Source organism: Tenrec ecaudatus, chromosome 12 (genome assembly GCF_050624435.1).
Source record: "Tenrec ecaudatus isolate mTenEca1 chromosome 12, mTenEca1.hap1, whole genome shotgun sequence".
Classification (NCBI taxonomy): Eukaryota; Metazoa; Chordata; class Mammalia; order Afrosoricida; family Tenrecidae; genus Tenrec; species Tenrec ecaudatus.
The window spans coordinates 62757575-62879470 of NC_134541.1; the positions used below are offsets into that span (position 1 = coordinate 62757575).

The 121896-nt window shown below is 43.5% G+C and overlaps 1 protein-coding gene across 1 annotated transcript; it reads right to left on the reverse strand.

Moving 5' to 3' along the window:
- Nucleotides 1-22663: 22663 nt before the first annotated feature.
- Nucleotides 22664-108612, reverse strand: BARX2 (BARX homeobox 2). The gene is made up of 4 exons (XM_075528513.1): nt 108426-108612; nt 50589-50889; nt 36786-36870; nt 22664-22930 (listed from the first exon to the last, which is right to left on the reverse strand). The coding sequence occupies exons 1-4, from the start codon at nt 108610-108612 to the stop codon at nt 22664-22666; spliced, it is 840 nt and encodes a 279-aa protein (XP_075384628.1).
- Between the last annotated feature and the right edge of the window lie 13284 nt (nt 108613-121896).

Sequence of the window (121896 nt, forward strand, 5' to 3'; positions counted from 1 at the left end):
GCAAAGTGCTGCAGAAACTGTTGTGATGTTGAACACAGCTTACAAGGCCAGTGATATGGGGAAAAATCAAGTGTATGAGTGGTATTCTCATTTTGAAAAAGGTGAAATGTGGGATGATGACCAGTCTTGTTCTGGACATCTGTCAACTTCCTGAAGGGAGGAAAATGTTCTCAAAATTCATGCACTTGTGCTCGAAGACCTACAAAAGACCACTGATGACACGGGGAAATTATCTGAACTATCTTGGAGCTTTGTTCAGCAAATTTTAACTTTAGATTTGGGAATGACAAGGGTCACTGCAAAATGTGTGCTTAGAGTTCTAACTGACCAGGAAAAAGAGCCCTGAGTGGAACCGTGCAGTGCTTTGAAAGAACAGCTTCAAAGTAAGCCAGACTTTCCCCCAAAGTCACTACTGGTGACATGGTGCTATTCTTATGCCCCTCCCCCCCACCCAAGTATCAATCAAAACAGTGGAAGATGCCATCGTCACCCCACCCAATCTCGTCAAGGGAAATCAAAGATCTAGACGATGCCCCCGACATGATTGCTGAAGACAAAATGGGTGCATAAGCAAATGTGGAGAAAGCCGAAGGTGCCCAACTATTAAAAGATAGATTGCCTGGGATCTTAAAGGCTTGAAGTTCAACAAGCCACCATCTAGACAAAGCCCTCATGGAAGAAGCGCACCAGCCTGTGTGATCACAAGTTGTCAACAGGATCTAGTATAAGGCATCAGAAGGCCAAAAACAATCATATTGATGCGAAATGAGGGGGACTGGAATGGAGAACCAAAGTCCATCTGTAGACAACTGGACATTCCCTCACAGAGTGTCAGAAGGAAGGGATGAGTCAGCCAGGGTGCAATATAGCACAGACGAAACATACATTCCTCTAATTCTTTAATTTTTCCACCCCACCTCCAAAACTCTTTAATTTTTCCACCCCACCCCACCCCACAGTTATGACCCCAGCTCTACCTTACAAATCTGGCTAGACCAGAGCATGTACACTAGTACAGATAAGAGCTCTCACCACACAGAATCCAGGACAGATAAACTCCTCAAGAACAGTAATAGGAGTACCGATACCATGAGAGAAAGGGGAGCTGATCGCAATGATTGACGTATAACACACACACGCACACAGAGGTTGGGGACGAACAACAGAAATGTGGTGAAAGGAGACAGTAGATGGTGTAAGATATGAAAATAAATTTTTAAACGTTATTTATTTATTTTATAACTCATTTTATTGAGGGCTCTTACAGTTCTTATAACTGTCCATCCATCAATTGTGTCAAGCACATTTGTACATATGTTGCCATCATCATTCCCCAAACATTTTCTTTCTACTTGAGGCCTTGGTATCAGCTCCTCTTTTTCCCTCCCTCTCCATCTCTCTCACCCTAGTGACCCTTGAAAAAGTATAAATTATTATTAAATGCATAGCTTTGAGGGGGGGTGATTCTGGTTAGGGGGTACCCTGCAACTATATATTAAAATAACCAAAAGATAGATAGACAGATAACAAGAAAGAACAAGTGAGAGAGAAAGATTGAGATTGAGGAAACAGCTCCCAAAATTAAGGATATGGGCAATCTCCAAATCTGTGGGACAGAGTGGAGGCTTCTCCCGGCTCATATAATTACAGAGGTAAATCAGGTTGTCAAGTCAGATGACATGTTGCTGGCTCACATCCTGAGAATAGGAGGTCAGAGGATGCTGAGTTGGATGCAGGAATGAAAGAGCACAAGCTTTGCCAGAACATCCATCTATGTGGTATGCCAGTCACATCACCAGGACATTCCCCTTTAAAGTGATTGACTTCTCCGATCAGATCACAAAGTGGAGGATGATTATATAATACCTGCCAAACAACTAAGAAGCATGGCTTAGCCGAGCTGACACAAAATCTTAACCATTACATATGGTTTATACATAGTCACATAGTTTTGAGTTTGAGAAAGCAGTAAAATCCTCAGTTTAGTTATCCCTATGCCACTGAAATGAAAGTGCAAGCAATACGGAAAGAAGTCAGATTAGCCCAGAGTACAGTCAGTCTTGTCTGAGAAAGGTAGGTTTGATCAAGTGCCAAGAATGCCTCTCTTCCTCTCTCCTGGAAATTCCATTCCTCTGTCACCATGCAATATGTCTTTTTACTCTGGGTGTGGGCTTGTGTGCTGGTTCATCTAGTTATAACACAGACTTCGGGGTAGCAAGCCCTGATGTGATGTCGGGCCTGCTTCTGTGCTAAGATTGGAGTAAGATTCTCTATATTTTTAACATACCAATTACTCCCAGAAGAGACAGAAGCAGGCTGTGCCCAACCCCACCTGACCTCTGATATCCCACTTTTGTAATTAAGTCTCTACTCCTTTTGGGGATCAGGTGCCTAGACACTGCAGTCAAGTCTCTTCTGTCAGGTTACATGGACTCCCAGGCTTTAGCGGAAGTGCTATCACTTGGGATTAAAGGATTTCCACCTTTTAAAACCTGATCTTTCTTCGTGTTACTACAAACCCAAACTCACTGTCATCAAGATGGTCACTTACAGCGACCCCCTGTGGGTTTCTGAGCTGGCCTTTGACGCCCTATAAAATTCACATTTGTCATGAATGAGCCATCATCTACCTTTCTAACCTGAACCCCACTACTCTCTTTATATTCCATTTGTTCTAACCAAATGGGACCCCTTGCCATCCTGAAGCTTGCTTCTCCCAATTCCACAGCTTTGTTCAGACTATTGTTGCTTTGAAACTTCTTCCTGCCACCACCTCTTCTCTTTCATCATTTGCCCAGGCCCTGCCAATTACTTGGACGTGATCTAAATGCCACTCAACATCAAAATAACCTGTAGGAGAATTAGTTATCTAATTCTAGCATGAGGCTAAGAAAATAGGGATTTTAATTGCCTCAAATGAATCTTATGTGCACTAGAGCTAGGAATTACCCCTCTAGAGGGATGAGCCCTAGATTTCTAGATTTCACAGATTAATAATTTATACTCACACAATCAAGAAACAGCATAGGATGCCAACACTACATTTTGTTTAATAAAGGTATTATAAAACATTAAAAGAAAAGCCATTGTTCTTTATGTCTTCTAGATGAAGTCATCATCCCAAGGTTCCACCTTGGCCCACGGAATAGGGAGTGGGGTGCACTGTAAGACTGTCCCAGCAGGGAGAAGTTGGGGCTCAGGGTGAGTCATCTGCTGAAGGGCAATTGAAGTCAGCTTCAGTCAGCACTACAGAGCAGGAAAGGATTCTTTAGGAACAGGAGAATGGAGAGGAGAACTTTCAGCCATGGAAACCCAGTGGAGTCCTGTGAATGGGAGTCCAGAGAATGGAAGGAGGAGAAGGAGCCAGTGTTGTGGTAAGGGTCAACCTGTACAAGTACTATCAGCTTAAAAGAACCCCATCTCCTCAAGACAGAACGTACCTAACTTTCTTCCAAGAAAGAACTAACCTAATGAGGAAGGAACTAAAGACAGAGATGAGTCTGAACAATTAAACTCCAAAATTGAACACGGTCATTCTGCTGTGTATCAGTAGCTTAACAACCTGTATATAGTTTGTGTAAATGGGGAACAGAAAGAGCAGGGAACTGGGTTCACATAGAAACTTGAACAAGTCTTATGACTTCCCTCAGTCTCCATTTCTTCATCTGAATAATGGGAACAGTATAAGGGCTCGTCAAAAAGTTGACAGAAAACTTGCATTATCTTTCAATTCTACTTTTCCATAAACTCTTTGAAGCCTCACCAGAATGTTGCCAGACATAGCTAAGATGAGTGACATAGATCAACCATTACTCTATGGAGCTTTCCGGATCCCACTCCTCCACAAATCCCCATTTGTGAATCACAATGAATCACTTCATCCTTTATGCCCTATTGCACTTTGCAGAGGTTTGCAGCACATGCTTATGTCTCCCTACCAGACTAAGAAGCAGCCCTGGCAACACAATGGTTAAGTGTTCAACTGCTAACAACAACAACAAAAGAACCCTGGTATTCCAGACACACCAGCTGCTGGATTGGGTGGGTGGGTGGGGGGTCTGGTAAAGAAAACGCCCTGAAAAGTCTTTTGCTCAGTTCTACGCTATTACATAAGGTCTCTGTGACTCAGAACTGATTTGATGTAGTACAATTAAACACTCCTTAGAAAAAAGAACTGTGTATTTCTGATGTTACATTCCAGTGACCAGACACAACTAGGAGTTCAATAGATATATTCGAGTAACTCAAAGAATAAATGTGGTCAAATTCTTGCCTTCCATGTGCAATATCCCTGTTTGATTTCTGGACAAAGCACCTCCCGAATGGCACCACTCATCTGTCGGCGGTGACTTGTGAGTCGCTATGACGCTCAACGGGTGGCTTGTGAGTTGCTATGATGCTCAACAGGTGGCTTGTGAGTTGCTATGACACTCAACAGGTGGCTTGTGAGTTGCTATGATGCTCAACAGGTGGCTTGTGTGTTGCTATGATGCCCAACCAGAATGGTTTTATACTCCAGACTAAGATGGGCTACAGAGAAAGAGTTGTAGATCTACTTCCAAATATTAGTCAATGAAACCCCATTGATCAGCATGATCCAATCCTAAACAATTATAAGTATGGTCTAGACAGAGTTTGTTCCTTTGTGCATGTGGTTGTATGAGCTGGGGACTAACTTGTCAATAGCTAACAACTGTACGTATCTGTTTTAAAGTACAATGATAAAAATGATTGGTTATGCATCCATTACTTTTAATCTATCCAGAAACAGAAACTCACTGCTTCCCAAACAATATCTCCCTCTCACCCCCTCCTTCCTACTCTGCTTCTGGTATCCACTAATAAACTTTGGTCTCTCTCTATATTTTTTTAGGTTATTGATTTATTTTTTCGGTTTTGGTTTTTGCTCTTGCCATTTTATATAAGTAAGATCACATAATATTTGTCTTTCCCTCTTTTTAAAATTTCACTCAGTATGATGTCTTCAAGCCTCATCCATTTGCAGCATGTATCAGAACTTCACTTCTCTTTCTGGTTGAGTAGTATTCCAGACAGCCCAGACGTGATAAATGTCTGAAGTAAGGCCAACTCCTTCAATGAAAAATTCCCATCACTTTTAAAAGTCCAAACCAAGCCCAATACATAAAAAAATTCTTCATAATCCCCTTCATGACTGTCCATGTAGCTTTTAAATCATTGAAAAGGCTTCATGCCTTCTCTTACACTAAAGTGAGGCTGAGTACAATAAAGTAATGCGCAAATATCTTGGCACGGACAAGCGAATGCTTCTAGTATTGCAACTGTCTCTTGACGTATCTCAGTTAGTACTCAATTGATTCCTGGAGCCTTTATTTTGCCAGTGCCTTCAGTGCGGTTTGATTTCTTCCTTCATTACCAATGGTTTTCCTCAAAGACTCCTTCGTGAAATGGGTGAATATCAACCAATTCTTTTGGGAAATGACTATATGTATCCCTCAAACTCACGGTCATCAAGTCAATTCTGACTCATAGCGAGCCTATAGAACACAGTAGAACTATCCCTGTGGGTTTCCGAAACGGAATCTTTATGGGAATAGAAAACTTCATCTCTCTCCTGTGGAGCAACCTTGCAATTCAACCCAACTTGAAACCCATTACAGCACCAGGCAAAACCAACAAACTTTGTTCCCCCCAGATTGGTTTTATAATTATTATACACCAGTAATTACTATGTGTCCCCTATCCTTCCTCTTTGAAAACAGGATGCTCTTCCAGGGCTTTCCAGTCACTACTCTATCATAATCTACTACATATGTGTGGATGTGGGCTGGGCATGTTGGCTTTTTGGTTAATAAATTTCCAGACCATACACACCTCTACTGGATCTTTCACAGAGATCTGTGCAATGTTCAGAAACCTGTGGGTTTTGAGCTGTAAGCAGTGGGTGGATTGAACTTTAAACTTGTGTTAGTCTGGGTACATTAGAGAAACAAACCCACAGAAACTCATACATATAAGAGAGAGTTTTATATAAAGGGTAAGTGCACATCAAGAAAACATCCCAACCCAGTGCTGCCCAAGCCCACAAGTCTAACGTTAACCTATATGTCTGACACCAATCCACAAAGTCTTCCTCCATCTCACAAAACACACACAATGATGCCGACTGCAGGGGGGAAGCTGAATCAGTGAGTGTGTAAGCATCCCAGCTGGCAGGGGTCTGCACAGGCTGCTTCAGTGCCCGGGGCTGCATTTGGGTAGGTCCATTTGGCTTCTCCTGAGGGATGTGTTGCAGGAAGTGAGTCTTACCAACTGAAGCGGGGAACCAGCTAAGGCAGCTGCACCCTGGTCTGAACATCACAAAACAAAAGAACTAGAAAGATGAAGCTCACTGAGCCATTTAATGCTCCACCCTTCAATTAACCCCACGTGTGTTTATCAGACAGGTGGGCACAATAAACTTTAACTGTCTCGAGACTGTTTTCCTTGAGGAGGGAGATGCGTGCTTTTTGAGTGGGAAGAAGAACCAGTGTTTGGTGGCTCTGGAGGCATTCCATGAAAAGATTGGCTACCGAGTGAGTGAGTAGATTTCCTCTAATTCCTGGACACACAGCTAGGCCACATTTCACAGTCTTCCTTGTAATTAGCTTCGGCCTTCTGAATGAGTTCTAGCCAATAAAATGTGGTTAGAATTTATGTAGACCACTTCCACACCTGACTCATTTATACACGAGATCCGCCGGCATCTCCCCTCTACTTGTGTCTTCTGTCCAGCTTCTGAAGGAGAAGCTCTGTAGCCCCAGGAAACAGGAGAGCAGTGGACCAAAAGGAAGGGTTCCTGAACCTTCACGCAAGGAGAGCCGCAACAGAGGCCTAGCCAAGGACATTCCAATTGAACCGTTGTGAAAAGCTAGGAATCGTTTTATTTGATACCTATTGTTGAGTCAATTGCAGCTCACAGTGACCCCTCGTGTTATTGAGTATAACTGTTCCGTAAGGTCTTATCGGCTGTCCCATTTTTATGGAAGCAGATCACCAGGTCTTTCTTCTGCCGTGCTACAGCGGGGACAGGGGTTGTTTGAACTGCGAGCCTTTGGGTTAGTACCAAGTAGAAACCATTTGAACCACATTGGATAAGTTTATTTCTATTAAAACAACTGGAATTTAGGGAGGTGTTATACAAAATGAGGAGCCCACTGGCATAGTAGTCACTCGTTGGGCTGCTAACCCCAAGGTCAGCAGTTCAATGCCAGCAACTGTTCTAAGGGAGAAAGACAGGGCTTTCTACTCCTGTAAAAGGGACAGTCTCAGAAGCTTAGAGGGGCTATTCTGCCCTGTCCCACAGGGATGTTATGAGGCAGATTTGACTCAATGGCATAAGCTTGGTTCTGTTTCCATGTTTTAATACAAAACGACCAGCCCCAAATAACACATTTCTATTTTACCAGCAACCACTGCCCTTCACCTCCCCAAAGTCAAGTTCTGCTCCCTAGTCACACAGACACATCCAAATATTCATTCATTTGGCAACTCTTCAGCCATTTACATGCCTTGCTCCCTTCCCCGCCCACTTACTACCTTTCCTTTTACAAACTAACTAAATTTTATTTTTCCTTTTCATTTATTCATCATCCCTTTCCTTTATGAATATAGGGGAGATAGATTCCTCAGAGCTACATAGAATATTACAAAACTTTTCCATGAGAATGTTGGTTAAAATCCAATCTCTTCTTAAAAGATCCCATTCTGATTTTACCTTCTATTTCCATTTGAGAAAAGGTCAATGAGGTAATTGACGGTATCCCAGCAAAACCAATTCATACTAGAGGTCTTTCATAATTTCCCCTCTGTTCTCCAATTGTGCAGGAACATTAACCCACATAAGCCTGATCCCTACTTCCATATCTGGGACACCAGTTACCCATGTGGCAACTTTGCTCTCTCTCTTCCTTGCCACCTAGAGTTAGGTCTTCACAGAATCCTCATCTGTCTTGGTGGGATTTTTTAGTGCCAATAGTTAACAATCTTACAAATTCTTTTAAATTAGTTAATACAAACAGTTGGCAGCAAACTATTCCATTACAGAATTAAATTACCAGTACAACAGACAGAATGGAAATTTAGAATCCTAGAAAATAACAACTAAATAAATGTGTATATGTATCAAAAATTAAGTTGAAGGTGTTTACCTACTGTCCACAAAAGCATGGGTTCTTATGACAATGGGGAAATAGATCTGTGTACATATATTTATAGGTGTAGTATGAAGGTAGTAGATGGGTTTGGGCCTCAACTCAAGTACTCCCTCAACTAAGAACACTGTGTTCTATTAAGCTATCACTTCATGATGCTCATCTTCCTGACACAATCACTTAAGACAAAATGGGTGCAAAAGAAAAATGTGGTGAAGAAAGCTGATGGTGCCTGGCTATCAAAAGATATAGCATCTGGGGTCATAAAGGCTTGAAGGTAGACAAGTGTCCATCTAGCTCAGAAGCAACAAAGCCCACATGGAAGAAGCATGCCAGCCTGTATTTAATGAGGGGTCTAAGGGATCAAGTATCAGGCATCAAAGAACCAAAAAATCATATAATTGTGAATGAGGGGGAGTGCAGAGTGGAAACCCAAGGCCCATCTCTAGGCAACTGGACATCCCTTTACAGAAACGTCATGGGGAGGTGATGAATCAGTCAGGGTGCAGTGTAACAATGATGAAACATAAAACTTTCCTCTAGTTCTTTAATGCCTCCTCCCCTCCCCCCCCACCAACTATCATGATCCCAATTCTACCTTACAAATCCGGCTACAGCACAGGATGTACACTGGTACAGATAAAAGCTAGAAACACAGATAATCCAGGACAGATAAGCCCCTCAGGACCAATAATGAGAGTAGCAATACCAGGAGGGTAAGGGTAAGGTGCGGTAGAAAGCGGGAACAGATTACAAGGATCTATATATAACCTCCTTCCTTGGGGTCAGACAGCAGAAAAGTGGGTGAAGGGAGACATCGGTCACTGTCAGACATAAAAAAATAATAATAATTTATAAATTATCAAGGGTTCCTGAGGGAGGGAGGGGGGAAATGAGGATTTGATACCAAGGGCTCAAGTAGAAAGAAAATGTTTTGAAAATGATGAAGACAACAAATGTACAAATTGTGCTAGACACAATGGATGTATATATGGATTGTGATAAGAGTTGTATGAGCCCCCAATAAAATTATTTTAAAACAATAATAAATAAAAAGCTAAAAAAAGAAACATGAGTTCTCTTTTTATCTAAAAAACAAATAAAAACAGCTTTAACACTCCATTAGGGATATAAAAGAAAAACAATTCAAATGTTAATTTGCACATCAAAGAACCATTTATAGTTATAATCCAAACACCCCAGAAACCAATTGTGAGATTCTATGCAGAAACTAAGAATTAGAAACTACTTGCTTTTAATATTACATTGATTTCAGTTCTAAAACTAATCCAACATAAAATAAACATTAGCAATTACTGTCGTAAAGTTATATATTTCTATATAAAAATACAACATAATATTCAGGACAGGAATATGAATACTTAATTCAAGTGTTGCAGGAGGCCACCTGTTCTAAAACTCCCTGAGTCCTGGGAAGACAGGGTAATTTTACCTAAACTGATTTAAATTCTACGCAATCACAGCCAAAACTTCCAGAGAATTTTTCACAATGGACGCGCCATGTCACATTTCAACTAGCGGTGTAGCGGGAACGAGGGTTTCAGTTCTTTGTCTCTTCGCCGATATTTGTCACCACTTGCCATTTTGATTACAGCCATTCCAGTGGGTGTCGAGTTGTGTGTCATTATGCTTTTGATTTGCATTTCCCAGATTGTTTAAATGAACATTTATGAGATATATTCAGAGGCTGAAAAGGCAGGAAGTGAGGAGTAGTCTCTATGGTGAAGGACCGAAAAACAGGAGCAAGGTGGTGGCATCTAAAACAGCTCAAACAAGTTTTGCGTAAGAGTAAGGACAGTTCCTCAGGAACTGGAGAGGGGGAGGGATGAAGACAAATCTATAGGCTCGTAGACTGAGTAGCAGGTTGGTCAGGGAGCCTAATAGAATTCTGTTTCTTATGGAAAGTTGAAGCACACCATCTACTCAGGGTGAAGTGGAAAAGGTTTGAAATCGTCAGCAAAGACAGAATGCAGATGATCTACAGAAGGAAGGAGGATTCCCAAGAAGTGTAGAGGTGGCACAATCTGAACTGGTGGCGGGGCCTCTGCCCTCCTCCCAGCTGTCTGGCGTAGACATCAAGAACACTGATCTTCCCATTCACGCCGGAGGACTGTTTGGCTAGACAGGGTAGCAAAAAGACAAACAGGGAGCATGTCCAGGGTGTCAACGGTCTCCAACATGTAAGAGTGACTCCGCCTTCAATGAGGGAAAGACAAAGGCCAGCGTCTGTGAAAATTAAATCCGTCTAATGAAGGTCCTGGTAGCATCGGAGAACAATGGTAAGGGCAATTGTTGAATTCAGAAAGGGAAGAATGAAAAGTGATCTGAAGCGAAATGTCTGAATCAGTCCTTTTGAAGGTCAGTGAGTTTTGCATGTTAGCAAGGCTCAGGGTGTACCTGTAGAAGCAAATCCCTGAGGGTGGGTTAAATGAAGAATGTCCATTGTTGGGGATATTGTTTGGATCTTGCTGACTGTATGCCTAGAATATCATTTAACCTACCGTATGTACTCAGTACATATACGGGTCGGCTTATACTCGAGTATATACGGTAATCTCTGTCCCTTTGTTTCCTTGAAATTGTCATTTGGATCTAAAAGTTTGTCAGGTTAGGAGGGTGGGGTTTCGTTTCATTTTGCCTTTTACTATTCCTTTCTTCTGCAAGAATTCTTCAAAGTTGGTGGCGCACACTTTTAGTAGTGGGCATATCATGTCTTTGTGTGTGATGCTACCACGACCCAGGTTCACTAATTTAAAGATATTGCAAGCATTGGTATTTTAAATGGACTAGTCCTTCTTAACTGGGGCCCTGGTGGTGTAGTGGTTATGCTTTGGGCTGCAAACTGGTCTGAGCAGTTTGAAACCACCAGGCGAGAGAGACAAGGCTCTTTATTCTTGTAAAGAGTTATCCTCTCAGAAACTCATAGTCAGTTTTGTTGTGTCTTATTGAATCACTATAAGTTGGAATCAACGCGATGGCAGTGAGCTTGTGTGTTAGTCTGGGTATCTTAGAGAAGCAAGTCCACAGAAACTCATGTATCAGAGAGAGTTTTATATAAAGGTTAAGTGCCCATCAAGAAAACATCCCAACCCAGTGCTGCCCAAGTCCACAAGTCCAACATTAACCCATATATCCAATACTAATCCACAAAGTCCTCCTCCATCTTACAAGACACACGCAGTGATGCCGACTGCAGGAGGAAAGCCGAGTCCGTGAACATGTAAGCAACTCAGCACTGGAAGGGGTCTCCACATGGCTGCTCCAGCACCCAGGGCTGCATCGGGATAGGTCCATGTGGCTTCTCCTCAGGGATGTCTTGCAGGAAGTGAGCTTTGACAGCTAAAGCAGGGAGCTGGCTAAGGCAGCTGTACCCTAGTCCGACCATCAGAAAGAAAGAGGCCCGAGAACTAGAAAGGTGAGGCTGACTGAGCCATTTATTCCTCTACCATTCAATTAATCCCACATGTGTTTATCGGACATGTTGGCACAATACAGTAACTACCTTAGCTTGGTTTTGTTTTGTTTGTGGGGAGGGGATTTTTAAATTCCTTCTTTATTTAACAACTTCTATAAAGATATAAATTCTATAACCTTCAACTCAAAGCATAGTTTATATACAATAAATATGTGCTGATTTTTCTTTATTTGTTAGTTTTCAAAATGAGTTGGTTTCGGCCAATCTTGTAACAATGATACATTATTTTTTAAATTCTAAACATAGATTTACACATGTATCAACTGATTGCAACTATCATTCTTACCGACACATTCATCACTTCTGGTCAGTAGAAGCTTTTCAAGCTAACTTTCATACTCCCAATGACCTTGAAATGTTTAATAGTTTACCACTTTCTGGTGTTACAAGCTATTCTAAGAGAATCTTATACAATCCCTGCTCAGATCTAGAATGAGCCATGCCTCTCTGGAGCAGAATTTAGAGACCATACTCTAGATGTTAAGGAGCCCCGTGGGTGTAGAGGTTAGGCACAGGGCTGTGATCCACAGGTCAGCAAACCCAACAGGACTGCTAGGACTAGAACTGCTCCACTGCATTTTCAAAGTTGTGGCCTTTTAGAAGCAGCTTGTCAGGTTTGTCTTCCAAGGTGTGTCTGTTGGTAGGTGCCACCAAGTCTGTTCTGACTCAGAGAGCCTGTGTACAGCAGCAAGAAACACCACCCGTCCTGTGCCATGCTCACAATTGCTCTTATGTTTGAGTGCATTGGTGTAGCCCCTGTGTGAATCCATCTTGTCAAGCCTTCCTCTTTTCCACTGTCCCTCTACTGTACCAGACAGGATGACCTGTTCCAGAGACGGGTCTCTCCTCAGAGCAGGTCCCAAGTACCTGAGATGGAGTCTCATCATCCATGGTGCTAAGGAGCATTCCGGCTGTTCTTCTTCCAAGACAGATGCCACTAGATGGGTCCAATTGCCAACGTTTCCGCTAGTTGGACAAATAATCCTCTGTGCCACCCAGCGATTGTTCCATTCCTTTAGCTGCCAGCACACGCTCTTAAGTAACTTTACATTCATACTCTTCATTTTAGCCCATGTTAAATATTATGTTAAAAACTTAAATATTTGTATTGAGCATAGATTCACCAATGTTAAGATGAAGGAAGGAACAGATGAGCAAGCGAAAAATAAGTCAAAGCAAGCATTGGAAACACACCTAAATTGAGTTTACAAAATCTCTTCTTATGCTAACTTTGTTTTATAACTAGAACGAGCTGCCTTTGAACCCCTCTGTATCGGGTGATGCTTTAAATTGAATCCGATACAGAGTCTACAGGTGGCTGGATTTAGGTAAGCTGGTTCCTTACAGCATCCTCGAGTGCAGACACATTTTTCTTAGAAATGTACTCAGCGATGTCTTTGAGCCCCATCACCACACTCCCAGGTACCAGTGTCCATCTGGGCATCGTCACCTTAATTACAAAAGAAAATGTTTGCCATCCTTAGAAAGCAACTTAAGGTATTATTGTAGGTGTGAGTGAACGCTCCTTCTTGCATCATATTTGCATGCTAGACATCAGTTTGGGTTGTGCATTGTCTGTGTGTAGTTACGCTTGTCTTCATAGCAACTTTTCGTATTAAGGGATTTGTTTGCTTAGAACACAAACCGCACACCAGCTGTAAATAAGATAAACAAATGGCTGAGAAGAAACTGGAAAGAAGAGGAGAAAGAGGAGCTCAGGGAACCTCCGAAGGAAGGAGCATGGAGAGTTGGGGTCCAGGCCAGGGCTCAACGGCTGACTCGGGCTCACTCACTCAAAGAACTGTGGAGAAAGAGCAGGATCTGTGTCTGCGCCTGAACAGACCACTTAGCCCTGCAGGCTGAGCCCTGTGGCGCCCTCTCTCTCCCTGCCTGTTCTGACACACAGACAACGTGCTTTCCCAATGCTCCTCGTTCCATAGTGAGGGCCTGTCCGAAGACTGGGCTTCAGGCATGACCTCTCCCTCCTAGCTTTTCCAAGACACCAGCATCCTTTCTCAAGGTCACTGTAAACGACCCCTGTAAATACACCTGCAGTTTCACTGTACTCTCAAGCCTTTGCAAAGATACAGAAGTGGTGGCAGGAGGTCCTGGGCTTGATAATTCACACTACAAGGGCAGACGGATCTGTGAGGACCAGCTGTTGGGGTCTCCAGTCACTCCTCTGTGGGAGCAAGGGGAGGGGTGTTGCAGTATGTATAATTGCAAGATGGAGGGGGCGGGCGGTAAGGTTCCCTGACTTAATGCTTTGCCCTGAGATCAGACTCAGCCAGCTCAGCCTCCTCTAAGTTAGCACAGGTGGGGTGAGACAGGCCTCTCAGGTGCGGCTATGTGGTTGTGTGAATTAACTAACCATTTCAGTCTTAGTTTCTTCGTCTTTGAAATGGAGTCCCAGAGCCTACCTTACAGCGATGCTGAGACGATTAGAGATATGGTCAAGTCCTCATCATAATACCCAAACCCCAAACTCCCTGCCACTGAGTCCAGGCCAACTCATGGAGACCCTATGGGACAGGGTAGACCTGCCCCTGTGGGTTTCTGAGACTGCAAGTCTTTATGGGAGTAGAAAGCCCTGACTTACTCCCGAGATGCATCTGGTGGTTTTGAACAGCTTACCTTGTGAATCGCAGCCCCAAATGGAACCACTTCACCATCAGGGCTCCACAGTAATACCTGGCATATCAAAACCTTTGTATTGTCAAGCCATGTTTAACGCACGCCAACCCCATGCGTGCACAGTAGAACTGCATGCGCTCTATAGAAGTTTTCAAAGCTGTGATCTATTCGGAATATCGCCAGACCTTACTTCTGAGGAATCTCTGGGAGTCTGTGAACTGCTGACTTCTCAGCTAATAGTCAAGTGCTTCTCCTGGCTTATACTTCCTACCACAACAAAAACAAACTGGTTGCCATCAAGTTAATGCTGACTCATGGTGACCTTGTATCCTAAAGCAGAAACTGTGCTTTTTAGGGCTTTCAGTGACTGGTTCTACTGGGAAGTAGACTGCCAGGCCTTTCTTCTGCGGCATCTCAGATTGGACTGAAGCCTCCAGTCTTTCAGTTAGCAATCATCGGCTTAGACATACAAACCAAACCAAACTCACCGCCATCAAGTCGACGCCGACTCCTAGCAATGCTATAGGACAGAGTAGAACTGTCTCAGGGAGTTTCTGAGACTCTAAGTGTTTATGGAAATAGAGAGTCTGGTCTTTCTCCCGCTTAGACATACAGAGTGCTTAAAAATACACTGAAACAGGATTTGTAGGCTTTAGGCAGAACAATTGGTGTGTTTGGGAATCCAGGTATTTGAAAGAAACACACCCAAAAAGGAGAGGCTTAGATAGAACCGGGAGATTTCAGGTCAAGGAACTTGAATGAGGACCCCCAAAGGGGCGAGGATGAGCCTGACAGGCCTTGAGGTCACTGGCAGCCATGACGAGCAGGTGCACAGATGCCCCCCTCCCTCCCCACACCTGCCCTAGACACTGTGCTCCCAGGGAGCCAAGACAAAGAACTGAACTCTAGACCCCAGACTCTCACAGAAGGGGTGACATGTGTTTTGACGAGCAAGGTGAATCAAAGGCCCCTCCGGGGGGCCTTGTGACATTCTTCAGCTACAGGAGAGGCAGTGCTTGGGTTTCGGTTGTTCTTGGCCTCCTCACTGACCCGGGGCACTACTTCCTCCTCCTCTTCTACCTTCTCTTTAAAAGCATTTAAAAGATTTTGTCAATGAATGACCTTATTCATAAAGCAGGCCTGTGACAGTTTGCACAGCTAAATGGGCACTTGACTGTGTGCCTAATTGGCAACAAAAATAAACATAGGGGGGTAAGGATTTGGGGAAGAAAGGAGGGCAGCTTGCAGGTAGAAAGGGAGCCTGACACCAAGAATCATTCTACAGCACCCCTTCCTGCATGGAGGAGCCTGAGGGGTTGGTGGTGCGGGGCAGCCTGGCATGGTGGGATGGCAGCATCCATGGCTTCTGAAAAACACCAGGAAGAAAAGCAGGCAGATGCTGACCTGTCTTTCCTTCCGTATTCACACCCAGCTTACAAAAGTCATGGCACGGTCCCTTCTGCCTGACCCCAACCACCCTCCACCCAGGATTTGGGTGGCAGTCTGGGATTAGAGGCAAATTCAAGGGAATTTAGCAAGTAAATGTTGCTCTAGTGTTAATCACCTTTCCAGGGGGTAAAAGCAGCTTCCCTCAGACAGTAACCTTCTCTTAGTGGGGCCAGCCTGGTAAGGACATGGTGAGGGATGTATCCTCTATGAATCACCTTCTTTGCCCTGAAAGAATGCCACCTCGCAGGCAGCTGTAATCCCTGCCCTCACACCCAAACTCATACTTTGTTTCTCCAGCCAGATTTTAATTTATCTGGGGACTATTCATTCTACTACCCGACCCCGCACCCGCCCTTTCCTCCTCTTTCCCTCCCCTCTCCTCCCCCATAGCACTAACACAATTTAGCCTTCAGGAAGCACTTGTTGACTCAACTTCTGGTTAACCTGATTATGACGGTAGTGAAACCAATCAGAGGAATAAAAGCAAAGGGAGCTAGACCAGAAACAGAGATGAAAGTGGTTCCCTTGTCTAACTGAGATCAGAAAAACTCCTGGAGTCCAGCCTGCTCTGTCTTTATGAAACTTTTAAGCTAGCTTTCATAATTCTCAGAGACAGAGAACCCGTGCCATCTTGTGGACTACATTCCCCAGAATCCCTTGCATCTAACGTCATCTAGTGGGAACAGAGCATGTGAGACAGAAATTCCCAGAATCACTAACACCCCTGCAGAAGCTTTAAATTCCCCCTGCACTTGTACAATATGAACCATTTTTGTTCTTTAAACTCCCTGGCTTTTAGGTCAAGCCTGGACAAGGCTACCCTTGAAAGCGTTAGTAAAATTTTCCATTGTTGCCTCTGTGTCTGACCAGAGTAATTCTCTCTCTTGATAAAAGACAAGAACCTAATTCTGGTAATAGTAGAAAATGCCAGGCCCTCTGCGTTGTAAGGGCAGAGTTCTGCATGGGGTTCTGACCCTGATTGCTATTGGGACCTTTTACGAGCTCACTGCTATCTTTCCCGGGTTCTCTCCCTGCACAATGGAAAGACAATCTGTGGCTACTGCCCAGTGGTAGAGCACGTTGCCTTCCACATCAGAACAGGTGGGGACCGCTGGTAAAGGAGTGGTTATGCCTGAGCTGCGACCCACATGGTGGGCAGTTTGAAACCACCGGCAGCTCTGCAGGAGAAAGACAGGGCTTTCTACTCCCGTAAACAGGGACAGCCTCGGAAACCCACAGGGGGCCACCCTGCATCGGCAATGACTCAACAACAAAGAGTCTTCAGAATTGGTTCCCTAAAGCCAAGATCCAGATGCAGCTCCGACTTGCTTCTCTGCCATTCGATAACACACTAGGATGAACTCCCCTCCTCCAACCACATTAAACCGCCACAACCTACCAATGAGAATTTTGGTCTAAACAAATTAAAATTTTTGGTTTATCCAAAGGTCTAACTATGTGCTGGGTGGTGGAAATGGTTTGTGTTTGACTACACCCAAAAAGTTGACAATTAAAATCCTCTCAGTATAGCTGATGACTTATGCCTGGAATATTGCAGCCATTGAGAACTCGCTTGGGCAGTTTTACTGTGAAATACATGGGACCACCATGAATCAACTAGACAGGGATGTTTTTATTTTTAATCTTGCTGATTCAGAGTGCTGTCGATGATAAATCTATCTAAAAGGAATTGCCAAAACCTGGAACAAATTGACCCACACCCAAAAGAACCTTCACATATAGACTCCCCTCTTGCCTGTGTCCTCTTGTGGCTTCTCCAGGGCAAATGTAGGTTTTCAGGTTGATGGGTCTGTTTTCATAGGTGATTAGGTTGGTCTGCTTCCCTCTTGGTTCCGAAAAGTGCTAGCCATCCCAAGTCCTACAGGCCAGGAATGCTTCTCTCATGATGGTCACAGAGCAGGCGGTCTGCTTTATGATGTGCGGGCTGAGACGTGCTGACCATGATTTTGACCATTTTATGCTGAGAATTCAAACCAGTCACCTGGCGGGAAAGATGATGTGGGAGACCAGGAGAGTCCAGAGTCTCTAATCTCCCCATTTACTGGCCTTTTGATCATTCAATTCAGAGAGATGAACTCACAATTTGTCAAATGTCGTTGCTAAGCAACAGTAAGAGTCAGGTAGAACCTATAGAAAATTGGCAGCAATTGACTCAAGCAACAGAGAGAGATTGGGGAGAAACCCCCTTGGGAGATGCAAGCCAAAGAGGCCAGGTAAGTTCCAAGTCTCAGCTCATTTTATATTGCATGGACAGTCATAGGTAGACTGATGAGAACGAGGCCCATCAGGAAGGTGATCTGTGCCCTGGAGTCCACTTGCAAGCCACGTCCAACCCAGGGTCTAGAAGACAAGGCTGACTGGAATGAAGTTGAAAGGTTGTGAGAAGGTTAGGTGTGTTCTGGGGGAAAAGGCCATGAGGTTTCTAAGTCCCCTCGAGCCCTCGAGAAGACAGTTCTCACATGGGCTAGGCGCTGAGAAAAACTTAAAATTGGCTGATGGCACTGTGGTTAAAATGCTGGGCTGCTAACTTAAAGATGAGGCGGCGTGCTTTAGACTGTAATGATGTACAGCCTTGAGAATACTCTGGGGCGGTTCTACTCAGTCCAATAGGGCTGTCATGAGTTGGAATCGACTTGACAGCAATGGGTTTGGTGTTTGTAAGGCCACTGTTTGATGGCTACATTCAGACAAGTTTCAAGGCCAGTGGCTCAGAGTATCAGACCCCCGTGGTAAAGTTTTGAGTCAACCTACATCTGAGCCTGTGTCTTCGGAAACATTTGTAGATGGTGTATAATAAGCAAGAGGGCACAACTGGGACCCAGAAGATGAATTCCCTATTAAACAACCAGATGTAGACACTAGCTGAGAGTCTAAGAATTCTTGTGTCTAAAATACATGACACACCGTGGGAGTGGCAGCAAAACAAGCCTGCCTGGACCGTCCTCCAAGTGCCTTCATTGGGGGAAGCCGTGGTGCAGAAATCAGACTGTTGCTACAGGTTTTGCATGGCCCCCTGACCCCTGCCAATCTTCCAGCCTGACATACACCCTCCCACTATCCGTCCCCACAAAAGGCTCCCACTCTTCCTTTCCATGGGAGGAGGGAAGCACACTGATCATGAGCACGATCTGCAGGGACTCTATACCTAGGCTCGTTTACTCACTCTGTGGCTCGTGACCTGCTGTGACCCAGGGAAAGACACTTAACCGCTCTGAGTAATGGGACTGGCCATGGAGAAGTGTCCAGTAAAGGGTCTTGTCGGAGGGCTCTCAGGCCTTCGAGGAGGGAAAGCATTCCCAAAGAGAGGAGAGCTCTCCATGCCTGAGCAGCAAACTGTTCTGCCAGGAGACTCCAGTGGATTTGACTCTGCTTTCCCCCTTCCTCTCTGTAACTATGAAAAACAGATGAACGGACACTAAACCAAGAGCCCGGGTCCCTGTGGGAGCCCCTCCCTGGATTTATTTAGCAAGGCCCGCATGGCAAATGATAAAAGGGAGGGTGGATGTTGGAAAGCCCCTGAGTGAAGGGGTCCCGGGTGTCAATGCTTGATGAGTTAGCTTGCTCGGAATCCCCATCGGTTTCCCATACTTATAGAACAGGAAATGTGTGGAGTTCCTTTCCGAATGTCAGTCATAGGTCTCTGGGGTCCTGGCAGGAAATGGATAGATGGAGCTAGAGGAACAGCACCAGGCTGGTCCCCAAGGCACAATCCAGCGGGGTGCCTGCTCAGAGCCCAAGGCCTGGCACGTGAGTAACCGTTGTCTCCGAAGGCCAGACTGCACAGACCTCAGGCCCCAGGACGGGTCCAGGACTTGTCAGTGGAGGTAACCTTGGGCTTGGGCTTCCCAAACACAAGGAAAGCCCATCTGATATCTTAAACCCTCTCAGGATATAAACTTGATATACCTTCGACCACAGGGTTGCCAAAGATGAAGAAGGCCAAGGACTAAGAGCCAGAAGTCAAAACTGTGGCGTGGAGCCTGGCACGCAGGAACCCAATGCGTACATGGGCTCACATGTACCTGTGTTGTGAGTCTCCAAGACACACCTCCAGAAAGCATAATGGGAGAGCCTGGTCTAGACCCCTGAACCCACTGCAGGCAGATGATTCCCTCCGTGCTGGGGGGTGGGATGGGGGGGTGCTAAGCAGGACAGGGTGGGGGTGGCCTGGCACAGCTCTTTTTACTCTCTCTGACTCACTGTGGCACCACCTGGTTGGCAGACCTAGCACAGCGCTGGGAGGTGAGCTGCAAGTGGGGGACGGCTTTCTGCAGCCACAGGGAGGTATGGGTTCTGCCCAAACTGGTTCTCTGAGGCCAAATCTTTAACTCCTTTGTCTGTTCCCCAGTTTCGAGAAAGCTGGAGTTCCCTTTGTGGTCCCAACAGTGAAGGATATGGAGGCAGCACCCCAGCCCCGACAGAGGCACAGTCAAGGTCTCCTTGTTCTTGCGGATGCGGAGAAGCAGGCAGCCGGAGGAGCGCAAACACATAGCTCATTCCTCTTCAACCTGGAAATGAATTCTACGCCTTGTTTTGCAGAACTCTCGGAACCGGTTTTGCTTCCTGTACGAGGCCACTCTTAATGGCGGTTTGTGTTTTCCAAGTCTACAGCTGGGTAGAGCATGCCTGCCTAATTAAGAATGAGCACCTTGAAGGACTTCACAGGTGAGCATGCCAGGGAACCAGTTTGCAAAGTGGCACCCTGCAGCGCCCAGGCCCTGGGTCAGTCTGTGATAAGACAGCCCTGCAGTGGAGTCCTCCTTTTGGGGTGTCTGGAGCTTACTTTGTATTAAAAGCACGACAGAATTTCTTCATTTCAAAGGACAGAGAACCTCTAGCTTTCCCGTTGGGAATTGCTTCTGAGTTGCTTCTGATTCGTGGTGACCCCAGGTGTTACACGGTAGAACTGCGCTATAGGGGCTGCTTGGCTGGCATCTTCAAGGAAGCCCGGCTCCAGGCCTAAACTTCATGGTCCTGTTGAGTGGATTAGAACCACCAACCTTTGGGGTCGCAGCTGAGTGCAGATGTTTTGTGCCACCCAGGGACCTACAACTGGCCTCGAAGTTCTTATGCCTTGTATTAAAAGTTGCAGGGCCCAGCACCCAAATGATGACTTCATAAGTAATACTAGAGTCCTAAGAATGTTCATTCCTATTGACAGCAGAATATGCTCTTCTTGGAGTCCAACGTGAGTAGATAAAAATCAATTATTTGGTCCAATATTTGCACATAAGGATATCCAGCCTAGCCCTTTTCAAATAGTACCTAGCAGAATCAGCTGACTCTTAAATAATAACCCATTAACCTGTAGCCACTGAATGGTTGCCCACCCCTGGTGACCCCACGTGTTTTCAATGGGGTTTTCTTGGCTATTATGTTTATAGAAGCAGACCATCGGGACTACTGTGTGGATTTGAACTGCTGACTCGTCGAGCAGAACCAACATCAGGAAAATGTAAATGTATCATAATATATCCTCATATGATAAGACTTCAATAAATCCTTAATACCAATGCCGAAAATATTAATAACAGGGAAATGCTCCCATTACAATGTTAACGTGATAAGAACGCTGGGAATTCTGCTTTTGATCACTTTAGAATTTCAAAGAAAGCCATACTGGAAAGGAAAAACTATGAATACAAAGGTTATCCACAGGGAGTCGGGCAAAGTGACCTGGAGGAGGAATGACTTATGGCTGTTGAAGCATATAAATCGATTGTCTCTTCAAAAAGGTAAAACCGCTTTTTTTTATTAGAAGTCCAAACTGTACAGCAGCTGACAGGGAAGCCTGTCAGGATGGGCAGGTGAGAAGGGGGTGGGCAGTGGCCCAGGACCTCCATTCTCTTCCATCTCGAGAGTCTTGGAGCCGGTTCCACGCTTCGCACAGCCACTGTTAGCTAACCGCCTGGCCCTCGCTTTAAGGTTCTCTGGCTCTCTCCTTCCACAGGACACACTTTGGAAGGACTAAATATACTCCCCAGGGAGCCCTGGTGGCATAAAAGGCTACAGAGTTGGGTTGCTAACCACAAGGTAAGCAGTTCAAAACCACCAACCACTCTGCAGGAGAAAGATAAGGCTTTCTACTCCTGTAAAGCTGTATCGGCTCAGAAACCCACAGGGGCATTTCTATTCAATGGCAATGAATGAGAAATACACTCCCCAAAAGAAATAAAACACTTGATCCTGTTGTACGATTTATTTTTAATTAAAAAATAAAGGTTTTCTTAACATATTGCATTGCAGCTTCAGGGTTGGCAATTTCGTGAAGCAAGAAAAATAAGGCTTTTTCTGTTTTGGGGTCACCTGACCACCTTATAGTGGATACAAAGGCACACGTGTCTGTAAACAAGCACAAGCTTCATCCAGAAACCACTCTAACATCTCAGGACCCCATTCCCCCCAATTCCTTTTGCCCACCCTCTTCAGCTCCCACCCCAAAAAACAACCAAAACATTAAATTCTCTTGTAAAACTACAGAAATAAGTGCGGAGTCAGCAAGGATCCTGGGCCTGCTGTCGACATCTCTCTGGCGCCCAGGGCTAGCAAAGTAAGGAGCTTAGAGCAATCTCTACTGTGAACAGCTGTTGGGTGCCAAGCCCCTCCGCCAGCTCCCCACCTGGGAGGGCAGTTCCAGGAGCTGCCTCCTTGAATCAAGGGCTGAAGCGGCCTCAGGCTGAAAGGCCTGAGATGAGCAAGTCACCATCAGCAATGCTTGCGATGAAAACACCACTGAGAACTTTGGGAGGGAGGAAGGAAGGCAGGCATGGGTCTCTTCTCTCCGAATGGACCAAGCTGTAGAGTCTTTTGGAAGCTTTTCCCTCCCTAACTTCCCTGTTTTCTCTCTTTCCCTTCTTCCTAATCTCCCCCTCCCCACCCAAAGGCTTCTATTTTAGCTTGATGGTGGGGGTTCCAAAGAGGTTACTGGCAATTCCTGGGGCTGGCCTGGGGGCTCTGCCACCTCTAAGGTGACATGACGGGCTTCTGGTTCTTCTGGGACATGGGGCACCTCGTGCCTCTGAGGGAGCTCTGGGCATTGCTGGCTCTGGGCCTGGCTATTCATCTTCTCTTCTGCTTCAATCTCTTCTGACGTGGGGATAGAGTTCTTCTTAGGGCGACCTTTGGGTTTTGTGGGAGCTTCCTGTCCACCTTTAAGGACCTACAAGGGAAAAAAAGAATTCTTAAATTTACAAAATAGTCTTCCCTCCACTTTTCAGCACCCAAATAAAAACCCATCACTAATACGAATAATTCCCTCTCAGGAGGGAAGTCAGAGGGTTTGGAAAGAAAAGAAGGTATGCTCAAACTCATCACTTCCCGCATCTGGAGACCTCTCCGTTGAACCCTGGCTTGATCCAGTTGTTCCTTGGATTTGAACTGCTGACCCTGTAGTGAGTAGCCCAACACTTGACCAACTAAAATCAATTAGGGATATGAAACATTCTGGCTACTTACATGTCTCACTGAAATTGTGTCTTTTCCATTTAAACATAAACTTCCTTCAGGCAAACCATGCTTCCTCAGCCTCTTTGACGTGGGGCTTCTAATGCACTCACTAAATGCATGAAGACATCTCTTTTCTTACCAAGTGCTGAGTTTTAGGGATGAAAGTAGTCACCCAGCAAACCACAAAGTTCCTTTTGAAAATTCAGTTTACTGAGATCTGATTTACAGGCCACGCTTGTCTTGCAGTTAAGGGGCACAAGCCAACGCTTTTCAATAAATTCACAGACCTGAGCAACTCTCACCATAGTCCAGTTACAGAACACAGAAAGAAACCTTAGACCCATCGGCAAGTGTTCTCATTTCTCCAAGCCTCAGCCCTGGACCAGCACGAATCTAGTTTCTATCTCTATAGATCTGCCTATCTATCTTAGGCTCCTCATATAAATGTAATCATATACCATTTAACCCATGAGAGTCAGCCGTGGCCAAGACCAGCATGTTCTCCTGGTCTTGCAACATTTCTTCCTTGGCAGGGTACACGGTCTTCTAGCTTTTTAAAATCACTCTTAGAAAGTATCTTCATTCCCCTTCTCTGACAAATTTCTGCCTTATACAGATCCCAGCTTATTCAGGTTTTAATATATTATGTGATCTTTTGTGATCAGCTACTTTCACTTATAATATTTCCAAAACTCATGTTGTATAGCAAGTATCATTCTTTTTAAAATGTTTTTATTTTAATAAATTATTTTATTGAGGCTCTTACAGATCTTAGAACATCCCATACAACAATTGAATCAAGCCCATTTGTACATATGTTACCATCAACATTTCTTTTCTACTTGAGCCCTCCGTCTTCCATCCTCCCACCCTCATGAACCCTTGATAATTTGTTATTTTTATTTTCATATTTTACACCATCCACTGCCTCCCTTCACCTACATTTCTGTTGTTCATCCCCCACGGAGGAGGGCTTTACATTGATCATTTCAATTGGTTCCCCCCTTTTCCCCCACCTTTCCCCTACCTTCATGGTATCACTGCTCTCATTTCTGGTCCTGAGGGGTTTATCTGTCTTCGATTCTCTGTGTTGAGAGCTCTTATCTGTACCAGTGTGCATGCTCTGGTCTAGCCAGATTTGTAAGACAGAACTGGGGTCATGATAGTGTGGGGGGTGGGTGGAACAGGTGTATGAAACATTAAAGAACTAGAGAAATGTGTGCTTCATTAGTGCTCTACTACACCCTGGCTGGCTCATCCCTTCTTTGTGACCCTTCTGTGAAGGGGTATCCAATTATCTACAGATGGCTTTGGGTCTCCATTCCGACCCTCCTCATTCACATCAAAAGAGTTGTCTGTTTGGGGTCTTCTGATGCCTGATAACTGATTCTGTCACACGGGTTGGTGTGCTTCTTCCATGTGGGCTTTGTTGCTTCCCTGCTAGGTGAGTGCTTGTTTAACTTCAAGCCTTAAGACCCCAATGCTATGTCCTGTAATCGCTGGGCACCACCAGCTTTCTTCACCGCATTAGCTTATGCACCCCTTTTTATTCTTCAATGATTGTGTTGGGAAGGTGAGCATCACCGGTTATTAGAACAAAGTGCTCTTGCATTAGGGAGGACTTGAGTATCACTCTTTTTTAATGGCTAAGTACTATTTTTTTATAAGGATAGACCAGCTGATGCCAGGGGCCTAAGTGGAGAGCAAATGTTTTGAGAATAATGAGAGCAATGAATGTACAAATGTGTTTTACACAATTGATGTATATATGGATTATGGTAAGAGTTGTATGAGCCCCTAATAAAATGATTTTAAAAAATAAACAAACTTTCAAAAGACAAAGACACACACACAGACACAAAGGATAGACCACATTTGTTCATCCATTCATCCGCTGATAGACTTTGGGGCATTATGGGTAATGCTGCTATGAACATTCTTGTATGAGTTTTTGTATCAACATGAAATTTCATTTTCTTGGATATATAGCTAGGAGTGAAAGTGCTGGGGCATGCACTGACTCTGTTGGTAACTTTCTAAGGACTTCCAGTTTTCCGAATGGCCGCACCATTGTACCGTACATTATATAAGCAGTGTCAAAGGCAGGATTCCAATTCTATACTTCCTCACCAATACTTTATTGCTATTATTATTTTAGCCATCCCAAGTGGGTGTGAAGTGGTAATCTCATTGTGGTTGTTATTTGCATTTCCCTAATGCACAGCAGAAGCCCTGGTGGCACAATGGTTACATGTCTTTGGATTGCTAAACAAGGTCAGCAGTTTAAAACCACCAGTTGTTCCATGAGAGATAAGACCTTTTACTTCTGTAAATAGATCCAGTCTCAGAAACTCACAGGGGCAGTTCTACTGTCTTTGAAAGTCACTATGAGTCCGCATGAACTGGAAGACAGTGAGTTTGTTGTTTGTTGTTCAATGCACAGTAATGCTGTTTGGCATCTTTTCATGTGTTTACTGGCCATTTGTGTATCTTCTTTGGAGAAATATCTATGCAGATAGTTTGTCCACTTTTAATTGGGTTATTTTACTTTTTATTGTGTTGTATACGATGTGCAAATATTTGTCCATGTTCCATGGCTTGTCCTTGCACTTTGTTTTTTGTTGTGTTTTTAAAATACTTTTATTGGGGGCTCTTACATCTCTTATCATAATCCATACATTCATCCAATGTGCTAAGCACATTTGCACATATGCTGCCATCATCATTTTTTTTTTACATTTTATTAGGGGCTCATACACCTCTTATCACAATCCATACATATACATACATCAATTGTATAAAGCACATCCGTACATTCTTTGCCCTAATCACTCTCAAAGCATTTGCTCTCCACTTAAGCCCTTTGCATCAGGTCCTCTTTTATTTTCCCCTCCCTCCCCGCTCCCCCCTCCCTCATGAGCCCTTGATAATTTATAGATTGTTATTTTGTCATATCTTGCCCTATCCGGAGTCTCCCTTCCCACCCCTCTCTGCCGTCCATCTCCCAGGGAGGAGGTCACATGTGGATCCTTGTAATCGGTTCCCCCTTTCCAACCCACTCACCCTCTACTCTCCCAGTATCGCCCCTCACACCCCTGGTCCTGAAGGAAGCATCCAGGATCTGGGGGAAAGCTGTGTTCTTCATCGGTACTACATCACACCCTGACTGACTCATCCATCCCCTCTCCTAAACCCCTCTGTGAGGGGATCTCCAGTGGCTGACAAATGGGCTTTGGGTCTCCACTCTGCACTTCCCCCTTCATTCACTATTATATATATATATATATATATATATATATATATATATATATATATATATATATATATATATATATATTTTGCATGATGCCTTTGGCACCTCGTGATCACACAGGCTGGTGTGCTTCTTCCATGTGGGCTTTGTTGCTTCTGAGTTCGATGGCCACTTGTTCACCTTCAAGCCTTTAAGACCCCAGACACTATCGCCATCATTTTCAAAGCATTCTCTTCCGGCTTGAGACCCTGATATCAACTCCCCTTTTCCTCCCCTCCCTCCCCCACCTTCCCTCCCTCACGAACCTTTGATAAGTTATAGATTATTATTTTCATATCTTATATCGTCCTCTGGTGCGCCTCACCCACTTTTCCATTGTTCATCCCCCGGGAGGGAGTTATAGATCAATCCTTGTGATCGATTCCCTCTTTCTCCCCCCACCCTCCCCTAATCCTCCTGACAGCTCTACTCTAATTGATGGCACTGAGGAGTTTATCTATCTTGGATTTCCTGTGTTGCAGGCTCTTATCTGTAGCAGTGTGCATGTTCTGGTCTAATCCTATTTGTAAGGTAAAATTGAGGTCATGATAGTGGGGGGAAGGAAGCACCAAATAATTAGAATCAAGTTGTGTGTTTCATCGGTACTATACTACACCCTGACTGGCTCATTTCTTCCCTGTGACCCCTCTGTAGGGAATGTCCAACTGTCTACAGATGGCAGTGGTTAGGTATCCACTCCATGCCCCTCCACCACCCAATTCACCTTGGGTATGATTTTGTTCTAGGTCTTAGATGCCTGTTGCCTGATTCCGTTGACATCTCATGATCACACGGGCTGGTATGCTTCTTCCATGTGGGCTTTGTTGCTTCTCAGCTAGATGGCCACTTGTTTATCTTCAAGCCTCTAAAACCCAGACACTATATCTTTGGATAGCCGGGCACCATCAGCTTTCTTCACCACATTTATTTATGTACCCATTTGTCCTCAGCAATTGTGTTGGATAGGTGAGCATCACAGAGTGGCGGACTGTTAGAACGACGTGTTCTTGTGTGGAGGGAGAACTTGAGTCTAAGTTCCTTGCACTTTATTAATGATGTTATTTCCAGAAAAAAATCATTAATTTTGCCTAAGTCTAATTTATCTATCTTTGTTGAGTTGTTGGTGTTAGAGATGAAAATGCTTTACCTAAATTGCAGTCATGAAAATCCACTCCCAGTCTTAGGTCTATAATTCATTTTTAGTTCATTTTTGTGTATGATGGGAGTAAGACCCTAAGTTCTTGCCTCGATGTTTGTGTTTCAGCTGGGAATCTGTTTGGCCACTCCACTTTTCACCCAAACAGCAAACAAAAGATACGAAGAGGGCCTTTAACAAGATGTAGACACTGACAGAATCCACCTCTGGGTAGATGTCCCTATATTGCTATTGACATAAGTCAGTATCTGATTTTGGTTTTAGTCCTGCGCACAGACTTTCGAAAGTATCCCAATGTGCCAAAATGGAATTTGCATGTTGAAAGCAGCTCCACTCAGTATGAAAGAGATTATACAAATTAACTTGCCCCATGTAGTAATCAAATTACAAAAGGGCAGGTTTGAGGAAACAACCTAATTGGCAAAAGCAAGCCTAGCCCCAGCAATTAGAGAACACCACCCACACAGCCTGGACGGACCCCACCTGGCTGCCTGCCTCTGCCACAAAAAGCCAAAACAATCAAACCATTTTCTAAGTGGAATAAAACATTCCAGCACAAGCAATAATTAGGAGATAACTACCCTCTTGGCTGTTTTCTGCACTTGATCTCTGGCCCCCTGCCTTCCAGCACACCTGAGACATTGCAATTAACTCACCCCCACCCCACTCCAGGAGCACACACTCACATGCACCCCATGGCCCTTCTGCCAGGACCCTCCAACACCACCCCAATTTCACTTAGCCCCCTTGTCTAGAGAGACCACACAACCCAAAGCCACATGACTAGCTCTGCCTCTCAGGCACCTGACCATGTACTTCTGCTAGCCTTTCCTGCTGAAAGCCCACCTAGAACAGGGAACCCAGATACATAAAAAGGTAAATCACAATGGTGTTTTGCTTCCTCTCCAAGGTGCTTAGATGAATCGGCCTGAGGGAGCAGGTCTGCAGGAGACTGTGTGAACCAACTCTGTAGGAGGGGCAAGGTGAATGTCAGCACAGGGAAGAAACTCCTACCACCTCATTTTTCAGACAAGAAATGTTTGGTAAAAAGCTTAGAGTCTCAGGAAGATGTGGGATTCACCGTCAGCCCTATCCTGATTTCAAAAATTTTGGATCTGGAGACATGAATTTTGTAGATAAATAAATAATGATGAAGAGGCTAATAGCTAACATTCCTTGCCCGCATGCTACATGGCAGGCATTATTCTAAAGTGCCATACAGAAATTAGCTAAATTAACACCACAACACTGTAAGATATACATTACACATTTTACTGATGAGGAGACAAACAAAGCTAAGGACTCTGCTCAAGATCACACAGCTAATTAAAAGCATACAAAGAAAACCATCAACCAACATCATTTTCAATGACAAAGGACTGAAACACTCCCCTTGCAAAACAGGAATAGACTAGGATACCCCTTATCACCGTTCTTATTCAATACTGAGTATTAGCCCGAGCCATAAGGCAAGCACTGGACATAACAGGTATACAAATTGGTGATTCTGTTGTAAAACTACCCCTATTTGCAGATTATATGATCCCATATACACACACACAAAATCACACAGATTCTACAAGAGAGCTACTAGAACTTATAAAAAGATTCAGCAAAGAGGCAGGGTACAAGATCAGCATAGCAAAACCAGTTGAATTCTTCTACATAAAGAGAACACCAACATCTATAGTAGCCACCCCAAAGATGAAATAGTTAGCAATAAACCTAACCAGGGGTGTAAAGGACTTAAGGACAATTAAAACTACAGAACACTACTGTAAGAAACCAAAAGAACCCACATAAATGGAAGTGGAAGAAATTGCAATGCTCGTGGATAGAGAAGACTCAGCATTGTGAAAAAGTCAATAATGCTCTAATATTAATAGACATAAGAAAATCCTAATTGAGATTCCACTAAAATTCTTAAAAGAGATGAAAAACTTAATCAGCAACTTCATTCGGGAATGGAAGAGATCTTGCATGCGCAAAGCCTTGATGATGAAGAATAACCAACTAGGAGGCATTCCACTTCCTGGTTGCGGGGCTCCCTGTGCAGCCAGGGCAGTCAACGAGCCTGGTATGAGTACAAGAGACACACAGACCAATGAAACACAATTCAGAAATCAGAAGTAAATCCATCCTAGGGGCCCAAATCTATTCATTGGAGGGGGGGTAGTCCCCATAACAAAGGCACTGGCAAAACAGAATATCTACTTGCAGAAGAATTTGCATCTACAGAAGAATAAAAACACCATATACAAACACTAACTCAGGAATGATCAAAGACCTACATGTAAAACTGTAAAAGATCACCAAAGAAAAACTTGGGGCAAACATAGGGGATGTAAAATACATAAAGAGCAGACAATGAAATGGATGACTGGGCCTCCTAGAAAGGAAGCACTTAGATGCATCAAAGGATTTCACCAAAGAGTCAGAAGAGAATCTACAGACTGGGAAAATTTGGGGGCAATGACATATCTGACAAGAGAATAATCTCTAACCTTTATGGGAAAACTTCAAGCCTTCAACAACAAAAACACAAACAATGCAACTGAAAAAGGAGCAAGAAGAATGGCACTCCCACCAAAGAAGGCATTCAAACAGCCAACAAATATATGAAGGGATGCTCATGATCATTAGCTATTGGAGAAACACAAATCAATAAAAATGAGTTATCATCTCAGCCCGGCAATAATAGAAATGGTAAATTTAAACAGCAAAAAGAACACAACAAATACAGTGAGAATGTGGGGAGATTGAAACTGAAACACTTACACACTGCTAGTGGGATTGTAAAATAACATGCCCACTGTGGAAAATTAGAGTTTCTTTAAAAAGCTAGAATTAGAAATACCACATGATCCAGCAATCCATTACTAAGTGTATTTTTTAGAGAAATAAAAGCCATAGAACAAATAGATATATACATGACCATATGTATCACTGCATTATTTAGAATAGTAAAAAGATGGAAACAATCTTGACAAAGAACAAGAATCCACAAAATATCTCACAATATGAGTGAAATTGGAGGACATTATGCTACATGAAACAAATCACAAAAGAGCAAATATTTTATGAGGCCACTATTATATAAAGTCAAGAAAAGGTTTATGCACAAATGAAACATTCTTGACAGCTACCAGGGATGGAGGTAGCAAGGAGGGAAAGCCCTTAGCTAGGGGAGCTGTGTTAACTTGGGTGAAGGAAGACAATACACATAATGAGAAGGCCAGCACGGCATGACCATGTGACCAAGGCAAAGGAAGACACCGGGGAAGACGGAACAGTGAAAGGCACAGTGATAACAATATTATCTATACAATCCGGAAACAAGAATAAAAACAATAAGTTATGTGTTGATACGCAGGTAGATATATAACCTGAACAAGCGTGGGATGGTGTATTGGAGCACATACAGATGTTTGGCAGTGGGTATTTCTACATATGCACTTGTATGCACAGCAAATATGAGGGGTACCCCCCCAAAATGGATTATTTTCAAAGCTATGTATTGTTTTTGGTTTTTTTATTATAAAACAACCTTATTACCTTCAAAGTACTCTGCATTACAGTTAATAAATTTGTCAAATATGTGATTCCATTCTTGGAAACATTTTTCAAACTCATCTGGTTGGATGGCTGACAGCACCTCCCTCGGTTTTATCTTCACCTCTTCTACATCTTCAAATTGCTGTCCTTTCATGTCCCTCTTAATTCATGGAAACAAAAAGATGTCCCACGGAGCAAGGTCAGGTGAGTAAGAAGTGTAGAGCAAGAGAGGCATGCTGTTTGGGGCCAAAAACTGGTGCACTGAGATGGCCGCATGAGCAGGTACATTGTATGGTGACAAAAACAGTCCCACCACCGCCACCACCGCCACCACCACCACCAATCAGACCTTTTTTTGTCACACACTGTTACACAATCTTTTCAGAACCTCAAAACAGAAAGCTTGATTAACAATCTGACCTGGTGGAACAAATTCCAAATGCACTATGAGTTGACGTTTTCCTACATTCAGGAAGTTAATAGATGTCTAGAATGAGGTTTATCATTGACACTTCACCTTCTTCAAGTTTTTCCCATAGTGTTATCCTTGCAAAGTGTTCAACATCACAACAGTTTCTGCATTAAGAAACAAAATTTCAGAGCCACACGCTCTTAAAATGGCCATCACAAAAAACGAGGTTCAAGTGAAACTTCTTTTACCAAAAAAAAAAAATTCAATGTAACCAGAGAGAGCCTTCCCAGAAAACACCACTGGGCACACTAACTCAGAATGAATTGCTGGATACTTGCCTAGCAGGAAAAATGCATACTACGAAAGCTCCGGCCAGTGGAGCTTTTTTCCATTTTTTTTGTTTGTTTGCTTGCTTGGAGTATTGCCCCCTCATATATCAAGATATGTAACAATATATCATAGCATATGAAATTATCATAATGTATATAGTATATGAGGGTAGCACTTTGCAGGACTAGGCACTGGGCCTGAGAGCCTAGAATCACAGTCTTCGGGGACATTAAGTTAACTGGTACAACATGGTCCATAAAGACATTCCACATCCTACTAGGGTTGAGTTGTAACTGGGGAATTAAAAACTTGTGAGCACCATTGAAAATACGCTTCTAGTCTAGAGAAGCAAAGAATAAATAGAATGAGAGTTAAGGAAGCAATTATTCTAAAGGACTAATGGAAAACATGAACCACAACCTCTATTGGCTTGAGACCAAAAGACCTAGATGGTACCCAGCTGTCCCTACCACTGATCGGGATCACACTGGGATGGAGTTGGATAAAAGCATGGACTAAAATTCAAACTCATAAAGACACCAGACTTATTTTTCTCATAATAATTGGTAGAATCCACAGACTATGGCCGTTAGACACTCTTCAAACCTGGAGTGGACCCACTCCTGTAGATCATCTTATAGCCAAACTATAGACCTGCCTATAAAGGGAATAATAGCATCAAAGAGGAATAGGCTTCTCAGAACAATCAGCCATGAAAGATCCAAAGGGCTCATCCAAAGGGGCAGAAGGGGAAAAAAAGGGGTGACTAGAAACAAAGAATCCAGGGAGGAAGTGGGAAGAGTGCTGTTGGATTGGAGAGAGTTCAACTAGAATCACAAAACATGGATATATTGTTGAATAGGAAACTACTCTGTGAACTTTCCTTCAAACTACAATGAAATGTTAAAAAGAATGATAAGGCCTCTAACTTCCAGCTTCCTGGGTTAGCAGAACTCCTAGAACCGTCCTTCTTTTTGCTAGTGGCCACCAATTCAATGCTGACACACGGCAGCCCCGTGTGTACACAGTAGAGTGACTCCGGAGTGTTTTCCAGGCTGGGGCCTTTCGACTGTAGCTTGCCAGGGCTATCTTCCTCGGTCCTTCTGAGTGGATCTGAACTGCTCACCTTCAGGCTGGTAGTTAAGAACTAAACAATGTTCACCACCCAGGGACGCCCAACTCCAGGTACCCTGCCATAAAACAAGACAAGACAAAGCAAGCACAGCTGCCCTGGAGTCCGTCCGGGCTCGTGGAGACACATGTGTTGACCATAGAACTAACTTGTTCTATAGGGTTTTCATGTATTAAAAATATGAATGTTACAGTTTGAATCCACTTATCTACAGAACAGCCAGATTCCTTTCTGTTTTTGCCATCTCTTTAGTGGAATGCCTATGAGGCATCACATTCTAGTTGAATGTTTATTCAATAATACAACTTTCTTTCTCTCCTGAAAAACAAAAGATTATATATAGCTAGCAACTGACAGCCTCTTCATGGAGATTCTGATTATTCAGAGACTTTTGGTGTGGAAGACAATTATGGTGTGAGGCCCATGTAGTTGTGTGGAGAGAGAAAGGGAGTGTATTTTAATGCTCTCACAGTTCCTTCTCCAGCTGAAGACGACCACTGGATAATGACGCACTCTCAACCTGCTGCAACCCACTCTGGGTCCTACTGGAACCAGAGCCAACAGAAACGGAATAGAGGCTGAGTGCCCATCTAATGTGCAAGAGCACATTTACTCAACCGCTATGGGTTACAAATGCTGACTGGTAAGAACTAGTCGAGAGATACTATCTTGGCTTTGGCAGCAATGTCCTTGGCAGCCGTACGAATAACTCTGAGAATCAAATGCTAATCTTTTTCCAATTCCAATTAGGTTACTAGCCTTGAGACATTCTTATTACCTAATTATCTTTTTATTTTTCTCTGAAGAGATAGAGGCAATCCCTGGGTTATGACAAGCGTCGACCTACGAACAATGCCTATTTGTGCTTTAATGTTATGAACATTCACCCTCGCTGAAATGCTTCAACCCATCCCTACTCAGAACCAATTCAGCCCAGTCACCTTCCTTCGCTGCACAGGCAGCTTTTAAATCATGTGAAAAGACTCTGACCCTTTTCTCACACTAACTCCCTGCCAGTTCAGTTCGTTCCAGCCTAGCAGGCCTGGAGAGAGTGGAATGGTTTCCACCGTTCACATAGTTTCTTTTCAAGAGTGGCTGGTGGGTTTGAACTGCCACCCTTCTGCTGAGCTCATCAACTACAAAGCCATTAGGGGTCCTTTCTTGCATGAACATAAAGCTAAGGAAGAACCACATGCAGATGCTCTAAATTACCTATAAATCAATTTTAAGGCACACTTAGGTATGGATCTTGTCCATAACCTGGAGACTGCCTGTATAAAGCCTTGAAAGTGTTTCATCATGAAAACATATAAAGCAATCTGAATCCCACAATACCTTGATGTTCTGAGAGAATCAGAGTGTAGGCCCACATTCAAACATATCCCTTGCATGCTAGCTTCAGTCATGCGAAAGTACTTCCAGTCCCCCAGGTAATTGGGTCACATCCTTTTGCTTGGAATTCCCTCTAACCCCTTTTCTATATGAAGTCTGTGCCCTGGAAATGCTTCCGCTGTGCCAGACCACACTGGATAATATTAGTGTACAGTTCTGTGTCACCTACTTGGTTGAGTATGTTTTTATTTAGTGGACATGCTAGTCTCTACTTATCTCCATTGCTTGGTGAAACTAAGTACGCTAATAAATTATTGCTTAAGTGAAGTTGCTGTTCTTGTGTCCTACAAGAGTCTGAGTTCGGTGGATCTGCTGGATTTCCTCTTGGGTAAATGGACTGAGTAACCTCTGTTTTGTTGAACACGTCAGAGGTGACCAACACTACCTGTCCTGCAGCACTGTCAGCGGCACAGTGGCTGGTGAAAGACCAGTAGCTTCAGAGACAGAGGCAGAGGCTAATGCAACATCCACACACATGGGTGGCTCGAGAAGAGGTGGCATGACTCATTAAATGATTGCTGATAACCAATTTCAACAATGCCTTTGCCACGAAAGAGCTATTGATTTCAATGACGATGATGATTGAGAAAAAGGAGGTGGGTGGTGGAACTTGCACAGAAAGCAGTGAAGGGACTTGCCCGAAATCAAACAGGGAGGGGCACACATGTGAACATAGCCAGGGCTTTTGAGACACAAATCTGGCTCTTTCAGGGTTCACTCTCCACTGAAAGCTTCATTCTTGAGTTTGTAGAATTACTATAAACTTCATTGAATCCCATTCGTCCGTCCATTTCAGCCTTGAAACAGTTCTCATTCTTTCTCCTCCCAACTCTTAGGAGCTTCTAAGTCTACACTCCACAACCCAACACATACTGATCATGAGCTTCTTAGCTTTATTGTGTGTCTCATTTCTCCTCTGATCATAAATTTCCTGAAGGGAGAGATGATGCTTAATGTCTTTAATCTTATAGTGCCTACCACTACGTATGTGTTGATTCATGCAGATATGATTGCTTGTACGTGCCGCTGGCATCTCTGCCTCACTCCCTGAGCGCTTCGTAAGTCCATTCTGCCTCCATTTGAAAACCTGAGCGGAGGAAATGAGAGTTTCCCAGGACTTCTTTTCTGAATATGTATCATAAATGCTGCTTGTTGGCTTTTCCCCTCTAACATTCCCTACTAATATTCATTTAAATTTCATTATTTTGTTTTTCCTTATTATTAACAGGCAATAGCAAATAATTAGCAAACACAAAAAGTTAGTTTTTTTCTTTTTTAATTATTGGGCACAAACAGAATATTGAAAAAATGTCTATCCATTAGCTTTAATCTCTCCTAAAACCTGAGGCTAGGAGGGGCTTTTGTTATTTATCTAGGGTTAAAAGCACAACTCTAGGTTTGGAATACTGGGGCAGATGGTTTAGTAAATCAAAATGTTGTCCTGGAAAGTACAGAATGCCTGGTCTGAATGCGAGGAAAAGGACCCGTAAAAACTGAGTGGCGTCTGAGGCCCCCTATCACTACAGAACAGTTTCTTGGTCCCACCCCCCACCCCCACTCCTCAGCTCATCTCTAGGCACTGGCCCTGTCCTTTGTGGTTTGCAAAACTGGTCAATGAAACACTCAATTACTGTGGGAAATTAGGATTTAAAGATGCTTTTAAAAAAAGCTTTTATGAGGTTCTGAGTACCTAAAATGTGGAGGTATTTATTCCAAGAAGTAGATTTTTAAATCAAAGGGAAATATTCACTATCCAGGCATTAGAACAGTATTATGGAAACAGTAATTACTTGCATCAAAACAGTCCGGGTGCTTCTTAGCAAGCGTAGTCACATGTCTACCACATCCTTGAAATGAGTATCCTGCGGTGGGACCTACAGTTTTGCATTTCATATTACAATTCATGCTACTCTGATGCTACTAAAGTTTAAGAATCCACCAGAGGACACACAGCTAAAGGAACAGATACGCCCTCTACGGCAGGACAGAACACTAAATTCTCTTCTTAACTATTGGTGCTGTGGAAGAACACTTTTTGGAAAGGCTTGCAGGTGGGGTTAAAAGCTAGCAACTGAAAAGTGAATAGGCTTTTAATTTCAAGAAATTGTGAAAAAGTATCCTTCTAATTAGAAAATCCAGGTCAGGAGAAATGGCTAATTGAACAACCTCATTGCTAGCCAGTATCTTAAAGGCCTTCTGCACCCTGGAGATCAAACCATCCACTGGTTTCACCATCTTCTAGAACTAAGACTTTCCCCATTTACGGGGCAGGGGTGAGGCCCACACTCTTCTTTCTTACCATTTTCTTCCATTTCATCCTCCGATTCTGATACCATGTCTTCACCTGCAGTTGAGTGAGTCCAAGAGACTGAGCCAAGTCCAACCTGGAAAGCGAGAGGAACAAAGGAAGGATGAGGAAGGCAGAGAAAGTGCAGTCAGAATGTGGCTGAGTGGCTAGCTTCACCTACGTGCCACCAGAGTGTAACCTCCTCCAAAAATCCAGTGCTGCTCCTGACGGCGTCCTCACTCTGACTTGGTACAAAAGGAAGTCTCTAATGGAGTTCTATGGTGGTACAGTGGTTATTCACTGGGCTGCAATCCACATGCACGGCAGTTTGAAACCACCAGCAGCTCTGAGGGAGAAAGAGTGGGCTTTCTATTCCTGTAAACAAACAGTTACAGTCTCAGAAATCCACAGAGGGATCGCTGAGTCGGCATTGGCTCAATGGCAGTGAGTTCAGGTTTTTTTTTTTTAATGGAGCTCTGGTGTGCTGCCGGGTAATCCTTGTCCTGCTAATTACAAGGTCAGTGGTTCAAACCCACCAGTTGCTCCTTGGGAGAAAGATGAGGCTATCTACTCTCATAATAAGTTCAAATTCAAAATCCAAACTCACCGCCATTCAGTCAATACTCACTCATAGCAACCATATATAACAAGGTGGAACTGCCCCTATGAGTTTCCAAGATTTTTAAAGCTTTATGGGTGTAAACAGCCTCATCTCTCTCGGATTAGAAACAGTTATAACCTCAGAAGCTATAGAGTGGCTGTGAGTTGGAATTGACTCTATGGGAATGGGTGGGAAGCCCAAGTGCAGGCTGGAAATAAAAGGCAGGGCTATGTTCTTTTATTGAAACCAACCAATTCCTTCAAGCCCAGTTCAAATTCTACCTTCCACAGGTGAGCCTACCAGACCCTTCTAGCTCATTCTCATCTGGCATCTCTACATTCCACCCATGGAGCAGCTGCCACCCCAGATAAGCCCGAGTTCTGATTGTGCCCTAGTCACAGCACTGAAGTGTAGAGCATGCTTGACTGCCTTGAGATCCGCTGAAGGAACTAACATTGTTAGGCCTCAGAAATACTCTGTGATTATGTCATCAATTCATAGTAGTTGCCCTAAATTGCTACAATCCCCCATTCCAAAAGGAATCTGTACACCTCTTTGCTCTTCATTCTACTGGTAATCATGGGTCTGCAGTTCTGTACTGCTCTCTGAAAAATCCTGAAACACAGCCCAGGATGTCCTGGGAAGTGTGTAATTGGAGCTACTGCCAAAGGTAAAGCAACAATTCATGAGCATCACATGAGCCCCAAGCTCTTTGTTAAGCCACTGATAACGAACCCTCTCCCTTTTTCCCACAGCCCTGGTTAATGATTCCAATTTTTATAGACAAGAAATCTCAGCAAATTCAGGCCCGTGGGCTTATTAGTCCCACCATTGCCCATTTCAAAAATAAAGTCTTACTGGGACACAGACACACCCACTGTGCCTATATTGTCTATGGCTGATTGGACACTTCAAAGGCAAAACGGGTAGGGTACAGCAGCGATATATGGTCTATGAAACCTAAAATAGTTGGGTGACAGAGTGACTGCTAACCAAAAGGCAAGTGGTTTGAACGCACGTGCTACTCCGTGGAAGAAAGACGTGGCAGTCAGCTTCTGTAAAGATGTACAGCCTTGGGAATTCTATGGGCTTTACTTCTCTGTCCTTCAGTCACCGAAAGTTGGAATCAACTCAACAGCAGGCAGTCAGGTAGGGTCGGGTTGGGTTGGGTTGGGTTTAGGTTGGATAAGCCCTTTACAGAGTCTACTGACCTCTGGCTGCCAAGCCTAGAGTAGGAGGTGGGGGGAGGGGACTGTGATTCAAATCCACTGTGTCTGATTCTTACACCGCTTACTCTACAGGGACAGCCCCACAAACACTTTGCACAAATTGGATTGTTCAACGAAAAGTTCCTGCTCAGGCTGTGGTAGAAGAAACACCAGGAGGGGCCGCACCAGAAGGAGACGTGAGCGCCTCTCATTTAGAGAACCTGTGGGATGAGACGGGGAAATAGGACGCCAGGTTCCAACCTCAGTTCTGGAGACCACAGAACGTTTTAGAGGCTGTACATTGTTGCCCTGTGTTACTACTTTAAACCCCAAGTCTGCCTCCGCCTGGGTCGGCCACCTCTGTGAGCGGCTCCACCCCTGTTTATTGAAGCAGTGTGAACTTCTAGTGCAGAAATCTGGGACGACCACCATTGACAGAGCGTTGACAGTGGTCGCCAAGTTTTGAAGGTTCCCACTTTTCTGAGGAGCTGAGTTCCATTAGGTCCCCCAAGCCTGCAGTTCCAGCGCTGAGTACGGAGGAGCCTCAGCTGTGCGTCTGTCAACTGCAAGCATCACGAGTCCAAGCCCTAAACTCACTACCCAGTCACTCCCACTCCCTATACCCTGTTCACTTGCTGGCCAAAGCACACAAATGAAATTCCGGATCATAAAAGAGTCTCTCTTCAAGGATCGTTGAACCCGTCTTCAATCTACATTCACATAGAAGTGCTTCTACTAAAAGATGCCGACTTAAGTGAAGGTCATTAATAGACTGAAGCTAGTAAGGTCCCAGAGCCAATAATACGTCTACTAACAGCACTGTAATCACTCATTAAGGTTCAGGAGCGCAAGAGGATGTCGCGCAGGCCTCCAGTCTGCAGGCCTCCCTGGAGACTGCCCCCTGCTAGCATTGTGCCTTCCTAGCGTGGGTCACCTGGGGTCAGTAGGTGCATGAATCAATGGCGTTCAGGGAGCAGCTCTGCCACCGCCTTGGCAGATGGTGTGAGCTCACTTGGGAAACATGTCCTTGCCTCACTCTGACTACAGAGACACAAGCTTCACTGTCATCAGCTTTCTCTCATTACCTGCCACCGTTACACATGCGCACTTCCCTGCTTAAGCGTTCAAATGGGGCCACCTAGGAAACCAGATAAACAAACAATGAAGAGGAGGGAGCTGGCTGGGAGAGGAGGGCGTGCTCATGGCCCTGGTCACGTACAGAGGTGAGAAGTATCTGAGAGGTGGCTAAAGGCAGCAGCGCCCGTGCCAGACAGATGGCACCCTCCTCCCTAGGCAAGTCAATGTCACCTGAGCAATGACACCTGAGCGGTGTCTGGGCAGGTACCAAGGAAGACCCAGGATGTGTGCTGGTAACTAACGTTTCTGTCACAAAAAAACCCTAACTTTTTCAATTATTCCTCACATTTTATCCATGCGCGTGGCAGCCCTTTGAACACAGCACCTCACAGTCATAAATAATGATTTTCACACCACTGGCTATGCAAAAAAGTACATTACATTCGCAATTATATGGGGAGGACATTAAACACTGCTATACAAAACCTAGGGAATACCACCTATTTAATCCTTTGTTCACAGACTTGCCTCCTCTGTCTACCCAGAGGTATCTGAAATGCAGTTTCTCCAGAAGAGAGCTCACTCTTCTTCCACCAAATCCACTCTGTCCCTGCATCCGGACTTCAGTGACTAATAACATTATTTACTTGGCTTCCTGGTTCAGGGACCGCACACTTACCAATGCGCTCCTTCCCTCACCTCCATATTCTGTGTAGTCCATCGTCAACCTTCTTCTACCGCTTCTTCTTTCCCTCCACCCCCATGGCCATGGCCATGGTCAGGGTCAGCCCTCAATGGCTGGTGACTCTCTGGACAACAAACGCCACACTCCTTAGGCAGATATACAAGACCTTTAACTCACTGGGCCCTGTCTTATCTCCCACAAGCTTCCCATTCACATCTTAAACTGAAGCCATCCTGACCACTGGTGGTTTCCAGCCAACACCCAGTGAGACATGCCTCTCTGCCTCGGCAGGGGGCTTCCCTTCTGTGTAGAGTGCTCTTTTCCTCTAGAAATCAAAGTGTTCTGAAATGGCCCCTTCTCTGAGAAGTCTGCTCCAAGCATTTTGATATGGTGTAAATTGAAGAACACAGAATTCTCCAGGTAAGGGTTAAAAAAGTCACTCTCATTAAGCCAAGTCTGAGTATCAGCAATCAATGCTATAGTTCAGAGTAGAACTACCTCTTTGGGTTTCTGAGGCTATAAATGTTTATGGGAGCACACAGACGTGTCTTTCTTCAGTAGAGTGGGTTTGAGCTGCTGACCACGAGGTTAGCAAGCAGCCTGTTGGGTGAGTCACGACAGCACCAGGGCTCCAGTAAAGGATACGGCTATGGAAACACTGATTCGTAGTTGTATAGACCTATGTGGAGGATATGTTGAGAAACAATAACTCCATTTTACATCTTTTCGGTTAGTCATGCTTGGTAAAGTAGAGGGTCAGCGAAAAAGAAGGCCCACAATAGGATGGATGGACCCAATGGTGGCTACAATGGGCACACACCATTGTGAAGACGGCACGGGACCAGGCGGTGTTTCCTTCTGTCGTGCACAGCGTTGCTGTAAATTGAAGCTGACTTGACCGCACCTAACAACAACAACATAATTCTGGAACAATATGCTCTGACTTACCCTCACTTTTGAGTTAATTGCACGTTTGACTCACCCTCGTACTTTTGAGTTTGATTTCCTTACTTTTTTCATGCCTATTCTCTGAGAGGACGGGGGCAAGCCTGTTATAGATTAGCAATGAATCAAAGAAAGAAGAACAAGGATTTTAAAATTCCCTAAATTAAAAGGGCCACCCATTTGCCTGGAGTGAATGTGAAGGTACTAGAAAAAACACACTTGTATATGGTTTGCAATTAAGATAGCAAATTAAAGGTGGCGTGGTATTGAAGCCTTAGAACACAGGTTCCCAAACATTTGGCCTATTGGCCCCTTTTCAGGAAAAAATTACTTAGCGCCCCCCGGCAATTAGAAAGTTTTGTACTATAGCCCAGGGTAAAGTGGTATCTGTTTTTTGCACCCCCCTCCCCCCGGATCCTTACAGCATGACCAGGGTGTAGTATCACCTATTTTAGGAAACACTTGCCTTAGAGAAAAATAAAGGTCAATGACTCTCCCACCCGAGTCTCAAAGGGTTTTCATGAACGATCTCTCAATTCGGTCCTCCTTGGTCTCAGTCAAGTGAATCTGACTTGATACACACCAAACTCATCACAGCATCTAACAGCTCCTCAAAAGCGACCAATCCAACCCTTTCCAAGTCTAAGCCAGCTCAGCGCGCCTTGACACAGCTGAGAGCTAGAAGGGGTGGGGAATGAAGGAGATCATGGCGTGCAATTCCAGAGCTATTCCCACTGTTTCTGATTGTAAAAACCAAGCCTGTTTCACAGGTACTGGAGTACCAAACCAAACTCACTGCCACGGAGTCGATGCCCACTGCTAGCTACCCCATGTGACAGGGTAGAACTGCCCTGTGGCTTCCAACACTGTGCCTCATTATGGAAGTAGAAAGCTGCCTTTCTCCCTTGGAGGGGCTGGTGGTTTCAAGCTCCTGAGGTGTGGGGGGAGGTCAGAGGCTCACAGACATCCTCCCTGAGGGCAGTTAGCCACCCGACCACAGGGCGGGGGGCAATAAACTATTTCTCCCTGAGACCTGCGACCAAGCGTTCACACCCCACCAATAATGGTCTCTATCAGTTGAGCCAGGGAACAAGCCAAACTGGCTCTGTGACATCCAAAGTTGAGTTGCCATCCTAAATCTAGGATCTGCCCATCTTGTCACATGTAAACCCCCAATCCTTCCTCTCCCTATTGCTTGTATGTCCCTAGACCACCCCTCTCATTACTGTATTACCTATAGCACAGCCCCTTCCTGTGACGTTTGTCCTCACCTGTGATTAGGGGGCTTGCATGTGCCCAGGGAATATAAAAGCCTGGGCTAGCATTAAAGATCTCTCTCTCTCCCTCCACATGGACCAGCAAGCGGGGCTGAGGTGAGCGTGGTACCATGAATCGTGTCTGACTCCATTTATTTCAATACTTCTCCTCTATCTTTCATGCTCTCTATAGCTTTACTATAATCCTTACTTATTATCGCTGTACAATTGCGCCTACTGGACCCGTAATGATGTGTTAGGGGATGGGTTCCCCTGGCACTTGGGTTAAAATATGAAGATAGATCAGGGCAGAGGACCCAGTGCACACGCTTTGGGCATTAACCAAACAGAGGTGCCAGTTGTCAAAAGTATAGACCCATAGATGCCAACCACCAGGAGCCCTGGTGGCATACTGCTTATGCATGAGGCTGCTAACTGCAAGGTCAGCAGTTTGAAACCACCAGCTGAACTGTAAAAAGTAGGCTTTCTACTACTCCCATAGAGTGCTAGTCTCAGAAATCCAGAAGGGCAGTTCTAGTCCTCCAGGGTCATTATGAGCTGGAATCGCTCAATGGCAGTGAGTTATAGATGCCAAGCAACCAGGACATAAGTAAAAGTGAGTACTACCATGAAGGGAGCTGGCAGGGCACTCGGTGACACTGATACTGACTTCAGTACATGAGAATGTGCCAACCAGAAAGAAAGTTCATGCAAGGCCACAAGGATGGACAGGGGCACGTATTGAGATTATGAATGCTCCCCTACCCCCACGGCCACCCTATCACATCAACACTTTCATTGTCTCCTTATCTCAAGGGGTCTTCTGGGACAATAGTATTTCTTTCTAATAAAGAGGAGATGGGGGTGGCTGACTAATTCTTGCTACATTTACGCACTAGACAATTGGATCCAACGAACAATTACTGGGTAAGAATGGATTATATGGAAAAAAGAGGTGTCTGGTTCATTTGGAGGGAGCTCTTGGTGAACACTTATACCCCCATTGGATGTCAATAATAGTCCAAGGAACTATAACGATGTAGCATCATAGGATAAAAAGTGCACATGTTTTAAGTATTATTTTAAAACAACTTCTTATGAAGCTCTTCAAAGGGCCCAATAACAAACACTATATGGCAAACAAATGAAATTATTTCCCACTGCCTTCTAAGTACTATTTCTTTTACTATCTCAGTTCTGAAAAACAAATTCACATGTCCCAAATCGATCTTTTAACTAATTTTTTATGTTAATATCAAACCTGAATCCACGTTTCTTGTGTTAATATCAAACTTGAATGTAAGTTTTAGTTAATCAATTTTACTTATTTTACACATTTATTTTCCATTATGTAAATTTATTTGGTATGTTAGAACCAAAATTTTAAAACAATATAACTAATTGAAATATGATTAATTACTTAGTATTCAGTATAGCCATATGACCTTCCCTTTACTGATGGGTAAGAAGTGGGGAGAGATACAGATTGGATTATATAATTAAGCTTTGAGTGATTAACAGGATTAATTGTGATCCCCATTCTGTTAGGTATAAAAATCACCCATCTGAGAAGCATTATGGGGTGGAGGGGAGTGGTCTCACAACCAACAAGAGAGAAAGACAATGAGCAGTATATATCCTTTGGATCCTGAGAATCCTGCACATTGAGCCTCCTTGATCCAGAAGACAGCTTTGACACCAGAGTATTGGTAAAGGATGAGCAGCATCAGAACCAGGAGCCAGGGCATGAAATGGAGTGGTGCACTTCCCAGCCCACAAAGCAAGTAAAGCTGAGTGGTTTAGGGCTGGAGGCTGGCTTCTGGGATGGGGTTCTTCTGGGCACTTAATTGGGGAGCTGGGTTTGCTGACCCAAGGAGCTGGAGCTGAGTGCCTTGCAGTTAAAGGCATGCAGTGGAGTGGTATGCCCTTTGAGCATTTATTGGCATCCTTAGAAGACATTTTGTAACATTGCTTGAGCAGGACAGAGGCCAGGCCAAGAGGCCTGCCTGCTGGCTCAGCAGAGAAGAAAGTGTCCTGACTTAACAACTGTGCCCTGAGCGTTTCTCACATGAATTGTAACCTGTTAACTGCATGATAAATCCCTTACTCGTGAGCATCAACTGTGAATTCTGTGTGGTCACTGCAATGAATTATCAAACCCACTGGCAGAAGTAGAGCACCATGGGAGGAGCGGTTGGTGTCAGACTAAGGTGCAAAGGGATGGGAAGTAGAGGCATAGCTGCCCTTCGCCTTATGGCAATCTGCCTTTGGGGTTGGAAGAGGTCAGATGTGGCCCCCGTTGCTGTTTTCTCACCAACTGAAAGGAAGTAACAGCTAGCAGGGGGACACAAAAACAAAAGCTCACAGGAGACACAAGGAAGTTTAATTTGTGAAATCCTAAAGACAAATTCCAAAAGCAACTTCCTTTTTAAAATGTATTAAATTCATTGAATGATGCCGTTTAATGGGTGCAAATTATTATAAAATTACTACCCGTGCTAATTACTAACAGCAATACAAATATAACTAATTTTTTTCCAAATTCTGCATCCATTCCTTGCTATAGTAAAACTTAAAAAAATCAATAATGTTACAGAAAGTGAAATGATTTTAGGATCTGAAATTGTCATATCTTGGACCCTATCAATGACACAAATCCTGCTAATGGAATACTTTTTCTGATAATAATGTATAAGATTGTCTCAAAAGGAAGCCTAGTAAGCATGAACGCCAAAGTGGACCATTTGAAAATTTGTGTTAAAATTTTCTGGATGAAGCAAATGTGGTGAAAAAAGCTGACAGTGCCTGACTATCAAAAGATGTAGCATCTGGGCTCTTAAAGGCTTGAAGATAAACAAGCGGCCACCTAGCTCAGCAGCAACAAAGCCCACACGGAAGAAGCACACCAGCCTGTGTGACCATGAGGTGTAGAAGGGACAAGTGATCAGACATCTAAGAACTAAAAATCATGTCAGTTGGGTGCCCACCTTCCTTATATGAGCAATGAACTAAAAATCATGTCAGTTGGGTACCCACCTTCCTTATATGAGCAATGAAGACAAATGTGTGCATAAGCAAATGTGCTGAAGAAAGCTGATGGTGCCCAGCTATCAAAAGATATAGCATCTGGAGTATTAAAGGCTTGAAGATAAACAAGTGGCCATCTAGTTCAGAAGCAACAAAGTCCACATGGAAGAAACACACCTGTGTGATGAGCTGTCGAAGGGATCAGGTATCAAGCATCAAGGAACAAAAAACTATGGGTGAGTGCAGAGTGGAGACTCAAAGCCCATCGGTATCCAACCAGATACCCCCTTACTGAAGGGTTGTGGGGAGGAGATGAGCCAGTCAGGGTGCAGGGTAGCAATGATGAAACATATAACTTTCCTCTAGTTCTTAAATGCTTCCTCTCCCCGCCCCACTAGCATGATCCCAATTCTACCTTACAAATCTGACTAGACCAGAGGATGTACATTGGTACAGATAGCAACTGGAAATGTACGGAATCCAGGACAGATGACTCCTTCAGGACTAGTAGTGAGAGTGGCGATGCCTGGTGGGTGGAGGGAATGTGGGGTAGAAAGGGGGAACTGATTACAAAAATCTACATATAGCCTCCTCCCTGGGAGATGGACAGCAGAGAAGAGGGTGGGGGGAGAAATCGAACAGTGTAACATATGACAACATAATAATTTATGAATGATGAAGGGTTCATGAGGTAGGGGGAGTGGGGAGGGAGGACAAAAACGAGCAGCAGCTATTAAGAGCTCAAGTAGAAAGCGAATGTTTTGAGAATGATGAGGGCAACAAATGTACATATGTGCTTGACACAGTGGCTGTATGTATGGATTGTGATAAGAATTGTATGAGCCCCAATAAAATGATTTTTAAAAAACTTCTGGATGGTGCAGCAAAAAGGCTCCATAACCAGATCATATTTGTAGGGTGGAGAGCTAGTGATGACAATTGTAAGAGGGAATGGCTACTGGATTTCTCATCGGTAGCTCTATATATTGTTTTGTGTGCACACTATCCAGGATTAAGTCATTTAATTTTCAATCTACTTCAGATTTACTTAGCAATTAGTGTAACAAGAATATGATTGAAAATATTAAAACCATTTAATTCATAGAGCTTATATGCTGTCAGATTTAAGCTGAGGACATAATTTTGGCTTAGCTCATGAACTGAAAACACAGATTAATAAATTATGTCAGTATTGGAAAACAGCTTGCAGAATGTTATACTGTTGCTGTCCTTATAACAATCACTACACATGTGCTACTTTTCAAGAAAGAAATAGTGTTTGGGTTCCCATAAAAATGCAAATTTTGGGGGTTACTTGAACTTGAACTTCATCCATTTTTATCATGCCAGATCTCAAAACATGATAAAACAGGAAAGATGCACTCACTGCAATTATCTATAATAATTTATGCAGAAATTTAAATGATAAACTTAAGTAATAAAGTACCATCAACTAGTTTCATAATAATAAGTAGAGCTCAATATTAGTTTATGTAGTCTTGATCTTTCTCATGCAAATCAGCTAAGTATTAAAGATATGGATCTCCGAAAACATGTCAAGTACTTTATCACATTTACTAGCTTAAAATACTACGTATAAAAAAATACTACGTATATTTGTGAAGAACTTGCAGATTAAGTACCTCACCGTTTATGTGATATGTGTAAAACTGATTTTTCTAACTACAGAGACCAATACTATGATAATGCGGCAAATATTTCAAGGCTTTACAAAGGCATGCAATAGAAAATGGAAAATGTAAGGAATGTGCCATTTCCATACACATGCCAGGCATTCACTCAATCTAGGGCATACAGCACAGGATAGTGTCATCAAGTGGCAACTGATTTTTTCTATTGTTCCGTTACTCTATGCACTTTCGTCACCTCTCCTCACAGGTGGGCAGTTCTTAAAACATTTAGGCAATGATGGAGTATTGAAATACCTTTCTGACACACATTCAGAAGTGCATGTTACAGTGACACATGCAATCTTATAATTACACACTTGGGTTCCAGAAAATATGGCTGAGATCAGACACCAAAGAGACCAAGAGCGAAGCTGCACACATTGCCAACAAAATGCAAACACTAGAAAGTATACTGATGTTGGTGATGTGGAATATTGCAAAATTTACACCCGATGAGTAAAATTTTCTATGAGTCAGTAGGAAATTTAAAGACATGCCCAAATGCCTCCCGGTCATGAACAAGTTAATAAATATGATTTAAAAGAAAACTTTGAAAACCCAGAACAAATACTGCTATATACTAATTATCCAGCAGTTCACCATCACGAAAGCACCAGAAAGAAATAAGTAAATGACAAAAGTGTCCCGGAAGTATGGTAATCTCTCCTTAACACAATTGCAGGAAAAGACCAAAAGCATATAAAGTTTTCAAATAGACCTTCCTCTTGAGCATGGCTGTATCTGGATGAAGAATGGGTGAAGACATGCGAAGAGCGGCTGCAGGCTTGTCCCTCTAACTTCAATGCAAGCGTTTACAGAGCAGGGCAGTAATACGCTTACCTGAGAACTGAGTTTGCAGAAAGACACACTTGACCCAAATAGACGTGTGTGATTCCATAACAGAAGATAAAATACAAGACTAAAAAAACTCAATTGTACAAAATCATAGCATTAAAAAAGTCATAGCGTTCCACAAAAATGTCAAAATGTTAACCTCCTGTTTCATCTAATCTACTGAATTCCGAAGGCAGTGCTTCCATCTAACTCTCCCTCCAAAAATCTGTGCTCTTCCATTGACACTAGGTCAAAACAGCACTTCTGGCATCTGCAAGGGACTCAAAGCTGGGTCCTTTGCGGTGTTCTTTGGTCGGGGGAACGAAAGAAGTCTGGAGGGCCCGATCAGTCTGTGGGGTGGACAGGGCAAGCTTTCCCACAAGAATTCTTGTAGAACGACTTTTGGTGCTCTCAAAACTAGCAGATGCCTTGTGATGGGGGAAATCCCTCTGTTAATTGTCCTGGGCTTTTTCTCACCAGTGAAAGTTTCCCTATTTTTTGAGAACTTCTTCCTAATAAGCCCTAGTTATGGGCCTGTATCCTTTGAAAAAATCCACCAAGATTGCCCCTTTGGAAAACCGCCATGAGAGTTGATATAGATAACCTTCGGAGTTGACCCTTCTCGCTTTAACTGGTGCGGCAGATCACTGCGGAAGCCATGGTTTTGACTGGACCTTGCTTTCTGGATCTGATTGTTAGATCCTAGGCTGGCCCCAGTTCATTCCATAAAATGATCTCATTAGCTTCGGTCTCGCATAAGACTCTAAGCTCTCTTTGGGCACCACCAAGCCACAAGCTGGCTGCGGCCAAGATGTCTGCGTAAAACTGAAAGTGCTGAGCGTGTGAGTCCCTGCCTTCAGTGGCCATCACAACCCTGCTAATTCCGTAGTCGCCTTCCACTTGTTCCTGACTTCTGCCAGCGTCCTTACTCGGCCACTGGATCCTCCTGCCTTCCGCAGAACACGTGATGCATCTGAAAACTGTTCTCAGACGTGCGGCAACACTCCTTGGTGCAAACTTTCATTGATTCGCGGGGATTCCATTTGAGGTTTTTAAAAACTTTACATTAGCCCTGACTTCGAAATAATTCTTTCCATGGGACAAAAAGTATTCTTTTTGGGTTTTTTAAGATACCCTAGTAAGACCAAGACAAATATATGATGGGTAGGATTTGCTGCAGTTTTCACTGGAAGCAGAGACATGTTGAAACAAGTTGTGTTTGGAACAAACCCTCCACGTGTGAACTAACAGTTCTTCTGTACTTTCCCTCCTAAGGTCCGCATCTCCCGTGTTGAAATTGCTCTATGCCTGTCCCAATATGAGTGAGGCAAATTACACACCAGGACACTCACGTCATCCCGAAAGAGACTCAAAAACCCTAAATTAAAGATTCATACAACAGTGATTTTTAAAAGTCTCAATTCATTATCTTCAGGTATGGAAATTGATGTTGTTCAGCAGCTTAATTGAGACAAAAATCATTGAAAGTTTAAGAAAAAAAAGAACTGTTTTCAACAATACCATGCTAAAGATGAAAACTCTAAGAATAAAATACTGTAACTTGTTTAATATTTGTTTTCTAATCATTCAGGGGTTTTTGTTTTTTAAATCAAGTTTTTATATTTTTCATTTGTTCATTTATAATCATAATATATTATGCAACAAGTATCAAAATAAGTATAAGACAAAGAAAGAAAAATTGATGAAAGTCATTTTTTTGTGGTGGAAGATCAACAAAGTTTTACATTAATGCTGAAACAACTAAGTTCACCCACTCATTTTCTTTGTTGTAGGAAATACTGTGGTATGCAGTACAGATCTTAGTACCCTGCACCCACTAACATGCTTATGCTCCAGTTCACCTCATTCTGCTAAAATGGGTTAGACTGCTTTTGTATGTAACTGCTAGTGCTGGAGTCACGCTTTTCAACATGTTACATCACCAACAGTGAATATTCGACTCACTGCCACCAAGTCTATGCCAACTCATCGAAACCCTATCGGACCGAGCAGAACTCCATCGGGTTTCTGAGCAACAGCTGGTGAGCTTGAACGTCTGATCTTTCATTTAGCAGCCAAACTCTTAACCCTTTCCACCACGATGGCTGTTTATGAACAGCTAAAACACACACACACACACATACATATATATATATAACTCATATCCCACTCAAATGTGTGAATGAACAGAAGAGGAGGCAAATCACATACCATTGGTATGTGGGGCCCTGGCATGCTTTAATCTGCCCCACGAGAGAAAATACAGATCCATTGACTCACATTGTAATGCATCACACAGCTTTGGAGGGTGTGGGTGATACATTAACGTGGAGCTGGCCGAGACTACTTGAGGCAAGTAACACATCACTGCCAGAATATCCGGAATCTCTGGAACAGTGTTCTGAAGCTAATACCCCACACTGAGAGGGAAGGGAGTCTCCCTTTCACATGGGCCTCTCTGAGGACCCTCCTCCCTGCCCCACGCTCTCACCTGTCTGGGGTGGACAAATACTTCTGCTTCTGGAATTTCTTCTCCAGGCCCATGAGCTGCAGCTCAGTGAAGATGGTGCGGCTGCGGCGAGGTTTCTTCTGCCGGGGTGTTGGCTGCTCAGTCTCTGACTCACTGCTCGCCAAAGCATCGCCACCTGGAGCTTCCACAGGCGCAGCCTCAGTGGATGGGTGGTGGGACAACACCTGGGCAATACCTGGGGCAGCAGGGACCAGGTGGGAGATGGCTGTGGGCTGCCGGGTGATGACCGAGAGGAGAGGATAGGCCCGAAGGGATGGGGAGCCTGGAAGACAAATAAGGAGGCAGGGTCAGTATGGGGGCAGGGTGGTAGAAAACGAGAGGCTCTCAGGAGACCACTTGCTGAGACGCAGCTGCTGGGCACTGCCACATAAAATTCAAGGCCCTCACCCATAGCAGGGGGTAGAAAACATAGATTTATTCAGTCTGACATGTGAAAACACACAAGTTTCCCAAGGCCAATGACTGATTCATGCAATTCCTCTCATTTCAAGTGACTCTTTCTCCTCTCTGCCCTTCAGAACGCCTAAATTCTAGTTTCAAGGTTATAAGTCAAGGGATACAGCAGATGATAAGTAATAATCAGGAAAAATCTATAAATACATGTGTTTAATATGAAAACTTCCTGAGACTCATCCACGGTCTCTTTAAAAATAAACGCCTGTATCCAGGAATAATTCTTAGGAAATCTTAATACCATAAGTCACAACACTTTCTCAGAGATGGAGGGGTGCTAAAAGATTACTCAGTTAAAAGCCATTATTTCAGAGATGAAGAAATGGGCTCAGAAAGATTAAAAGACTTGCCCAAACTAGGAAAGAGCAGATTCATGAGTCAAATGGAGCTCTTCTGTACTGAAGTTCAGTACTTCTATTGTAGCATGACTTAGCTACTCCACAGGATGTTACTGATGTTCTCCCATTTTAATGATGTCCATTAATGTTGAACACATTAAATCTGTTCTTGAAATATTCTTGAAATTCAGGTAGGATGTCCCCCAAGTCATAGTGTGACACTTGTGGACCTGTTTTCATGTTCCTCAACGTCAAATTTCAACATAGGAGCATGCGGGGTAAAGTGGAGGGACAGCCAAAAAAAGATGAAGGCCCTCAATGAGATGGATTGATTCTGTGACCAAAACAAGGGGCTCAGACACAAGAACAATTGGGCCAGGGTGTTTTGGTCTGTTGTATATAGGGTTGCTACGAGTCAGAACCAACTTGATGACACTTGCCAATCACACAAAGCAGACAAAAGAATCCACTACCACAAGGTCTGCAGTTCAAAACCACCGGTCTACCCACAGGAGAAAAACAAGGCTTTCTACTCCTATAAAAAGTTACAATCTCAGAAACCCACAGGGGCCGTTCTACCCTGACCTACAGGTTCACTATGAGTCATAATTGACTTGATGACAGTGAGGCCCTCGTGACTAGTGTGTGTACAGTATGCGCTTACAAAGGAAAGCACGCAGAAACTCGATATGTTTGCAAAATGTGGACCACACAGGTAAACGCTACACAGCATGCCACACCTGAAAAAAGCATTAACTCTATGTAATGAGCTTCATTACAATGCATGATATATATGTAAATAAAGTATATTGAGGTTTACTTCGATGTTTTCATTTTAGATTCCATTATGGGAAAAGATCCACTGCATGGGAGAGTTTGAAATAGCCCATCAGTAAAGTGTTAAGTAACACTATATCACTAATTGTTACTATTTCCATTAAGCCTCCTGCCAACTCTAACACCTGAGGTTTTATGTTTCAGATTCTTTTGAGTAATAATTTTTAAAATCTTCTGGCAGAGGTATTTTATAGCAAGGAAACTAGGATACCTGTGTCTGTGGTTTTGGACCGCCCAGAACACATCATGAAAGACTTCCAGGAAAGAGTATGTGAAATGCTTCCTACTCAGAGATACATTGTCTCTTCCTCAGATCACTTCCTGTCTTTGATCCAGCCGTTTCTTTCCAAAGAGATGAGCCTTCAGATTAAGCAGGCAACCTGGCAATCTGGACATTCAAAAACTCACTGATCCAGGAAGGAGCTAAGAACCCACTTTAAGGAAGGATTTTAATCTCCACGGTTTCACTTTATTCTTTTGTAAAACAGGTCAAAAAAATTTTTAGCCTAACACTGAGAAACATTTAGAAAATGTAGCAATATCTATTGGGAGATTGGAGGTAATATACTATTAAGAGGAGTTTAATCTTTAGAAAGACAAACTAAGCCCTATCTAGCAAATTATGGATCATTTAAGATCTATTTTCCCAAGTACACAAAGATGTATATATAAGTCTAATTACTGAAGCATTATTTATAATAGTGAGAAAATAGAATTAATCTATATAACTATCACTCAGAAAGTCATTAAATAAATTATGGTACATTCATAGTATGAGCACGGTGTAACCACTGAGAAATATCTATACATAACCACAAACTAATAAAGGAAAATATTTGAAGTATATTATTAAGAAATAAAAGTTTTGGACATCATGATTTATATTAGCTGGGGAAAAATACCCTCTATGTGTGTGTGCATGTATGACATTAGTCATCAAACTTGACTATTTCTGGTAAAAGAGTAAAAGTAAATAAACACTTTATTTACTCACGCTCATTACATTAATTACATGGTCAATCCTGACACAAATTTTATTATATAACTTCCAAACCACATGGTTCTATAACTGCCAAGTTGACTTTAGTCATTGCAACAAGCATTATTCTCACCTTGTACCTTGCATTCACTACAACCAGACATGACTAATGAAATGTTTTTCACTGTTGCTCCAAATGCAACTGTGGGATATTGAGGCAGTCATTAAGTAAAGACGGTGGTGTGTTCTAGGCCAGATTTGGCTTAGAGCAGAGCATTAGCTGCTCAAGTTGTGAGAAGTAATCAGATTCAGGTTATAATTCCCAGTTAGAGTTGAAAAAACTTCTTGAAAAACTGAATATCACATTTGAGTGGAAGAGAGCTTCTGTGAAATTCTGGAAGAAAGATAGTACCATCTACTAAATTGAGGGAAAGCAAACAAAGAGCAAGGCTGGGTGGGGAAAATCAGGATTTCTGTTCTAGACAAGTTGCTACTGAACATCCAAGACTCTCCACAGAGGAGGCAGTTGGATAAATAAACTAAGCTGGAGTTCCAGGAAGAAGCTGGCTAGGAGGCACAACCTTTGACCCCCAGGAGTATATGCTATTTAGAGTAAGGATTGCATGATATCACCCAAGGAGTCAGTGGGATAAAGAATTAAAGTGATCCCATGGGAAGGGTATTGTTTATGACTCCACAGGAACGGGAGAGAGGGACCAGACCCCGTTCCAGAGCGCCAAGCTTTGAGGACACCATACTAGCATGGAACAGTGAACTAACAGAGAGGAGGATGACGGGGTCAGGCCCAAGCCAAGCTCTGTTGATGCCTTCCCCCGAAAAATGTAATACAGAGGACAGCACTCAAGATATAGCCCAGTGAGAATGGCAGAGAGAGAGAGAATGGAGCTCATCATGGCCCACCAAGCCCCGGGGACCACATCTGAGCAGTCAATGCACAGAGAGGACCATAGGGGCCTACAACAGACAAGATGTTCCCTCACTGACCCATAGCACTCTGGGACAGCACTGGAGACATTGTGCAGAAAGTGTGTCTGGTCTGCCCCATGCACAGTGGGGTGAACTGCAAAGGGAGTATAACAGGGGTGAAGGGAGACAACAAACAGTGGAAGGCATGAAATAACAACAATAATATATAATTGATCCAGAATTCACAAGGGTGAGTGGGTCAGGGAGAGAGGGAAAAAATGAGGAGCAGACACCAAGGGCTCAAGTAGAAAGAAAATGTTTTGGAAATGTTGATGGCGACATATGTACAAGCGTGCTTAATACAATTGAATGATGGATTCGCATAAGATTTGTAAAAGCCCCCAATAAAATGATTAAATAAATAATATACTTCTCACTTGAATTATGACATCTTTACATTATTCTGTCTCACAGAGTGTACTTCATATGCGTTGGATATTCGCTTCACATGCAACCAATAATTAGCTAAATGCAGTACATGTGAGAAAAATCATGCATGCATATAAATGTGTCTAGATCTTTCCCACTACCGAGGAAGAGGCATGATAAACTGCCTGCTCACCTGTATCCTCATAGGAGATCCTGACTGTAAATATGAAAGGGTAACCTAACGGGGAGAGTTTAATAAACCGCTTAAATTTTTAATAAAAAATTGATGACCTAATGCATAAACCCCCGCCTAATGGACAACAAGAAATAACAAAAGAAAGAAAAAAGGGAGAAGATTTTTAAAAGGAAAAAAAATGCTAAAGGTGAAAAACTCTATTTCCATATTTCTCACAATGCACAATAAGACTCAGGCTATTTATAGCTAACAATAGATAGAAAGATAGATACACAAAACACAGATATTATTTTTATTAGTCCAGCCTTTAAAAAAATAATTTTAAAACCTTTTTACTATAAAAACTTTGGTCAAAGTTTTCAGAAATGAATTGCTTTTCCATTCAACCATTCACACACATTTTGTTTCTTGACATTGAATTCAATCCCCACAATATAATACCACTCTCCCTACTTCCTCTTCATTTTCACTATTTCCATTAGTTCTTCTGTCTTCTGATCTTTAATCTGGGCAAAGCTGCCCTCTTGATCTCCTCTGACTGACTGACTCTTCTGAGCAGTGCACACTACCAGGTGTTACTGTTCCCCTGAGAGGCTCTATTGTTGGACTGAGAGTTGAACCGCGGGATTGAGTTAGTTCTAGGCTCACAGAGTGTTAAGAGCCAGAGTCTTAGGAGCTCCACCAGTCTCCATTAGATGAGTAAGCATGGTCTTTAAAAAAAAAAAAAAAAGTCCTGAATTTTACTCCACATTTTTCCAACTCCACTCAGCACCTTTTAACATTTTATTTAAACTTTTTGTTATGAATTGGGTTAAGGTTTATAGAGTTATCAGTTTTACATTCAACAATTCACACATATTCATATCCTCAATGTAGCATCACTTATCTCACTCCCTGTGTCTCCTGTTTCCATTCCTCCTTCTTGCCTAACCCTTCTGAGCTGTGTCCTTTGGGAAATGCTGCCCTTTTGATATAAAATGTTTAATTATTTTAAGGTGTGTGCATCTCACTAGCTTTATCATTCCCCTTATAGGCTGGTCTATCCTTTCCCTGAAAACTGAGCTATGGGAGTGAGTTTAGTTCCAGACATGAAGGTAGTAACTAAAGGTCATGGTCTACGGGGTTCCACCAGTCACGAACCTGCCATTAAGAGCAGGGTCTTTTTGGTAACCTCTTTCAGAGCAGTTGGCAGTGGTAGCCAGGCACCAGCTAGCTCTTCTGGTCTCAAAGTTATAGAGACTGGGGTTCACGGGGTCCATAAGTCTTTTGCACTAGTTGTTTCTGTATCTTCACTCTTCTTTCCCCTGGATGGGGTGAGGCAAATAGGTATACCTTATAGAACCATTCACAAGCTTTTGAAACCAAACTCAGCAAAGTAGGATGTAGACTATGGTACTGATATGTGAAAGGATGCCTGGTAGAACAGTGAGTTAATGGTTGAGCTGCTAACCAAAAGTCGGCCCTTGAAAACCATCAGCTACTCTAAGGGAGAAAGAGGAGGATGCCCACCCCCATAAAGAGTTAGCGTCTCAGAAACACTATGGAGTAGTTCTATTCTGTTTTATAGAGATGCTATGATCCAAAATTGGTGCCACGACATGGGCAATGGTCAGTTGTGGCATTTCCTCATGTCATTGCAGCCTGCCTTAATGTCTTCTCTGTTAGCAATGCACAGTGTTCCACCATTATGCATGTATGTACCACAGATGCTTATCCATTCTTCTACGGAAGAACATGTAGGTTGCTTGCATCTTCTTGCTATTGTGAACCGTGCTAAATTAATATGAGTGTTCATGTGTCTGTTCGTGTTATGACTCTCAATTTCTTAGAATATATTCCAAGCAGAGAGCCTGCTGGATCATATGAAATTTCTATTTCCAGTTGGTTGCACCATATTGCTTTCCACTGTGGTTATATATATTTACAGTCCCACCAGCAGTGTATGGGGGATCCGATCTCTCCACAGGCTCTTCAGCATTTATTTTATCATTTTTCTGAATTGTGTTGTTTTGATTTGAATCTCCCAGATAACTAGTGATAGTGAGCATTTCTTCATCTGTATGCTGGCCATTTGGATGTCTTCTTTGGTGAATTGTCTGTTCGTGTATTTTGCCCATTTTTAAATTGGGCTATTTGTCTTTTTCCATGAGTACCTCATGACATAGATGGATCCGGAGAACATTAACCAGAGTGAAAATAGCCAATCGCAAAAGGACAAATATTCGATGAGAACACTGGCCTAAGAGGGGCACAGAAATAAGATCAAGTCTCTCATGCCAAAAGGAATGGATTTTGAAGGTTGGGAAGTAGAAGAGGAGGGACGGGGCAACAGGATGGACTGTTGGAGGGTATTGACTTGGGCGGGATGGAGAATGGTGGTCCATGGAGGGAGAAATGAGGGGAGAGGAGCCAGTGGGGACTGGACTCCTGGAGAATTTGATTAGTAGTTTAGACCGCCAAATACAAAGTTGATTATCTGAATTATAAACCCCCACTGAATTTACAAAAGTTACTTTTAAAAATTCGTGCCACTAATTTCTATCATGGCAAATTACCCTTTATCATTCAAAATCTACATTTGGAAAAATATTGTCTAAATTTCAATTTAATACAAACATTATTTAATATATTCATCATCATGATGGTCACCACAACTGCCAGTGAGTTATAAGCAAATGGATGTTACACATCATATTTTGTTTAATTGAATATTTTATTATTCTCTTTAATATATCTAAGTGGTATAGAGGTAAAAACTGTCCAAATATCCTTGGCAATGAATATGTTAATACATAAGACTTTCTGAAAGTAAAAAATATCATACTCACAGAAAGAAAAATAAAATAGAAAATATTTTCCAATAAAAAGATGTATACATGATCTCTACCCACTTTAAAATTGAATTGTCTTTTTGTTGCTGAAGTATTACATTTTTCTATGAATTTTACAGATTAGTTCCAAATCCGATGTCTTTATTAAAAATATTTCGCTAGAAGGAAGAGACAGTGGAGCACATCCTGACCCACAAATCCTTGAGGATGATATCCCTGCTCAGAGCAGCCAATTCATAGAGAGGACCATAGAGCCAGCCCCATGATGAGACACGACATCCATCACTGACCCATAGCCCTACAAGGGACAACACTGGAGAGACAGTGTGGGAACTGTGCCCGATCTGAGCCCACCACACCAAGGCAAAACACTAAGGGCATGCAACAGAAGAGCAAAGGGAGCAGAGCAAAAAAGTCCTGAGGGAGTACCAAGGATAGACTTTGGGGCTAGGGTGTAGCACCTCATCAGAATCAACCTGAAAACACTCCGAAAGGTCAAGAAACAGACCTTGAACTATTTACAGGCTTTTCTCTCTTTTCTGTCATTGTTTTATTTTTGTTGTTGTTGTAGTTTTGCTGCTTTGTTTTGCTCTGTATTGTTTTTTGTGCATATTATTATCTTTGCAGGTCTATCTACATAAGCGAGGCTGGATAAACAATCCATAGGAGAAAACAACAGACCAATGGTTTCAGGGGAACATGGGAGAGGGAGAGGTGGGGGAAAGGAACTGGTGTTAAAAAAAACAGGGACTCAATGCATGAATACTTTCTTTTATTAAATTGGAACTCTATGATGCTCACTCTCCCGACACAACTGATGAAGCCAAAGTGGGTGAACAAGTAAATGTGGTGAAGAAAGCTGATGGTGCCCGGCTATCAAAAGAGATAGTGTCTGGGGCCTTAAAGGCTTGAAGGTGAACAAGCGGCCATCTAGCTCAGAAGCAAAAAAGCCCACATGGAAGAAGCACACCAGCCAGTGCGATCACGAGGTGCCAAAGGGACCAGGTATAAGGCATCATGCAAAAAAAGATACATGTGTGTATATGTATATATATGTGTGTGTGTATGTATGTATATATATATATACCATATTGAATGAAGGGAGAAGTGCAGAGTGGAGACCCAAGGCCCAAGTGTCGGCCAATGGAGATCCCCTCATAGAGGGGTTTAGGAGAGGAGATGGGTCAATCAGGGTGTGAGGTAGTACCGATGAAGAACACAGCTTTCCCCAGATCCTGGGCGCTTCCTCCCCCCAACTACCACGATCCGAATTCTACCTTGCAGGGCTGGATAGGGCAGAGGTTGTACACTGGTGCATTTAGGGGCTGGAGGCACAGGGAATCCAGGGTGGATGATACCTTCAGGACCAAGGGGGTGAAGGGCGATGATGGGAGAGTGGAGGGTGAGTGGGTTGGAAAGGGGGTACTGATTACAAGGATCCGCATGTGACCTCCTCCCTGGGAGAGGGACAGCAGAGAAGGGGGGGAAGGGAGACTCCGGATAGGGCAAGATATGACAAAATAACCATGTATAAATTACCAAGGGCACATGAGGGAGGGGGGAGTGGGGAGGGAGGGGGAAAAAAAGAGGACCTGATGCAAAGGGCTTAAGTGGAGAGCAAATGCTTTGAGAATGATTGGGGCAGGGAATGTATGGATGTGCTTTATACAATTGATGTATGTATATGTGTGGATTGTGATAGAGTTGTATGAGTCCCTAATAAAATGTAAAAAAAAAAAAAGAGGAAAAAATGATTAGGGCAAAGAATGTACAGATGTGCTATATACAATTGATGTATGTATATGTATGGATTGTGATAAGAGTTGTATGAGCCCCTAATAAAATGTTTTTAAAAAAAACAAACCCAGGGACAAGGGAACAACAAGTGATCCAAAATCAGTGGTGAGGAGGGTGTAGGAGGCCTAGTAGGGCTTGATCAAGGGAAATGTAACTGAGAGGAATTACTGAAACCCAAATGAAGGCTGAGCATGACAGTGGGACAAGAGGAAAGTAAAAGGAACTAGATGAAAGAACTAGGAGGTAAAGGGCATTTATAGATGTCTAAATACAGGCATGTACATATGTAGATATATTTATATATGATGATGGGGAAATAGATCTATATGCATATATTTAAAGGTTTAGTATTAAGGTAGCAGATAGACATTGGGCCTCTATTCAAGTACTCCCTCAATGCAAGAACACTTTGTTCTATTAAACTGGCATTCCGTGATACTCACCTTCCTGACATGATTGCTGAAGACAAAACGGATACATAAGCAAATATGGTGAAGAAAGCTGATGGTGGCAAGCTATCAAAATATATAGCATCTGGGGTCTTAAAGACTTGAAGGTAAACAAGCCACCATCTAGCTGAGGAGCAACAAAGCCCACATGGAAGAACACACCAGCCTCTGCCAATAAGATCAGGTACCAAGCATCAAAGAACAAAAAATCATATCATTGAGAATGAGGGGCAGTGTGGAGTGGGGACCCAAAGGTCATCTGTAGACAACTGGACATCCCCTTACAGAAGGGTTGCAGGGAGAAGACAATCCAGTCAGGATGCAGGGTGGCAACGATGAAACATGCAGCTTTCTTCCAGTTCTTTAGTGTTTTCTCCCTCCCACTATCATGATCCCAATTCTACCTTACAAACCTGATTAGACCAGAGCATGTACACTGGTACAGATAGGAACTTGAAACACAGGGAATCCAGGACAGATGATCCCTTCAGGGCCAATAATGAAAGTAGTGATACCAGGATGGGAAGGGAAAGGTGGGGGAAGAAAGAGGGAACCAATCACAAGGATCTACATATAACTCCCTCCCTGGGGGATGGACAACAGAAAAGTGGATGAAGGTAGACATCAGACCGTGTAAGACATTGAAAAATAATAATAATTTATAACTTATCAAGGGCTCATGAGGGAGGGAGGATGAGAGGGGAGGGGGGAAATGAGGAGCTAATACGAAGGGCTCAAGCAGAAAGCAAATATTTTTGAGAACGATGATGGCAACAAATGTACAAATGTGCTTGACACAATGAATGGATGCAAGAATTGTGATAAGAGTTGTACGAGCTCCCAATAAAATTGTTTATTTTTAAAAAGGGCTAATTGTCATTGAGTCAGTTCTAATTTATATAGGGCTACGTTGAACTCCTGTGTATTTCCACGAGTGCAATCTGGGTAGGAATAGAAGCTTCAGCTTTCTCCTGCAGAGTGATTTCGTGGTGTCACTGTCTGACCTGGATGCCGGCAGCCCGACACACAGCCCGCTGTGCCACCACAGCTCAAGGGGCACCATCTAGCTCTTCTAGTCTCAGGGTTGTGCACACTGATGTGTGAGTGGTCAGTTAGCCCATTGGACAAATTGTTTTCATGTGCCATTCAATTTTTTTAAAATCTATTTCTTTATCTTTTACTTTGAAGGTTTTGTTTTGTTTTGTTTTCCAGGATTGTCATCTATGTCATTTAACTTGGTGGGGGCGGGGGTCTTTGTTATAAAGAGACTAGGTAGTATTTTTGCCTCCTCTGCTATCTTGGGTAAACCTCCCTAACCCAGACTTTAACTAATGAGAGAGAGAGGCCATTGCACAAAGCACTTCTGAACTAGGACCAAAGTTCCGTTCTCAGAGATAAGGATAATGTCCATTTCATTCCATTTCCCTTCTGTTAAGAGCCAACAAAGAAGCTAATTGCTGCCTTGCCTTGATGCTTATTGTTCTTCTCCTTGGCATGTTCTATTTTAGGAAGCTGAAGTGCATCCGAGATTAGCAGTTAATAATTTGACTTGTTACTAGCAACAACAAGGGGGAAAAACTTCTGCCTAAATATCAGTCCTGAATTGGACAAATATACCTTAGGAAGGGTAGAGAAAGTGAATATTTTATTAAGCTACAACCAAATGGTACACAACACCAGTACTGTGTTAAACTGCTCATTTATCTGATATGTGTTTCTTGCCATCCATGTAGCAGACCTAAATTACACTCCTGTCCAATGTACCTCATGTGCAGTCACCACCTATCTTTCATGGCTATGAGGCTGAATCAGTCCAAAGAGCTTTCAGATTAACAAATCAGAAGAGCGTCCAGACTAGGGAGAAAGGCTCGACAGTCTACTTAGAAAAATCAATTCATGAAACCCTAGGGAACACAATGATAAGATCGCTACCAATCAATGGGGTGGTACATGCTGGGAAATGTTCGTTGTGTTGTGTTGTGTTGTGTTGTGACCCTTCATGATGGGGGTCACCATGAGGTGGAAGCTGAGTTGACAGACGCTAACAACATTCTTTTCGCACTTAACAATGGATGTCAGAATAAGTTGTGAAATTTTCTGAGAATATGAAAAATTAAGAAGACACTGTTGACATACCATTTTACACATTGGAAACTGTGAAAGGCAACAAAAGTGTAGCCTATTATTATCCGACAGACACGTGGTCTGGCACTGGACCAGCACAATCATTTCGCTATCATCGCCCATCTTCCTGTCAGCACCATACAAGAGTAACTACCAGCACAGGCACAATGGGACTCAACAGCCAGTCCGCATCCTCACAATACTTTTTTATCTCTGCTATTCAGATTCAGCATTTTGACAAAATTAATGTTTAGGCCCCCAAATAGAAGCATGTACACATGCAGTTGTCAGTGTAGGCAGAGGGGAGCGGTGCTCTTCTAGTGGCCCCGGCCATCGGGCTCTCCATCCATCAGCCCACGTACTTCCTTTCATAGCTGATGCAGACCTCCCTCGCTCATCATGTGAAGGAGAGTTAGTCCTAGGAAAGTGTGCGCACTGTCCTGAGGCTGGGGTTGGGGTGGGCAGTTTGTGGGGGTGGGGCAGAGTAGGGTTCTCTGTGATCTGGCTATATCCATGTATTTACCCTCAACTCGGTTCCAAGGGTTGGCAGAAGGCAGCAATGTTGCAATGACTTTTAAGTAAAAATAAAGACACTCTAAAATCCTTCCCAAACAGCCCCAAGCAGCAGCCAAATTGTACTGTGCCAAAGTTTCAATGGCAATCAGTCACCCACCCAGCAATGGAAGTACCCAGGTCAACCTTTAAGGATTTGGTATTTGAGGGTCTATGATGAGGTTATATGAGTCAAGGTTAAATTGTCCATTTTCTAAGGTAGCAACTCAATATCAGTTTGAGCTGACAACCTGTTAACACACCCCCTTACTGGTTAGAGCTCTAGTTGGTCAGAGTTCAAGAAGGAAGAAATCAGCCCCAACACATCATTTACAAAAATGGCCAGTAGATACCACAAGTCCTTATTATTCTTAACTAGCAGTGATCTGTACAATCCTGTTTCCAAACTCTTTGGGCATTTAACCAAGATGATTGGTTGTAAATAGTGAGATAACTCATTTCATCTGAGAATATTTCTGTAGGAAGAGGTGCTCTTGCCAAACTTCTTAACACATGCACATTTGCTCATAGTTCTTAACCAAAGTTCCCACTGCTACCCCTCACCACAGCCTGCCATGTGCACTGTGATCACTGAGCGGCATCAGGCTTTTTAGGCTAGATAACAATCTAGAATCTGGACCCAAGCATGATTTCTAAACACCAGGAGGAGAAGTGGCAGAACCCAACAGCCACAATGTGAAGACATGAGCCTTATTCTACATCCCAGCCCCTACCCAGCACCACCGGCACATCTTGCAGTCCAAGTGTCCACCTGGGGAACAGGCTGCCCATTTAGCACAATCCTCCTATAAAAGACAAATACAAAAGAGAGAGGGAACCATCTCTTATGAAATCCACATCTCTGGCACTGGGAGTCTTTCTGCACATGAACTCCGAGGAGTAAAAGACGGGAGCTGCGAGGCCAGGTCATGTCGGGCTCAAGAAGCCTCAAGACACAGAAGCCTCTTTGGAAGACACAGAGAAATTCATTAGCAAGTCAAAAATTTCCTTCTCGAGTCATCTTTGGCTCCAAATGAATCTTACCTAACATCTTTTCCTCCAAAAGAGGGATAAGAGACAAGCTGAGGGTGAGCGGGATGGAATTTATTAAACTAAGTCTTGATAATGTCTTGTCTAAGTGCATCCTGTACAGTAAATAAAACAATCCATTCCTTAGCTTACAATATGTTGAATCTAATTTACTCATAAGAAGGAGCTCTGAGATCTGGCTTAGTCCTCTTTGTGAGAAAGAAGAGAAGTTGAAAGTAATGGGAACTGAGTTTTATAGACAAGTTAAAACAAATGGGCTGGCAAATCAATAATGATTGTTTACCCAATCTCTGTATAGCTGTAGTAAGGAAAGAGGGGTGTGTGGGGAAGCCTGGAAGAGCACTTCCCATGGCATCTTCCAGACTTGGATGACAGAAACATTGGAAATCTTTTCGGATATTTCTGTTTAGAGGGAGGAACATGAGGCAAGTCACTGGGCAGCCTGGCCGCACACAATGCAGCCCCTGAAAGACAAAGGAGTCTGTCTTACTAGGCAACACTGACACATTTAAAATAGCGTTATCATCATTAGCAACATCAAAAGATGTATTAATAATCTAATCACAGGGCCTATCACTGTGAGTGAGCCAAAGCGTGACCAAGAGCTAACGTCATGCTTGCTCATTAGGTTTTCAATGAGGATTAAACAACAATAAAATTATAACTCAAATAACAACTACATAAAGGCATAAAGAGTGTACTATTTAGCATGACTTAAAAGCAAAATTTAATACCTAGCACTAAAAAAATAATTGGCCCATTGATTTAATTGCCATCGCACTATTTAATGGTTATAATTGATACCTCCATTACTAACTCAAACTATTTTGAATACAAATATTTTAACTCTCATAAAAGTGTTAGTAATATGGTATTTTAATTTCTCATATCTGGCTCAGTATTTTAACCTAACTATGATATTTATAATCAAGGCACACAAGGTCCTTCTTAAGCTAATACCTGATGATAATCACAAAAAATATGAGCAGAAGGTAATTTATTCACTGCTTCTCCCTATTACTGTCATTCCTGTGGAGTCACTAACATAATTTGAAGACGTGGGTCAAGTATAAATATAGAATTATGGAAATGTAGGCAAGAGTCTGTAGAAGTTTCTATGCAAGACTTGGAGAAGAGCCCATTCAGTCGAGAAAGCTCTCAAGCAGCCAACCTAACAGCTGTATTTATCACTAGAGAAGGAATGAAAAATGAAGTTTATGAGCATGCTGAGGAATATTAGAATAGTCCTACCTTAGACTAAAATATTATATTTATATAATCCCTGGAGCTGTAGATGACCCATGTAAAAATAGAACCTAAATTCTAACCAGAAATGAACTGGATCAAAGGCCATGCAATCTCTGCCATCCTAAAACAAATGTAGACACAATTTAAGCAATTTCAAAAAAGTACTCACTTGCCTTTTTCCTTAAAATCTCTGAAAAATACTTTCACCTGAAAAATCTCCCTCCTTGTAATGAAGTTCACACCAGCATTAAATCTAAGTCACCCTTGAAGTAATTAATGGCCCTTGTCACATGGCCTGCTATCTCTGGACCTAATAACAGTTGTCCATTTGTTATGTGAATTTACACCTTTTCCACCCTTTCCTGTTTCACCATCACAGACCTTGTTCAGGCCCTCATCTTTCATGCCTTGACCACTGAAGCATCATTTAGTTTTGTTTAGTTTGGGTTGTTGTTGTTATTTGAGGTTTTATTATTTGCATTTTTGAACTTAAAAAATTTTATTGGCATACAATTTACATATCATACTTTTCAATAGTTTAAGCGTATTAAAAAGAGTTGCATCCTCATCAGCACAATCGATTTTCTTTCTTTCTTTTAAATCATTTTATTGGGGGCTCGTACAATTCTTATCGCAATACATACATGTATCCATTGGGTCAAGAACATATGTACATTTGTTGCCATCATCATTCTCAAACCATTTGCCTTCTACTTGAGCCCTTAATATCTTCTGCTCATTTCCCCCCTCCCTCCCCACTCCCCCTACCTCATGATCCCTTCATAATTCATAAATTATTATTATTTTGTCATCTATTACACTGTCTGACATCTTCCCCACCTTCTTCTCTGCTGTCCCTCCCCCAGAGAGGAGGCTATATGTAGATTCTTGTAATCACTTCCCCCTTTCTACCCCACATTCTCTCCACCCTCTAGGCATTGCCACTCTCACCACTGGTCCTGAAGGAGTCATCTGTCCTGGATTCCCTGTGTTTCCAGTTGCTATCTGTGCCTATGTACATCCCCTGGTACAGATTTGTGAGGTAGAATTGGGATCATGATAGTGGGAGGTGGGGGGAGGAAGTATTTAAGAACTAGAGGAAAGTTATATGTTTCATCGTTGCTACCCTGCACCCTGCCTGGCTCATCTCCTCCCCACAGCCCTTCAGTAAAGGGTGTCTGGCTGTCTACCATTGAGCTTTGAGTATCCACTTGGCACTCACCCTCATTTTCAATGATATGATTTTTTTGTTCCTTGATGCTTGATACCCAATCCCTTCAATAGCTCGTGGTCACACAGGCTGGTCTGTTTCTTCCATGTGGGCTTTGTTGCTTCTGAGCTAGATGGCCACTTGTTTATCTTCGAGCCTTTAAGACCCCAGACGCTATATCTTTTGATAGCCAGGCACCGTCAGCTTTCTTCACCACATTTGCTTATGCACATGTTTGTCTTCATTGATCATATCAGGAAGGTGGGCACCCATTGATATGATTTCTAGTTTTTTCATGTCTGATAACTGGTCCCTTCTGCACCTTGTAGTCAGACAGGCTGGTTTGCTTCTTCCATGTGGGCTTTGATGCTTCTCAGCTAGATGGCTTCTTGTTTATCTTCAAGACTTTAAGACCCCAGATGCTATATCTTTTGATAGCCAGACACCATTAGCTTTCTTCACCCACATTTGCTTATGCACACATTTTTCTTCAGCAATTGTGTCAGGAAGGTGTGCATCCTGGAATGCCAATTTAATAGAACAACGTGTTCTTGCATTGACTAAGTGCTCGAGTGGAGGCCCAATGTCCATCTGCCGCCTTAATACTAAACCTATAAATATATGCACATAGATGTTTCCCTATACTCATATACATACATTTACATATGTACATTCAGTCTTTAAACCTCTTTAAATACCCTTTGTCACCTAGTTCTTTCCTCTATTTCCTTTTACTTTCCTTTTGTCCAACTATCATGCTCAGCCTTCATTTGGGTTTCAGTAATTTCTCTCGGTTGCCTTGCCCTTGCTGAATCCCTACCAAGCCACTCACACCTTTCTTGCTACTGATTTTGGATCACTTATTGTTCCCCTATCCCTGGGTTGGTCAGCACCACCTCCTTGCCCCCTCCTCCCCCTCTCCCGTGTCCCGCCGGAATCATTGGTCCTGTTGTTTTCTCCTCCAGACTATTCTATCTTATCTAGTTAGATCTGTAGAGATAATAATATGTACCAAAAAATCAAGTCATTGCAAGATAGACAACGAGTGAGAACACAGCTATGACAATAAAAAGGGAAACCAATTACCCATAGAAGAATAAATTAATTAAAAGGAAAAAAATTTTTAAAGAAAGGAAAACCTGTAAATAGATCAAGGTTTGCTTTTTTTATCTCTAGGCATGTCCTTCAGTCAGGTCCAATGGGGTACCATGCTTTGGCCCCAGAGTCCGTCCTTTGTACTCCCTCAGGGGCTCCCTGCTCTGCTCCCACGGTTGCTGTGTCGCACGCTTTTAGTGGTTTGCCTCAGGGTCACAGGGTCAGTCTGGGCCAGTCCCAACACTGAGTCTCCAGTATTGTCCCCCTTACGGCCCTGGGCCATCAAGGGATGGTGTGTCTCATAGTGGGATCAGTCATTTTGTCCACTCTGTGCCCTGGCTGTTCAGAACGGGGATATCGTCTTCCAGGCCTGATGGGCCAGGATGTGCTCCACTCTCGCTTCCTCTCCCTTCATTTGCTCCCATTTGCTCTGATCAGACATGCCCCTCTCCCCTAGCTGCAGCTTCAGTGCCATCCTCTCAAGTAAATTCTTCTGGGGTGAGGGGCACAATCGATTTTTTAAGTGAAACACATTTTAACTTGTCTCCAGGCTTCATGAACTTCCTAAAAAAGTACATTTTTATCATTTCATTCTCTGGCTCAAAACCTTAAGGAACTCTCCAGTATCCAGAAGCTAAAGTTAAATTACATGGAAAGGTAGTCAAAATCCTTGACAACTCATCTTTCCAATGAACTATTCCTTCACTTGACCTGCTACGTATTCTGTGTATAAGGCATACACTGGGCTCTTTTAGAATTCTCTACCTCTGTCCATGCAAGTAGAATTTTGCTGAAGCTCAGCCAACCATAGAGCGGAAGACCAGCCACAGCAGTACATTCGCAAGGAGCTGCTCAAACAAATAGAATAAATGATGGAATAAAAAAGATGAACGGGAGATTTCAAAGGGCATCTCAAGAAGAAAAAGAATTATAATGGAATATGATCAGAGAAGCTGTTAGAAAACTTTATGTTTTTATTTCTATGAAATCCAGGATAGGTGAATCTACACAGACAGTAACTGGATTAATCGCTTCTTAGGGTCATGTCAGCAGTGTTAGGAGGTAATGGGAGCTAATAACAACGAGTACAAGAATGAAGAAAATGTCTAAATTTGTTGGTGGTGATGATTATACAACCCTTTTTAGTAAGTTTAAACCATTGAATTGTATGGTTTGTGAATTATATATCAATAGAACTGTCAAAAGAAAATGGCTGACATAGTTGTAAAAGTGGTTAAGTACAGTGGGTCAGTTAATAAGCTGGAAGCTTTCCCTGACTCACAGAGCTGCCCAGGTTGAACCAGGAAGCAGGAGGACACAGGCTGGTGGAGCCAGAAGCAGATGAATCCACAGCAGACAAAATGGTGGGCCAATGAGCTAGATACCAGATCTGGACCAGCAAGAAGGGAGCTAGTTTTCATACAACGTCAACCTATATAGGAGTAGGCTTCGCCATTGATAAAACTTCCTTCCAATTGCATCAGGGTTGTGATCTGACTGAGCAGGTAGTCCTCCTCCCAAATCTTCCCCCTCTTACTTGGCTGTTCACAGCAGAGCCCACCACAGAGCTGAATACAATGTTAGATCACAACTTGAGGGAAGCTTCAACTGCCATGCTGAAAATTCTGACCCAGCCAAGTTGACACAAAACTTAGCTATCCTGTCAACCCTTTGTCAATTTGGAACCTGTACACATCTCCTTAAACCGCACAGGAATCTCCAAACAAATACAATAATAAAGCTATACTTACACCTAACATCAGACAACTAATACACATATAAAAGAAAACACACTAACCCCATTTCCTTCTTGTATTTTATAAGTGAACAAAATATAAATATAGGATACATACATACAAAGAATTTTTATTTAACACCTGATTATCTTCCACAGAGAATCTTTTTTTTCTGGGTCTTAATTACAGTTGAAAATTAGAAATGACCGGAAGAGTTTTGAAATACAGATATTGTTAAGCCATCAGTCCCAGTAGTTGTGACTTAATTTTCCTATGGTAGGACCTAGAAACTACTGTATAGTCAAAGTTAAGAAATACTATCAATGAGCCAGTCAGGGTGCAGTATAGCACCGATGAAACACACAGCTTTCTTCTAGTTCTTTGGTGCTTCCTTCCCCCACTATCGTGACCTCAATTCTACTTTACAAATTGGATTAGACCAGAGCATGCACATTGCTGCAGACAAGGGAATGCAGGATAGATAAACCCCTCAGGGCCAGCAATGAGAGTAGAGATACCAGGAGGATTAGATGAGGGGGTGGGAGAGGAAAGGGGAATTGATCACAAGGATTGACCTATAACCCCTCTCAGAGGGATGAACAAAGGAAAAGTGGGTAAGGGACGACGGAGGATGATGTAAGATATGAAAATAATAATCTATAACTTATCAAGGGTTCGTGAGGCGGGGGAGGAAGGGGGAAGAAATAGGGAGCTGATATCAGGGGCTCAAGTGGGAAGAGAATGCTTTGAAAATGATGATGGCAGCATATGTGCACATGAGCTTGACACACTGGATGAATGTATGGATTGTGATAAGAGATGTAAAGAGCCCCCAATAAAAGTATTTTTAAATAAATAAATACTCACTATCCAGTATAAATTATGAGTCAATAAACTCTCACTGATTTCCTCGATCATATGCTTGTAGTCTATAAGTAAGGCTCCCATCGTTCCTGTGCTGGGTTATTAAATCAATTTCCCCTGAACTTCCCCTTCCATTGGGCTTATCTCAATTCTTAATGTTCGCACCTTGACTCCGTCCCGCTCTCCATTGCCATGAAGTGAAGACCCAGCTAGGCCAGAGCAGGACTGCTCCACAGGGATTGCCTGGCTAAAGCCTGGACTTAGCAGATCACCAGACTACCCAGCGGGGTTAACCCGTCAGCTTCCCATTAGTCGCCCCGTGCAAGCCACTGTGTCACCCAGGGACATCCCACCTGCAGCTACCGATTTTCCATCAAAGTGCAATGTCTGAACACAGCTTCATCACATCCATTTTATTCTCTTTACATCCACTCTGCTTTTTAGACTCTCAACGGCCCACGGGCATTCTTCACAGCGCAGCTAAAAAGACTCTACTACCTAGTACATTAAGCCTGACGGGGCCTGGAAGAATACACTGATGGCAGTGGGAAATAGTTACTTGAGAGAATCGTATTATAAATCCGGCTTGTCTACCAGGTGAAGACACACATCTAAACTTGAAACCGGCACGGAGAATGAGGCTCAGCAGGAGAGCTGAAGGGAAGACTAAGCACGGCACCGTGGGTTCGGCAGTTCTTCCTACCTCACCTCTCTCAGGCCCAGATGCCAAACACATAGGTTCACCTCACCTGGAGAGAGAAAATGGAGAATTCTTCCCCAGAGACAACAAAAGGCCTACTGACACGGATAATTATGGGTCCCTCAACAAAACAGCCTGCTCCTGCCTCAGCACCCTGCTAGTGTTTGCACACGGTCATGCATGCACCCCTCCACACCCACACCCCACCCCAGCGGCTCTCCCCAGTTTCATATTGAAGAGACATCTGAGGAAAACCTCTGATATGAAGGGGGGGAAACCAAATTAAAAGTAAGGTAAGTTAAAGTAAGATCCAAGGCAAAACAGAGAGTAGGAGAAAGCTTAAAATAAAACTAGCGTAGAGCTGAGGTGTGGGGTGGGGAATCTATACTTATAAGAGCCTTGGCAGTTCAGTGGTAGAATTCTTGGCTTCCATGCCAGAGAATCAGGTTCAATTCTGAACCCATGAACATCAAACACACTTGTCAGTAGAAGGTTTGCATGCGCCTTTGGAGTGGGGTAGGCTTTAGTGGAGCTTCCAAAATAAAGTGGAGTAGGAAGAAAGCTCTGGCAATCCGTCAATCACAACTCTATAGATCACAACGGTCTGATCAGAGACTAACCTGGTGGCAGCTAACAATCACATTCATAAAAGAAAATCCTATTTTTTTCTTTTAAAGAAATGATCAATGAACCAGAAATAAATTTTGGAAAATAAAAATAGGATAGGAGATAAGAGGTGGAAGCCAAAGTTAAGGAAAAATACAAAAATTAGATAAAAAACAGAGGATCTTAAATATCACTATTAACAATGGTACAGCAGAAACATAAATATATACAAAATCGTAATGTTAGCAGTGTAAATTACTATTCTAAACATTTTACATATGATATTTCATTTGATCCTCATAGCAAGGCAATATCTGTATCTCCATTTTATAATTAAGACTATTATGCCTTGATAAGTTAACTACTTGTCTGAGGTTCTACTAGATAGTACATAGTACAGTCAAAATATAAACACGGGTAATATGGGGGAAATGATAAGCATATCAGTGGATATACTCATAGTGCATAATATCCACACAGTAGAAGTTCCTCCTACCCTATCCTGCAAAAATAAGGCGAGGGAATGGAGAAAATCATAAAAGAAGAGTATAATAAAATATTTCTAACCCGAAGATGGATTAAAAGGATCTACCAGATATTCTGAATGATGAAAGACAAAACAAACAAAACCCAACAAAGCACATACATATTCGAAAATATAAGAACACTGAGGAGAGAAAAAAGTCCTAACAGTTTCCTGGGGGCTTGTGGGGCAGGGGAACACCAGGCTACATGTACTTTTTATGATATGATGAAAACATAACTAAAAAATAAGATTACTGCCAATATTTCTCTACAGAAGAGCTAAACTTTACTAGCTCTTCCAGCATAATCGGTTCTAAAAAATGGTGAACGGACAGCAATTACCACATCAGATACATCCACCTATGATTGCAGCAGATGAAAAAATGTTCCTGTTTTCAAAACAGTAAAACAGGCTTCATGATTCAGTCATCTGGACTACCAAGCTCCTGAAAGGGGGGGCGGGGGAGAAAATGGGGGTGGGGGGACAGACAATTAAACAACTTGTCTTTGAGCCCATAGAGAGAGAGGAAAAGATCGCTAGCAAACTAAAGTATTCTGTTTCTATGCTTTTTACTGGCAAGTCTAAATGAGTAGACAAAATAAATAGGAGATGGCTCACATCTTTCAGCACATGGTGAAGGTAGGCATGAGAGGAACAGCACGGATCTCCCCTGAGGGGCATTAGTAAATTCTAGAGTGTGCTGTCGGTTGAAAAGTAAAGCAGTCACTCACTCCACTATGCTTCGATTTTTTTAAAATTTGATTAAAGAGAGATTATTTAAAATGTCTCCTTCTTTCTCAAAGAGCTGTTGTATTAATACAGAAGCTATCTCGTGTCATTCCAGGGCCTGGATGGAGACTCTGACCCTTTGGTGAGCCAAAGGACATAAGTCATGGTCATTCCTTGATCAGGATCCCTACCCATTTCCCAGGATCACTTTGACCACACTGCGTGAATGTTGACACAGAACCTTTCTCACTCAGGGACAACGGTCAAAAACGCCCACTGAGCACCCACAATATATCACCTAGGCCTCGTCTCACTAGTCTCACCTCCCTAGCTAGCTTACCATCTGGAGAGAAAGATCAACAACAACAAACAAGAAAATGAAACAGGACTATGTACTCACAATCTGGGCTAAGTGCCTGCAAAGAAACAAACAGGGCAGAGCCGTGGAGACTGTATGGGTGAGGGGCTAACAAAGGGTGCCGCTGAGACGGAGTCTATGAAGGGAAGGCATTTTGAAAGAACTCTGAAGATTAAGAAGAGCTGGGTTCCCCCTTTAAAAATACAGCATTTTTTTATTAAATGAAATGAATAAACAAACAGGTGAAGAAGAGCAAGTCATAAGAAGCAGGTTCCAGAGAGAGGAGCTATATACGCAAAGGAGCAGAAATCGGGGAAAGTTCAGTAGGCTCTACGAAGGGCTAAGAACATGTGGCCAACGCACAGTTGTGAGCTAGCCCAGGCAGGCAGGGCCAGGCCGTGCAAGGTCACCCTGTCTCAGATCTTCCACCCCCAGAGTTATTCACAGGGCACCTAAGGATAAGCATTGGACTGCTCACTCAGAGGTCAGTGGTTCATATCCACCCGGTGCTCCACGGGAGAAAGATGAACCTGTCTGCTCCTGTAAAGAGACCCTATATAGAGTCACATTGTGTCGGAATTGACTCAATGGCAGTGACTTTGGTTGGTTTTGATTTGGGGGACCCAGCCCCTTTTATAAAAAATATTCCTTTTTTTCAATATTTAATCTAAAATTTCACTAAAAACTGAAAAAATATTTCTTACCAGCTCTCCTAACATCGAAATGAAAACATACGACATGGAGGATGTGGAATAAGTGACATCACACTGTCTGAATATGATGAGACAAAATATGCATGAACTGTTGAGTGGAAAACTGACCTACTCCGGACGTCTTCACCCAATTCACAATAATATGCTTTTTAAAAATGTATGTTGCATGGCACAGTCAGGGTTTCTAAAGTTTAAAGTGGGCTAAAAGCAGCAGTTACAAATGCTATACTTCAGAGGCTTTCGGGATGAACTCAGTCTTTTTGGCATAGCTGCAAAACCCCACTTATCTCAGCAGCCTCTATTTCTCATTGAATTCACCGTTCTATATGCTAAAGATTCTTTCCAGTCCTCTACAGGCTCCCTTGGCTTCTTATGCATCCTCTTGTTAATGCTGTTCTGTCTGCTTGGATGACTTTTTCCTTTGTCACCTGGCTGATTTTTATTTGTGTTTTAAGTCTCAAGTCAAATAACAAATTCTCCAGGAATTCTTCTCTGACCTTGGCTTCTTCCCCTTCCATCCCAAGCCACCCCTTGTGATGGTTAGGGATGATGTCAACTAGACATTCCTGGGGAAGAGTAAGTAAAGGGGGAGCTGAAGCTATCAATTATGTCACATGCTGATGACACTCCCTTGGTGCCATGTCTTTCTGTATGACAGAAAGACCAAACAGAGTTAAATCGCCTTGGCCCTTTGCCTTCTACCAGACCCTGGGGCATCACCTGCTGATCCCAGGAGCCATCAGCAGACTACCTAAGGTGGATTCATTCAGCTAACTTTGGACCTCCACATCCACCAGCCTGTGCTACCTTCTCTTGTCTGCCTTTGTTGAAAGATGTCATCAATCTTCCATTTTATTTGATCTATTCTTTGGCCCTTGCTGTCTCTGCTTCATCATCCTACTTCCTGTTCATCAGCTTCCACCAGCCAGGGGAAGCATGATTTGAACCAGACTGAACTTATCTATTTCTGCAGCTGTGTGAGCCATAAAACACATACAAGTGTCACTGGTTTTGCTTCTCTGGAGAACCCAACCTAACATACCCCTCCCCTGCAATTGGACAGTGTCTTCTGAACATTTCCGTCACAGCACTTACACTACAGGTATAATTTCTGCTAACGTAGCGGTCTTTCCTTTCCTACTAGATGGAGCTCAATCTAGAAGCTGTATCTCAGTCCAGGACTGTTGGTTAGCAGAGGCATCTGGGATTGAATATGTAGCAGACGTCCAATGCTGTGGGGTGGGGGCTGAGGTCAACAGTGGAATTCAAGTTGACCATAATAGGAACAAGCAAAGGCAATGCTTCACTAATTGTATAGAGTGTTGCGCCGGCAACTCTTCAGAAGAGACTTGGCTGTCCAGTGAAGGCTGATGACAATGAGAAATCATGTCACCTCACAAATGGATGACTCAGTAAGCTGTGAGCTCATTCTCCTTGCTGTTCCTTAACAGTAGCGTCGATGCTGACTCGTGACAACCCATGTTTCCACAGAAGAGTTGTCCATGGGGCTTTTAAGGCTCTGACCTTCAGGAAGTAGAGAGCTAAGCCTTCCGTCTGAGGTACTTGTGGGTGGGTCCGAACCATCAACCTTTCATTTAGGAGCCCAGCACTTACCCAGGAACTCCCCGTGTGGAAAAGAACAGTTGCCATTATCAACTCTGATCATGGAGACCCTAACTAGGTCACCGAACTGTGCTCTTAGGGTTTTCAGAAGTAGACTGCCAGGCCTTTCCTCCAAAGTGCTTTTTTTTGGGGGGGGGGGGCTCAAGAATCTATCCTTTTGGTTAGCAGAAAACTACATTAAACATATGCATCTTCCAGCTACTCCTAGAGGCTAAAAGGCTGTGTCATATTTATATGTGTATCTCTAAGCAAATAGCACTATGGACAAAATAGGTGTTCTATTTAGCTTTATCAAATGAGTTAAATGAAGGTAGAAGGGCTTGGTCTAAGGCAGTGGTTCTCAACCTTCCTAATGCCGCAACTCTTGAATACAGTTCCTCATGTTGTGGGGTCACCCAGCCATAAAATGATTTTCGTTGCTACTTCATAACTGTCATTTTGCTACTGTTATGAAACCGGCGACCCTGTGAAAGGGTCGTTCGATCCCCAAAGCGGTTGCAACCCACAGGTTGAGGACCGCTGGTCTAATGTGTCTCAGCAGGGGTATAAGATGTTTTCCTCAAGTGTCTAGGTGGCCTTCCCTTGGAACAATAGATTATACAGCTCCAATGTGTCAAATGAAGACAGCGAGTAGATGCCCTCCTGCTCCGCTGACTGTATTCAAACAGATGCTGGCAGCTAATCAGAAATGCTGTGAAGGAAGGCCCTGCAGTGTGGGGCAGGGTGGGCAGTTAAACCAAGTGATCTCTCGAGACCCAGCAAGCAAGTTCAAGGGCTCCGTGATTGTCTCAATGTGAGTGGACGAAAGAGTGGAGCCACATGACCAGCAAATTCTAGCATATCTCGTTTGTAGGCCACGGTCAGTTTTTCTACCTAGATGCTCATTTCTCTGTGGGTTGGTTACATGAAACCAACAGAAACTTAGTTTTATTTATATTTTTTTCTAGGTGATTTTTAAGTCATCATTTACAAGGCACTAGGCTAGGCTCTTTAGATAACCAACATGTTTAAGATAAATATCCTTGTGTCCAGAAATTCAAAGTCATAAAACAAGTAAATAAGCAGTAGATTCCACCACAACCCCCACTGTCATGAAGTCGAATGCAACTCATAGCAGCCCTCTGCTGGGTCTCTGAGAGCATAAATCTCTAATGGAAGCAGAGACAGGGAGTGGCAGTGGGTTTGAACCGCCGACTTTGCAGTTAGCAGCCTAATGCCTCACAGCTATTTATAAAACACAGTAGTGAACTAAATGTGAAATAAAAAATATACGTCTCTTGGAAATTAACTAAACAGAACATAAATTTCTGCCTACTATGCTCAGACAAGGTGACTACACATGAATAAGACTTTAACTAACTGGATTCAATTGCTGCATGGCGGAAGGCAGGCATTCTAGACAGCAGGGAGACCTTAACCAAACATATACATGAAAACAGGAGGTTATCATGGGTTCATGAAGGAGGCGGGGCGGGAGGGAGGGGGAAATGAGGAGGTGGTACCAAGGGCTCAAGCAGGAAGCATATGTTTTCAGAATGAAGATGGCAACAAATGTACAAATATGCTTGACACCATGGATGGATGTACGGATTGCGATAAGAGTTGTTCAAGCCCCCAATAAAATGATTTTTAAAAAGCATGCAGGAAAGGTTAGGGATGAAGAGTCAGGGAGAGCAACTCCAGAACAGGCTTTGTGCACCCCTGAGAGCCTACGAGATATATTTGAGCTTTCTGTTTTATGTCACCGTTAGGTGCTATCAAGCCAGTACAGACTCGCAGTGATCTATGCACAGCAGAATGAAATTCTACCCAGTCCTTCACCATCCCACAGTCGTTGCTATGTTTGAGCTCAGTGTTGCAGCCACTACGTGAATCCTTCTGACAGCAGAGTGGTTACAAGTTGAGCTGCTAACTGCAAGGTCAACAGTTTGAAACCACCCTCTGCTCCTCAAGAGACAGGCAGGACTGTCTACCTTCTACAGTCTCGGAAACTCACAGGGGCAGGTGTGCCTTGTCTCACAGGGTCACTCTGAGTTGGCATCGACTTGATGCCATTAAGTTTTATTTTATATTTTTGGTTTCACTTTACCAAGCACAATGTCCTTTTCCTGACAACATGTCTAAAATACATGAGACGAAGTCTCACCATCCTTGCTTCTAAGGAGCATCTTAGCTATACTTCTCCCAAGAGTGCTTCTGCCAAGTTCATTCATTCTTCTAACAGTCCGTGGGCTACTTTATATTCTTCGCCAACACCGGAATACAAGTGATCGGTTTCAAGTGTAAAATCGCATCATCAGTTAGGACACCCGGAGCAAACACAAATAGACAGTATATGAAGCTTCATCAAATTGGGAAATAAACAAGACAAGTGGCATGTTAGAGTTTTGAGCCTAGATCAGGAGCTAACTGATTCCATTTAAATAGATGATGGATATCAAAAGAAAAAGCTATTTGGGAGAGGAAAGAAAAGAAAGATGAGTTTGATTTCAAATGTGCAGATTCGATCATCCATTGTAAACTCAACCCCAGAAAATCAACTCAAGTTCTCTGCTCTTTGGACTGTAGGTAACCTATCTAAAACCAAATACGTGTTTCTGTCTAGGCCATTCTGTCTCACGGAGACATCACATGTATCGTGGTAGAAGTTTAAGTAGAGTGGTAGCGCTTCAAGTCTAGCTTTCAGAAACATACTGCCAGGCTTTTCTTCTAAAGGATCGCGGGATGGATTCAAACTACCAACCTTTCAGTTAGTAGTCCAGGACTCAACTGTTGATACCACCCAGCAACCCATGAGTAAAGTACTTGCTGCATATTAAGAAGGGCAACTTTGTCATCGTGTGGATGGAATGTCTCTTAATCACTCCATGCCCAGGCAAAAGAAATGCTTCTGTCCAAATACTCTGAGGCCTTAAACCCCTGGAGCATTAAGAGACTGGATTTCACTGTGTCAGATGCAAATTTCCCTCAGATCAAGTGATGGTCACAAAGGACGCAAAAGGTGGGATCAAGAGGCTCTATCTATGAATGTATACATAACCCACATATTTTTTGCATGCATCCAAATTGCATTGTTTATGCAGCTGCTCGCAAACCCAGCTTCTCTGTTTATTTTTGTTCTTAGAAGAAACAGAGTAGAGTGTTCTGCCTATTACACAAAGCAAGATCAAAGGGTCCCCTGCCCAGCCTGAGAGAGTACTTCACTAATGCCTCCCATCTGAGCCCAGATCAAAACAAGACGGATGCCATCTGAACAGCTCCTCCTCCAGCACGCTTCCAACGGCACCTGTTGGAATTCCCCTTTCGCTGCTCTCACCAAATGGGCAGGCTCCGCAGCTTCCAGGGAACGAAACGTCAAGTAACAGGCTCTCAAAAGAGAGAAGCGTTTCCCACCCGGTCCCTTAAGACAACGGTTTCTCAGAGAGCAGGGAGCATGGCTTTTTCATGAATCAAGGGAAAGACCGCCAGAAAGATTAACTAACGAAAAGTTACCCAGCCATCTATGGCAACCAACTGGGGAAGTGCACAGATGGCAAATACGTGTTCTCTCTCTTAGGCCAATGAGGAAAATGGCTATCTACTATGTTTTCTTCCTCTGTCTCTCCTATGGGTCAGCTTCCTAACTGGTTCCAATCACCCGCAGCAAAACTATGGAGTGACACTTACGCTGCCGGCACCATGTGCGGGGGCGCATAAGACCATCAGACGTTGGCCTCCCGCGTGACCCTGTGCAGGCTGAGGAGGCGTAAATCACGATGGGGTCATAATCAGCCCTGTAAGAACAACGGCTGCATGACAACATCTGTGACCATATGTCGCAACAGTTTTCCGTTTTGGAAATTTCACAAAGCAAGTTGGGTGCTAGATGATCTCTCATAGAAACTGTCATCGATTGAATTGAGTCCCCCACCTCATGCTGACTCCTCTCACTACAGAAGGAGCCCTGGTGACGCTGTGCTCATGCGCTGGGCTGCGCCCACAAGGTCAGCAGTGAAGCCACCTGTTGTTTGCGGGGGGGGGAAATGAAGGGACTTTGTGTCCTGTAGAGCCACAGTTCTGGAGACTCACAGGGGCGGCTCCCCGCTGTCCCAGAGTGGCTACGAGTTGGCATGGAGCTGACAGTCGTGAGTTTGGGTTTTTTGGCTTATGGGTATGGATGGGATCCCTTTTTAGATGAGAGTTTTCCTTATTATGTTTACGAAGTCCTATCAGTGTAGGGTGTGTCCTAAGCCTAATCACTTTTGAATGATGCAATGGGCGTCATAAACACAGAGACATGAAATACCAGGTGTCGAGAGGGGGCAGAAATGACCCTTGAAGATCTCCATGAAACTGAGGGGTGACAGGGCTAGAGGGGCTGACACAGGACTTCCCACCCCACGAGCTGACAGAGCTTCTGTTGCCCTGAGATGTGGGCATCTAGCCCCTTACGCTGTGAGTAAACAAATCTCTCTTCTCTAAAGCTTCCCACTGGTGATCTATCTATGATAGCTGTCTTAGCTCAGGCAGAAGTTTGATTGAAGTGTTAGTGTATGTGGGCAGCTGGCACAGCCCAGACCCTTGGAAAGCACTGCCTTCAGAAAACTTCCCATGTGCATCCAGGTCCGTCTGCAGTGGAAGCCACTGAAGACGATTTCAGCAAGGACAGGATAACAACTAAGCTATTGCCTTCATGTCCAAAGCAGTAAAAATTAAAAAACAAAACAAAACACGCAATGCCATCAAATCAGTTCCAACTGACGGAAACCTCGTGTGTATCAGAGCTGAAGTGATCACATATCCATAGGGTACTCAGAGCTATAAATTGTAGACTGACAGACCTTTCCTCTGCCATGTTGGAGCGTGGGTTCGAGCCCCTGCCATTTAGATTAGTGGCTGAGAGCAAACCACTGTGCCATTCAGCTACCCCGCTGCACCAAATCTACATCGGCAAATATCAGTGATCCATGTGGTAAACAGGAAGTAGACGAGCATGTGGGGTGACAGGAATATATGTATTTTAAAGATCATTTTATTGGAGGCTCTTATAGGTCTTATAATGATCCATACATCAATTGAATCGAGCATATTTGTACATATGTTGCCATCCTTACTTTTTAAACATTTACATTCTATTTGAACCCTTGGTATCAGCTCCTCTTTTCACCCTCCCTTGCCCCTCCCACCCTCATGATCCCTTGTTAAATTATTATTATTATATCTTCTACCGACCTCTGTCTCCCTTCCCTCATGGTTTCTTCCCCACCCCATCCCCTACTTCTCCCCACTTTCCTCCTACCCTTCTGGTATCACTACTCCCATTTCTGTTCCTGAGGGGTTAATCTGACCTGGATTCCCTGTGTCTAGAGCTCGTATCTATACCAGTACACATGTTCTGGTCTAGTTGGATTTGTAAGTAGAACTGGAGTCATGATAGTAGGGGGTGAGGAAGCCTCAAGGAACCAGAGTAATATTGTGTGTTTCAACAGTGCTATACTTCACCCTGGTTGACCTATCTCTTCCTCATGACCCTTTTGTGAGTGGATGTTCCATTATCTACAGATGGGTTTTTGGTCTCTGCTCCAACCTCCCTTGTTCTCAACCATATGGTTTTTTGTCTGTTTGTTTGTTTGATTAGAGTGTTCTGATGCCTGTTACCTGATCCTGTGGACACCTCATGATCGCACAAGCTGATGGTGTGCTTCTTCCATGTGGACATGTTGCTTCTCTGCTACATGGTCGCTTGTTTAACTTCAAGCCTTTAAGACTCCAGACACTTTATCTTTTTAATAGCCAGGCACCATCATCTTTCTTCACCATATTTGCTTGTGCACCCATTTTGTCTTCAGAGGTCATGCCGGGAGGGTGATTACAGAATGTCAGGCTGTTAGAACAACGTGTTCTTGTGTTAAGGTAGGGCTTGACCAGAAGCCCAAAGTCCACAGGACAATACCTTGTGCACAATTCCCACCACTCCAGGGAACATGCCTGCTGTGATGAAGACAGTAGAAGATATTGGGGAATGGTAGCCCCACTGCACATACCATAGGCTGTGAAACCAGCAACAAACAGCCTACTGGGTGAACAAAGAATAGCATACAGATACATCCAGATAGCTCACAATAGTTCCAATACAGCTCCCTTCAGGAGGACAAATGGAGACATCAATTTCCATGATAAAAATACATTTGCAGCATTGCCCTGCTATATCCACTTCTCTTTCTTCCGCCATCTACTTAATAGGCAAGGAGTAGTATAAAGGAAGAAACAATTTCTAATTAAATGACTGAGTGACTACTATTCAAAACAAATAATTCTTGAATAAAAAACCCACAGAGGCTGAAAAACCAACTTGAGCTTATAAACTAACTCACTGCCATAGAGTCAATGATGACGCATGGTGACTCTATCTGTAGGACAGGGTGGAACTGCCTGTGTGAGCTTCTGAGACTATGAGTCTTTGTGGGAGTAGAAAGCCCCGTCTTTCCCCATCTTTCTCCTGCAGAGCAGCTGGAGGTATTGAACTGCTGACGCTGAGGTTAGTAGACAAACCTGTAACCGCTATGCCACTAGGGCTCCTTATAACTTGAGGGTTGAGCCTGGTAAGATAGCAGAAATTCAAGTCAGGCCATCTCAACGTAAGAACTATGAAAGGGCAACCTTATTCCAAGGATGCCAATGACTCTCCACCTCATGTCCAGATTTCTCCAAAAGCTGTGAATGTTCACAACAGGAGACTATAAACGATGCCAGCCTCCACTGAACGACGTCTTCACTGTGTGGTGTCTGCCCTCCTCACCTCGTCTGAATCACGTCTGAATCACGTCCTTCCGAGACTGCCTTTCTTTGATAGAGCGTAAGGTCTTCGAAGAAAAGAACGAAAGTTGTGATTTAGTGGTTCCTTTGGTAGTTTCTGACTTCTCTCAGAACCAGACTAGTACCTTCCATGTATGACATAGTGGATTATAATTACTGACTGATTGAGTCGTTTCTTTCTCCTATAGAGGATCTAGTTGGAACTTGAGATAAAATTGGTTAACCAACCCATTAGTCCTCTGACCACTGAAGTCTCCTTAAAACATAGTGAAATGATTGCTTTAACTTTTGAAATATTGAATTTCACAAAAATATTTTCATAAATACCTTATTTTTCTCTTTACTAATTGCTATAAATGAGAGGCCAGTCTTAAAAGTCCCATTTTTATAGACTGTGACATTTAAATATTAATTGGCCTTCCCAGTTAACACTGTTTTTTACATTACTCATGTACTCATTCAAACAGTAGAGTATCAATCGTGTCTACATTAGTAAAGATATCGAATAGCTTACATACACACTTTCGCATTTAATCCTCACAAAATAATTGTGTTTCGTGGGTATTATTAAGCCTATTCTAGAGATGAGACCCTCAACACTCACTGTCCTTCTCTGGGTATTCCGGAGAATATGTCTCTGCTGATAACGTTCCTAACGTACGTGAGAGGAAGTCTTGCCATCCTTGCTTCTAAGGAGCATTCAGACTGTACTTCCCTCACGCAGATTTGTCTATTCTTCTGGTAGTCCGTGGTACTTTCTTCATTAACACCATAATTCAAGTGCATCGATTCTTCTGTGCTCTTTCTTATTCGCTGTCCAGTTTTTATATGCATATGAGACTTGAAAATACTGTGACTTGAATTAGGTGCACCTTAGTCCTCAAAGTAACATCTTTGTTCTTAACACTAAACAAGGCCTTGTACATAACTAATGACAATGATACCTCCCCCAAAATCTTGAAAATCAGAGTCAGCCCAGTTTCACATCCTGGACAGCATTCATTCATTCAGACACATCTATGTGAAAAGATTTGTCTTCTACATATTTGTGTTCTGCTGTTGTGTTTTAAAAGAAAGCATTACACTGACCTGTGTGCTGGATATTGGCTTCTTTTCTTTTTTCCACCTTTTAGGCTCAGACAGTGTGCCTTTATTACTTGCCTAGTAATCCAGCTGATTCAGTTCCCCAGTTTTCCCAGCTGAACTGACATACAAATTACAGGCCCTCGAGCCCCACACATTCTTGCCTCAGTCCCCAGACATGTGCACCCCAGTGCCTGATACCAGACAAAGCTGAAGGACTAGTTTTATGTTTATGTACAGAAAACCAGCCATGTGCACTGGCCTTAGCCTTTTCCAGCATGGCGACGCAATCCACCAATTTGGGGCCAGGAATACCAACACACAAGTGCTGAAGTCTCTGCTGTAATAAAAATGTATTTTCTTGAGTTACTATCATATTTCTGTCTTTTTTCTTGGCAAAGTTTCTTACAAGATTCTATTATCTTCACTTTCTCATTTCCCACAAACACCTAAATTTCCTGTAACTTTGATTTTGTCCCCATCATTCCCATGAAAATGATGTGCCATCATTATCGAGAAACTTTTCTGCATGTAGACTATGCCTCTCAAAGTACCTGGATACTGTTTAACCACCAGGGCTGGGCCCCAGGCCCAAAGAATCTGATTCAACGAGTCTGAAGTTTGGATCGGGAATTTGTGTTTGTAAGACACTCCCAGCCACTGCTGAACTCGCTGGTCCATGGACCACATTGTGGAGTAGTGCTGCTCTAGACACTTTCAGTCTTGTTCTAATCGGATCCCTCGGTTGCATTAAACACCTTGCTGGCTCATTCCTTTTTGAAATTCTTACTTCTTGGCACTCTTCCTGATTTTTCTTTGATCTCTCTGACTAAGGTTTTGCTTAACCTCCAAATTTTCTCCAGTCTGTTAAATACTGGCTCTGGACTCCCCCTGACTCTAACTTTGGCCATTCCTATTACTGCCCTACTGCAGGCCTCTTCATTCATCCTCTGGAAGGCAGTAAGAGCCCCCTAGCTTATTCTCCTGCCTCTGGGCTTATCCCTGTCAGTGTCACCCTCCACAGTGATCTCCCAAAACCCAAATCTGATTTTATCATGTCCTTGTTTAAAACCCCTCTGTGATTTCCCAGCGCCAAATCCCATAAACAGCTACCGTCTCAGAAACTCACAGGGGCAGGTCTTCTCGGTCCTATAGGGTCACTGTGGGTCGGCCTCGACTCAGTGACAGTGAGCAGATACAAACCTCCATAGCACGGGCCGGCCTTCTCATCTCCCCTAATCTCTCTGCACTTTCTCTCTCTGCTTTATGTTTTGGGACATGCTATGCTGTTTCAAGCCACTTTGTCTTTGGTCTCAATATTTCTCTCTTCCCAGAACATTCAGCTTCACCCCAGGAATCTCATGCCTCTCATTCTTATCCAGACTTTAGGATCTCTCCTTTGGGCTCCACAATTGCTCCAGGCTTCTCCATTTCACAGTCCTCTCCAAAGTGTATCAAATTAATTGATACTTTGGCATTGTTTCTTACTCTGGGAGACCCTTACGGTGCTTGGCTGCTAATCGCACAATCGGTGGTCCAAATGCATCCTATTCTCCTTAGGAGAGAAGACTTGGTGCAATCTGCTCCTGCAGACTTTCCAACCCAACCCCACCCACCACCCACCACCACCACCCCCCATCATTGAGGAGACTCTGCTCATCACAACCCTGCAAAGATGACAGCCTAGGAAATGCTATGGGCCACTTCGGCTTTGTCCTCTGTAGTCACTCCGCATACACAGCAGCAAGCTTTTTGAGGGAATGGTTTATCGTTGTCGTTGCTCCCTCAACCTGAAAAAGAATGGACACTCAATATTTCCCAAACTGATCCACACCCCGTTTCTTCCTCTCCCAAATGAAGGTGATACCAAATGAGCAGCCATGCATGATTCTAATCAAAGAATCAACTCTCCAGATTCCAGTGGAGGAGAGCTAGCTTACTTTCAAACCTGTCTTCTTAGCTTTCTGGAACCTCCTGTCACCCCACTTTGTCATTCTGGTCCATCTCAATGTCTTCACATGTTATCCAAGCAATATACTGTCTAATTAACTCCAGGAGAGCCTAACACAGTAAAGTACTACATGGATGTCAGGAGTGTCAGAGCTGAACTGGGTTCCATGGTACCTTTAGTCCTAGCATCTCTAGAATGCTCATATCTCTGATCCTACCCAGCCCAGTTTCTGATGGGTAAGTGTTTAATAATTATTGATTTCAATGAAGCACCTCTAGGCGAAATAGTAAAGGCTTTTCTTTGTTTTAATCACAAAGTTTAGTGTGTATCAATTCTTCATTTGGAATTAAATTTAATTCACCAGTGTTTTAACTGTAGATAGTATAAATTTTTATAAAATCTCTTTAGAAATAGACTTTATAAAATTCAAATAATACACCTCTACAACATGCTGTGCTCAAAAAAAAGGGCAGGCAAGCTTATTCATAATGTTCTTTTCTAAGTCAGTCAGCTTTCTATGACATGATGTCACTCTTCACCAGTCAGTGGAGACTTGGTGTTGCAGCTTCGAGGGAGATTGCAGACCAAGAAGGGCTAAGAAGAAAGACTTGGAAATCTGCTCCTGAACGTCAGTCTTTGAAAGCCCTGTGGTCTGAATGTCTGACCCACAAATGACATGGAGACGGCAAGGGACAGGGAAGGGCTTGGGCTGTCCGAGTTGGGGATCCACTTGGCAGCTAACAACAGCAATCAATATTTCAGGGCATTTTCCAATGCCTGCCGGTATAGGTCTGGTTCCTTCATGAAATTATATATATATATATATATATATATATATGGTCTGGGTGCAACCATTTTAGAAGGTAGCACATGATCAAAAACTGACAAAGCAGTCCAAGAGGTATGGAAGGCAGAGTGTAAAACAGAGGCCCAGGCATCGACAGAATACCAAGTCGGATGTTCCAACCAACAGATGCAACACTTGGAAGTGCTCATTCTTCTATGCGACGACAACAAAATTGGAAGACACTATATGGCCAACCATGTGGAATAAATCTGTATTTGTGCCATTCTAAAAAAAATAAAACCAAGGTGATCTAGAAGAAGGTTGACATTATCAAGGAATAGCATCAATATCACACATAACTAAAATTTTGCTAAAGGTTATTTTTTAAATGGTTGCATAAGTACATTGTGGGGAAATGCCAGAAATCCAAGCTGGATTCAGAAGAGGGCATGGGACCGGGCTATTCTTGCCGGCAGCAGGATCATTTTGACTAAAAGCAGAGAACACTAGAAGATGTTGTGTTGTGTTTTATTGACTCCGCAAAGGTGTGCAACTTTATGGATCATAACGCAGTTTGGATAACATTACTAAGAATGGGAATTCCCCACACTTCATGGGGGACCTATACAGAGAGAAACAAGGGGCTATGGTGGGATTTTAAATCAGGAAAGGTATGCATCAAGGTTGGATCCTGTCACCATATTTATTCAACTTGTATGCCGAGCAAGTAATCTGAGAAGCTAGATTATATGATCATATCATATATGCATCATGATGACTGAAAGCAGGTTCATTAGTAGCTTGTGGCAATGCTGATGACACAGCACTGATTACTAAAATAGAAGATCTTGAAGGCTTCCTCCCCCTGCCCCCACTGTCATGACCCCACTTCTACCTTACAAATCTGGCTGGAACGGAGGATGTGCACTGCTACAGAGAGGAGCTGGAAACACAGGGAATCCAGGACAGACAAACCCCTCAGGACCAGTGGTGAGAGTGGCGATACCGGAAGGTGGGGTAGAAAGGTGAGGGAGAAACAGATTACAAGGATCTACATATAACCACCTCCCTGGGGGACCGACAGTGGAGAAGTGGGTGGAGGGAGACATCAGACGATATAAAATATGACAAAATAATGATAATTTATAAATTATCAAGGGTTCATGGGGAGGGGTAGTGAGGGGGGCGGAGAATGAGGAGCTGATACCAAGGGCTCCAGTAGAAAGCAAATGTTTTGAGAATGATGAGGGAAAAAATGTACAAAAGTGTTTGACACAATGGATATATGTGTGGACTGTGATGAGTTGTACAAGCCCCCAATAAAATGATTTAATTATTAAAAAAAAGAGTGGGAGAGAAGAAGCCTTGAAGCACTTACTAATGAAGATCAAAGACTACAGTTTTCGGTAGGGATTATGCCTCAACGTAAGGCAAACAAAAATCCTCACTACTGGACCAATAAGCATCATCACTGTACAGGAAGAAAAGATGAAAATTGCCAATGATTTCATTTTACCTGGATCCATAATCAATGTCCAGTAAAGCAGCAGCCAAGAACTAAAACAACATATTGCACTGATCAAATCTGCTGCCCCAAATTATATCTTTAAAGTGTTAAAAAGTCAAGATGCGTGTTTGAGGACAAAGGCGCACCTGGCTCAACCCGTGGCATTTTCGACTGCTTCACATGTGTGAAAATGCTTGACAATAAAGAAAGAAAACTGAAGAGCCTTCAAATTAGGATATTGGCAAAGAGCACTGCATATACCATGGATAGCCAGAATGAACAAATCTATCTGAGAAGAAGAGCCAAAATGCTCTTTAGAAGTGAGGCTGGTAAGGCTTTGTCTCGTGTACTTTGGACATGCTACCAGGAGAAATCCTGTTACTAGGAAAGGACATCCGTTAGTGGCATTTGTACCACCCAAAGGCTCCATCTGGACATGCATATTGGCATGCGTTCGTATTTGAAAGGTGAAATCCTGCTGTCTTTGTCTGTATATGATTCAAGACACTTGAGCTCCTTCAACCTCACAGCAAGCTCAGAACCACAGGTGTTGTTATACCCAGAGGCCAAGAAAAGCACAGCAGCTTGCCCACCGTCCCAAAGCAAGCAGCAGAGATGGGGAGGTGGGGGGACTCTAGACCTGACCCCGAGTCCTGTTGCTTTCTTGTTATATTCTGAAAACAGATTTCCCTTTCTCCCTTTTAAGTTTTCTGAGATTCTCCTTAGGTCGAAAATCAAAAGCCACCCCTGGCAAATGCAGAGTTCACTAGCTCACGAGGGATTAGAAGAGTAAATTTCTTCCATGCTGAACGGTGGCAATTTCAGAATTGGGGTAGTGGAGAGCAGTGGATGTGGAGGGTCAGGGGAGATTCCAAGATCATGAAAAGCCTCACCCCCAAACTTAAATGCACAGAGCCCGTTGCTCACTCACCCAGTCTGATCCGAAAGACCTCAGTATGATGCCCTTACAAAGCTGCCATGTCTTTAAGAAGGAAAACCACAGGCCAATTTGTGGACAAGCTTTGAAGAGATGGCCTTGCCATTATTTGTTGACACTATAGCAGGATCCTAGGAGCTTAGTGCTTGACTTCACACACCACTGGCAGCAGCTGAGTCGTAAAACAATAGAAAGGTTGGCAATGTCAGTAACCAGGCTATGGGAACTAACGAAAGAAAAACTCTCGAGGCGCAGCACAGCCAACAGGGTGGAGAAAGCATTCTTAAAATCAAACCTTGAACTGTTGCTACTGAATTTATTAAGGATCTTATTGTCACAATCAAGATGTACTGAGAAAAGAAAAAGATTATTGTGGCAATAAGCTTGTGATTTTTCCACTTAGAAGTGAGCTTATAGGTCCATGTAACTAATTTAAAGAAGCTGTACTTTTACAAGCATATGATATCTCTGTGTGATTCTCGTTAAGCAATTTAATTATTCAGGGCTCTAATTTCCTCTCCAGTCCCCCCAGCCTGCACCCCCAGAAAAAAAGCAGGGTGGGCTACAGATTCTCAGAGAAACCTCTAGACCTTTGCACAACTCTATAGATTTTTTTAAAAGAATGTTAAGATCCATCTTCGCAAGTTTAAAACTAAAAATTTGTTTTCTACGTTACAAATAAACAAGGGTGGGCAAAGATCAACCAACTTAGCTATACAAAAGGTCTTCAAAAACGTGTGTGAAAAATGGAATGAAAGGGTACAGGAATCTTTCCACAGACTTTTGAAGTCCCTGTGTGCCACACAGTACTTGTTCTTTGTTGCTCTCAATGAAAAAGCTTATTTAATGTTTAATTTAGAAAAGAAAACACTGCACATTCTAATTAAAGTTGCTTATTACTTTAAAACATGTCTGCTTTCTTCAACTACCCGTAAAACCTTTACTATTAAATTGAGACTTGATTTCCAGTGATTATTTCAACAATAACTTCAATTAGTTTTATTGTTGTTGTTTTCTCTTTTACACAACTCACTTCAATTAGTTTTAGGAAATAAACTGAAATCACCGCCCAATTCTGGGGAAACCCAGAATGGCAACCAGAAATACGCCCTCCCTTAGTATACAGTGGTAGGAACCCTGGTAGTATAAAGGTTATGTGTTGGGCTGTGATCCAGAAGGTCAGAAGTTCAGAACTTCCAGCAGCTTCCTGGGAGAAAGACTGCACTGGGCTTTCCACTCACATAAATAGTTGCGGTCTCTTAGAAACCCACAGAGGGTTGCCATGAGGCAGCATTGACTCCATGGGGTGAGGGAAAGAGAGTTAATATATTGTAGGTGTCCCAAAGTAAAAATTCTATCTGTGCAAGAGATATATATAAAAAATTTTAGATATCAAAGTTTTTTTGTTTTGTTTTGGGTTTTTTTAAACATTTTATTAGGGGCTCATACAACTCTTATCATAATCCATGCATATACATACATCAATTGTATAAAGCACATCTGTACATTCTTTGCCCTAATCATTTTCTTTTCTTTTTTTTACATTTTATTAGGGGCTCATACAACTCTTATCACAATCCACACATATACATACATCAATTGTATAAAGCACATCCGTACATTCTTTGCCCTAATCATTTTCTTTTTTTTTTTTACATTTTATTAGGGGCTCATACAACTCTTATCACAATCCACACATATACATACATCAATTGTATAAAGCACATCCCTACATTCTTTGCCCTAATCATTCTCAAAGCATTTGCTCTCCACTTAAGCCCTTTGCATCAGGTCCTCTTTTTTTTCTCCCCTCCCTCTCTGCTCCCCCCTCTCTCATGAGCCCTTGATAATCCACAGATTAGATATCAAAGTTTTAATTAAACTTTAAAACTATCCTTTTCTCGGAAATGCAGTCAAGTCTTCTAAAGTTGGAACCTATATAAAGTGGAAACCTTTCAGAAAAGAAAATTTTCCAATAATGAGGGCAATGAATGTACAAGTGTCCTTGACACAATGGAGGGATGTCTGGCTGGTGATAAGAGTTGTACAAGCCCCAATAAAATGATTTTTAAGAGAGAGAGAGAGCGCGTTGAGAAAGTGGAGGATCTATAAAAATGGCCAGTGGTCAGTCTATCTTGTCCCCACCCCAACTCTAAGAGAAGTGCTCTCGCTTCTAGGGAAAGGCTGGATCACATGACCGGACTGTGCACATTTTAATGATCTCAAAAGACAACGTGTGTAACCAAACCATGGGGGAAGGGAGACAGTGGCTGTCGTAAAATATAAAAATAATAATTTATAACTTATCAAGGGGGTCGCCGGGGGGGAGGAGCTAGCACCAAGAGCTCAATAGAAAGTAAATGCTTTGAAAATGATAATGGCAACATATGTACAAATGTGCTTTACATAATGGATGTATGTATGGATTGTGATATGAGTTGTATGAGCACCCAATAAAATGATTTATATATTTTAAAAAGCTTTACAAGGCCCTAATACAATGATTTTAAAAAGTAAATGTTTAGAAAATAATGATGGAAACATATATACAAACATGCTTGACACAATGGATGGATTGTGATAAGAGCTGTAAGAGCCACCAACAAAATGATCTTTTAATTAAAAAAATAAAGACAATGTGTGCAATCCAGGAGGGGGAGGAGAAGGAAAGTGGTAAGACTGCATCCTTTCAAAGTCAAGAAAAACTCACAACACTCCAAAAAATAGGCAGTCCCATCCAATTCTAGCTCTCACAGGTCTCACTACTGTGTAAATGGCATGCTCTGGATTGTTGGTTTCAAAACAATGGAACAAAAAATTCAAAGTAATAATATCTCTAATAACAATCACTGGAAATAACCCATTAGCAAAAATTTGTCCACTGAAAAATGGGAAAAGATATCATGGTCTACTTCTACACTGGATACTACCAAAGCAAACTCCCAGCTGGAGGGCCCATGCCAAGTCACGGCAAGCCTTCAGGACAGAACAGAATTGCTCCCTAGGTTTCCCAAGGGTATAAATCTTCACAAAAGCAGACCGCCTCATTTTCCTCCCATGGAGCGGGCTGGTGAATTTGAACTGCCAACCTGGACATTACCAGCTCCGTATGTAACCCATTTCACCACCAAGACTGCTTCCTGGAAGCTATCCAAAAATAAAAATGAGTGAACTGCAACTAAAATACATATGACTCTGGGAATGCAAAGCTATATATAAAAAAAAAGCCACAATGGATATTTATCAGATAATATTTAATGAAGTTGCAAATGGATCAGGCTGAATAGCTTAGAGATATATGATAATACTGGAGAGAAAAGCAAGGTACAAGCAGAGAACAGAGACCCTGGTTGTCTCTAATGTTCAGCAGGGACCAGAGCCGGGAGGTACACATTCCCACCCTCAGAAGAAATGTCTTCTTAAACTGGATGGTGGCTAAAAGGTTGCTCTTTTTAACTGTCCTACACGTATTTTATAAATCTATTTACCTACTCAATATTTTATTTAAATATTATTCACATAAAATAAATCCTATTTAAAACCAAATCCATCCTAGAATAGGAACTGAGACAGTGAAGCATAATTGATAAAATACCACACGGTTTCTCTGTCATTAACTCACTTCACAATTTGGACACAAACGAATTCTTTGCCAAGGACTTCAGCTATGGAAGAACCTCAGTGCTCCTTGGGGCAGTGGGGGCAGGGGAGAAGGCATTCTAATCATTCTAGGGGTAGTTTTGTAGCCAGGAAATAAAGAACTAGCTAAGGAAAATCAAATGAGCAATTCTCAAAAAGCAGAAGGCAACTTTGAGAGAGTGCTGAGCATCCACTCTGTACCCGGCACCACACTTTGGAAAAAGGATTCTTCCTGGAGTTCCTGCTCCAACTAGGCAAGCGAGTCCCCGAAACGCAGCACACTTGGGCTTCCTCTTCTGCCCTGGGCCCTGTGTGTCTAGTATGGTGTGTTGCTCTTTTATGTTGACACTGATACAATTCATTAACCCTGTATGCGTCAGAATGTTCCCTTTCCCCTCCTCTTCTACACCATCCTTCCCAAGAAGGGTTCTTTCTCTGCTACTCTGCGCGGTTCCTCATCTACAAAGGAGAAGAGTGTAAGTACATTCTGACTTGTTGTTGCGGATACTAAATAACCCCATTCCCATGAGGCACTTAGGTCAGTGACTGCTCTTATGCATGTTCATAAAATACCAAGCAATTATTACTGTCATCAAGGGAATTTCATCTCTGATTTGTCGTCACAAAGTACTATGTAGCGTGAACCATGCATACTTCTCTTTAAAGAACAATTTCATCTAGCATCATCAATCATTTCTTCCTCCGAAATTATCAACCTGCCATTTGTACACATCCCTGTCCAACTCCATTTTGGACAAAAGGATTCTCACATTCATTTGAGTAACTGGGTAAGCCCCACATGGATAGGAAGTTGTCTTCCTATCAGGTTAATTTCGCATCTCCGATTTCTTATTAGCTCTAAAGCTGTCTTGGAGACTCAAAGCTTCACTCCCACCCTAGTACTTAAATGCTAATGAAGGAGTTATTGAGGCATCTAGAGAATCATTCTTCCTCCTTCTGGAAAGATCACATAGCTCCAAGACCCTGGGATGGTTGAGCATTCTGACAGGTGCCCCAAAATGTGCACTTCCACAGCAAAATGTAAGATCATAATTAAGTACTTTATCCACCTATGTAAGCCCTTTCAGGTAGGGCTGTGGTAATATGATTGAATCGTTTTTGTTATTATTAATATTGCTTCTAGGGATGGGCAATGAACTGAAGCCAAATAAGAGGCATCAGACAAACTGTCACCCAAACTTCAAACTGAAACCTGTCACTGATTTCAATGTTCCCAACTCTATCAATTCTCATCTTCAGATTTCCCCTGGAAAAAATGAGTGAGTCAGAGCAGCACATGGATGGTTCCAAAAATTCTGAAGCCCTTGGACGGTCATTTTGTTGTAATTATATGTACCCCTCTCCTAGTATAGAAAATTCCTGTGTTATTTCTGAAAAGGTTTGGAAATGTATCCTGAGGGTCAGAAGCCTAACTTCAACTGCAGTGGACCCTTACACTATTCCCCATTCACCTCACTTTCAGCTCTTTCACACTTGTCGGAGGATGACCACAAAACCTGGGCTGTGATGGATACAAGAAGGTATTTTTGTGGCTCACAGTGACATCATATGCTGCAGTTCGGCAACCTTAGTTCACACTTGAGGAAACTTGTTTCCAATAGTCTAGTTCAAGGGCCAGCCAACTTTTCCTATTAAGGGCCAAAGCATACATATATAATCTCTGTGGGCTTTCCAAACCCTGGCACAATGACTCGAGGTTGCTGGTCTACCATGAAAGCAATCAGCGACCATAATGGTACAGAACAAGCGTGACTGTGCTCCAGTAAAACCTGGAGTAATCTATGGGCACTAATATCTATATTTCATATAATTTCATGTGTCACAAAATATTATGACACATGAAATTATATGAAATATAGATATTAGTGAAAACGTCTTTGCTTTCTCTTCGGCCATCTAAAAAGGTAAATAGTACTCTTCAGTCGAAGAAGTTGTAAAATAGACTTTAAGCTGAAATTTGGCCGCTGGCCATAGTTGGAAGTTCCTTGGCATACTGCTGTTGACAAAAGCTTTTTTTTTTGCATCGTCATCAGGTTCATTTCTGGCTCTTGGCGGCCCTGTAGGGCAGGGGAGAGCTGTCCAGCGGGTTTTTGAGACAGTGACTCTTACAGGAGTAGATAGCCTCATCTGTCTCTCTGGGAAGAGCTGGGGGTTTCAAACTGCTGACCTTGTGGCTAGCTCCCAGCATGTAACCACCAAGAGACAAAATGGCCTTGATATTGCAGAGTTTCCCTCTCCTTGTCTTTTCTGATTCTCCGTATTCTGACCTTTCCAAAGTATTAAAGGTATATTCCGTAACTAGTCGCTTCTCCCCCAAACATTCAAGAAGTAGGCCTCTTTTACCCGAAATTGAAGTTAAAAAATTAAGAGGTCACAGAATGAGGCTGTAGTGGGCCACGAAGACAAGTTGTCTAGCAGTCCCTCCACTTAACCCACATGGCCTACCTACATCAAATACACAGAAGTTTCTGCAGGCACTCTATGATCACCCTTACTGTATGATAATGTAACAATGATGATCTTTGTGACACCGGGTGATGAAACCTTTAATGCATCGTCAATCTGTAATGGCAATTGGGCTACATGTGTGGTTAAGCAGGCCATTGCTCAATCAAAGCCGTTGGCTGCTGTCAGCGCTGAGGAACACCCTTCACAATAAGCACGTACTCCGAGAGCAATTTCCAAATTGAGACGTTCCCATCCCATCTTTGTATTTGTTTTTCTCCTTGGAAAAAAAAATAAAATGCAGAGCAAGCATCTAAGAGTCCCTGCTTCAGTAGAAAGACCTTTTAATCCCTGACTCTTCATTCTCCACTTGCCAACATTCTCTGTTCCTGCCTCTTATCCTCTGACTGAAACATAAGCATGCACTTGGCTGGTCTGAATCCACAGGTTTAACAGAACATAGCTAACAAGTAGCCAGTGACCCATATCTCCAGCAAGCTCAGTCTCCGAAGGTCTCCTGACCACAGGGGACCAGCCAGACCTCTTCTCCATTAATAACACCGCTGCACAACAGCTGGGATGCCACACCTTCAAGTCTTAGCCCACCTGCTTTGGTCCGCTTCTCACACGCACCGACCCTGGAGGACTTCACTGACGAGTCGGTCAGAGTCATCGTCCTTTTAAGGAATCGAACAGAGGCATCGCCCGCCTGGCACCCTGCACACCTGAAAAGTGAGGATTTTTCTCACACCACAGTCAGAATACACCAATTTAAATAGTCAGCATACAAACTACTGCGCAGATTCATGATGAGAGTAACTAGCCCGTGAGGAATCAATACAGTGATTAAGTAGATTAACGGCCTCTAGAACCTAAGCATGGGCCCAGGTTGGCAGCCAGTCCGACAGAACCCAATTATGCCACAGCTTGGACGAAGAAGGTTCTGAACTCCAAATGAGCATGCAACCGGGTGAGCCTTTGATTGTAACTTCGGGAGATTAGGCAGAGAAGCCCAGACTTCTGACCGACAGAACTGTGAACTCATAAATGCGTGTTGTCCACGTACTGGAAACAAGGCCATGTGGATGCCTTGCTGTGCAGCCCTTTCTGCACAAGTGGCTATTCACCAATGCCACTCAAGAGCCAGCCCCACCAGAAAGTTTTAAACTATAAATAGCTGCTTTGTTTAGAACTCCCTCCAAATCACAGACCCAATAATAACACTAGAAAAATAATTAGCCCTCAAATTGCTACCTTTTTCCACACCGTCTAATTAGTAAAGAATGTCTCAATTGAATCATTTTTTTTCACAGCACTCTGAAATTAGAGCCTAAGAAAACTTTTATTCTTTTCTGAAGTAAAGGTGATCCCTAACTCTACACTTTGGAGAAGAGACCAGACTTCTTGATGGGAAATTGTGCCACTTTTCAAAAACAGTCCTTGCGATACTTGGAAGCACGTGATGAAACATTTCCTGGGGGTCATTAACCCTGACAACACCTGTAAACACCAACGTAACAAAGCGCATTCTGTGCTGCTGTGGTGGCGGCTTGCTTGCGCCCATAAGAATTTTAAAATTCTGAATTCCCATTACAAAACAGAAAGGTGGGAGAAATGAAATACACCTTTCATAAAGTCTTGAATTGAAACAACCCACAGACCACCTACGTTGAAAAAAATCCTTAAAAGACAACTGGTGCTTACGTAAGCCAGGAAAATGTCCTAGAGCAAAGTGGTTTTTAAAGGGTATTTAATTTTTCTTGAGTTCAATAATAGTGATCTTTCCCTAAAGGGTTGTGTTTCAGTCAGCCGAGATGAGATTATTGTTATACGATAATTATTTTTAATAGAAGCTATCAATTACTGAGCATTTTCATGCCAGTAATTATGCTAAGAGCTTTACTTGTATTATTTCATTTAATCTTCATAGCTAACCCTGTTAGGGAGTTATTATGATCTTCGTTTTACAGATGAAGGAATGGAGAGTTAAGTGACTAGCCTAAGGTAACACAGACAATAAAACCCAGGGAACAGCAGGATCCTCTGGTTCTATACAATCACTCCCTGACGTGGATTCATATATTTTAGTCACAGGGTACAAACTATATCAACCATATCTTTATCTTACTGCCTATACTAGTAGTCCACAGATAGGACTTTTTGTTTTCATCACAGATAAGGCTTTCTTTTAAAAAATTCTTCATACAAATATACACAACAAAATTCACCAATTCAACAGCACAAAGACATCCATGTTCTGCATATTGTGCGGCCTTTCCCTACGCCTCTTTTTGCCTGCTCTACCACTGTTAAAGTAAACTCCTGCCTGCAATCATTCATATGCCTCGATTTCTATATTCAAGAGTATTTGCTCACTTCATATTAGTGAGGTCATTAAGTATTTTTCCTTTTGTGACTCACTACAGAAAAAGTGAAAAAAAAATCCTCAAGCCCAGCCTGATGTTGATCCTTGGATTTTGTTGTTGTTGTTGTTGTGAAGTGCCATCAAACAAATGACCTTTTTACCCACTGTGCTTGAGAAGGTAGTTTTTAAAGGGCTCATGAAAGATACTCCAAGTGTTCATTCTTGAGGCACTGGTAGGCATTTAGTGGTGAAGCATTTTGTCTCTCTCTCACTCTAGTTCATATTGTAAAAATGAATGACTAGAAGTATGGGAAGTCCGCCTTTGAGTCCTCTAGAAAACCTACAAGCAATCAGAGCTCGTGGAAGCACAGTGCCAAGGATCCTTAGTGACTGCCACACGTAATGGCTAGCAATCCCCCAGCAGACTGCAGCAGAGCCGCGCCGGGAGCCAGGGGACACCTTCCCACTGCCTCTCCGATCATCACCGGGAGAACGGGACTACTCGGCTACCATACATTTAAAAGGACTAACAACATACCATTTCCATAGAATTCAATCCGACTCACAGCAACCCCATTGGACAGAGTAGGCAGTTCTGAGCAGTACATCTGTACTCTTCTCTCCCCACGGCTGAGGGGTCAACTGCTGAGCGCTCGGTGAAGGGCCGCGTGCATGGGCACTGTGCCACCAGGCTTGCGGATCAGTAGGTGAGATGCTCAGAGGTTCAAGTCCATTCCCACAGAACCACACGCTCACTGGACCTTGATTCAAATACAGTAAGGGCAGCCTCGAGCTCTACTCTAGAAAACGCCATACAACTATGTGAGCATGGAGCTTTGTATTTAAGGAAGTAGACTTACATTCCCCTCTCAGCTCTCCCACTTACTCATGTTAGGGCTTTCCTGACTCTCACTCATTTCACATGAGGTCTCCAATCTGATTATGTATGTAAGTAACTCGAGCAGTACCTGACACAGGAATGCCACTTTTATATTATTATTATTATTACTGTCTCTATTTTGCAGCTCCCTAAAAAAAATTAAATACATGCCCTCTACATACCTATCTGTTCTACCTGCCAAAGGTTAGAGGGGAAAAACAAACAACCATCCAATAGGATGTCTTTGTGCCATGCTCTAAATTGCAAACTGAAAGCATGCTTAACAGGCTAAGAACAATATTGAGTTACCATGAATGACGTACGAGGATAATAAAATTAACAGTGTCTTCAACAACAAAGAAACCTTCTGGGATGACCACCAGTTATTTCAATAAATGTTTTTGCCCTCAAACAGTGCTTAGATTAGAGCCTTATTAAGACTTTCTCTCACCCCACCTTGGCGAAATCTGCTATAAATTTCCTTAAATGCTCTAACTTCTTGCTTGTCTTTTCCTAAGTAGTTCCCAAGACAGTCACACATCCTTCTTGAGAACGTTTCCCCCTAATCACAGTACCAAGCCCTGCAATTCCATTTTATATAGAGGAGACAAGAGGTTCGCAGAGACTCGGATGAAAGTCACAGTCAACATGGCTCCCGTCACGGCAATCTGTAGGTAAGATAAAACACAGAAGCACTGTCCCTGAAGCCTGTGAAGACGCAGTCCTGAGCACTTGGCAACCCAGTGACATAGACCAGTGCCAGGAAAGAGGGCCTTAGAACAGCGGTTCTCAACCTGTGGGTTGCGACACCTTTGGGGGTTGAATGACCCTTTCACGGGGTCACCCAATTCATAACTGTAGCAAAATGACAGGAAGTAGCAATGAAAATAATTTTATGGTTGGGGGGGCAGGGTCACCACAACATGAGGAGCTGTATTAAAGGGTCAAGGCATTAGGAAGGTTGAGAACTACTACCTTAGAGGGTTTTTGTTTCTTTGCTATTGTAGATACCGTATATACTCGAGTATAAGTCGATCCAAAGATCAGCCGAGGCACCTAACTTTAACCACATTAACTGCATTAAAAATGTGCTGATGTTGGATAGTGTTAATATATGACAAAATAATAATACTTTATGAATGATGAAGGGTTCATGAGGTAGGGGGAGTGGGTAGGGAGGGGGGAAATGAGCAGCAGATATTAAGGGCTCACGTTGAAGGCAAATGTTTTGAGAATGATGATGGCAACAAATGTACACATGTGCTTGACACAATGGATGGATGGATTGTCATAATTGCATGAGCCCCCAATAAAATGATTTTTTTTAATTTAATGTGCTGAAGACTCGGCTTATACTTGAGTATATACAGTAATTAAGTAGAAAAGAGGATCTAGGGGAGGGAATTGCTTTTATAAGCTCTTGACGCCTATTCCCGTCTAACAATTCTTCGTTCTATACACACAACCAAATCATGGCTAAAGAATATGAAAATAACTAACCCAGCTTACATGCCAATATCAACGTTGCTCATCCCAATTAGGAATCTAATTCCAACATTTTTATATTCTTTGGTATTCAATCAGAGATGTCCCTAAATATGTTTATACCACAATTTCAATATAAAGGATAAGGATAATGAGTTGCCATATCAGAAAATACTTTTAAAAGTAAGATGCACTCACTGAATGCAGTTCATTGTGATGTAAAATACCATTAGGAAATGGGTATTATTTAACTATTGAGCTGTATGATATATGAATTAAATGCCAATAATACTGTTTTGAAAAGAAATGGGAGTAGTGCTGGGGGTAGGAACTAATAACTTTGCTTGCAAGACTTGCTATAGATATGGTTTTTTTTAAAGAAAATAAAACACTTCATCAGTAGGGCCTCACCCATCTGGTGCTACTGTTTTGGGTGCTGTCCAGCCTGTTGGGGCGGTAGAGACCCTATGTACAACAGAACGGACCTTGTCCGGTTCCTACTATGTTTGAGTCCACGCATGCAATGACTCTGTCGATTGATCTCCTTAGAGTCTTGCTCTTTTTCACAGACGCTCTTCTTTACAAGTGTGATGATGTCCTTCTCCAGGATCTAGTCTCTGCGGAGGACGTGGTCTCAGGACACGAGACACGTCTTGCCACCCTTGCTTCTAAGGCTCATTCGGGCTGGACTTCTTCCTGGGAAGGTTTGTCCATTTTTCTCGCAGTGCGTGGTACAGTCAGCATTCGTTACCACCACCTGAACTCGAAGGTACCCGTTCTTATTCTGTCCTCCTTATTCTTTGTTCTGCGTTGGCATACATAGAAAGGGACTGAAAATACCCTCGCTTGGGGACAGCTCTGCTTCTTAACACTTTAAAGCATTTACAGTCCTACTGGCCAGCATAGTTCTGTGCCCAAGTCATGTCCTCAAGCATTATTAGGGGAATGGCAGTTATCTCTTTGACAAGTAGAGGTCCCATCGCCCAACCAACCAAGAAAGCTAAAGTGTGATCCAAACACCAATTCAGAAACCAAAGAGGTTGTTAGTGTAAGTTGTACAAATGTGACTAATTATAAAGCATTCTTCCTTCTCTATTGTGAAAATGTGTACAAACTCTGTATTTAAAAGCTTCTGTTTCAGGAAAGAAAAGCTCTTACGAAAGCCAGCAAAAGTTCCACCAGATTAGGAGTTCCACAGACATGTGAAGTCTCTTGCACTATCACTTTTCAATGTTTATGTTAGGAAGTATTTCAAGCATACAGAAAAGTGCATGGAATGTTGTAATGAACAGCTGTGCACCCACGACCAAGCCTTGATCAGTCTTAATACTGAACCATATTTATTTTAGACCCTATTTTTCCTTAATAAATAAATCACTGCACAGGAAAATAAGGACCTGTAGGCAGTCTTCCCTTATCCCCCACTCTCTTTCACCTGCAGAGGGCACCACTAGCCTGCATTGGGTATTTACCATTTCCATGCACTTGTAAAACATTTATTACATATTGATGAATCTATAAATTATACCAGTTTGAATATTTTCAGCCATCGTATGAATGAGGTCAGACTGTGTGTATCTTTCTCAGCATTGTGTCCCTGAAACGTCACCAGAGTCGACAAGGTGACTGTCTTTTCATTTTCATCATTGCATAAGGTTTTGTTACATGAATATGACACACACCATGCTATTATGTTTCCTGCTCCACGAGAGTTCTCAATGTTTATTACCATAAACAACAGAGGAATACCAATCTTACACATGTCTCCTTTGCACCCATACCATGGTTTCTATGGCATACACACAGAACTGGCGCTATGCAGTTCAGGATGTACATGTATCCGCAGTTTTCCCAGGTATTGCCAAACCAGTCTCCAAAGGAATTGTGACAAATAATACACCTATCACCAGTGTGTGAGATGCCTGATGCCCATGCCCATCCATTAATATTGCCGATTCTTTCATTTCTGCCTTACTGATAGGGATGAGTCGTAGCTCGTCGGATTACCATTTTTCTGATAACCAGTACAGCTGAGCATCTTTTCATGCTTAGTGGCCATACAGACTTCCATGGTTATGAACCACCTGCGTGTAGCCTCGCTCATTTTCTAATTGCTTTTTCCTTATTGCTTTGTGTGAGATGAGTATATGTTCTAGGCCACAGTTTTAAAGGATGCAATAAAAAAGAGTCATTTCAGCTTCCTGCTTGGACTCTTAACGGATTTAGCTTGGTGCTGGGCGATGCCAGGTTAGCTTCCATGCGTTTGAATCTTGACCTTTCCTGGAGGGAGGTTTGCTCATCCTTGTAACCCTGCCTGCCAGTGGAGTCAGAAAGCATATATAGTCCTCCTCCAGGCCTATCATGTAGTCTGACTGGCAGAGTTCCTTTTCAGATGGACCAGGACATCATCTGCTATTCAGAATTACCTTCCTCCAGATCCAATTTCAACGGGCACTAATGAAACCCACAGACTCTCCTAGTGACTCCAGACAGATGCCCTCTCCACTCCTATCTTCTGTAGAGCAATCATACATAAGCCTCGACGCTTGCCCAAATATAATTAGACCATCTTCTGATGTCTATCTAGGTACGTGGCTTTCTTCCTCAAATGTGTGCCAAGTTTCCACTTTCAAGAAGTTAAATTGCCATCTAAAATGCCCTAGTGATGATGAGTAATTAGATATTATAATGGAAATTTAATGATGTTTTTATTTAGAGCATTTATTGTAACAAGATATTTATTTTTCTGTTATTAAGCAGCAAGAAAAATACATTAAATCCTGAGGATTTGCAAAAATTTTCTGGCTCATTTAATTTGTTTTTAAACTTCCTCAGGACACCCAAGTTTTTATTCTGTTAATATAAAAGAACATCACCTGATGGCTACTGCCAAAATTGTAAAAAATTCTGATCTGTACCCCCTTAAGAGATAGACTCTACTGTGTTTCCTGTTGTCTGTGCTGTGGAAGGAAAAATAACTGTAATCTCGCAGACAGGGCCGGGAGTCTGTCCATGTAAGAAGAGGCTTTCTGAAAAACACCATCAAGTCTTCTCTTTCCTCTTTGTCACGCTGGCGGTTCTGTAAGTGCCTGAGGGCTGCACCAGGTTCTGGTTGCCTAAATCCACTGCTCTTGAGGCGATTCCAACACACAGTGACCCTACCCAAGTCTCCCAGAACTATACATCTTTGTGGGAGCAGCAGACTCGTCTGTCTTTTGCACAGTGCCTGGTGGGTTTGAACCACCAATCTTGCAGTTACAGCCAAATGCCTGACCCACAGCACCACCAGGCCTCCTTCATTCTGTCAGAATGTCCAGATTTGGAAACATGTGGCATCTAGTGGTGCACTAAAAGCACCAACTCCGAAATGCCAGAGTGTTAAGCAGTATTCCCGGAAACAGATTTCTATATCATCAAATCCTTGGCATTCTCTTACAATATTCAGCTTCAGATATTGTCAACCAACAACTTTATGGCTGTTAACAGCCAATGCAGCTGTGGTCCTCTCCAGGGCAGAAGGAATGGCAAAAAAAATAGCAGAACGGGCTCCCTAACACCTACACATTCCGAAAGTCCTCACCAATGAGCGTGCCTCGGGACATCTCCACTGCCTGCCGACACCTCTGTTCCTTCCTGTGCTTGACTTTAATACTTCTGATTTAACATTTATTCTGTTAGCCACAGAGAATGACAGTCAATGCTGGGCAAGGCCTGAAAAGGCGGGGCCTCTCCCCATCAGGGCCTGCAACGGTACTAAGTGAAATCATTTTCCGATTACTCTCCATGTATTGACAAAAGAATTCCAGAAGCCGCCCTTATCTGATTTCGTTTCATTTGGCCTGTACAGACATTCTGAGGACGCTGTGCTACAAAATCGAATCTGAGCAGCCTCTACGGTTACAAAGACTATCTCTCCTTTCCTTTTCCCCTGCTCCTGGGGTTTTCCTCCCTCTTGCTCTCCCTTCACAGCTGACGTAATGCTTGCCGTCCTACAATTTTTCATGTAGACTCCTGTGAGATCCAAACGTCACAGTTGTTTCATTCAGATGCCTGGAGTAGATTAGGTAAAACTAACACTTTCATACTGTCTGCACTTGTATCACAAGTTCAGTCTCCAGTCCAGACACACAACAAACAAGGACATCAGCGTTTTTATCTGTAGAAAATCAGCCTCACGAAAGAGTCCATAAGCATACAATTTCCTACGACATGAATCTCAGCGGCTTACTAGGCGGCTTCGCTGATAATACCCTCCTTTGGGGAGAGTTCAAAGAGAAAAGTTCACAAGGTAACCAAAACTACTAAATGATCATACCGCCCCCCCCCCCCCGCCCCGGGAGTCCTGTTGGGGCCGAGGGGAAGTGCTCCGCTGCCAACCTAAAGATACGTGTTTCCCACCACACCGTGATCTGGAAAGTGAAAGACTTGCCAATCTGCTGCATCCGTCAAGACGACAGCCCAAAAAAACCCTAAGGGACGGTTCTACTGTACCACACGGTATTGCAATGAGCCAGCCATTGACTTACAGGGACCTAAATAGCAACAATAGCAAAAATGTTCCCCTAGCCAATCCCAAACTGTCCACCATCGATACTCACAACAGGGAAGAGCTTGCCAGTTGTTCTACAAATAGTTTAGGGAACTTTTTCAACACCTCAATCGTTAAACAAGTTTTAGAGCAAACATGAAAATGTTACATTCAATGACTGTGCCATCACCAAGCAAATATAAATATTAGCTTAATATAATTGTTGAATTAAATGATGGGATTGGAGACATTTGGAGAGGCCTTTCAACTCATGAGCTCAATTGCTAATCATTTTCCCATTTGTTACTGGAAAAATCAGAGGTAGAGGGAAAATGCTACTAAACACACTAGTTAGATTTCTCAGGAATTACTGAGTGTCGCTGGGATAAATGCATCTAGGAACTAATGAGGTTCCATCAAGTGAGGATCCTGAAAGAACTTCAATCCAAATATTCCTTGATCCAGCTCAGTTCTATAAACTGTGTATCGTTTGGTGTACTTAGCCTCAGAATGGGAACAGTTCTGCACAGCTGCTGATAACAGTCTAGTTGCCCCTAACAAATGCAAATGCTTGTTAATAATGATCATGATCCCAGACCTCAGCTTACATTTTTCCATGAAATTTCAGGACTCAGGGTTTCAACCTCTCAGATTCTGTGAGGTTTGGAAAACTCAGAGGCTCTATTTGGAAAATCACTGGAGCCAACTCTTGAGCCCATAGCAAGTTCGTTAACTCCCAAAGAAGTCATTACAATCTTCGGCAACTCGTTTCATTTTATACCAGGATGCCACACAAACTGTGGTAAAAATGCACCCAAGGCTAAGAACTTGTTTCTCTTGGGTCACCAAAGAATAAAACGTTCTCTATGCCACTTCCTAAGATAAACACCCTTCCCCAGACCAACCCCTCCCCCAACACCAACACCATCCTCTAATTGACTACTTGGCAGTTCTCTGGGCGTGCCCACAGGGCTTTGTACCAGGTGTAAGACTACATTGGAAACACCTTCCTGATTTCTGAGTGTCCTAACAAGGAGGAAGGCTGCCGATAGAGTAGACCGAAACTTGATTTAGACAGGGATGAGATCCTGGGGCCTCGTAATAAATTAATATTCTGCTTGGGGAGGCTGGTCGATGATCTCTAGGAGTTCTATAACTCAACGTTTGTGTCACCAGAATTTGAACAGAATGGCCCCTGTTGGAGAAGGGGCAACGTTTTATTAAGGTTTCAGTGCAATAACGAAAACAGTGCCGTACTGGGCATTGCATGTAAACCGTCCAATATAGCTGCACTCACTCTGCAGTAGCGTGCGTGTGCACACACGGGGTAATTTCAGACTGCTGTACAACTGCATCTTCAATGTTGGAAAGCCTCTGAGGTAAATTGTCCTGTACTTGTTTGCGAAGCAAGTTCACCAGTTTTTCTGAACCCCTCTCAGACTTAGAAACTTCTCTAATTCCTAAAGATAAAACTGAAAGGAAGCTCCTTCCAAAATTACTCTGTAATGTATTCAGCCCTAAGAAACCTGGTTTCTTCATCCACCAAGAAGCATTCATCACAACCAGAAAAATCAAACAGTGCACCTTAAAGTTAAATACTCCTGTATTTGTGATGCTATGTAATATGAGGAAGCTTCAAAGACAAACTAAACAATGGCAAAAGGAAAGTAAACAATCATGAATGTTCCCCCGTGGACTTTTTGAAGCCCCCACATATTCTGATTTCAATAACCACCTTTCTAATGTTTGTGAGAGCTATTGCTTTCTAAATGGCAAAATCGATTTCCCTTCTAAAGAGTGTGACTGTGATTAAAAATAAGACCAGCATGCTGTACACTGAATGAATTTTAACTGTGGGCTATATCCCACACCTTCCTATGGAGTCTGAATAACAAGTCTTTACCGAGGCTTAGACTTAGCACTCTGTTTTAAATGCAGGGTGAAGCTTCCCTTGGTTTGACTTCAGAGGAAAGGCTGGCGGCTGCGCCCATGGTCTCAAACGTAACGAGTGTGCGGATGGCCAGGCCCGGGCAGTGTTTCATTCTAGGATTCTCTTTCTCAACGCCTACCGAGTGATTTAAGAGTTCTACTGAGAAACTTACAGAAACCTTTCTAAGCCTAAAATCCCTGCATTCGCCAGAAGAAGGGGCCTGTTCAAATCAAGGTTAACGTGTCTAATAATAAATCACTGTCAGGTGATTATCTGCCTGATGAAAAACGTTTCCATCTCTCGGTTTACTTGAACGCATGCTCTTCTGCCTGAGGAGATTCATATCATAAACTGACATTTGGATTACCAAACCTAAACAACCTGTACTACTTAATTATGCTGAGGATTTCTAAGTGCCGTGGCTGACTTTCCATGCCAGCTTTAGGTACTGAATGTGCACCGTGGCTTTTTAGCTTTGTTTTGCTGCGTGAACTCCACGAAAGCATTTCGATCGGAGTGTTCGTGCTTTTTCCTGGCAGAGATCGCTCCTGCGACAGTCACTTACACCTGAAATCGGCAATCCAAAGGACGGGAAATTCAGGACCATCATTCCGTTTAGCCCTTCACTTGATTTAATCTTTTTGCGTATTAGTTCCACCAAGAGTGCTAAATATTTATCTCTCGCCAGCAAACAAAATTGCAGTTACATTATGGGTGTCGGCAGCTTATAGCTGTTGGGGCTTCTTTTTTATTAAATATCACATTCATTTGATCAAATCTTTTTATATTCTAAACCCAAGTGCTAAAAAGCAAATGACTTTGAACGTGCAGTATTTTCAAAGCCCCTGCGAAGTCACTAATGGGCTTCCCATGATCTAATACATGTAAGGCTTTAACTGTAACTGTAAACCCACTGAAGGCTTATGATCTGAAAGTATGGAATATTGTGGCCAGTTTTTATGGGTTTAATTCCACTGGCAAATCCCGGTCTCTGTATTTAAAGTCTCAACTAGAGCAAAATCACAGCATGTTTTCAAAGGAGCCATCTAGAGCAACAAGCACCGGAATGACAGGGCAAGGGACCCATTGCCAGCCGCCACCCTCTTCCATGAACCACGAATGTACTTTTGAAAGCACAAACGCAAACAAACCTACAGCCCGTGACACATGTGCGGTTCATTTTTAACATTCACAGAACCATACATGAATCACTTCAGTTCTCTTGGACTTATTTCCCACACACGGCTCAATAAAACAGAGCACTTACTCAACCTCAACCGATGACTGGATCCCTGTTTTCGACAGCTATTTATTACTCTTGTTCTGGCATGGTTCCCCAATGATCCAACTCTGACTGCTGCAAGCCAGGCAAAGCTGCCTTCAAGTCAATGCGTGGAACCCGCTCGAGGAACGTTCTGCCAGCAGCAAGCTGCACCGAGGTACTTAGGTGAAGTGCTGTTTTGTCCCAGGAATTCCCCCCAGTGCAATGTCCTAGCTGCTAAGACTTAGCAGGATGCACTAAGATATGGGATTGGAAAGAACACTCTCCTTGAGTTCTTTGAATCTACTCCGTGGCAGTGAGTTTGGTTCGGTGGGAATCTTTACCAAAGAAGACTACCATAGCTCCCCCACCCCACCCCGCCCCTCAGAGTGGCTAGTGGGTTCAGACCTTCATGTTCGTGGTTAGCAGCCCAGCACGGAGTCACAGGCCACCGGGCAACTTCCAATGTGCACACAAGCCTAAAAATAGCATTATCAATTATCTCCGTCTTGTTTCCTATTTGTCTCTAGTTTTATGTATTTCTTATTTTTCAACTCAATATTGCAAGTTCTGCTATGCAGTATGCAAGCCGAATTCCACCTTAAGGACCGATTTTATTTTGAAAGGTGTAATTATAATATTCACTTCTTAGTTACACATATTTAGGAGCAACTTGTAAAAACACAACAACTTCCTGATTGTCCAATGTGGACTATCAATGGAACCACCAGAAAATACATGTATCCAGGCACAGCGCACTAGCCGCATTTGGTCTAAATGTTCCCCAAAATGTCTTTCAAAAACTGATGGTTCTTCACTTGACTTTTTCAATATTAGAATAATTGAATCACAAATGCACATCAGGCAAACCATCCATGCATGCAGCGGACACTCTCAAGGGTTCTTTTGGTTTGAAAGTACAAAGGTTTTAGCTTTACTTGAAAGCACAGTGAATAACTTTGCTGAGCTTTGGCTTTCTTTGTTTATTATTTATTCTTTACGCTTAGGTTTCTGCAGTCTAACTCCTCCTCATGCCAAGACACTGAAATGTGCATTTTCGTATAATACGCTCAAAATTTCTGAAACACCTTTGAGTTTATGGTCTACACAGAACTACCAATTTTCCCGGTATTTTTCTGTATTAAGTCCAATTGGTCTTAGCTCTTGTGAAGAGATGAAAGCAAAGATAAGAGATGCTTTTATTGTTGTCATTGTTCCTCAATTGTTTAAAACAAACGGGAGTTGCACCAGGCCTTAGAACTGCTTCAAAGTATGGTGGTTTTCTGTCACCTTCCTTGAACCCTGGGTGAATGGTGAGAACCTCAGAAGACTGACTAACTACCTGTAAAATCCCCAGGGGAGATAACAGGAGGTTGGACGTGTTAAGTCAACAAGTCAACATCAGAAACACGCCACCAAGCTCAAGTTGAAAGCAATAATACAACCTCCTAAAATTATGATTTAGGCGTTGAAACTAACTCAAGGGTCTGAACTTTCTGATAGAAAAGTCACAGCGATGACGGGAAGGAGGAAATGTTCTCTGAGCAGGCTGTTCAGGCATGCAGGAGCGGCCCACTGCTGGGGCACGCTGTGTTCACCAGTTTCAAGTGCACTAACTTCCCTGGTCCTTTGCGGCAGGAGCAGGCCCCCTCCCAGTGCGCACCACAGGACGGTCGAGTCCCCTTGCAGGGAACCGGAGAAGAATCCCCCAGGCCCCTTCGCCTTACCCTGTCCTAGGCGGGCAGAGGCAGTTCAGCGACCAGCATCAGCTGGAAAACTCCCGCGCCCCGCTCACCCTCCTGCGGCCGGCTTACCTGTGCAGGAATGCAGGGGCTTGGGTCGCACGACCAACGATGGGCACACTGAGTAGAGCGAAAGTTTTTCAAAGTAGTCGCAGGTCTCCTTGGAGAGAATCTCGTCGATCATGAAGGTCTTGTAGCGCCTCCTGGCTGCTTTGAGCTGGCCGGGCGAGCTCAGCCGGAGCTCTGCGTGGCAGTGCATGGTGAGCAGCCCGGGAGAGGCAGGCGCGCCCGGCCTGGCTCGGCTGCTCGTGGGCAAGCGCCGGGAGCGGCGCAGGCTCGGGAGGAGCGCGGAAGGGGCCGTGCACGGATCGCGTCTTCCGCGGTCTATACCCACCCGCAGATAAGCATCTTCGCCCAGCCTTTTGGGGCCAGCGCAGCTGTCAATCAGAGCGCGCTCCTTGCGGGCCCGGCGGGCCGCGCCACCCGGCGCCGAGTGCGCGAGGAGGGCCGGCCGGCGGGGCCACGTCGCCCCCGCCCAGTTCCCGCCGCGCGCCCCGGGACGCGACCTTGCGAGCCGGGAACCCGACGCGCCCCTTGCGCCCTCCCGCCGCTCGCCGTCCAGGACGCAATTGACGGTCTTCCTAGTTGGAGACGCTCCCTTTGGCTGTCTTCCCCACCCCCTCCCGGGCCGGGCTCCAGGTGTGTGTGCGCCGTGCGCGCGCGCGAGGGAGTGCGCGCGGGGCCAGAGGAGCGCGCGCCGGGGCGCCCCGCCCGCGCGCGAGTCCCCGGCGGCCGCTGCCCGGCGCCGCGCTCCAGGAGCCGACCTGCGCGCCCTTCCTGCGCGCGCCCGCGGCCCCGCGGGTCCTGGGTGAGGAAGAAGGCAAGGCTTCCTGAAGCCTCCCGACTCTTAGCCACCCGTCCGACGCCCCCCAAGACCCGGCGAACCTTTCCTCCCGGCGCAGCGGCCCCGCACGGTCCCGACGCCCCGCACGCTGCCGTCGAGGGGCAAACGGCTCAGCCCTGCGCCCGCCCGGACGCCCGGCCCCGCCGCCGACACGCGCACTCGGCGGCCGTTGTCCTGCCCGTCCCCCTTCCATACCCCTTAAGAAAAATAAACCGGACACTACGCGGGCGTCTTTTTATTGTTGACCTCCATCTGGAAACGTCTGTGCACGCGGCAGAGTGCCGGAGCGGGGCATTCCCAAGGTCCCGGGCGGACGCCCGCGGCCGTTGGCCCGCGCCCGCGGCTTCTCCCCGCCGCCCGCCGGGCGCTCGACGCCGCTTTCGTTTCCCGGGGCCGCGCGGCGGCTCGGGCTCCGCCACCGCGAGAACCGGTTCCCTGCGCCCGCGCCCGCCTCCCGGGCACTGGTCCTCCGAGTCTGCGGCTCTCCGTCCCTGCGCTGCTCGGGTGGTCGGGGTGCCGGCCCGGGCCCCGGGGAGCAGGGGCGCCGCGGATGGGCTCCCCCGCTCCGGCAGCTCCCGCCACCGTGCCCCGAGTCCCCTCCGGCGCGCTCTCGACCGGGAACTAGCGGGAGCGGAGCCCGAAGGGAAACGCAGCGGAGGAAAAGGGAAATGGGCGGTGCGAGTCGGAGGCTGCCAGCTGGCCTGGTTGCGGGCTCTAGCGGCCCGCAGACCGGCAGCGAACGAGTTGCGTCCCCGGCCCGGCTGCCGGGCAGAGGGGCCGCGGCCGGAGCCGGGCAGCGCGCGCTGGGAGCCGCGGTGGAGTCAGCGGGCCGGGGCCGCGCGTGCAGAGCGCACGGGAGAGAACCGGAGGACGAGCCCCGGCCTTGGACCTGCAGGGACCGCGTCCTAGGGGCATCTCACCCCCGACGTGATTCAGCCCCCCGCACTCCTCCCGCCAATCGCAGCAGCACTGTTTTCGTGGATTTTCCTTTGCTAGGAAAAGTTCAGCGAGCGACCAGGTGTCCCGGCGAGGGGCCCGCGGGGCCGGGGCGCCCACCCAGGATCCCTGCACTCGCCGCGGGCGCGGGCTTTCTCCGGGCGGGCTGCGCCAAGAGCCGCAGACCCCCACTGATTCTGGGGGAGCAGGCTGGGCCGATGCCTTGATTTGCCCCAGAACAATGAGCTGCGGGGACACCGGAGGGACGCCTGTTTCAGGACAGCCCGGACTGCCAGCCCGAGCCTCAGTTTCCCAGTGAAACCAGCCTTGCCCGACGCGCTACGAGGGAAGCAGCGGACCGCGGTGGCACCTTTGGTTAGGCCCCGGCGCTCCTGGTAACCGTTCCCCCGGGTTGCTGGGTCTTTTCCTGGATTGCTTCCTCCTCCCCGTGACAAACGAGCCCCCATTCTGGCGTTTCCGATTCCTCCTCCAGTCTGCACGAACTGCCCTTTGCCCTCTCCGTTTCTCCTTCTGCCTTGGCGGTCCTCCCCGCCTCTAGAATCCATCGTGGTCAGATCGTTCCTCTTTTCAGCCTTACTGCCTCCTCCTCTCCCATTCTTATTCCTCTTTTCCTTCCTCCCATTCTCCTTTCCCCCCTCTTCTTCCCTCACCTCCAATCCCGTCTGGAGCCCGCCCTGGTGCCCGAGGGCTGACCACTGCTGGACCGAAGGCATCCGGCATCACTGTGCGAACCCTCAATTCCTCCCGCGTCCGCAGAGTTCGGGGTGCAACATGTACCAGACCTTTGACGGATTAATTTGAGACTGGAGTATTTTTAATCACTGCAGAAAATAAGAAATTTCAATTCAGCTCCTTGTATTTTACAGCTTTATGATTTTCTGCAGAGGGAGTAAGAAATCTCAGCGAAGTGGTGGAATGTGGACACACATTCCCACGTGCAGTGAAGAGATCGATCCCAGTCTGCGGATGGAGCCTGGAGCGTCTGCACTTACAAATGTGGGAAGGTTTCCATAATAACCGGAGCCTCGGTTGTTCGGGCTCTTTGTTTTGTTTGCTTTCATTTGAAAATGGTCATCATAAAGTCCTGCATCACAAAGTTGCCCTCTCGTGCTCCGAGCCTGTACGTTCCGGTTCCCGGCAGCCCACTCCTCCCTTCCCTTTGCTGAAAAACTAGTTCAAGACCCACCTCAAACGCCACCTCAGTGAAGCCTTTCCCCGTGGCAGGCAATCGCTGGTCACCCCTCTGGCTTAGCCTGCCCTTTCTTGTGTGCTACTCGCCTTGGGGCGGGCTGGCGTTTACTTCGCCCACGGGACTGGAGGTCCTGTGTTCATGGTTCTGCTTGTAGCACCAGCACTGTCACCAGCATAGCGGATTTGCAGAACGTAAGGGATGACTGAATAAAGGCATCCAAGAGAGGCCAGCTAAGTTACCTAACACGTCTCGTAGACCTGAGCGCATGGTGGGACGTCCAACCATACACAGTTGTGCTAAATATCTTTCTACCAACGTTGCCCCTCTCTCTGTGGCCTTCCTTGAGCAATAGCATCTAACCTAATTCCTTCCTCCCTCTCACCTCCCTCGTTTCAAGTCGGACTCTCCTGCTTTCAGATTATACAAGGGCTTCTGTGGTAAGAAGCACACCCCAGCTGTCAGTCACGAAGTGAGGCTTCGGTCAAGAATAATCAAGGGTTTTGTTTCCAACATTAATGAAGTGTCTGAAACAGCAAACATCTGCCAAAGGGACTTAAACCTTTTCCAGCTGCCGGAGACCCACAGACACTTCCCCGCCTCCTGTGTCTGGATCCAAGGAGGGTCTAGTCCCCGACACCCACGGGTGGGGTGAGGTGGCGGAGGCACACCAGGAGGGGCAGAACCGTGTGCACTGCACATTTGAACTGAGCTGCACTTGATGCGGACGTGGACCAAGATAAAACTCCACCTCTTCCTAGCGGCTTCGGGGGGGGGGGGGGGGCAGCTCCCACACTTGGTACCTGATGTCCTGCAGTTAAAACCCTGCCAAAGGGAAGGAAGCCTTTACAAAGCAAGGGAAGGATGGAAACCCAAACACCCTCTTTTCCAATTCACCTCACACTCAGTTCAAATTCCTGAAAAATTAATCAAACAAAACTGTTTGTAAAAACAGGGGGGGGGAAGTCAGGATATAAATATACCATCTCAACATGATTTTTATGGTAATGAGCCTTTTATAAACTCTATGTACCGATATTAAGAAATAGCCAAGACATAAGATTTTGTAATATACTAATTCATTTCCCAACCATCTTCTCTCCAAAGTGTGTGTGTGTGTGTGTGTGTGTGTGTGTGTGTGCAGGATTGTCAAAGGCACTTCTAGTAAAGTGTATTTAATAACGTGTATTTCAGTCACTAAGTTTTGAAATCGGTTCAGACATGTGAAAGCAAACTAGGATAAGCTTTGTAAGTTAATATCCCCCTGGGCCCCAGGGGCCCTGCCAGAACTGCCTTGTGTGGAGCCCAGCATGCTGGCCCTGCATCCCAAGAAGGTGGACAAGGAGGCCAGCTTATTTTTAATGATGATATTAATTTACAAAAGCTGTAATGCATCATTTTAAGAGAGGGCACAAATGCAATCCACTGAACAAATGGAAAGGTCTGACTAGGTCCTTCTATTCTTTCCCAAAACATCTTTCCAGAGGGAACGTTTAAACAGAAGAAACCATAGAATAGCTGTATCTCCATAATACATGACCATGTACACGACCAGCAACAGCCCACTAAATCATCCAGATGCTTCCAGATTTTTAGAAGCTTAGTAGGCAGATTAAACGCCTATGTTTTGTTGATTGTTTTTCTCTTTTTAATGAGGCTACTTGACATGTAAAAATGATGGTTCTGCCCATCATCTGTGTGCTCCAATTCTCCCACCTGATAAAGTCAGGAAAACAATTTTTTTTTAGGAAAATAAAATTTAACCTCTCCTAGATTTGCTTTAATGTGAAGAAAATAGATATGGAAGTTTAGAGCATCACTGTTTTCATTGTCCCCCACACCAATTTCCTTTCAGTAATAAGAAAGGAAAGCTAAAGTGAAAGAGTAGAGCCACATTTTATGTCTGGGGTGGAGCAGCATGTTAGCTGCAGTGAGTAGGAAGAACTTTGGAGTCAGACAAAACTGGGTTCTAGTCCCAGGCACTCATTCATTTCTCTGAACCTCAGATCCTCAACAAGATAATGTAGATAATGACAGCCAACCCAAGGGCTTGTTGCTGGCAGAGTCCATAGGGAGGCTGAGTGCAAGACACTTTCATCTTTAAAAAAAAAAATGCCAGTCTTTCCTACCACTTAACGCTTAGGTTCAATAAAATATGCACTTCATTATCAAATATCATCATTTAAAAAGAAAATTGTAGTGGCCGGTTGATACTGGAAGAACCCCAGAGATGATTGCCCTAAGTCACCCTTCTAACCTGGAACTGAAGTACTCCGAAGGCCACCTCTCAGTCAAATAAGAAACTGCCCTATAAAATAAACAATAACACCCATGAGTAATGTGCTCTCTGCCGCAACCAATTAGGCAAGCTTTGCCTTAAAAAAAAAAAAAGCCAGGGAGGAACAGGGAACCCAGAGGAAGGGAAAGCGGTAGTGCGGAGTAGGAAGGGGAGAGTGCTTACACATTGCAGAGATTGCAACCAACATCATGGCACCATCTGGATGTGTGCTATGGAATGGAAGCCCACTCTGCTATGCGAACTCACCTAAAGCACAACCAAATATAATTTAAAACCCACTCTTCTCAAGGGCACCGGCATCTCTGCTGCTCTATATAGATTTGGGGGTCATTTTTGTTTTCTGTTCAAAACTATACGTCAACCCAGACAGAAAGAGTGGGAAGAAAAGGATTAAGTATGTTGGAGTACCATTAATGAAAAATAAACATCCCTGGTTCCCAAGAGTCCCCAAGTGCTGCTTAACATCTAGCACCTCCAGCCCCAGACTGAGCACATCTGCAGTTGTCAATCATTCTAACTAGCACTTCACAGGAAACTGGTTCCTTTACACTTTGTTCTTTTTTCTTTCTGGAACGGGGGTGAGGTGCCATTATCCTGCACCCACTGGGTGATATCTCATAACAGTCTCCTCACAAAACATTTTAATTTTACCCTTGGCCTCCCCCAGAACCTCAGTTAGGTGCGGCGTAATTGCTGTGATGCCTCTCCAAACATAGTGCAAGTCTGCAGCTCAGTGAGGCAGGGTTTCCCAGAGAACAGGCTGCTGCCCAGCCATGAGCATTGCCTGCTCTCGGTGTCAAGAAAGCTCCTGTGTCTGGCCGGGAAGGGAAAGACTTGTGGAGCCAGTCTGCCTTCTGAGTCTATGAAGAAAAACACCCACCGAGCACTTGCAATGATTAAAGAAATGCGCTGGCCTGATTGCTAGGATGCTAATACGCATTAATATTTACCAAAAATCCGGGGTGAACTGTGCCACCCAGGGAATGTCATAGTCCATCCTCTGCAAGTTCTTACCAAAGGGGAAGTTTGCACAAACTCTGGCACATCGAAGCTAATCACCAACTTAAGTATAAGTATAGAAGAGGGTGTGTGTGTGTGTGTGTGTGTGTGTGTGTGTGTATGTGTTGCCTGAACTGTAAATAGGGCAGGAAAACAAACAGTTAAAAAGGGAAGTGGGAGGCATTTGAAAGCCTTGTGTACAATGAAACGACTTGAAGAGGAACCTTCAGCCTTAGCAGAGAAGACACCAAAGTGGAGGGGAGTGAGTGTCCTCTGCAGACTCTGTCCGCTGCGCAGCCCAGATCACCAGGTTTGCATGCAAAAGATGAAATGCAGACTTTTTCCTTTCCTAAGAAGTAAGCAATACTTCATAATAATTCTTATAATGGTAGACTTACCAGGGAAAGTTGACCTCTGGGAGATATTTACAACGAACATTTGGGCCATTAGTAGTGGGAGCAACAAAGCAAATGTGCTTTCTCATACAAAGCACTAAAAAAAATTAGAACAAACATAAAAATATTCTCTAGATAATGCGAGTCAAATGAATTTGGCTTACATATTATTATCCAGTGCAGACAAATACCTCACTTTGAGCAGACAAATTGTATGGCTCTCTAATGCCAAGGCTTGCCCGGCTTCATTTATTTTCACTTGCTGCAGGCATTCTCAGATCTAAGTAGGCTATAACTTACCAATAGTTGGTGCCAATCTCTATATTTCAGTTACACAAGAGGGTTGCCCTTTTAAATGGGATTTGAAGTCATCACAGGACAGAGAATCCCCAATTTCATTGCCAGCCCACATCCTGATACGATTACTTAAGTCAATTATTGAGTCTCTTATATTGTCTACATAAAATACCAAAACATCTGGCCACTTCAATCAGGTCAATAAAAAGATTCTGCCAAGTCTTTAAAATTTATTAGTCAAATGAGTCGTTTTGGTGAGCAGAACAATGGGTTCTTTTCTCAGGGTAGAAAGTAAGTGGAATTGCTCTAAAGGGTTTGAATTTCCTTTCTGAAACCAGAATCCTGACCACAGTTACTGCAGAAGGTTATGAATTTTATCAGTTAATGTTTGGGAGGCTTTCTGAGCACATCGCTAGTTCAAAATGTAAGGACAGAAAGATGATTTAACCACATTTCTGAATCAAGCCTGTGCTCATTGTTGTTAATACGTTCCCGAACTCGAGATCGTACTGGTATTAAACCAGATTGGTGCTTCCATAAATATTGCAAAATAAAAGTCACAGTACTAGGAATCAAACTGCTTCTTGCTCTGGAGTCCCTGGGCCTTCCTGCTCAGGTGTGCCTCCGCGGCAAGGCAATGGAACACCCAGGTGGAATGACCAGATGCAGAGGAATACACAGCTTCCCAACACAGCCCCTGTTGCACAAAATCCTGCTCTACAAAAACACAATAACTCTGTTCTTCGTCTCTCCTCACTCTCATGGAGGATGTGTGGGATCTCAAATCATTAGGGTTAGGAAGAGCGCCGAGGAGAGAAATGCTCAGAAAGGGGGGTGGGGAGACTTAGGACCCAAGCCTAACATTTACTCTTATTACTCGATTTTTCCCCTTTCTCTTTAACTGAAAACCTACACATTTTCCGGTCTGAAAAGTTTTATAAAATGATTTCATTCGGAAATCAGTGCCAGACTACAAGCTCTCACGTGAAAGAAGGTACTGGGAAAAGGAAATGTTTTCATAGTCACTTGAGGCAACTTTAGGTACAGAAAACCTAGCCATGTATAGTTTTATATGGTTATGAATTTACATAGATGGTTAGAAACAATTATTGTCATAACTGAGTAATATACACTTTAGGGGAATATCTGAGGTGACTCACCTCCTACTGAACAGTCCAAAGCACCTGCTTTCTTAGGCTGATGACGGTGCGCAGCTTGGCAGGACTCATTGCTCGTGAGTTAGCATAAAAAGGCTTTCTGTCTTCTTTAAGACACAAAATAGTAACTTGCATCAAAAAGGAAAACATGGAAGAAAACAAACCCCTCAATTTTCCAGGCAGAAGGAAAATCGTAGGGGGGGGGGGAGTTAAAAAAAAAGATTTGCTTTAGAACTTCAATACCAGGGCAATTTTGCTATATGAAAACCTGATAACTAATAACTCAACCAAGTAACCCATAAGTGTGGATAAATAAAGCCCAATGAGAGAATGGTGCTCAGGTAGGCAAGAGGGAAAGCTTTGGTATGAACCGGGCACACTGGAAATTAAAAGGATCCAGGCTACTTGGAGAATGAGGAGGCAGATGGAATTGGGAGTGGGCTAAAGTAAGTGATCGTAAAGGGACGGCCAGAGAGCAGGGCAGAGAGCAGAGAGATTTATTTTCACACTGCAAGGACAAAGTATGCGAAGTTCATCTCTTCATTCACCCAATATCATTCTAGAGAAGTAGGTTCTAGAGCCCTGAAGGCAACGGTTTGTAGTTGAGAAAGGGGAGTGGACATGAAGGAAAGTGTTGGAGAGACTGGGGGGAAAGGGAGAGGGCATCATGACATAGAATCAGCAGATCCACTCTTGAGACCATGAAAATGATTAGCATGAATAAAGAACATTGCTCAATTTTGAATTTCAAGTTCAAGCACATACACACAGCTTAAATGGCTTACAAATGGTTACTGTCTTGATGACGAGCTAAGAAGTGATTTACAGGGCAACATTTAGAGCACAAAGAGTCCCAGAAAGAAGAGCCTTAATTAGTCACACACTATGGAAATGTAAACTGGAACCGTAATTCCGGAGGGTAGTTTGACATTATGCCTGAAAGCCAATATCAATCCAGCAAGCCCAATGTACGAATTTACACAGAGACTGAAACTATGGTTCTCAGACATGCTTGAATGCATAATCTCCCAGGAGCTGCCAGTGCCTCAGTCTCTCCTCCCAGAGATTGATTTGTAGGTGTTAAGCTCTTCATTTTTAAAAACAAGCACTTCACTTGATTTTACTGCTGCTTAACAAGTAGGGTACTGAAGAGATCCTTGTGCAAGTGGGTAGAGCTGTAAGCAGAAATAAATATGGTAATCAATCATCTTTAAAATGACAAGAAATTGAGGATTCTGAAGAACTAGATGGTGCCCAGGAATCACTACCAACAACTTCAAAAAGAATCACCTTAGAAGCTCCTGGATAGGAGGGGAGGAAAATGCAGAACAACAAAAAAAATGCATGCGACTGTTGGTTGTAAAACTGATGATTTTCTCTGTACACCTTTACCTGAATAACCAGGAAAAGTTTTCAAAAATAAAAGCCTCAGGTAACAATTAGGGGAAAAAATAAGAAATTGAAAAATCTGTTACTGACCTCTCTGAACCTCAATGTTCTCCTGTTTTGAGATTAAATAAAATAATGCACATATACAGGTTAGGGAATGCCTGACACAGGAGATAAATGCATACCAGCAATTATTACTGCAAGGTTGAGGAGGGGGCAAATTAAAGGATAAAATGTATATTGGAATTCACTTTTTAAACTTTCTCTATATACACATAAAATATGTATGTGCAGTACTGTCTCAAAACATGTTCATAAAACTCTCACTCACGGCCATCAAGCCACTTCAAGCTCACAGTGACCCACTAGGCCAGAATAGAGCTGTCCCTGCGTTGTCAGGGACTGGACCTCCATCCAGAAGCAGAAAGCCTCGTCTCCTCCTGTGAAACAGCTGATGGTTTGAAGCTGCTGACGATTTCTTGATAATGGAATTTTCATAGATTTCAATTTCCTTCTGTAATGTTCATTGTTATTTGAATATTTTATAGTGAATATGTATGACTTTTCCACAAAATATTTTAATATTTAAGTTCAAAACTAGACAGTAACCAATAATTTATAACTTAATTATACAATACAACTATATAAAGTATATGAAATGTAAAATATATTATAGTCCTAAAAATTATAAATGTACTAAAATTTATTTATGAAAGTTTAAATATCATTTACAAATCTTAAAATTAAAAATTTATAAAGTTCATAAAACTTTTTACATATCTGGTCTCATGTTAGTTTCTCATGGTCCAAGGAAGGGGTTCTATATTACAGATGTGGAGATGGGAATAGTGGCGTACCTGAAGATTCTCTCTCACAGGGCTGAAAACAGCAAATCTCAGTACCAACTAAGAGATTTTTGAACCCAAGCTCACTACAACTTCTAGTGAAATATATATATATGATTTCCAATATTAAGAACTTTTCATGTATCCTCATATTTCTTAAATAAATATACATATGTGTTTAAAATTTGATGGCAATGGTATAAAGTGAACATTAAGAATGTGATATGGAAAAGTGGGTGAGGGGCGATGGCGGACGATCAAGGGTTCATGAGAGAGGGAGGGTGGGGGAGGGAGGGGAAGAAATGGGGAGCTGATATCAGGGCCCCAAGTGGGAAGAGAATGCTTTGAAAATGATGATGGTGGCATATGTGCAAATATGCTTGACATACTGGATGAATGTATGGATTGTGATGAGAGCTGTCCGAGCCCCCAATAAAAGTATTTTTTAAAAAAGAATGTGATATGAAAACACATTGAAGTTGGGTAATATCAACTTTAAGTCTCCGAAACCTTAAGATCTCATGTATCAAGGGGCTTTGCTAAGTAGCTAATCCTCCACACATAGTCCCAATCACTTCAGGAAAGTTGACAAAAGTTTCATGTGTAAGAAAACTGAGTTGATAATGGCCAACTGGATTGCTCTGATTTCTCACAAGTTTATCTTTTCCTAGCAAATAAGTCCAGGAGTCTGGCTGAATTTTATAGTCAAGCAAGTTGAGCTCTTGAAGTGCCTTGAATCCTGAAAGGAGTCTGTACTGTGACCATAACCGCCCTCTAGCGGATGAAAAAGGAGTATGGTTTTTATGCTTGGGTGCACGTCTCCCTCTGCCGGTAGGCAAGGGAAATCACATCACTAAAGCCGGACGTTGGGAAGGTTCTCTATTTAACCCGTAGGCATGGAGTGGATGCGCACTCATAGCAACCCTGTATTCAAACTAAGTGGATGCGCACTAATAGCAACCCCGTACTCAAACTAAACAAACCAACGCGCCTCCCATGGCTGTCCTCCATAACTGAATGGTTTCAATCTTGTCAGACTTTTCAAAGTAGTCTCAAATTATATTCTGTGTCTTCTTTTATGTCACCAATGAAAACTTATTTCACTGTCAAATGGGAACCAGGTTGTTCAAAATCCTCTCTGGAAACAGCTCTCTATGGTTACAGCACACTCCCTTGTGTAGGAGGGGACTCATTGCTGCACCCACCTCTTCAAGACCAGAGTAAGTCACAAAACCAAAGCCTCAGGGATGTTTTGTTTGCGGCTCTTTCATCGCCACAGTCTGTGAGTGTGCCCAGTGTCAAAATGTTCTCATAAAGTCTGAAGATAAACAGGCGGCCATCTAGCTGAGAAACAAAACCCACATGGAAGAAGCACACCAGCCTACCCCGACACGATCACTGAGGACAAACGGGTGCATAAGCAAATGAGGTGAAGAAAGCTGATGGTGCCCAGCTATCAACAAAAGATATAGCTTCTGGGGTCCTATAGACTGGAAAATAAGCATGTGGCCATCTAGCTCAGAAACAACAAAGCCCACATGAAAGAAGTACACCAGCCTGTGAGATCACAAGGCATTGAAGGGATCAGGTATCAGGCATCACAGACCAAAAAAAGAAAAAAAAATCAGAGCATTGTGAATGAGGGAGTGTGCAGAGTGGGGACCGAGGGCCCATCTGTGGGAAATTGGACATCCCTTGCAGAAGGGCCACGGGAAGGAGACAAGCCAGTCAGGGTGCAGTGCAGTAATACTGAAACATAGAATTTTCCTATAGTTCTAATGCTTCCTCCCCCCACTAGCATGATCCCAATTCTACCTTACAAATCTGGCTGGACTGGAGGACATACACTGGTACAAATAGGAACTGGAAACACAGGGAATCCAGGACAGATGAACCACTCAGGACCAGTAGTGAGAGTGGCAATACCGGGACGGTGGAGGGAATGTGAGGGAGAAAGGGGTAACAGATTACAAGGATCTACATATAACCTCCTCCCTGGGGGATGGACAGCAGAGAAGTGGGTGGAGACATCGGATGGTGTAAGATATGACAAAATAATAATAATGTAAATTATCAAGGTTTCATGGGGGAGGGGGAGGGAGGAGAGAAGGGAAAAATGAGGAGCTGATACCAAGGGCTCAAGTAGAAAGCAAATGTTTTCTGAATGATGAGGGAAACAAATGTACAAAAGTGCTTGACACAATGGATGGGTGTTGTGATAAGAGTTTTATGAGCCCCCAATAAAATGATTTTTAAAATTTAAAAAAAAGACTGAACTAGAAAAAAAAGTTCTCTTATCTGTAATTTCAAAGCTTAGACCACCAATAAACCATTTCACAACTGCTCTACACACACACTCACACACACACACACACACACACCACCCCACTCTGGCAGCCAGAGGGACTATGATGGCCACATTACAGATGAGGGCGGCCAGGGGGTGCTTCTATCCTTATTTGGAGACCCGACCCATAGAGTTAATAGTTGACTTCTCTGAAAAAGATAGCAAAGCTTCTCCTGCCAACTACCTCGGGATGGACTTCATCCTCCACTTGCAGTTAGCAACCAGGCACACTAACCACTTCTGTTACCCAGGGATTCCACGGCGCCCACTGAAAAAAGCTAACATGACTCATAAAGCCAAGTGTCCCTGAGGACAAAAAGCAAATGGAACGTTGACAGAATGCTGGTGAAACCCAATATGTTATGGCCAGTTTGGAAAACGGGTAGATGATGTATTTCATATTAAATGTACAGTTAGTTATCATGTGACGTGGCAATTTTACTTGTTGGTCTTTATGCCTACACAAAGATGTGCACATAGATAGTTCAGAATATCTTTATGTAGAGTTTCAAAAACTGGAAATAGCTTAAATGTTCTCCAATTGGTGAGTGGGTAAGCAATTGTGGCATATGCATACAATAGAATCCTGCTCGTCATTTTTAAGAAAAAATTATAAATGGTGGAGACAGGCAGAAACATGGATAGATCTCAAAAGGACCACGTTAAGTCAAAAGAGCCAGCATCTTTGCCACCACAGCTATAACGCCCATAAATTATATGACCTTCTGAAAGAACGAGTCCTGATATATATATATAATGAATATA

What these genes read in the sequence shown, in the direction of transcription:
- BARX2 (XM_075528513.1), bottom strand. Translation starts at nt 108,612, where the DNA reads ATGCACTGCCACGCAGAGCTCCGGCTGAGCTCGCCCGGCCAGCTCAAA. An exon ending in GCCCCTGCATTCCTGCACAG is followed by an intron (nt 50,890 to 108,425) that starts GTAAGCCGGCCG and finishes TTTGTCTTCCAG; the next exon opens with GCTCCCCATCCCTTCGGGCC. An exon ending in GGATGAAATGGAAGAAAATG is followed by an intron (nt 22,931 to 36,785) that starts GTAAGAAAGAAG and finishes TTTCCCTTGTAG; the next exon opens with GTCCTTAAAGGTGGACAGGA.